This window comes from Canis lupus, chromosome 5, assembly GCF_011100685.1.
Source record: "Canis lupus familiaris isolate Mischka breed German Shepherd chromosome 5, alternate assembly UU_Cfam_GSD_1.0, whole genome shotgun sequence".
NCBI classification, from domain to species: Eukaryota; Metazoa; Chordata; class Mammalia; order Carnivora; family Canidae; genus Canis; species Canis lupus.
Window position 1 is genome coordinate 32332080 of NC_049226.1, and position 106576 is coordinate 32438655.

General features: G+C 55.4%; 9 protein-coding genes, 4 long non-coding RNA genes and 1 other non-coding gene across 36 annotated transcripts; 6 read left to right on the top strand and 8 right to left on the bottom strand.

The window, feature by feature from the left end:
- The first annotated feature begins 15459 nt into the window (after nt 1-15459).
- LOC119876271 lies at nt 15460-22067 on the top strand. Its single transcript, XR_005358865.1, has 4 exons — nt 15460-15825; nt 17845-17918; nt 18660-18773; nt 21575-22067. It is a non-coding gene; the product is annotated as an uncharacterized LOC119876271 (long non-coding RNA).
- Nucleotides 22068-31961: 9894 nt separating this feature from the next.
- On the bottom strand, nt 31962-35151 carry LOC489461 (asialoglycoprotein receptor 1). The gene is made up of 9 exons (XM_038536638.1): nt 34927-35151; nt 34631-34720; nt 33528-33644; nt 33328-33423; nt 33177-33248; nt 32987-33073; nt 32733-32884; nt 32525-32631; nt 31962-32381 (listed from the first exon to the last, which is right to left on the bottom strand). Exons 2-9 carry the CDS (start codon nt 34695-34697, stop codon nt 32225-32227), a joined length of 855 nt encoding a protein of 284 aa, XP_038392566.1. The 5' UTR covers nt 34698-34720; nt 34927-35151; the 3' UTR covers nt 31962-32224.
- Nucleotides 33722-40482, top strand: LOC119871842. The gene is made up of 3 exons (XR_005359456.1): nt 33722-37027; nt 37843-37992; nt 38322-40482. It is a non-coding gene; the product is annotated as an uncharacterized LOC119871842 (long non-coding RNA).
- Nucleotides 40483-40563: 81 nt separating this feature from the next.
- On the bottom strand, nt 40564-63785 carry DLG4 (discs large MAGUK scaffold protein 4). Of its 12 annotated transcripts, none has more exons than XM_038536621.1 (22): nt 63593-63785; nt 62621-62719; nt 62379-62419; nt 53594-53758; nt 50331-50384; nt 50148-50207; nt 49838-49962; nt 49571-49740; nt 49316-49452; nt 49024-49168; nt 46110-46405; nt 45890-45992; nt 45635-45749; nt 44168-44344; nt 43993-44029; nt 43878-43905; nt 43703-43750; nt 43505-43606; nt 43113-43285; nt 42107-42216; nt 41466-41557; nt 40565-41368 (listed from the first exon to the last, which is right to left on the bottom strand). In XM_038536621.1, the coding sequence occupies exons 1-22, from the start codon at nt 63657-63659 to the stop codon at nt 41262-41264; spliced, it is 2451 nt and encodes an 816-aa protein (XP_038392549.1). In that variant the 5' UTR covers nt 63660-63785; the 3' UTR covers nt 40565-41261. The 12 variants fall into 12 exon arrangements, 11 of the variants coding, with proteins under 11 accessions (XP_038392550.1, XP_038392552.1, XP_038392551.1 ...); XM_038536617.1 differs by having other exon boundaries at nt 63491-63785; XM_038536619.1 differs by lacking the exon at nt 63593-63785 and having other exon boundaries at nt 50148-50198; nt 53693-53758; nt 62621-62815.
- Nucleotides 51010-55826, top strand: LOC119871843. Its single transcript, XR_005359457.1, has 4 exons — nt 51010-51165; nt 52595-52754; nt 54306-54366; nt 54744-55826. It is a non-coding gene; the product is annotated as an uncharacterized LOC119871843 (long non-coding RNA).
- Nucleotides 63786-63896: 111 nt separating the features above from the next.
- ACADVL (acyl-CoA dehydrogenase very long chain) lies at nt 63897-69066 on the top strand. The gene is made up of 20 exons (XM_038536637.1): nt 63897-64062; nt 64139-64214; nt 64487-64552; nt 64641-64713; nt 64795-64859; nt 64970-65104; nt 65511-65655; nt 65863-65992; nt 66105-66230; nt 66602-66800; nt 66921-67025; nt 67436-67522; nt 67605-67667; nt 67763-67864; nt 67934-68031; nt 68114-68186; nt 68281-68353; nt 68449-68521; nt 68617-68692; nt 68775-69066. The coding sequence occupies exons 1-20, from the start codon at nt 64001-64003 to the stop codon at nt 68913-68915; spliced, it is 1968 nt and encodes a 655-aa protein (XP_038392565.1). The 5' UTR covers nt 63897-64000; the 3' UTR covers nt 68916-69066.
- On the bottom strand, nt 67082-67149 carry MIR324 (microRNA mir-324). The gene has a single exon (NR_049485.1). It is a non-coding gene; the product is annotated as a microRNA mir-324 (primary transcript).
- Nucleotides 69067-69134: 68 nt separating the features above from the next.
- Nucleotides 69135-76712, bottom strand: DVL2 (dishevelled segment polarity protein 2). 8 transcript variants are annotated; one of them, XM_038536636.1, is made up of 16 exons: nt 75451-76387; nt 74174-74245; nt 73920-73989; nt 73533-73678; nt 73293-73402; nt 73052-73187; nt 72828-72918; nt 72628-72697; nt 72402-72541; nt 72248-72324; nt 71639-71706; nt 71380-71508; nt 71157-71288; nt 70858-71037; nt 70269-70487; nt 69135-70153 (listed from the first exon to the last, which is right to left on the bottom strand). In XM_038536636.1, the coding sequence occupies exons 4-16, from the start codon at nt 73646-73648 to the stop codon at nt 69705-69707; spliced, it is 1917 nt and encodes a 638-aa protein (XP_038392564.1). In that variant the 5' UTR covers nt 73649-73678; nt 73920-73989; nt 74174-74245; nt 75451-76387; the 3' UTR covers nt 69135-69704. The 8 variants fall into 8 exon arrangements, with proteins under 8 accessions (XP_038392564.1, XP_038392562.1, XP_038392560.1 ...); XM_038536634.1 differs by lacking the exons at nt 74174-74245; nt 75451-76387 and adding an exon at nt 76476-76712 and having other exon boundaries at nt 73052-73184; nt 73305-73402; XM_038536632.1 differs by lacking the exons at nt 74174-74245; nt 75451-76387 and adding an exon at nt 76476-76712 and having other exon boundaries at nt 73052-73184; nt 73296-73402.
- Nucleotides 76713-77447: 735 nt separating this feature from the next.
- Nucleotides 77448-82564, bottom strand: PHF23 (PHD finger protein 23). Of its 2 annotated transcripts, none has more exons than XM_038536639.1 (5): nt 81609-81853; nt 79981-80012; nt 79721-79813; nt 78342-79179; nt 77448-78251 (listed from the first exon to the last, which is right to left on the bottom strand). In XM_038536639.1, exons 1-5 carry the CDS (start codon nt 81640-81642, stop codon nt 78037-78039), a joined length of 1212 nt encoding a protein of 403 aa, XP_038392567.1. In that variant the 5' UTR covers nt 81643-81853; the 3' UTR covers nt 77448-78036. The 2 variants fall into 2 exon arrangements, with proteins under 2 accessions (XP_038392567.1, XP_038392568.1); XM_038536640.1 differs by lacking the exon at nt 81609-81853 and adding an exon at nt 81935-82564 and having other exon boundaries at nt 77450-78251.
- A 147-nt stretch (nt 82565-82711) lies between these two features.
- GABARAP (GABA type A receptor-associated protein) lies at nt 82712-84809 on the bottom strand. The gene is made up of 4 exons (XM_038536647.1): nt 84601-84809; nt 83963-84041; nt 83700-83818; nt 82712-83201 (listed from the first exon to the last, which is right to left on the bottom strand). The coding sequence occupies exons 1-4, from the start codon at nt 84688-84690 to the stop codon at nt 83136-83138; spliced, it is 354 nt and encodes a 117-aa protein (XP_038392575.1). The 5' UTR covers nt 84691-84809; the 3' UTR covers nt 82712-83135.
- A 62-nt stretch (nt 84810-84871) lies between these two features.
- Nucleotides 84872-86885, top strand: LOC111095875. Its single transcript, XR_005359458.1, has 2 exons — nt 84872-85363; nt 85591-86885. It is a non-coding gene; the product is annotated as an uncharacterized LOC111095875 (long non-coding RNA).
- Nucleotides 85821-91742, bottom strand: CTDNEP1 (CTD nuclear envelope phosphatase 1). Of its 3 annotated transcripts, XM_038536644.1 has the most exons (9): nt 91315-91742; nt 88672-88738; nt 88454-88572; nt 88163-88234; nt 87614-87730; nt 87284-87395; nt 86755-86839; nt 86412-86468; nt 85821-86176 (listed from the first exon to the last, which is right to left on the bottom strand). In XM_038536644.1, coding segments are annotated over exons 1-9 (732 nt in total). In that variant the 5' UTR covers nt 91417-91742; the 3' UTR covers nt 85821-86175. The 3 variants fall into 3 exon arrangements, with proteins under 3 accessions (XP_038392572.1, XP_038392571.1, XP_038392573.1); XM_038536643.1 differs by having other exon boundaries at nt 85821-86468; nt 91315-91740; XM_038536645.1 differs by lacking the exons at nt 85821-86176; nt 86412-86468 and adding an exon at nt 86482-86650.
- Nucleotides 91743-92488: 746 nt separating this feature from the next.
- ELP5 (elongator acetyltransferase complex subunit 5) lies at nt 92489-98487 on the top strand. 2 transcript variants are annotated; one of them, XM_038536642.1, is made up of 8 exons: nt 92489-92680; nt 92833-92893; nt 92986-93066; nt 95139-95359; nt 96511-96656; nt 97165-97260; nt 97383-97483; nt 98117-98487. In XM_038536642.1, the coding sequence occupies exons 1-8, from the start codon at nt 92638-92640 to the stop codon at nt 98229-98231; spliced, it is 864 nt and encodes a 287-aa protein (XP_038392570.1). In that variant the 5' UTR covers nt 92489-92637; the 3' UTR covers nt 98232-98487. The 2 variants fall into 2 exon arrangements, with proteins under 2 accessions (XP_038392570.1, XP_038392569.1); XM_038536641.1 differs by having other exon boundaries at nt 92491-92680; nt 96475-96656.
- A 255-nt stretch (nt 98488-98742) lies between these two features.
- Nucleotides 98743-100554, bottom strand: CLDN7 (claudin 7). The gene is made up of 4 exons (XM_038536646.1): nt 100332-100554; nt 99433-99597; nt 99227-99311; nt 98743-99130 (listed from the first exon to the last, which is right to left on the bottom strand). The coding sequence occupies exons 1-4, from the start codon at nt 100552-100554 to the stop codon at nt 98968-98970; spliced, it is 636 nt and encodes a 211-aa protein (XP_038392574.1). The 3' UTR covers nt 98743-98967.
- Between the last annotated feature and the right edge of the window lie 6022 nt (nt 100555-106576).

Below are 106576 nucleotides of genomic sequence, written 5' to 3' on the forward strand. Positions count from 1 at the left end.
CTCCAAAGACGGTGGCAGTCAGCTTCTTCCCTTGCCATGCATGCAAGTCACACCGGCCACCACCTGAAGAGCCAGAGTCTGTTTCCCTTCCCCTTGAATCTGAGCTACCTGCATTGCTTGCTGTGGCCAGTAGAAAGTGCTAGAAGTGAGCCCAGTTTTGGGCTCAGCCTTCAGAGACCTGGAAGGTTCAGTTTTCAGCCTTGGACGCCAGCCTCCATGCTTTAGGGAAGTCCAGCTCTCCTGCTAGAGAGAGAGGCCTGGGCTGGAGGTGGGGAAGTAAGACATGATTTGGATATTGAGACAGAGAGATAGAGAGACAGAGAGAGAATGACCACACAGAGGAGCACGGAGGCCCGAGGACGTGTCAACAAAGCCTTCCAGGAGCTTCCAGCCCAGCACAGCCAACAGCTGAATGCCCCCACGTGTGTAACCCTGGCCAATACGACGTGGACCACCTGGCCTCACCCTACCCAAATTTCCAGCCCCATTGAACCTTAAGACATAACAAGTAGTCCTTTGTTTCAAGCCACAGAAGTTGAGGTTGGTGTGTTTTGCATCCATAGGTGACCCAAAGAGTATGCCTCAATGGGAACCTTTGTAAAATACGTGCTGGAGTCTATGTGTCTCTCTGCTATATACATAAATGGAACTTTTATGAATCTTTTTGTTCCTGACCTTCTTCATCCAACAATACGTGTTTAAGATCTGTCGGTGTTGCTATTTGTACAATCTGGCTTGTTGCTATGAACCCCAGGGTGGCATGGATTGGAGTTGATTATGCTTTATTTACCCAGTTCCCTAGTAATGAACCCTAAGAGGTTGCCAACTGCCAATAACCAAAATTAACACCACACTCATGGTTCCCATCATGATCCCATGAAGACCCACATAAGAAGTTCTCTTGGAGCCCTACCCAACAATGAAAGCACTGGGTCATCACAGAAAACTCTCACACTTGGGATCCCTGGGTGGCACAGCGGTTTAGAGCCTGCCTTTGGCCCAGGGTGCGATCCTGGAGACCCGGGATCAAATCCCATGTCGGGCTCCCGGTGCATGGAGCCTGCTTCTCCCTCTGCCTATGTCTCTGCCTCTCTCTCTCTCTCTCTCTGTGTGACTATCATAAATAAATAAAAACTAAAAAAAAAAACAAAACTTTCGCACTTAATTCCAAGCACATGGACATTTTTGCACAGATGAGATCATATCCACAATATTTTTTTAGTCACCTTCTTTCCCTTTCTTTCTTTGCTTGCCAGGTCTTCCGCCTCCCCTACACACTCCCTCACGGCATCTTCCGTCCCTGCTCCTTCTAGGAGAGTATTAATAACCCAGAAATTACCTTTCTGTCTTATCTCTGCTATTAAAGGCAGAGATCTAGAGGTGGGGATCAAGAGGAGACCTCCCTTGTGAAGTACACCTGGGGTCAAATTGCAAGATTGCAAAGCATTCTCAAGCTCTATTTCACTGAGACCCACCAGGGCGCAATTTTCCGGAATGGCTGTGCTGGGTGATATCCCCACCACCAGCCCAGTTAGGGCCCCCACCTTCTGCTCCATCCTTCCCAACTCTTGATATTATTCAACTTCCCAATTGCTACCAATCTACTTCCCTCTTCCAACTCCCAAATTCCACATTTCTAGTTAAGAGTGGGCTTGGACACTTCTCCAACTAGGTACTAGTCATCTGGGTTTCCCCTTGTGTGAGCTGCTTTCTCATATCCTTCATCTATTTTCCTATTGGGTTTCCTGAATTCACATTGTGAATCAATCAGAATTCCCAGTGCATTTCTGTTCTAGTTACTTGTTCAGAAAACAAGAAAGAGCTTTTGAAAATTTTTTAAAAATGATAATAATACTGCTGAAGTCAAAAAATCAGCAGGAGCTTTGGAAAATAAATTTTAGGAAAGCTTCCAGGAAAAAGAGAGAAGGGATTAGGGGCGGTGCGAAGAAAGAGAGAGAGGAAGAGAGAGTGATCAGAAGGACAGAAACAAAAAGAAAAGTTTTGTTAATGAGAAAACAGCTGAGTTAGAGGACTTTTTTCCCTGGCCTCATATTTCTATGTATATTTTTCATCAGGGAAATTCTCTGGGCCTCCTCTCAGTCCCCTAGCCCTGCACTCCCACCTAGGGAGGGAAGCATGCCTTGTGGAGCTGCCTCCCACCCAGCTTGTAATCTGCTCTGCCACAGGGCAGATAGGTCTGCCTAATTCTTGGATGAAATCTTAACAAGTTCTTTTGATTTAAGAATTGCTTTGTTTTGTTTCATTGTTTGTCGGGGTTTTTTAAAGATTTGTTTATTTATTCATGAGAGACACAGAGAGAGAGAGAGAGGCAGAGACACAGGCAGAGGGAGAAGCAGGCTACCTGTGGGGAGCCCGATGCGGGACTTGATCCCAGGACCTAGGGATCATGCACTGAGCTGAAGGCAGACACTCAGCCACTGAGCCGCTCAAGTGTCCCTATTTTGTCAGTTTTGATTTAAGATTTTAAGCCAAATCCACCTTTCCCTGCTTATCAGCAATACTGCCAACATCTCAATATCCACATAACTGTCTACTGTGTCCTAGTTCTCAAGTGGTTTCAAACGTCAGAGAACAGTCTCTTCTATTCGCCCTGTAGAACCTCCACAGGTAACGTAAAAGATCAACGTGGAGAACCAACATCCTCCTCGTAGGAGTTCTGGAAGGAAAAGCAGAAAGTCAAAGGGAGAAAGTCATCAAAGAAATAATGCAAGAAAGTCCATTGGAATGAAAACGTTGAGGCTCCAAATTCAGATACCCTACAAATTAATTGCTCAACTTTTCACTGAAGAATGACCCAGAATGCACCGTGGTGAAATTTCAGAATACCACGGAGGAAGAGAAGGTTCTGGAAGCTACTGGAGAGGGAGAGAAATCAGCTACAAAGAAACAGGAGAATGGATCCCACTCATCAGCTGTTACATCCAACACTGGGAAATGCCAGGGAGATGCACAAGCCCCAGCTTCCAGGGGAAATTTCCTTCATCCAAATATGGTAAAGCCAAATGATGGGGGGGGGGCTAGGTGATGGGGGGCTCAGTGGTTGAGTGTCTGCCTTTGGCTCAGGGCGTGATCCCAGGGTCCTGGGATCAAGTCCTACATGGGGCTCCCTGCAGGGAGCCTGCTTCTCCTTCTGCCTGTGTCTCTGCCTCTCTCTGTGTGTCTCTCATGAATAAATCAATAAAATCTTTTTTTTAAAGTGCAATCGGTGGTTCTCACTTTGCTCAGCTTATGAGAACAATAACCACACTTATAAACCAAACATATAAGGAGTTCAAAAATGAATTTTAAACTATATTTTACTATATTTTACAAAGAGACTACTGATTTTTTTTTAAGCCAGGTAACAGTAAATTGTCTTTTCTACAAATATGCAGCAAATATCAAAAATTCACCTTGAGGTGTACCTGTGTGGCTCAGTTGGTTAAGCATCCAACTCTTGACTTCAGCTCAGGTCATGATCTCAGGTTGTGGGATTGAGCCCTATGTTGGACTCCATGCTGAGTGCAGAGTCTCCTTGAGAGTCTCTCCCTACCCTTACTCTCTCTCTCTCTCTCTCTCTCTCTTTCTCTCATAAATAAATAAATAGTAAATAAAATCTGTAAAAGAAAAATAGACCTTGACATTTGGGTGCACATGCTAAGGGACCGGGGTCAGGGCAAGCCGTCAGCAGAATGCACCAGTCATGCCAACAGCACCCACAGTAGACCCCACCCTGACTCCAGTCTCGCTGAGCACAGAGACCAGACACAAGCACCAGGCTCAGAGGCCATGAAGGGGATACCCCGCACCCTGGCTGCCCTATTCCCACATCAGGAGGGTCTGTCACCACTACCACCAGCCCTCCTCCCTCCTCCCCTCTCCCCGTCTCTGTCTTCCATAGCACTGGTCTCCCTGTAATATATCATGCATTTGGGGGTACTTAGCTTACTACTTTCTGTACATCCCAGAGGCAGGCACCCTAGTCCCCTGGCCTGGAGCGGCCCCTGCATGTGGTCGGCCCCCAGTGAGCCCGTGCCACAGGAGTGCGCTAAGGGTCTTGGTTTCCCGCGGTGTCCCACATTCTCTCTCCCTGCCTGGACTCCAGCTTTTTGGTCTCAGGGACCTCCTTCCCTACACACCACGTAACCTCCTGGCTGGCTGACCTCGCAGCGAGTCCCTGCCCCAAGGCAGCACTGGGAAGACCCGGAGGTCAACCACACACAAGTCAGAACTATGGTTCTGCCGCTTACCAGCCCCGAGCGCACTGGCCAAGCCACCCAAGATCTCTACGCCTCATTTTCTTTGGCCTGAAATGGATACCATCCTACTACCTGCCTCGGTGATGTGCGCATGGAAATGAGCAGGGTTAGGGGGAGGGAAACTGTCTGACCCTGAGCCTTTACATGCCCAGCTCCTCGCAAGGGCTTCCCAGGGATCTACCCCGTGCTTGTTCTCCTTTCACCTCCTCCTATTGCTGCGGAGACCCCTCTCCCCTGCCCTCCCCCCCCCATCTTCAGGTGCTCAACTTTCACTTTCATTGACTCCCTGGGGGCCCAGCTTCCTGCTGCTCAGGAGGGAGGCTGGGAGCAGAGGAATGAGGGCCTTCAGTGACCATTTGGAGACATCAATAATTTGGAGAACTCAAGGGTGGGAAGTGGAAGGAGGCGTGCCCCTTCTGGACAGCCCCCCACACACACACTTTTAAGTCACTTTTTGAGGAATCCAGCGGAGCCTGCAGGGGTAGTGGTGGTGGAAGTCCAGATGGCCCCCCATGCCCACCCCCAGCCCAGGCCCCACCTCTGGCCTTACCCAAACCTCAGTCTAATCTGATCCCAAGACCAGCTCCAAGCCCGAGGTCTCTGCCCCACCCGCCCCAGCCCCACTGGAAACATCGTCCCAGCCCCAGTTCCAACAACATGAAATGCTGTGGGACATGGAGGAACCAGAAGCCACATGCTAGAGCTTCCCTGGCCCCCGTGCCTGCTGGGTCTCCGTCATCCTCTGCGTCCGCTTCACTCTGTGCCTTTGTCTCTTCCCCTTCCTTGCCCCCCTCCAGCCTCTTGAGCTCCCTTTCTGCCTCTCTTCTTATCTGCTCATGCATCTCACAGCAGACCCTTGTGAAGGTCGATTTGGAGGGAGGTCCTGAGCCTCCTGGTAGAGTCCTCTGTGGGGGCAGCATAGGACCGTCCAGCATCCCAGCATCCAGCAGGGACCCCAGGCCGCCCATCTCCATCCACAGCAAGCAAACTGAAGTCCAAGGAGGAGAGGGGAGGGTCCCTCAGCCCACCCTGGATTCTGGATCTGGACCAGACACAGAGGAGGAGCATGTGCACCAGCTCCCTAGCTCACTGTAACAGTAGCACACACCACACAGTTTTGTTTTCCCACGGTCTAGGGGCCAGGAGTCCAAGATCAGGGTGCGGGCAGGGCTGGATCCCTCTCCCAGGCCTCTCTCTGTGGCTTGCAGCAGCTGCCTTCTCACTGTGCCTTCAAGTCTGAATCCCTCCTCTTATAAGGACACCAGTCATGCTGAATCAGGGACCTCATTTTGATGTAGGAAAGACGGCAGGGTTCGAAGCCAGCAGCCAAGAAAGATTTCTTGAGACATCTTTGGTGCAAAAAGGTGGTTTTATGAAAACCTGGGGACAGGGCCCGTGGGCAGGAAGGGCTGCACGGGGTCACAAAGAGGGCCCGTTATAGACTTTCAAGTCGGGAGGGGGTCAGGGAGAGCCCGAGTCTCTGAGGAATTTGGAAGCAAGCTTCCCGGGACCCTGAGGGGACCAGCTATTGTCGGGAAAGGTCATTTATTACCGTCTAATAAAACCTGAGGCATGAGACCCTTCAGATGTACATCCGTGGGTCAGATGCCTGGGGCATGATCTTGGGGGTTTGAGAGGAAAGAAGGTTCTAAAGGAATTGTTCTGTGTTAAAGCAGACTCACAAAAAATAAAAATAAAAAAGTAAAGCAGACTCACAGGGTCCTGGGGGTGGGGCTAAGGTTGCCTTTTGCCCTGAGTGACGGGTGAGCATGGAGGCCGCTGAGTCCCTGGAGGAAGGCCCCCTGCCTGATTCAAGGACTGGTCAGTGGGCTGTAGGGAGCATGGAAATTTAATCACTTCTCTTCTGCCTTTGTTTCCCACATCAATTTCTTTTTTTTTTTTTTAAAGATTTTATTTATTTATTCATGAGAGATACAGAGAGAGAAAGAGGCAGAGACACAGGCAGAGGGAGAAGCAGGCTCCACACAGGGAGCCCGATGTGGGACTCGATCCTGGGTCTCCCGGATCAGGCCCTGGGCTGAAGGCGGCGCTAAACCGCTGAGCCACCCGGGCTGCCCCTTCCCACATCAATTTCATCTTAATTACCTCTTTACAGACCCAGTCCCCATGCAGCTGGGCGGCTCAGTAGCTCAAATCTAGCAGGCTGGTGTATCCACAAGGAGGTTAGAGAGCAAGGAAGGGGCTAGATCCTGTGGGGCTGCAGGGCCATGGTAGGGGTTTCCGACTGCTGCTCCTCTGTGAAACGGGATGAGGTTCAGCAAGGAAAGGACGTGGTCTGCTTTTCAATTTGAGGAGCACCCTGAGGATGGAGCTTTTAGGGGCAAGCATGCAGGCTATGGGGTGGGTGGCAGATGGCAGGTGCACACATCCTGGGACAGATGTGATGGGGTAAGGCCAGGAGGTAGCAGTGACCATGGGGAGGAATCAGAGGAAGGAAGACCATGACCACGGGCAGGGACGGTGAGGCTTCGAGTGTAGCCCAAAAAGTGGGTAGATTGAGTGAGTCAGGAAGACAGAGGGGGCGTGGATTCCTAAGCAGAGTGGAAACAGGAAGAGGAGAAAGCCCGCTCATGGGACACAGAGCGAGGTGCCCATTGGACCCTGAGGTGTAGATGTCAGGCAGGTTCACTCATGCTCATCCGGGTCCCGGGGAGCCTTGTGACCCCGGAGCCCAGCCTCTGCTCCTGCGGGCCAGCCCCTCCCAGGCCACGGGCTCTGCTGCCCAAGGCTGTGTCTCTTTCCCAGGCCCTGACCTGGGGTGGGTGGCTGTGCAGGAAGCTGGGCCCCTGCGTTTCTGGGGGTGGGGGCATTGGAGAAGGGGGGCAGTAATCCCCTCCTCAACCTCCAAAACAGCCCCTCCCATGGCAGAAAGCCCCCAGAAGTGCAGTCTGTTCTGCAGACTCACCACCTCCGCCTGAGGACCTGGGATGTGGGGGATGGAGATGGGGGGCAGAAGGGAGGCTGGCAGGTTCTTAAACCCTCGATCCATCCCCCTCCGCTGCTCTGCAGCTCTGCTTCTGTGGCCTGCCCACGGAGGCTCCTTCTCCCCACCTGGCTCACCAAACACACCCAGAACTCTGCAGGGTGAGGACAAGCGATGCTAAGAGGACACAGATGCTCTCAGATGCTCACAGGGACACCAGGAGCTAGAATGGTTGGAAGTGCTCACCTGCTTAGGGTACTCAAGATGTCAAATGTCGGGCACTTGGGGGGCTCCAGGGTTGAGTGTCTGCCTTCAGCTCAGGGCGTGATCCAGGGGTCCTGGGGTCGAGTCCCACATTGGGCTCCCCATGGGGAGCCTGCTTCTCCCTTCCCCTGCTCCGCCTGCTTGTGCTCTTGCATGCACACTCTCTCTGTCAAATAGATAAAATATTTTTTAAATCTTTTTTTTAAGATTTATTTATTTATTTATGATAGAGAGAGAGAGAGAGGCAGAGACACAGGAGGAGGGAGAAGCAGGCTCCACGCCTGGAGCCCGACGCGGGACTCCATCCCGGGACTCCAGGATCACGCCCTGGGCCAAAGGCAGGCGCCAAACCACCGAGCCACCCAGGGATCCCAAATATTTTTTAAAAATAAAATAAAATACTGTGGTAGGAAGAACACTGGTGGGGACATGGAGTCCCTGGTGGGACAAGGGAAGGTGCTGGGCCATGAAACAACCACTTTGGCAATCTTTTTTGGCGATGTCTACTCAGTCTGGACACATGAGTCAGGAATTCCAGCGCAAGGGGTAAGCCCGATAGAAAGGGGTCCCCCATTATCACCAAAATGCACGTACAACATCACAGCAGCGCTCTTCCTAACAGGCAAAGGCAAGAGACACCCCCCTCTGACAAATGCCCTTGGGCAGCGCAGCCAGAGTATGTTCCCGCAGCGGGACACTGTGTGCAGCAAATCAAGGCGGGGGGACCCCCACTCTGGGCAAGGACGAGAAGCCAGCCTCCAACGAGCACATACAGGGGGGTCCATTTCCTTGAGGACAAAACCGGGGAGCACTCTCCTATTCTGCTAGGGGCTAGTTGATTGAAAAGGGGACACTGCGGGGCACTGGGGGGCTGGTAGTGACCTTTCCAGATCGGGCTTCTGGTCGCATACGTGTTCAATTTGTACAATCAGACCTAAGCACGTGTGCAATCATAGAAAAAAGATTTTTTCTTTCCTCTGCCCCCAGCTCCTGACACAGAGCTCCTGAAACCCTTGTAAACTCCTGGGAGCCTCCTCCATCCCCTCAAAGTGACTCTGGGGGGTGACTCCGGGTGGGCTCCTGGCCTGGCTCCTGGCTGGGGTCCGAGCAGCAGAAAGACAGAGCCAGGACTGGAGGCTTAGAGTTTCCAGCCCTGAACACCCGTCCCCAAGAAAGGGGAGGGGGCTGGGGACAGTTAATAAACCATCATTTCCATGTGGGATCGCCTCCGTGAAACTACAATAGTCAGGATTCTGTGAGCTGCTGTCACAAACCAGTCAAACCCACACAGGGGGTGGTGGGCACCACCGATCTCCAGCCCCCGGGAGTCAGGGGCACAGGTGCTACTGGGCTTGGGACTGGCATCTGGAAGAAGGAAGGGGTGGTCTTGTGGGACTGAGCCCCTAACCTGTGGGGTCTGACACCACCTCCAGGCAGACCCCCAGCTGATGGGGGGGAATTGCTTGCTGTGGGGAAAACCCTCCACACATTTGGTGACCAGAAGTGTCAGGAAAACTGGGGTGTTCCCTACACAGAAAGGGGAAAAAAACTGAGTTTTTCCATTTTAGTGCATTTCTGTAAAACGTCTTTCAATCACTGATAGGCGTTACAGGTCACTTCGTGTTTGGGGGCGTGACTCTCACCTGCCAAGTCTTGGAGAAGCTGGGTTTGTCTTTCCTGGGTCTCTCAGCTCTGAAGACTCGGACGCCAGTGCCACCATGTGGCCACAGCCGCGGGATGCTCCAGTCTCCGGGGACCCAGACTCCCACGCTTCCCACCTGTTTTCTTTAATACCACGCCTCACTCCAAACGTCCAGAGGCAAAACTTTAAACAGTCAGGAGGTCATTCTTAGTGGTAAAAGTTTTCGAACTTTAGAAACTTTTTCCTCTGACCGTTTTTTGTTCGTTTGTTTCCTAACTTGGATGTCCTGACTCTAGCTGGAATCCCAGACACCTTCAAAACTCCGACACAGGTGGCTCATCCACCGGAAAAGCCTGCGAAGACCCTGGAGGTGTCGGGCCAGCAGGGCAGCAGAGGGCAGAAGTTTCTCTCCGCTTCAATCCCCAGATCTCTGGGGAACTCAAGGCCGGAAACCAGTTCGGAGTTTATAAAACCTTGATAGAAGGAGGCCCCGTGAGAAAGGACTTTGCACTCTCTCCAGCTTCTAGCAGACCTTTGCTTCCCTTCTCTGTTTTAGTAAAATTAGGAATGGGGGGGGGGGGCCCACAGACCGAGCATCCCAGCTGCCACCCCACGGGGCCCTCCCAGCACAGGACAGTCCCCCCGGCCCCCAGTCTGGGGAGACAGCCCCTCTCACCAGGAAAGCCCACCTGTCCCACCTGCTGCCGTACAGGCACTCCCCCCAGCACCTCCCTGGGGTGTCTTGGCAGCTGCCTTCTTGACAAACTGCCTCAAGAAAACCTCAGGAATGGTTTGCTTGAAGATCAGATGCAAGTGCAAACCGATCTTCACCCATCAGGGTTTTAGAGCCTCACTCACTCGGCAGGTTTTTGAGACAAGCTCAAACTGGTTTCTTGGTTTGCAGACTGGCCTGAGCAAGAAGCCCAGAAGACCCTGATCTGGAAGGGAAGTGAGGACCTTCATGGGGCTGGTGCTCGCAGGCAGGCTGAGGAGAGGGGTACCCCTGTCGCCCCCACCCCCAACCCCTGCCCAGAAGCTGAGCTGAAGGACCTGGCTGCAGAGCCTGCTGCCCCGTCCCTGGCCCACAGCCCTCGCCCAGCCTTGGGAGCTTCTGACCCTGCGCAAGCCCTGCCCTCTCCCACCTGGGGCTCAGCCCTGTGACCTGGGAACCCCATCTCGGCCCTGGGCAGGGGCCAATAGCTTTGCACCTAATAAACCTTCTTCTTTTTTTTAAGATTATATTTATTTATTTGAGAGAGAGAGAGAGCAAGTGCACAAGCCCAATGCAGAGTTCGATCCAGAGACTCTGGGATCACGACCAGAGCCGAAGGCAGACGCTTCACAGACGGAGCCCCCCAGGCGCCCCAGCTTCTAATTAACTTTTAATAATGAAACATGGCTCCTGATTAGAGGAACATGAACTTTCGTTGTTTACCCAAGCTGACATGGCTCATAAATTCCTTGTACAGGTGAGCTCGCAGAAAACCTCTGGCTCTGCCAGAAGCCCTGCCTTCCTGCCCTCAGCTGCAACGCCAGGAGCCAGCAGCCGCCTGCCGGGCGGGGCAGGATGGGCCCAGCGGTGCCCCTCCACCAACACAGTCCCCTCCCGGGGCCTCCCTCCCACAGAGCCGGGGACTGGGGACCATGGGCACTTTCCACAGGGGCCACCGCACTTTTTGTCGACTAAAGAGATGATTTGTCGACCATCCCTCAATGAAGCCGAAGACATTAAAGCTAAAATAGGCTTAAATGAACAAGAGAGACCCCAGTCACTTTCCTTTAGAGGTTTAACATCTTCAGAAGAACCTCCTTAACCGACAGAGGTAGAGCAGAGAAGGTCTGCTCTCAGGGCAGGTGCCATGGGGCCCATGGGGACCCCACTACAAGCAAAGAAAGACTCACCCCTAGTGACCCTGGGTCTCGGTCAGCTGGGTCTGCTATAGCAAAATCCCACAGAGTGGGCGGCATTTGTCCCCCCCAGTTCTGGGGCCAGGTGTCCACAGGTTCAGGGTCTGGTGAGGGCCCACGAACTGGTTTGCAGACACCCACCTTCTTGCCACATCCTCACATGGCAGAGGTTGGGCAGGCACTAGTCTCTTCCTCTTCTTAAAAAGGTCTCTACCTGCGTGACCAAATCACCCCCCAAAGGCCCTGCCTCCAAACACCATTCCACTGGAGGTTAGAGTCTTAGTGCCCGGACTCGGAGCAGGAAGATTTAGTCCACGGTGCCCCATATCCATGCAAAGACCTGGAATGGTTCGTGGGGGAGGCTGGGTGTGGCAGAGTTTGAAGGTGATTTGGGAAACACAGCAGACGAAGAAATAGGCACTTAAGTGTGGTGCCTTCGGGCCCGAGGCCATGGCGCTCTTGGTCAATCCCACTCCTGAGGGAGTGGGGCCACCCCCATGGAGCCAGAAGTGAGCTATGCATTGACAGTTGAGAAGCTGACATTCCCACTACCCAGGCATCTGGTGGCTTTTTTTTTAAGGTTTTTTTTTTTTTAATTATATTTTATTGTGGTAAGAATACCTAACATGAGATTTATACTTTTAACAATTTTTTTAGTTACAATCATTATTTTTATTCTTTCAGCAAACAAGGTTTTTTAAGATTTTATTTATTCAAGAGAGACACAGAGAGAGAGGCAGAGACACAGACAGAGGGAGACGCAGGCTCCCCACAGGGAGCCTGATGCAGGACTTGATTCCAGGACCCCAGGATCATGCCCTGATCCAAAGGCAGATGCTCAACCGCTGAGCCACTCAGGCACCCCTATCTTGTGGCCCTCCACCCATGGAGCCAGCCGGGTCTGGCCCTTTTAAGCTGCATAAATCTCCTTGGCCAGGGGACTTGGTCTTGAGCAATAACTTTGAATATGAAAAAGACAGGGCAGCCCAGGTGGCTCAGTGGTTGAGCGTCTGCCTTTGGCTCAGGTTGTGTTCTTGGGGTCCTGGGATCAAGTTCCACCTCAGGCTCCCCACAGGGAGCCTGCTTTTCCCTCTGTCTGTCTGTCTGTCTGTCTCTCTCTCTCTCTGTGTGTGTGTGTGTCTCATGAATAAATAAATAAAATATTTTAAAAAAGAAAAAGACAGGTCACCTTAGTTGTCCTCCAAGCTGGTGAAGCCAGTCATGTGGACAGCAGTACAGGTGCTTTGTCTCCCCTCCTCAATAGCATGATGCAGAAAAGCACTAAAAGTATCGAGAGGGAGAGAAGAGCCAGGCTTCCAATTTGGTTTCCAACAGGCTAGAGCCGAATCGTCTTGGTCAAGTCATTTAACCTCTGAGACTCAGTGTCTATGTCTGTAAAATCACAATCATCTCACCTACCCTGTAGGGCCACTGTGAGGATTGTGAGAGTGTGTATATAAAATACCAAGCACCTAATAGACCCTTCCATCAAGACAGGCACTGGGGCGCCCGGATGGCTCAGTTGGTTACGCGTCCGACTCTTGATTTTGGCTCAGGTCATGATCTCAGGGTCCCGGAAGTGAGCCCGATATCAGGCTCCATGATCAGCACGGAGTCTGCTTGTCCCTCTCCTGCTCTCTCTTTCTCTTTCAAGTAGATGAATAAAATTAAAAAAAAAAAGACAGGCACCATATTGTGTTGTAGAATCTCAATGGGACCACATATAATTCAACAGACAGTAAGGCCCCAGCAAAGGCTCATTGGTTTGATACTTAGATTCCCCCATAGTAACACACCCTCAGAATGGAAGCACACATCCCACAGACTTGGGGCCTACAGGTTGTTGAGCACTGACAGAATGAGAGGCGTATTCTCTCGGCCTTGCCCTTGCCCTCATCTTGGCCTAGAGGCCACATCTGCATACTCACTATCCCAGATGACACATCTTCTCACACCTCCTGCCCAGTTGTGGCTGTGTGGTTGCTCCATCCTTGCTCTTTCTCATTCACACTAAGGCCATGAGGGGAATCCATGCCCCTATGGCGTCCTGCAGCTTCCTTGGGTCCTCCCTGGGGACCCCCCAGTCGGCTTGCCAAAACTCACCACTTTGGCCCTGTCCCCTTCACCACTGGTTGATGTGTCCAGAGTCTTTCAAAAATGTTTTCTTTAAAGCTTCAAAATAAGTTGTATAGACTGCATTTGAATTTCTTCTACAAACCCCCATCATATTTTGTACCTACTCTTTAAAGTCTGTCACATTCTGCCTTGGATTAGCTTTTTTGTGTATTTGTCTTCCAATTTGGTTTCCAAATTCTTTCTCTTTCTTTCTTTCTTTCTTTCTTTCTTTCTTTCTTTCTTTCTTTCTTTCTTTCTCTTTCTTTTTCCTTTCTTTCCTTTCTTTCCTTCCTTTAATTTAAATTCAATTTGCCAGCATACAGTATAACACCCAGTGCTCATCTCATCACATGCCCTCCTTAATGCCCATCTTAAATACCTAAAATGAACTATTTTTTAAAATTACCACTCACATCAAGATACTGAACAGTCTGCATATGAACGCATTATTTACCAAAGATTCTTAAATGCTACATCCTACACTGTGTTGTATACTTTGTTATAGCTTAAATTCTGATAAAAATGTTGCTTCCTACTTCAATTTCTATGACTTAAAGGTTTTAATTATCTTTAAACTCCTTTAATCCTTTGTTTTATACAAATGTGAAGATCACATTTCAAGTTCAGAGAGTCATTTTTGACCCAACTGGAATGACCCGTCCCCCCACTCTCCTCCCATTAACGTGTATTTCTGTCCAGGTGTAATTGACTTATGACATATTAGTCAGGTGTGCAATGTCAGGGATCAATATTTGTAGGCCTTGCAAAGTGATCACTACAATAAATCTAGCTAACATCTGTCACCATCCCTAGCACCAAAAATGTCTTTCTTGCGATGAGACCTTATAAGATCTGATCCATTCACCATTTTCAAATACTCCACACAGAATTATTAACTACCGTCATCATGCTGTGCATCTCATCTCCTCGACTTACTTATTTTGTAACTGGAAGTCTGTATCTTTTGACCCCTTTTACACATTTCACCAACTACCTGCCCCACCTCTGGCGACCACCCATCTGTCCTCCATATCCACGAGCTCATGAGCTCCTTTTTGTTTGTTTTTTAGATCTTACAAATAAGGGACGTTATACTGTGTCTTTTTTTTCTTTTTCCTTTTTTTTTTTTTTTGTATTTGTCTTTTCCCTGTCTGACTTTCTCCCCTTGGCGTAATGCCTTCAAGTTCCAGCCATGTTTTCACAAATGACAAGATCAAAAGTCTTCATTGATTTGAGGACATAACTTTTGTTTCTTAAACACAGAGCTGAATGATTTACGAAAAATACAAACTTGCACAGTGGAAATGGTGATGGGCTGGTTTTTAATGTCTGTGCGGTTGTACTTTTGATGTGGAATTTCTGTTCTAAGTATTCATAACAGGTTATAACAGGTTAATTTGGTGTTAAATGTGTTCCCCACAGTCCCCAAACCCAGAAAGTGCTGATAAAGGAAGAGTTCATTTGTTCTTAAAACAAACCTAAGTTTGTATTGTACCAGTGGGAACATGACCCTTTGGGTTTTTTTGAGGTCCTTCAATGTTTGCAGTAAAAATACAATTAATCAGTGCTCCAAAATGGCCTGTTTGTTTAAGGATTTAGCACCTCCCTTGAACAACAAACCTTATTGTTTAATTGAGAACCGTCCTCTTGATAAAGGACATTAGAATATCTTGATTTCATTCCTGAACGGTATCCAAGACAAAGAACACCAGTTGTAAAATTAAAAAAAGAAAATGTTACTGTCCAACTGGATTGAATTTTAAAGAACTAATTTAGTGTGTTCTGTTTGTGAATGATTCTCTTTTTCTGCACAAAAGCCGAAATCGCGGCCCTGCTGTGGCAGCTGGTGGGAGCACCTGGTGGTCACGGCTGCCAGGGAAGCCTTTGGCCCCAGCGGGGACAAAAAAGCCTGGAAAAGAAGAAAGAGCGTGACACAATCCGAACCAAAGTTAAAAGCTGCCCAGTGAACTTTTGCTCCTTTCACCCAGGCATGTCGGTACAGAAAAACAAACCACTAAAAATACAACAAAAGCTCGTTTGATGGTGAGGACTGTCCTCCACCTTCTGGTTGAGGCAGCGTGGTTTTCCACCAGAGGAAGGAATCACCAGGGGTGGCCCCGAGGGGTCCTAAGAGGGCAGGGACAAGCTTCATGGGCAACACTCTGAATGGGTGTCACTGTTCAAAGCACAGATACCATCGCTTGCCACCCTTCTCTGCCAAAGCTGACCCACGAGAAATTTAATCAATTGAGATTCCAAAACCAGAATTCCTTAGTTCCACTCTTGCCGGATGTGATCCTTGCTTATGGGGTCTGATGACTTCATCCTAATTCGTACGCCCAGGAATTTTATTGGCAGATTTGGATATTCTTGTGGCGTGGCAGATCTTCCCAGGCGACCGTGTATTTTATGGGCATCCACACCGAGGAGAAGCAATCCTCATTTCAAGGGCTGCCGTAAGCACGTACCACCACAGAGGGCCAGACAAGCAGAGATGTAACTCCTCCTGGTCCTGGAGGCTGGAAGTCCAGGATCACGGTGTCCTCGGCAGGGCTGGCTCCCTCTGAGAGCTGTGAGGAAGGCTGGCTTCCAGACCTCTCTCCCCAGCTCCAGGGCAGTGGTCTCTCCCCGTGCCTCCACATCATCTTCACTCTTGTGTATCTACATCCAGATTTCTACCACAGTTTAGCCAGGTGGGTGACTGGCATGGACTATTTATATAATTTTTTTATCAACCTTTGCAATTGTACTGCCTTAATTAAATTTTTTTTTTTTAATTTATTTATGATAGTCAGAGAGAGAGAGAGAGAGAGAGAGGCAGATACATAGGCAGAGGGAGAAGCAGGCTCCATGCACCGGGAGCCCGACGTGGGATTCGATCCTGGGTCTCCAGGATCGCGCCCTGGGCCAAAGGCAGGCGCCAAACCGCTGCGCCACCCAGGGATCCCCTGTACTGCCTTAATTAAAATAATGTGGAGATTTTTCCTCTTTTTCCATGCCCCAAACAGTATCCAAAAATCTCGTCTGTTAGAATTTTTTGTGACATCGACAAAGTCTGAACCTTTGGGGGAAGCTAGCGACTCTTTGAAAACTTTTTTGTATTTCTTTTCTAAAAACCTCTACTTATATCTTCTCTCTTCTGGGATCTTTCTTTTTTAAAAGATTTTATTTATTTATTCATGAGACACACACAGAGAGAGAGGCAGAGACACAGGCAGAGGGAGAAGCAGGCTCCCTGCGGGGAGCCTGAGGAGGAACTCGATCCCAGGACCCCAAGAACACAACCTGAGCCAAAGGCAGACGCTCAACCACTGAGCCACCAAGGTACCCCTCTTCTGGGATCTTTCTGATAAATAATATCCTCTTAGAAAATGATCCAGCTTTTCAAATTCAGTGTTTTATTTTTTTAATGAATGATGAATGAATTAGCTTATATCCTCAACTTTATTCCTTCCATCTCCCAATCCTACCACCAAACTTTTGTGTTAGTTCTGTGATAAATATAGTCTATATGTACGACCCTCCTTTTACCAAAATGTATCCAGTTATTCCTTAGTTGATCCAAATTCATCCTCTAGTAATCTCTTCAAGAATTGCTCATGAGGGACGCCTGGATGGCTCATCGGTGTCTCTGCCTCTCTCTGTGTGTCTCTCATAAATAAATAAATAAAATCTTTTTAAAAAGAGCTCATGAAACCATTCTCAAATCATGCATGTCCAAAATTGCCTAAGGTTTTGAGAATTAGAAGATAAGCCACAGATTGGGGGTGGGGAATTTGCAAAACATATATATGATAAATGACTTCTATTCAAAATTTACAGAGCGTTAGGGCGCCTGGCTGGCTCAGTCAGTGGAGCATACGACTCTTGATCTCAGGGGTTGTAAGTTCGAGCCCCACATTGGGTGTAGAGATTACTTAAAAATAAAATCTTTAAAAAAAATTTACAAAGAGCTCCTAAAATTCAACAATAAGAAAATAAACAACCCAATTGGAAAATGGGCAAAACATCTGAACAGTCACCTCACCAAAGACATGTGGACAGCAGGCAAGCATATGAAAAGATGCTCAACATCCTATATCAGAAGGGCACTTAAAACACCAGTGGGACACTACCGCATGCCTATCAGAATGGCTAAAATCCACAACCAACAACAGAGGCTGGCAAGGGTGGGAAGTAATAGAAGCTCTGGTTCACCGCCACTGGGAATGAAGTGTCCCACCATTATGGAAGACAATTTGGCCATTTCTTACAAAGCTAAACGTAGACTTACCATACAATCCAGCAATCACACTCCTAGGTATTTGTCCAAATGAGTTGAAAATGTATGTCCACACAACAACCTGTACATGAATATCTGTAGCAGCTTTACTCATAATTTCCCCAAATTGGAAGCAACCAAGATGTCCCTTAAGAGGTGAAAGGATAAGCAAACTGAGGTGCTTCCACACAATGGAATTTTTTTTTAATGAGCTATTAAGCTACCTAAGAACATGGAAGAAATTTAAATGCATATTGCTAAGTGAAAGAAGCCACACTGGAAAAGCTACACACCATAGGGTTCCAACTATATGATATTTTGGAAAAAAAAAAAAAAAAGCAAAACTATTTTGAGGCGGCAAAAAGATCGGTGGTTGCCAGGAGGAGGAGGGGGAAGGAGGATGGAAAACTGGCCTTCTCATAAAATCCTGACTTCACCTTCTTTCCTTGAGAATCGTGGGCCACCTCTCCTGGAGTTTGCTGTGGATCTGTGGACATGCAAGGCTGGCCCGATCTTTATCCCCTTGTAAGTGGCTTGACCCTTTATTTTTTTTCCTGGCTGCTCAAAAAATTCTTTATTTTTAAAATTCAATAGGCTTGATCCATTTTCCTTGGCATAGAGTTTTCTCTTTCAATATATGGATTCATCTAAGGAAAATTTCTTGAATTATTTATTGAAATTTATGTATGTTCTATCAATTCTTTGGGATTTCTTCTTCAGAGATTCCAACTATGTGTGTATTAGACTTCTTTGCATGTCATACATAAAATATATGACATGTCTGTGTATAGTATAGAGATGCATTACATATTTTATATATATAAAACTTTCCTCATTCTTTTTAGTTCTACATTTATTCCCACTTCATTTGCTCACTTTCATCCCCTCTATTTGTCATGTCCTGTATAGTGTATTCCACAATGTCTGTCCCCTTCATATTCCTTTCACTGCATTTTTATTTCTCTGTGATGTTCATCTCTCATTTCTATTTTTTTTAAGATTTTATTTACTTATTTGAGAGAGAGGGAGAGCAAAAGCAGGGGGAGCCGGGGGGGGGGGGGCAGAAGGAGAAGCAGGCTCCCTGCTGAGCCAAGAGCCCTATGTGGGACTGGATCCCAGGACCCTGAGGTCACGACCTGAACCCAAGGCAGACACTCAATTGACGGAGCCCCCCAGGTGCTCCTCACCCCTCATTTCTTTGTGCAATTCAACCAGTTCTCATGTCATGTCTCCTGTAGTCCCATAATCTCTTGTCTTGCATTTCAGCCTTATGACCTCCTCTCATCAGGCTGCTCGCTTAACTAATGTGCCTAGTGTCTGGTCACCGTCTTCACCTGTTCCATGGCAACATTTTTTCTGGTGGCTGTTTTTCATCTAACTGTGAGTTTAATGGCTATTCTCCACACCCGTCTCTCTGGGCATCTCTCAGCAAGGCTGCGCCATTGACCCTTAGACTATCACGGAATGGGTTGGATTGTCCTGAGCCAACTAATGGCACAGCAGCCTCCCCAGTATCTCAGCCCAGACTCTCCATGGGATTATTTTTTTAACATTTTATTTATTTATATTTAAAGAGACAGTGTGTGTGTGCTTGTGGTGGAAGGGGGGTGGGGGCATCAGGCAGAGAGAAAAGAAGAGAAACAGACTCATTGCTGAGCACAGAGCCCCACGCGGAGCTCGATCTCACGACCCTGAGATCACGACCTGAGCCTAAATCAAGACCTGGACGCTTAACCCACTGGGCCACCCAGTCACCCCTCAAGTGTAGGGTTTCTTGTAGGATCCTAAGCCCACCGCTTCGCTGCACAGGCAATGAGCAGAGTGATGCCGCCAGCCTTGCTCCCTGCAGGCCTTGCTCATGGTTTACCCCAGGGAAACACAGAATGACCCTGGGTCATTTCAGGGTTTCAGGCACCCTGAAAGCTGCAGCCCCTACCCCCACTTGCCATGTCCCCATTTCCCTTTCTCCTAATCCCAGGTTCCACCTTGTCCAATTGTGGAGTTTATACATATCTCTGAAAATGGAATTTCTTCTCCTCCTCCTCCTCCTCCTCCTCCTCCTCCTCCTCCTCCTCCTCCTTCTTCTTCTTCTTCTTCTTCTTCTTCTTCTTCTCCTTCTTCTTCCTCTTCTCCTTCTCCTTCTCCTCCTTCTCCTTCTTCTTCTTCTTCTTCTTTTAATTTCCATTCTCTTCACTCCTTTTATATACTTTTCCCAGCTCCATCCCTGCCCTGCCAGGCTTGGGTCTTACCAAGTCTGTAAATTCTTGTTGCTCCCGTCACTGTCACACGTGGAGTTCTGACACATGTGGGAAGTCGCTGCACTCTCTGCTAACCCTGTCCTCTTGCACCTGGTTTCTCCAGGTCCCGCTGCCCCAGCCTGGCACCTTGTCCCACAAAAGGAGCACAAAATAGGCATAAAGAGCCAGGCCACCTCCCCGCCCTGAGGCTCTTATTTTATAGATCTTGGTTGATTTCCATAACTGACCATTTGGGCCACTTTGCCTTTTGTCTTGCCTGGGCTCTAAATTCTCTTTAATGTTTTAAATTCACCAACAGAATGAGCCTGCAAAGCCCCAGGCCTCCACCCTCGACCCCAATAAAAGCCACTGGCTGCACATGCTCTCACTGCACCTGCCACCTCACTGTGGGGCTCCAAGTGCCCTGTAGAGTTTCCAGGTCTTTTTTTTTTTTTAAGATTTTTTTTTTTTTTTTTTTGACAGAGAGGTACAGACAGAGCATGCACAAGCAGTGGGAGCCACAGGCAGAGAGATAAGCAGGCTCCCCATAGAGCAGGGAGCCCTCCGCGGGGCTCGATCCCAGGATCCCAGGATCACAACCCGAGCTGCAGGCAGAGGCCCACCAACTGAGTCACCCAGGTGCCCCGTTCCCAGGTCTTTGGTAAGCGATAAATCTTTTTTTTTTTTTTTCAAAGATTCCCAATGGTCATTCCCAAAGGGTGTCTTGTAATCATACCACGAGGGCCAGGCCAGTCATAACATTGGTTTGAAAAGGGCACCCATCAATAATTGCAAGTGGCATGTGGTCAGCAGAGCGGGTGTCTAATATGGGAATGTGGGTGTGACTCGGGACGGAGAGGACGTGCGTAGGTGCAGAGAGCCTGGCCCCCGGAGCAGGCAGATGGGTGACAAGGGAACGAAAGTGCAACCAAGCCATGTGAGATGAGCCCCTACGATGTCCTCGAGGGACAAGCTCCCCCCAGGTCCCCCACCCCGTGGCCATGACCAGTCAGGGAGACTCTGGGGGGAATCTGGAACCGCTGGGCCTTGCAGATTTGCTAAGAAGCAGCGGTGCCCAGGCAGGAATCCAGGCCCTCTGCAGAGGTATGACCACCCCACTCTGCTTTAGGCACATCCCTGGATGGCACACAGGTTTCATTCCCCAGGGGGGTAGACAGTTGGCCACGAGAGCCATGGGAGGCAGATATTTTTCCCCTTCAGTTTGCAATTCATACTGGAAACGTCCACGTCCACTGTCAGTGAGGAGAGAAGGACGCGCTGAAAATCCCCCAAAGCAACCGGCTACTTAATGAAAACAGGAAAACAGGGGTGCCTGGGTGGCTCAGTGGTTGAGCGTCTACCATCAGCTCAGGTCGTGATCCCAAGGTCCCCGCATCCGGCTCCCTGCAGGGAGCCTGCTTCTCCCTCTGCCTGTGTCTCTGCCTCTCTCTCTGTGTCTCTCATTAAAATAAAATAAAATAAATAAAATAAAATAAAATAAAATAAAATAAAATAAAATAAAATAAAATAAAATAAAATAAAGTAAAATAAAATAAAATAAAATAAAATAAAATAAATAATAAAATAAAATGGATGACAATGACATATTCCAGTGTCTTGGTGTCTACTTTCCTTCTCCACTGGTTTGAGATTGTGGGAGGGGTTCATGTTTACCTGTTAATTATTATCATCCTTCTGAAAATGGCAACATAAGCACCAGAATTGAAAAATCTGAACATAGGGATCCCTGGGTGGCGCAGCAGTTTAGCGCCTGCCTTTGGCCCAGGGCGCGATCCTGGAGACCGGGGATCGAGTCCCACATCAGGCTCCCGGTGCGTGGAGCCTGCTTCTCCCTCTGCCTGTGTCTCTGCCTCTCTCTCTCTCTGTGACTATCATAAATAAATTTAAAAAAAAATCTGAACATAGAATAAATTTATGCTACAGGGATGCGCTGTGCTGAAGTCACTGGTTTCGTGGAAGGTCATGAGGGAAAACCAACCGGCAGGAATACTTTATGGAGCAGTCAGACTTCCCGAATCCTGCAGAGGCATCGAGATATAATCCGCGGGCTATTTTCCGTCATACAGGTGGAGCGCATTCCATGCTATTTCAAAAGAGTTTATTTATGGTAAAACATGTGACTTTGGGGGGAGGGGCTGAAGCTCTCTGGTTCTTATTTCATAGAAAAGGTTTTCAGCTTTGAAATTTGAAGTGTTCTTCACCTCCTGTTAAAACATCAGGGGTAGCAGGGCGCCTCTGTACCGACGCTACCACAGCTTATCCCGTTGATACGAAATGCCTCATTCAACCAGATTTTTTGAGAACTATTGTTCCAGCCACGCAGAATCAAGAAAGATACCACATAAGAAATAAATGATTTCCATCATCAAATTTCTTTTTAAATCTGACAAGGTCGGGATCCCTGGGTGGCGCAGCGGTTTAGCGCCTGCCTTTGGCCCAGGGCGCGATCCTGGAGACCTGGGATCGAATCCCACATCGGGCTTCCGGTGCATGGAGCCTGCTTCTCCCTCTGCCTATGTCTCTGCCTCTCTCTCTTTCTCTCTCTGTGACTATCATAAATAAATAAAAATTTAAAAATAAATAAATAAATCTGACAAGGTCAGTGAATGGGAGAGACACCGTCCCCCCCAGCCATTCACCACATCTTTTCTTCTCCAATTTGAAACTCCCCCTTCATGATTAAAGGAAAACTCTTGTTTCCTCTACTCATAGCACTTTGGACACCAAATTTAGGGGATGGGGAGAGGTTCCCACACCAACCAATTTTCCAACTTTACAGACACCAACTGAGTATCCGGCAGTTTGGTTATGACCCCAACTACCCAGAGTTAGCTCAGACCCCACAGGTAAGTGCTCGGTCCCACAGGACTGCCTTCCCTCCAGTTCAGATGCCATCTGCACCCCCAGATGGTCACCTGCATGTCTGACCAACCAGCTCTAAGTCAGGTGTGCCCATGAGCCCCCTCCTCAGACTTGTGATCATTTGCTCTAAGGGCTCACAAAGAAAACACTCATGTGTTACCGGTTTGTTATAAAGGATATGATTAAGGACACAGATGAACAGCCAAATGAAGAGGAATCTAAGGAGGCGTCCAGAGAGGTCGCAAGCGCAGGGGTTTGGAGTGCTACCACTCTCCTCGCACATGAAGGTATTCTCTGACCCAAAAGCTCTCTGAACCCCCTAATGGAGAGATTTTTTTTATATTTTATTTCTTTATTTATTTGAAAGAGAGAGAGAGAGAGCAGGGGAGAAGGGCAGAGGGAGAGGGAGTAGCAGATCCCTGCAGAGCAGGGAGCCCAATGCGGGACTCGATCCCAGGACACTGAGATCATGACCTAAGCCGAAGGCAGACACTTCACCAACTGAGCCCCCTAGGCATCCTTGTAGAGACTTTTACGGAAGCTTCATGACATAGGCATGACCAATTTTTAACTCAATCTCCATGGAGGACGAGGGGGGCTGACAATCCCAAGTTTCTAATCATGGCTTGATCTTTGGGGTGACCAGCTCCCAACCTGAAGCTCTGCAGGAAACCACCAGGGTCACCTCATTAGAACGAAAGATGCTCCTATTGCCCAAGAGGTGCCAAAGGATTCAGGGTGTCAAGAACTGGGGACAGAGACCAAATACATATTTCTGATTGTGTCCCAACTAGCTACTAAATTCTTATGTATATATTTTGATGCAATGGACATCTGACGTTTGGTTGGTCCACCCCCCTCCAACCCCGTGCCCCAGTCACCGTATTCCTGTGATCTCTCCCCTCCTTCCCATGGGGGGTCATCGAAGCAGCCAGGTCATGACATGCCCTTGCCCTGGCTCCAGTTTATTAGCACGGTGTTAGCGGACCCAGCGAGAGCCAGTCCATGTCTTCCATCCACGGGAGTTTGGACAAGGGGAGAGAGGGAGACAGAGAGGGAAAGAGGGTGCTATAAGGATGTGGACTGAAACACAGAGAAGCAGGTCTGTGGTAGGAGAAACAACGAGGCTGGAGTTCTGGAAGGAGCAGGGTGCCGGCCCCCGACTGGACTGCCAGAGGCCCCATGAGCTGCTACTCCACCCACCGAGACCCTCCTCGCTGTGCCTGAGCTTGTGCCCTCTGGGTTCCTGCCACAGACAAAACAGCCCCAGTTAATTCTCTGGATCCAGGTCTGGGATCTGTTCCTCGTCACTGATCCATCTCCTCGTTCCTGGGCCAGGGCCAGGTATGCTTTCACCACTTACTTTACAATTTAATATATGGTAGGACAAGCCCCGTGATTATTGTTCTTACAATTTTCTGCTGGCTATTCTCACATATTTTATGCTTCCTGATAAATTTAGAATCTTGGTGTCCAATTGCAAAAAAAAAATTGCATAAGAATTTGGATTCATATAACCTTGAATCTCTTAGATTCATCTAGAGAAAATGGACATCCCTGGAACACTGGGACTCGGTCACCAGGAATAAGTTGGCTACATTCCAGGCTCTTCATGGCCTTTATGAGTTTCACAGCTGTTTTCACTCACACCTTGCACCTCTCCTAAGTTCATTTCTAGGCGTTTTGTGTATCAGCTGCTTCTGCGTGTCCTCGACCTGCTTTCTGGAGTTTGGGCACCAGGTCTCCTGGTAGACGTCCCTGGTGCCCCACATCCCATCCCCTTTGGGCCACCACGGGTGGGCCACCTCCTCCTGTGGGCAGCCAGCGGCCACCACCATGCCCTCAGCGCCTTCTCTTCCCAGGTCTCCTCCAGCCGCGCCCCCCCCAACCCCCCCTCACCCCACCGCTCCCCATCCCCACCTAGGGGCCGGGAAAGAGCTGGCCCAGGGCAGCTGCAGAGTCCCCACCCAGGGGGAAGGGGCTGGGGGAGAACTGCTCCCCTGCTTTTGCATCCACTGCTCTGTGCCAGTGCAGAGGCCAGGGAGCCCTCTCCTCCCCCCCACCCCTGCCTCACTTCCCTTGCTCCCCCACTGCTTTCTGGCACCCTCCGCCAGGAAAACCCCGGCCTGGCCCTCGAGCCTGTCTCCCACAATCTGCTTTGGGGACCTGCAAGCCAAGATAGGCCCCCATGGGGTCCTGACTCATCGTGACACAGTTGACTTTAGGGGAGAATCGCTGGAGTCAGTAGGTTGGTTTGCGGCTGCCAGGAGCCCCGGCTAGATCCACCTCCCACCCCCACCTCCCACCTCCACGTCCCATGTCCACAAGTCCACCTTCCTCCTCCCACTACTCTCCCCCCACCTCCACTTCCCACCACCCTCTCCCACCTCCTACCTCCCTCCTCCCACCTCCCACCTCCCTCCTCCCACCTCCCACCACCCTCCTCCCACCTCCCACCTCCACTTCCACACAGCTGGGACCCCGCAGCGTGTGTAGTCCACAGCCCATGGGGGTCCCCCACGTTGTCCCTGCAGGGGGTGGGAGTGAGCACCCTGGGAGAGCCCTCTTGGCCGCAGGGGGCAGGGGCAAGGATGGCTAACCCAGTTGAGAGCCTCGCTGGGGGAGCTAGAACTCCAGGTGACAGCGGAGCACGCGTGTGTGCCTGTGCTGGAGCAGGTGCGTGCGGTGTGCACGCGCCTGTGCCGGGCTCCCGAGTTCTCCAGCCTCTGGCGCCTTGCCCCTCCCCGAGATGCTCTAACAAGCATGTAACCCCCCCACACACAAAACCGCATTCCTCCCCCCCACCCCCCCACCCCCACCCCCCCCCACCCCCCGCCTGCTTCCGGGCGGGATCCAACCCCAGCTCCTCCCTTTATTCCCTAACACAGTTAGCTTGAGGCAGTGGAGAAGCAAGAAACAGTGCTGGAGAGGGGCCAGGGGATCCAGCGGGGATTTTTTTTTTTTGACGGGAAAGTCTTTGAACATGGAAAAGATCCATGAAGGGGGAGAGGAGAGGTTGAACACACCAGAGAAAAGCAACAATCACTGCTGTGTTGTTGTGATTGCGCTGGCAGAGGACTGGGATGCACTATTTGCAACACACGTGGGCTTTTTTGTTGTTGTTTTTGGGGGGTTTGGGGGGGTTGGGGTTTTTTTTGAGGGGGGGAGCTACATAGATGGGATTATATCGTATATATTGTGTCTGTGTTGCAGACTGAAATTTTAAAAAGATTTTATTTATTTATTCATGAGAGACACAGGGAGAGAGGCAGAGACACAGGCAGAGGGAGAAGCAGGCTCCATGCTGGGAGCCTGATGCGGACTCAGTCCCAGGTCCAGCTCATTTCCTTTAAGACCTTAAAAGCATGATCCTCTCCTCTCCACTCCAACTATTATTACCCATTCGCACCATCCACTCAAGACCCCACACGAGAGGAGAGTGAAACCTGTGGGCCTGGGTAGGGCTGACGTCATGCCCACCCCCAGCTACACAGAGCAGGGCGGGCAGGGAGGGTGTGACCCCTTTGGCTACTTGTGCCCCAAGTTTGCACATAATGAAGGATTCCCTAAAACACAGATGACAAATATTTACTACAATATCATTTCTCTGTTGGATTGGGGGTTTTTTTGTTGTTGTTATTTTGTGGGAGTTCTTTATATTCTGGACATTAATCACTTGTTATAAATGTTGCAAATAGTGCATCTCAGTCCTCTGCTTGTTTCTAACTTTAGTGAGGTCAGCCTCTTTTTTCTTTTTCTTTTTTTTAAGATTTATTTGCTTATTAGTGGCTGAGCGTCTGCCCTGTGCTCAGGGCGTGATCCCAAGGTCCTGGAATCAAGTTCCACATCGGGCTCCCCGCAGAGAGCCTGCTTCTCCCTCTGCCTGTGTCTCTGCCACTGTGTGTGTGTGTGTCTCTCATGAATAAATAGATAAAATCTTTTAAAAAATAAAAAATAAACATTTTTGCACCTCTCTTTAAAAAAAGATTTATTTACTTATTAGAGAGACAGAGAGAGAGCAGGAGTGGAGGGCAAGGGCAGAGGGAGAGAATCTTAAGGAGACTCCTCGCTGAGCTCAGCGGCCAAAGGGGGCTGGATCTCACCACCTTGAGATCATGACCTGAGCGGAAACCAAGAGTTCGTGGCTCAACTGACTGAGCCACTCAAGCACCCCGTCCCTCTTTTTTTTTTTTTTTTTTAGATTTTATTTATTTTTAAGATATCTCTACATCCAATGTGAGGCTCGAACTCCCAACCCCGAGATCAAGAGTCCCATGTTCCACCCACTGAGCCAGCCAGGCACCCCCAAATTGGTCCCTCTCCTATGTAGAAGCAAAATCTGATTTCCCCAGACTGCACTTGTAACAAATCTATTATGTCCTATTTTTCAGTTGAGCCCTATCTTTAGGCCCTGCTGTTTTTGATTCCGCTCTAGTGAACAAAGTATGTCCAAAAGTTGAGAGACTCATATGATGAACACCCACGAACCTCTCTCAGTCAGATTGGGTTCAAGGTCCTCTGAGAAGAACACTTCACAGGTGACTCTGCGTGGCCCCCACTGCATCACAATGGGAGATGCCTAATGTCTGCAAATCAAATATATATATGTTCCACATTTTCCAATATTGGAAATTTTTCCAATATTTTTTATTCTCATTACTCACTCTGGATCCACCACCAGACGTAGCCCAGAAGGTCAGGGTCCTGGCCCTCGTGGGCTGCATCTCATCTCTCCCCATGAAGGATCCTAGCCACACGGAGCCTGTGGGGCACCTGTACACTTCTCCTTCTGGACCAGATGTGAGGCTGGAGTGTCCCATCCTCTGCTGAGCCAGGCTCTCAGCTCTTGCCGCCTCGTGTAGATGTTTCCCTTCACCCTGGTGGCACCTGCTCTTCTCCAACCAGCGAACACTGGAATGGGTTTTGACCTGCGCTGGAAAATGCACAGATCCTTGAAAATCATCTAGTACTGTGGCAGGTGTAGGCTGTTGCTTTTGATCTATGTGATTGTGTTCTAGAATATATCCTTTTTGCTTTTTCTCCTTCAGGGACTATTTCAGGGCTCCCCGCATTGCTGTGTGTACACGTAGTTGCTGTTGGTTTGCTTTTTCCGTGAAATATGCTTCCATTATGTTTTTCCAGCTTTATTGAGGTATGATCAACAGATAAAAATTATCTATATTTCAGGGGTACAGTGTGTTTTTGGTGTGCGGTGTGATGATTTTATCACATATGCATCGGGAAATGATTCCCACCAGCGAGCTAAGTAACATATTCATCACCTCACATAGTTACCATTTGTGTGGTAAGAACACTTGAGATCTCTACTGTCTTAGCAAATTTCGAGCACTGCAGCACAGCATTATTAAGTACAATCACCATGCTGTACAGTAGAGACTCAGACCCCATCTTATAGTAAAACTTTGTATCCTTTGGGTGAGCCTGGGCGGCTCAGCGGGTTAAGCATCTGCTCACGCCCTGATCACAGGGTCTAGGGATCCATTCCCTGCACCACAGGGAGGCTGCTTCTCCCTCTCCCTCTGCCCTTCCTCCTGGTTGCACTCTCTCTCTCTCTCTCTCTCTCTCTCTCTCAAATAATTACAATCTTTAAAAATAAATAAATAAACCTTTGTGCCCTTTGCCTGGCATCTCCCCATTCCCCACCCCACCCCCAGCCCCTGGTAACCACCCTTCCACTCTCTGGTTCTCTTAGTTTGACTTTTTTTTTCAAAACACAACAGTATTGGGATGCTGGGAGGCTCAGGGGTTGAGTGGCTGCCTTTGGCTCAGGGTGTGACCCCCAGGTCCTGGGATCAAGTCCCCCATTGGGCTCCCCGCGGGGAGCCTGCTTTCCCTCTGCCTGTGTCTCTGCCTCTCTCTGTGTGTCTCTCATGAATAAATAAACAAAATCTTTAAACACACACAACAGTATTTGTCCTTCTGTCTGGCTGATTCCACGGAACATAATGCCCTCCCGGCGCATCACGCTCTCGCAAATGGCAGGAGCGCCTTCTTTTTTGCGGCTCAATCCTATTCCGCGGGATTGTGTCCTCCGCATTCTCTTTCCCGGCTCCTTGGCCTACAGACCCTTCCGTTGTTTGCTGAGAACGCTGTTGCGGTGAACGTGGGGGGTGATTACTTCCTTCAGATACATACCTAGAAGCGGATTGGTAGGTCTGGGGTGCGTGTTGAGGACCCCCACACCTCCGCGCTGTGTGCCCACTGGCTGCCCCGCAGTCACTGTTTCCAAGTCCGGGGTGGGGTGGGGGCAATATCGCCGCAGGCGCACATCCCACATCGCGCTTTGGGCGAGCACCGAGGTCGTTTCCAGCTTCTGTTACCCATTGGCCCCGCCGTGCACGTCTTCACCGGGTCCAGCGGACCAGCCGACCAGCAAGAGGACCTTTGGGATGTTTACCCAGAAGCAGACTTGCAGGGATTGGGCCAGATACGCATTCCTAATTCCACTAAATACCTTGGAGAAGGGCTCTGGCGATGGGTGCTCCCGGGAGAAGGGAGGAGTGTGTGACCTCCTCTCCCCACACCCACACCTTGCCAGCCCTTGACTTCATCTCTGATTCTTGTCAACCAGATGGCTGCTTGACGGTTTTCGTCACATTACATCAGACTCTCTGCAGACTACCTCTCTCTACCCTTTGCTACTGCTAATGTAGGTTTCCTCCCCCCGCCCCCACTCCAGCCTCAGACTCCTGTGTCTTCTGTTTGTCCCTCCACCTATACCATATGCCCTGTTCCTCGTCGTTGTTCTTTGGCCTCCCTCACCGAGCTGTATGGCTGCATCATCCCTTTCCATTCCAATGGCAGCAGATGATCAGAGGAAGGAAGAGGAGGGAAGTGAGGATGTTAGCTCCTCCAGCTTCTCCCCCACCAACCAGCAGTGAGCTAGCTGCCTCCAGCCACCCGGAGTTATAACAGATGGACAGACACAGGTCCTGTTGGGGAGGGGGGCTCTTCTCTCTTCTCAGGTTCCTGGAGGTGCCAACAACTCCTCACTTCTGGGATCCCTGGGGCCCTGCCCTCTTTCTTGTGGCTTCCCTAACGCTGCTCATCCCTTCCTAAAATCATTCCTGTATTAAAATATCCTCTGGGGGCCCCTGGCTGGCCCAGTGGTGGAGCGTGCAACTATTGATCTTAGAGTTCTGGGTTCAAACCCCACATTGGGTGTAGAGATTAGCGATCACTTAAAAATAAAATCTTTTGGGGCACCTGGGTGGCTTAGTGGCTGAGCGACTGCTTTCAGCTCAGGGTGTGACCCCCCCCTCCCCCCACTCCGCCGGGTCCTGGGATCAAGTCCCACATCCGGCTCTGCTCAGGGAGCCTGCTTCTCCCTCTGCCTGTGTCTCTGCCTCTCTCTGTCTCTCAGGAATAAATAAATAAAATATTTTAATAATAAAAATAAAATATTTTACAAAAAAATCCTCCAATTACCCATTTCACATATGCCGTCTGTTTCTTGCTGGGTACCTGATACATGGTCACTGAGCTGAAATGTTTCATTTTCATGCAATCAATTTCACCAAAATTGTTTTGGCTTTTTGGTATTTGCTTTAGAGGTCTTATGGATGAAGTCCTTCTGTACCCCTCTATAACGAGATTATCCTTCCTTCTTTTTTTTTTTTCCTATTACTTCTGTACTGTACTTTTACATTTTCTATTTAGATCTTGAATCTATCCAGTGTCCAATTTTGTATGTGATGTTAGGTATGATGCAGGAAACAAAGGTAGAAGAGAAGTGATTAAATTTCCATGCTCCCTACAGCCCACTGACCAGTCCTTGAATCAGGCAGGGGCCTTCCTCCAGGGACTCAGCGGCCTCCATGCTCACCCGTCACTCAGGGCAAAAGGCAAACTTACCCCCACCCCCAGGACCCTGTGAGTCTGCTTTATTTTTTTATTTTTATTTTTTGTGAGTCTGCTTTAACACAGAACAATTCCTTTAGAACCTTCTTTCCTCTCAAACCCCCAAGATCATGCCCCAGGCATCTGACCCACGGATGTAAATCTGAAGGGTCTCATGCCTCAGGTTTTATTAGACGGTAATAAATGACCTTTCCGGACAATAGCTGGTCCCCTCAGGGTCCCGGGAAGCTTGCTTCCAAATTCCTCAGAGACTCAGGCTCTCCCTGACCCCCTCCCGACTTGAAAGTCTATAACGGGCCCTCTTTGTGACCTTGTGCAGCCCTTCCTGCCCACGGGTCCTGTCCCCAGTCTTTCATCAAACCATCTTTTTGGAGGCACCTGGGTGGCTCAGTGGTTGACCATCTGCCTTTGGCTCAGGGCATGATCCCAGGGTCCCAGGATCAAGTCCCACATCGGGCTCCCCACAGGGAGCCTGCTTCTCCCTCTGCCTGTGTCTCTGCCTCTCTCTGTGCCTCTCAGGAACAAATAAAATTTCTAAAAATTAAAATTAAAATGTCCCATTGTACTCAAATAAAATACATACCCTGTGGTTGATGATTATTTTAATAAACCCCTGCCTTCTCTTCTGAAGGATTTTATTATTTTTCCAGTTCTTTGAGCCAAAACTTAGCTCATTTCAATTTAGCCGTGTTTTTTTAGCAAACGGGATTAAGTCCATGTACTTTTCCTCCTGAGAACTGCTTTAGACAGTCCCACAACCTCAGTATGGAGTGCTCTCCTAGCTCATTTCTGAATTACCTGTCTCATTTTTATTTTCTGTTGTACCCAAAGTAATCCAGAAATATGGTGAGATGTTTATATGCTGATGGATCTTTTTGTCTCTACTTTTGTGTTCATTCAGTATTTGTTGATGCTCCCATAACTGCCTGCAAAGTCTTAATCTGTTTGTTCCTGTGTTCCTCCTGGGTTGTGGATTCTATTCATTTGGGGACTTCTTTTCCACCTTCTGGTTTTCTGGCTTTCTTCTCAGGTTTGGTGGTTCTCGGTGATGGGCTCATCCTCACATTCATTGTATTTGTTGCCTGCCTGTGAACACTGCCTCTGTCCACTGTAATGCATGTGACAGGCATCAATGAGTTTCATGCAAAGTTTTCTTTTTTAAAGATTTTATCTTTTTATTCACGAGAAACACAGAGACAGAGACACAGGGAGAGGGACAAGCAGGCTCCTTGCAGGGAGCCCCATGCAGGACTTGATCCCAGGACCCCAGGGTCACGCCCTGAGCAGAAGGCAGATGCTCAACTGCTGAGCCCCCCAGGTGCCCCCATGCTAAGCTTTAGAAGTCCTGGACACCTGGGGTGATTCTGGTCCTAGGGGGATTGCACAGGTGCACTGGTCCTCAGTCCCAGGACACCTTTACAGGGGAGACCCAGAACAGAAGCCCTAACTCCCACACCTGTAAGTACCAAAGCCCCCTCATTCCTCTCCAGGCCACACTGCCTGCCCCAGGCTTCCTTCCCACCCGCCCACTCCCGATTCCTAACGCCCAATAACCAGACAACAGTGGCACGTTCGAATATTTCTGGGTTTTTTACTCTAAAAAAACGTGGACCATCACCTGCAAACCGCGGCAAGTGATATTGGATTCCATCTCCCCACCCTTCCAAACGTGAGTCTGCGAATCACAGACGTCGTCCTGTCCCCTTCCCTTAAAATCCTGGATCAGCCATCCCAGAGGAGGTGGAGGAGGCCCCCCTCCCCGGGACAGGGGCGAGGGGATCACGGGGCAGGGGGAGGCACTGTGGAAATAAATTAGGGGAGAGGAGGCCCCTAGGTGGCGGGATCGCGCGCCGCCTCGCACACCCAGCGGTAGGGCCTCTGGCACACGTCGTCGTTCCAGCGGCCGTCGTCCGTGAAGTGCGCGCAGTCCTCGCCGCCCCCGAGCCCGTGCCCGTACCAGTCGTCTGGCTGCTCCGGCCTCCAGTTCCTGCGGATACCAGTGGATGTGCGCCTCCACCCCGGCCAAGCCTCCCCCGCCCCCTGGCGCCCCGGGTGGGGATGGGGTGGGGTGGGAGTGGGGACCCGCGGGGCTGGGACTTGCACCGCGGGGGGGGGGGGGCGCACACTCACTTGAAGCCGGTCTCGTAGTCCGTCCCGTCCACCCACTTCCAGGGCCCACTCTGGTCCGTGAGGCCCATCCAGGTGTTCACAGGCCCCATGTGGTGCTGGATGAACTTCTGGGGAGAGGGGATGGGGTGGTGGGCACCCCCCGGAGCAGCCAGCACCCCAGCACCGCCAGTCCCCTCTTACCTGCCCCCACGAGCCCTGGGGCGCTCACCTGCTCCTCCCTGGAGTTGACGACCACCAGGTGCGCGCTCTCCAGCTGGCAGTACTTGTCCGCCTCGGGCCAGGACTTCCCGGAGCGGGAGAACCAGTAGCAGCTGCCCTCGTACTCCAGCCAGTTGACGGGGCAGCAGGTCAGTGTGGAGCCTGGGGGGTGGGGGGGGGAGCGGGGAGGCTGAGGCGCCGCCCGTGGGCAGGTGGGAGCCAGGGTGGGCGCCAGGGTGGGCGCCCGGGGCCTCGCCTCCTCACCATTGCCATGGAGCGCTGCGATCTGACAGCTCAGGCTTCGCAGGTCCGACACGAACTGCTTCACGTGCAGCAGCAGGTCCGAGTGATCTGGGGGCACCCAAGGCAGGGGATAGGGGACCAGCCACAGGCACAGCCAGGCCCTCGCTTTGGCCTGAGGGACCCCACCGCCCCTGCACACACGCCCACTGACCTTCACTCAGATCCTTCTGCTGCTTCTCCAGCTGAGACTCCAGGGATTTCATCTTTCTGCCCACATTTCCTCCTGGGGAGACACTTGCTCAGTGCCCCCACATCCCTAGCGCCCCACGCACCCCTCAGCCCCAGCCCCAAGCCCCCCTCACCCTGGCTACTCAGAGCCTTGACTTCGACCTCGGTGCTTGCCGTGAAGTTGCTGAAAGTCTCCCTCAGAGCCTGCAGCTCCCCCCGCAGTTTGGAGTCTGGACGGGAAAGAGTTGCAGAGAGCAAAACGAGGGGGCTGCAGGCGCCATCGCAGCAGCCAGCCCTCCCACCTTGCCACCCCAGGCCCCCCCAGGGCACTCACTCTGGGATCCGATGACGCAGACGACCACCAGCAGCAGGACACTGAGGCCCAGGGACAGCAGGAGGAGGCAGGGTCCCGAGCAGAGCCTCCGCAGGAGTGGCTGGGGGGCGGGTGGCACTGCAAGAAGCCCGGGTATGAGGATCCCTGGGACACACGGGCGGCTCTGGGGCCCCGGGGCGGGAGGGGGGGGAGTGGCGAGGGTGGGGGGGGAGCGGGCTAAGGCTCCCCCTCCTGGCCCAGGAGGAACCACAGGGATGAGGAAGGTTGGGGTGGGAGACCCTGAGGGGCAGGGCAGCTGGCGGTGGGCGCCCAGCGGGACCCGCCCCGGCCCACCCAGGCCCTGGGCCGTTGCTGACACCTAGCGGCCACGCTGTTCACCGGAGCTGCTGGACCTCCCCGGAGCTGAGGGCCGAGCCTGGGCGGGAGTCGGGGTGGCTGGGGTCACTCCCCCCACCAAAAGGCGGGAAAGAGGAAGAGGTTCCTTTCTCCCCCGCCCCACGAATTCCCCTCCTCTGGCTGGGTGCTGGGAGAGAAGACGGAGTAGCTGGAGACCGTCAAGGTGCTCCCACCTGGGGAGGCCTCCCCTGCAGCCCTTCCCCCCCCCACCAGCCCATCCCTCAGGACCCTCCTGCTCAGCCCCAACAGCACCCCCGCAGGTGGGAGAGAGAAGGGGGGCTTGTTTCTGTTGGATGAAGGCCTCCTCCTTCCTGGATACTTGGTGCCTCGGCCTCCTCACGGAAGTCTGACTCCTTGACCCCCTGCACTAACGCTCACACACACTCACATCAGGTGTTAGAGGAAAGGAGGGGGACCTCACCTCTCTGAGTCACTCCTGGGCCCCTGGACCCTCACCCTCCCCAAGCTCTGAGCAGTGGGTGACACGGCAGGGTCAGGAGGCACGTAGTGTCCCAGGACGCCTGCCCCAGAGAAAGGGACTCAGGCCCACAACCCACGTAGGGCACCTCCCCCAAGAGGGGCGGCTCAGACCATCCTCTTGTGCGCAGGGCAGACCCAGGGACCTGGTGGTCACAGAAGGAAGCAGGGGCTGAGGCAAGGGGGCAGTCCCATCACGCTCACCTTTCAGAAATGGAAGGAACCCTTACCTTGTCTGAGGTGATGGTCATTGTCCTCATTGTCCAGATGCTGAAGATCCTGATAGTCATTTGTCATGGTAGGGCTGGCTGGACCCGGGCCTAGGTCAAGGTTGGGGTTAGGGCTGGGGCTGAACAGAGCCAGGGTGGGAGGTCCAGTCGGTCTCTAAGTGACCACTGGCTACAGGAAGACTTCCTTTCTCCTGTTCCCTGTTCGCTCCCAGGCTTGACATCCAAACTTTGTCCTCTGAAGTACTCCTGCCTGGCCCCCAGCCCACCCCATCCCCTGCCTCTGCTTCCCCTTTTACTTGCTGATGGTCTTGAGGTCAGTTCCTGGATGCCTCAGTGCTGTGCAGATCGTAGCCTAAAAAGGAGGCTGAAGCCTGGAGACTTGGGGTGCTCCGATAGCCCTGGAGGATGGGAGGGGAGGGTGTAGGGCCCATATGAGGGCCCTGAGCGCTGCGCAGCTGCGTGTCTGTGTGTCCGTGTGTCTCAACACTCAGAACCTGGCATCCCCAGGGCCTGGGACTTTGGACAGTAAATAGAGGTGAAAAGGGATTTGGGACTCAGGGGATGTGTGTGGGGTGGGAGTGGGGGATGGGTCACCACTGCTTCCCCCCCACCAGGGGGACTCTCCAGGTTTGGCCCCTCCCCCTCGCCCCCCTGCTGGTCACCTCACTCATCACTGGTATGGGGAGCCAGGCCAGGACGGGCCTGGGGTGCACCCTGCTGTTTCCTCCTGCCCCTCCCTCCTTTCACTTCCTGCCATCAAATTTCCCAGAATTGTTGGTGTTTCCAAATATCCCTGCCCAGGATCAGGGGGCCCTGTGCTCTGCTCTTGCCCAACCCCGGCTCTGACCCTGGCATCTGAGCCTGGGCCCCTTCCTGTGGAGGCTCTGCAGCCAGGCTCTCCAGCTTGGGGCTCGCTGGCTTCACTCCCCCAGGGGGCAAAGTCCTCCAAGCAGCCTGGGGTGGTGGGGGGAGAGACAGGAAAGCAAGTCTTTCCCACCCAAGCCGGGACTGGTGCCAGCAGGCTCCCATCGGCTCCCGCTGTGTGTCTGGACTTGTCATCCATGAACTCCAGAGGCCGATGAGGAAACCGGCCCCCCAGGCAAGTCGTTCCCCAGGGTTATAACAGGCAAGGAAGCAGCAGAGAGAGGACTGGACTGTAATCCTCCTGGCCCCAGGACCAGAACGAAGAACCACACCCAGAACCAGGGATCCCATACCACCACCATGGCGGGGCCCTGGGGTCCCCAAGATGCTGACGCACAGACCCTCACAGTCCCACGGGGGATTCTGGCAGGAGTGTATGCATTCAAATCCTGCCAAGTTAGAAATCGGGCAATCCTAAAGATGTTCACTCGTCCCAAATGCCAAGTCATGCAAACCCTACGTTACAGTAATTTATTTCAATGACAGAACGAGACTTTATCATGAGAGTTCTATATGTCATGAGACCTTCTGGAACACAGTCCTTGCACGACACGTGAAAGGCCCGGGCGCACCCCCATCGTCTGTGTCCTGAAAAGCCCCCTGTTTTGTGTACGCACTGGGACTGTGGCCAGTCCTTTTGGGGACTTTTGGACTGTTGGTTTAGCATTCCCTTATATCATCACTCACAATCTGGTTTATTCGGGCAAATAAACCTGTGCTGCTTTGGGCCCAATAGTGGTTTACTCTTGCAGACACAGTGACTTGGGAGGCAGCACAAGAAGGCTTCTGGGGAACAGAAATGTGCACATCTTGATCCGGATGCCAGTTGCATGGACATGCTCCAAACTGCAGAAAACCACACGCTCAGGATTTCTGCATTCCTCCGTTTGCATGTTATATACTGAAATATGATGTTTCTGAAATCTGTTTTCTTATCCATAACTGCGTTCCCCAAACCCACTGATTAGGGAACAGGAAGTGGAGCTGTGCTGAAAAATGCTCTCCAAAGCCAGTAGCTTTAGAGTGAGAGCCCTCGGTGATAAAACAATGTGAAGAAAGCCAGACGAACCACATGATACACTGACCAATCGGGGCACTAACTTATAAGCAAGCCTCTTGCAAAATACCAAAGACAGTCCTAAGAAATGAAAAAGTAGCCAAAAAGGAAACTATGCCCCAATGATGGTGTGTTTATGCTGAGAACTCACCCACCTCTTACACTTATTCCTTTGATAATATGTATCTTAGGGCGCCTGGCCGGTAGAGTGTAAGACTTGATCTCAGCATCGTGGGTTCAAGCCCCTGTTGGGCATGGAGCCTACTTTCATATAGGTGCTGAGCTGGGTGCTGAGCTCCCTTGGGTTTGCCCACTCCCTCTCAGAGGGCTTTCAAACTCAAGCTTGGGATTGACCTCGCCTGGCCCTTCGTCAGAGGGGGCACTGCATGCCAGCCCGGAGTCACCGCCAAGGTCAGGTGAGAGAGTGAGGGAAAAGCGCTTAGCGCTGGGCCTGGGACACACTAGGTTCTCAACACCTGCTGGCTCTTCGGGTACTGTTCTCATCACCAGCAGCACAGCTGAGAGTGCAGTAAGCCTCCCCACCCTGGAGCCTGCGAATGTGGGGAAGGGGGAAGGCTGGGGTCAGGACAGCAGAGCACCTGTCTCCCCATCTCCCAGAGGGGGGTTAGGAACTCCCCTGGGGCAGAACTGGGGACCTGGTGTGTTGGCTAAGACAGCCCCTCCCTTCCCATGCAGAAGACCTGGGTGCTGAGCCCCCTCGGGTTCGCCCACCCCCTCTCAGAGGGCTTTCAAGCTTGAGCTTGGGACGGGCCTGCCTGGCTTGCGCCCTTGCCACCACCCCAGGGTCCAGACAGCCCATTGCACCCTCAGGCTGCAAAGTCAGACACCCAAGAAGACTCTCCAAGAAATGACGGGACAACAGGCAGAGGGGGGAACAGAAGGCTCAGTGCTGACTTTCCAGACAGGGTGACCTACAGCTCCTCAAATCCAGGAGAGGCTGAGCAGGGCCTGGGTGGAGATGAAGCAGGAGGGGTTAAGGGAGGGGTGCACGGGCTGGAGGCTCAGTGCTGGGAGCCCCCTGCAAAGGAAGAGGGTCTCCAGGGGCGGCAAGGAGGAGGTTTCCAGCAAGAACCCACAGAGCCCACTCAAGGGTGTCCAGACCCGAGGCTGCTCGGCAAGAACTTCCTCGTCCTGGCTCCTCGCTGCTGGCACAGCCAGGATTCTGGGACCCAGGACCCAGCCCACTCCTCTTTCCCACTTTTATTTACAGGTGTACGTTTAGAAAAAAAAATTCAAACGCCACGTTTCCAGGTTTTATTTAACTAAAGAACAGACCGGGCGGCAATGGCACTGGTGGTGACCACCTGCTGGCGGGCGCAGGGCTGTGCGCAGCGGCCTTGCGTGCGCCACGACCAGCGAGGTGAGCAGTTACTGTTCGCAGCCCCGACCTAGAGATGCGGTTGGCCCAATTTGCGCTCTGAGCCCCAGCCCAGCGCCCGGCCACCCCTCCCCTCTCCTCCCCGCCCGGCCTCACCTCCCTGCGCCGTCCGCCTGGCTCTCGAGCGCCCCCTGCCGCGCCTCCGCCCCCTGCGCAGGGCAGCCCCGCGGCGCCCACCTGCGGCGCCCACCTGCCAGCTGTGTCGGGCGCTCTCCCTCAAACCCACAAGTCTCTCGCTTCTCTGACCCTCTCCCGTCTCCGTCTCCGCCGCCCGCTCCACCCCAGTGACCTCCTTCCCTTCTGTCCTCCAGCATCACCGGCTTCTTCCCACGTTGCCCTTCCTCTGTCCATCTGCCCTTCCTCTGTCCATCCGGCACGCCGGACGCCCCAGGCTTTGGCGCCCTGCAGGCCTCAAGCCCAGCGCTGCTCCGAGAAGACGCCTCCCTAGCGACCCGTCTGACCCAGCTAAGGCGCTTTCCCTTTCCCTGCGCTGCGCTGCCATCATCCTTTCCCTGACCCGACCCGCGTCCCTTCACTTCCTGGGCTCTGCACTCCCCACTGCAAGGACCCCAGGGCCCCCTGGGGGGCCGGGATGTTGCACTCCCAGCATTTCAAACACTGCTTGGCACCAAGGAAGAGCCAAATGAGTATTTGTTGAAAGAAATGGCCGGGAGTGAAGAGGAGGCAGGGTTTGAACCCCAGTCGGCCTGGGAATCCAGTGCGCCTAACCACTCAAACATTCAGTCTCCGAACCCGGCCAGGGAAGAGCTCTTTATAGATTTGGAAGAACATACCACAAACTGCCAAAGCGCTTCCCTCTGAGGAGTGTGTGGAATGAGATGGGGAGGGAATTTTTTTTAAACCATATGTATTTCTATATTTATTTGAATTTTTATAAGGTACATCTATTACTTTCATAATCTAAAAAGTGATGCATGCAGAATGAGGTGACTCTGCCCCTTCTCAGTGAACTCTCCTTAACCCCTTCGATCCAGGCACGTTACCTGCACACACCTTCCTCAGCTCACAGATTCCTCCCTCTGGCCGATGGCAGAAAACACCAGCATAGCCTCAAACCATCTGCTCCTACGCAGAACCAAGCTAAAAGAAGGATTATGTGGGGGGGGGAAAAAGCCATCCTTGGAAGCAGTGCTTCTGCACCCAGCAAGACATCAGAGTCACCTTGGAGGTTTCCCGAAATGTAGACCCCCCAGGATTCAGTTGGCTGGGTTCTTTTGTCTAGAGCCTGCACAGAAGTTTGTAGGGACAATCCAAAGAGGACCGCTGGTTTAAGTGACACGCGGCTAGAGATCTGTACCCGCTTAGGTTGGGCCAATCCCACCCTCCCCAGAACTGCTGCTCCGTGGGGGCAGTGGAGGGAATCTTTTGCATTCAACTCTCTGTTAACCTGGGGCAACAGAAACTGCCCTTCTGCACTGTTTGGGGCTTAACCATCTCAAGTCTGTACCCTCCACCTCAGCCTCCCCCCCCCACACACCTTGGGGCCCCTAAATCAGAGGAAGAATGGGGTAGTGCCAGCAATGGCTCATTGATTGCTGCAGCTGAGGCCTTTCTGGCGGAAGGGAGCCTGTCAAGTGCACGAACAGTGGCAGAAGAAAAGCCAAGAACCAATATTCTACATAACAGCATCTGAGAAGCATCAGCAAGGCTTGGGGTCAGGAAAATCTGACTCCCTGAAAGAACCAGAGTTTTTTGATCTCCTTTCTAACAATGAACTACATGATGGGCTGCTTCCCTTTTTGCCCTGTCTACCAGGAGGCTCAGAGATCCTATTTCCCCTTCTAGCTACTGCAGATGTTTTTGCCTTTTTTTTTTTTTTAATATATCGAGGTTCCATTTTCCTACCCTGGTTAGTGGCAAAGCTGCTTTGAATCTCTCTATAGAGATGGGGTATAAAGGAATCCCACAAAAAAATATTTCCACAGCATTTCTTTTTTTTTTTTTTTTTTTTTTTTTTTTCCACAGCATTTCTTACCAGCAAATCTCTGTAAACATCACTGCCAGAGCCCAGCTCTGTCCGCAAGTCTATGAACCTGAACCGAGAGTTTCCTCTCTATTTTCCCTTAGGGAGTGTCATGCTGCCCAACAGGACCCAGGCGGCCCAGAGGAGTGATCAGGGCTGGGCTAAGTTTGTAGGGACATATGCCAGTCCAGCCTCTTTCCAGGTCTGTCAGTGACTTTGGACGACGGCGTGTCCAGCTCATCCCAGGCCCACACTTCACTACCAACTTGGAGTCCCTGGTTTCAGGGTCCTTCCAAGACCCCCTGTAAGCCATCCTCCCCTCTCTGGGCTGGTGTGAAGAAGGATCTGACTACAAGAGTCATCCCTACACTCCCACCCTGTCTCCCTCTATACCCAGGTCCCAAATAACCAGGCCACACACCAGGTTTCAAGTATCTGTCTCTTCCTTTCACTCTCTCAAAAGAAAAAAATAAATAAATTGCAGAAGGCGGCAGCATTTCCAGTCTTCCCCTGGCTCCCAGACGCACAACCCCCGACCCCTGCCCCCCACCCTCCCTCCCACGCTCCCACTCCCTAGACCCAACCCTCCCCTTTCCCCAAAAAGAAAAAAAAAAAAAAAAAAAAAAGGAAAAAAAGAAAAAAGAAAAGAAAAGAATCCCAGGAAAAAAAAGCCACAATTAGACCTTCCATTCATGCAAACCGGCAAAGAAAAAAGGTGGGGGGCACGTGGAAGGCAGGGGGCCCACAGCGGGGTCCCCCACTTATCCCCCCAAAAAAACCACCTTTGAGAAGAAAAAAAATGGGAAAAAAATAAATGCTAAACCAAGGGACCTGGGGAGTTATGACAAGGGCAGGGGGGACCCAGGCCTGGCCTCAGGAGACAGAGGAGGCCTGTGCCCTGCGTCCCTGCAGCGGGGTGCTCCTTGAGGGGGCCCTGACTTCTGGAATGTGTGTGGGAGGAGGTGGGGGAGGGCAGGTGGCCCCCGATGGGCTCATGTGTGCATTGGGGGCGGGCAAGGGCTAGGGTCCTCAGGAGCACGGGCTTGGGACCAGGAGCCCGGCTCCCCCCCAGACCCCAGGTTCCTGGGGTGCGGGGATACATGCAGGGGAGTGTCCCCCCTCCAGGGCTGGATCCAGTGAGAAAGGAAATAAATAAGAAGGGACGGGAGGGAGGCTAGGGGGCGCGGAGGGCTTGGGCAATTCAGTCCAGACCAAGGGGGCCCGCGGGACGGAGGCGGGGCGAGTCCAGGCCACGGCAGGGGAGGAGTCAGAGTCTCTCTCGGGCCGGGACCCAGATGTAGGGGCCTGAGAGGTCCTCGATGACACGCTTCACCTTGTGATAGATCTCTTCAAAGCTGTCGCCCTCCACGATGGCTGGGGGTGGAGCAGGGAGTGAGGCCAGACCCCAGCCAACAGTGGGGCACCCACCCAGGGAAGCCTTCTTCCAATCTGTCCACCCCACGGGCCTCACCTGAGAAGCACTCTGTGAATTCCTGCTCCAGCTTGGTGGCTCTGTCGAAGGCTTTGCGAGCTTGCTCCTCTGTGATCCGCTTGTTAATCTCTCTGTGGACAGCGAGACAGATGCAGCCCTGAGCACAGGTCCCACCTGCCTTTTACCTCCTTCATCCAGGGATGTCAAGTGGCCACCAGCAGGTTCTTGTTTGGAGCACAGAGCAAAATACACGATTCCCAGGATCCTCTTGGGCCGCACTGACTCCTCCACACACACCCACTCCAGGACCCACCCCAGCCAGGTGTGGCCACTCTGGACCTCTCCAGAGCCTCATCCTTCTGGCCTTCAGCCCCAGTGATGGCACTGGGACTCTAACCCCTGACAGCCTAGCCTGGAAGGCCCTGGCTCACCCTGGCAGGTGTAGGCCCTGGCAGGTGTACCCCCTGGGGGCTGCTGGGATAGGCAGTCCTGCCCAGTCTCTCCCTGAGGCTGAAGAGCAAGGGAAAGGCCTGGCGGGCCTTGCACCCTCTGGGTTCCAGCTCTCGTGCAGATCCCCATCCAGGGCCAGGGGAGAAGTCACCAGAGGCCCTCTGAGGCCCGGGGCCACAGATGCAGGGGGTGGGGGCAGAGGGGAGGCCTCCCCCAGGGACCATACTCACAGCACATTCTCCAGGGAGCGGGGGCGGATGAAGATGGCGATAGGGTGCAGGTGGGCCGCCTGCAGCCGCCGCACGGCATTGGCCGAGACATCGAGGATGCAGTGCTTCCCCTGGGGATGGGCGGGGTGGGCGGAGGGGACCGGCAGGGGGGGGGCGGGCAGGACAGATAGAGGTGCCAGGCAGGACACGGGACATGGGACATGGGACGTGGAAAGGTGGGGGATGGGAGGTTGGCCAAAAGGGAGGTGACACGGATGTCAACAGACACGGGGGCAGAGAGTTAAGGTGGGAGGGGTTGTGGACAGAGGGAGTGAAAGACAGAGAGATAAAGGAAGGGATGGACAGAGCAGAGGAAGAACCCAGCACAGGAGGAGGGGTGAGGGGCAGGTAGGAAGGGGACCCAAAAGGTGGGGCAGCATGCAGGGTGGGGGTGTGGAGGGCAGCAGAAGAAAGGAAGTAGGATGGGGGGACAGACAGAGGACAGACAGATGGAAGAAACAAGGAGAGACAGGTGGGAGGGAGGAGAGGCAGATGGAGAAGGGAGCCACAGGGGGTGAGAAGGCAGGAGTTGGGGGCAGCGGGGGGGAAAGGAGGAGCAGGACGGGGGGCAGAGACCCCGGGAGAGGCAAGGGCCAGGGGCCACAAGGGAGCAGGGCAGAGGGAGGGTCCACATCGGAGAGGCCAAGGCCCCACGGGCAAGACCACAGGAAGAGATGAGAAGTGGGGCAAAGCACAGGGAAGGGGAGGAGAGGGCACAGATGGTGGCGTGAGTTTGGGGTCAGGAAACAAGCGAGGGAGAGAGGGAGGCAGGGGAGCAGGTCGGGGAGCAGCCAGGGAAGCAGGTGGGGGGAGCAGGCAGCCAGAGTTGCCCCAGAGGAGGAGGAAAAGGCGGAGGGAGTGGAGACCCAGTGGGGAGAGAGACAGAGAAAGAGAGTTAGAGAGAGCTGGGGAAGGCCATGGGGTGGGGAGAGGGAGGGGAAGGGGCCAGCTGCCCACAGGGCCTTACCTGCTCGGCCACCTCCCGCACGGACTGGACGCTCGTCCCATACAGGTGGCTATTGTACTGGCCCGCCTCGATGAACTTGTGCGCCTGGATGTCCTTCTCCATCTTCTCCCGGGAGGACACGAAGTGGTAGTCCCGGCCGTCTATCTCGTACTCCCGCTTGGGTCGAGTTGTATCTGCCAGGAAGTCCCCCACCCCCCCAAGATCTAACCACCAACCCTCATCTAGGGAGACCAGTACTGCAAGGGCTGGCGGTGCCCGTCAGGGCCCCCCTCCTCTGAAGACCCTTGTGTCCTCCTACACCCCAACGCCTGCGGGCCCACTGCCTGAGACCCCCCCCCATGGGCCCCACTGCCACCTCCCTGCCTCCCCCCAGGGGCCCCACCCACACTCACGGGGAACACAGGATCCGAACTTGTCGGGGAACTCGGAGAGAAGGTCATCGTTGGCTCGGTCCTTGGTGGGCCCAAGGATGATGATGGGGCGAGCATAGTGAACTGGGGACAGAAAGCCAGCTCAGGTGGACGGCTGGGCAGAGTGCGGCAGGGGTGCAGCAGGGACAGGGCCGGGGCGCAGCAGGGGCCAGGACTCACCTTCCATCTGAGTCACTGTCTCATAGCTCAGAACGGAGTCTTCTCGACCTAGTGGGAGGCAGGGCGTCTGCGAGGGGCTCGGAGATGGGACTCAGGACCCCCTGCCGCCTTCCTGACGCTATCAAGAGAGACTCAGGGCTCCCTCACCCCGGGGTACCGAGTGGACCCTACCTACCCTGTGATCCAGAGCTGGAGCCCCAATCCTACGGAGAAAGAGCAGACCACGTGGTTGGTGGAGTCCCACCCGCCCCGCCCCTCCCCTCCCCACCAAGCTCACTCCCGGCACCTACCTTGGCCTTTAACCTTGACCACTCCCGTCGTTCAACCCTGTGGGGAACATGGAGGGATAGGCGGGTAGGGAGATGCCGGGCACCCTCCCTCCCAGGAGGTCCTGGGGCTGCCCACCCGGGGACCTCTGGGCCTTGAGTGCCTGTGGCAGGAAGGCTGTGGGCCTGGGAGCCTCACCGCCGTTTGCTGGGGATGAAGCCGATGTCATCCGTCTCACTGTCAGAGTGGACCCGCCGCGCCTGCCACCACTCTTCATCGCTGGCATCGATGACGTGCAGCACGTCCCCAAAGCGGAAGCTCAGGGCCTGGCTCAGGAAGCCGCAGTCCTTGGTCTTGTCGTAATCAAACAGGGCCCTGGGGGGCAGGCAGCCATCCATCAGAGGTGGGTCGAGGCCACCCCTGCGCCCCGCACCCCTAGACCCGCCTGGGGTTCCAGACCAGGGGGCTACAGCCAAGCACAGCGGCTGACAGCCTGCCCACAGGGGCCGCGGACTCCAAGGAACTCAAAACCTGGGAGGACCGAAAGCTCTACTATTGAGGCACACTCAATACAATCTGCCACTCAGTCCACACTGTGTCAGGGACCAGAGCCACTACGGACTCAGTGCAATTCCTAGAGAACAATCTGGAACACCACCCTCCCATGGAAGCAGTGTGCAGCACGCATGCACAGGACAACCAGAGGTAACCCGGAATCGGCACAAGGTCCTAAGAAAGAAAAGGACCACTGTGCTATCCCTGATCAGCCCCACCAGTATCGAATTCCTATCAGCCTACCACGACCCCTGGGGTCAGGCCAGGGGAAGGAAGGACCACTGAGGCAGCCAAGACGCGGAGCACAGCAACAAGGTGAAAGGGGAGGCGCTCTGGGACGGCCTGGAGACACCCGGAAGCCAGAACAGACCAACCGAGGACAGGGCGGCGGCGTGGGGGGGGGGGGGTGGGGGGGCGCACCGGAGCTCAGCAGGCAGGGCAGGGCCAAGCCAGGCCCCCTGGAGGCAGGAGTCTGGGCGGATGGGCGCCAGTTAACGGCACCAGTTAGTGAGGGAGAAAGCTGGAGCAGCAAGACAGAGCTCCAGAACATGGGAGAAAGCAGTGAGCCCCCACTCAGGACACATAGAGCTAAGATGCCTGTGGGACATCCCGGGGGAACGTGCCCAGAAAGCAGATGGCCAGCAGTGCGGGTCTGGGCCTTGGGGAAGAGGTGAGGCGACAGTTCTGAGGACAGCAGCAGAGCCCCGGCAGGGGAGGCTGGGGAGGCAGAAGCCATGGCGCCCACGACACCAGGCACCCCGCTCCCCTGGGCCACCCCCAGGGAGGTGCTCACGCAGGCCACAGTCCACCCAGCCTAGAGGCCCTTGCCCTGCCGGCCAGTGACCTGCATGTCACCAGATTGTGGAGGTCTCAGGGGGAAACGTAGGGGTGACCAAGGGCCAGACGGCAGCAGGGGAACTCAGCCCAGAGGCCCCCTTCCGGCTGATACAGAGTATCTAAGGTCCCTAACCTATGCGGCCGAGCCCATGGCCAGCAGCAGAGCATCAGGCCCAGCTGGTAGTGGGAGGTAGGCAGGGGTGAGGAGAAGATCTGGGGGGCAGCGGCAGGGGGCAGAGAACAAAGTCAAGCCTGGCCCGGAAGCACCCCAACCTGATGTAGAAACCCCTTTTGGGATTGCTCCGCAGGGAGGCGGTTCCTGAGCCGAGGCTACTGTTCATGAGCTGCTCCCGGAGGTCATGGATCTTGGCCTCGAATCGGCTGTACTCTAGAAGGGACCAGAAGGTTCCTGAGCTGCGGCCCTGGCCTTCCTGCCACCCTTACTGGGCCTGGCAGAAGCCACAAGCCAAGGGGCTGGCACCCCGAAGACCAGCTTAGCCGCAGGCTGGGGCGCTTCAGGCCTGGTACCTTCTGGTTTATACTGGGCAATGATGGTGACTGTCTGACCCGCGTTCTTCAAGGCGATGGCAGCCTGCTCGTGGCTGGCACTGCGGAGGTCCACGCCATTCACCTAGAGACAAGGGAGAGGCCAGGTTGTCAGAGCTGGGCCCCAGAGCTCTGCGCTCTGCCCCAGGGGGCGGGGGGGGGGTGCCCAGTGGTGAGGGGGCAGGGGCAGGCCTTCCCTCACCGAGAGGATCTGGTCGCCCTTCCGCAGCTCCCCGCTGAGGTCTGCAGGGCCACCGGCCAGGATAAAGGAGATGAAGATGCCCTCACCGTCCTCGCCACCCACAATGTTGAAACCCAGGCCCGTAGAGCCCCGGTGGATCACGATCCGCCTCGGTTCCCGGGGAATGTCTTCCTCCCCCAGCAGGTCCTTGGCCACCGGGGAGTAACGCCGAGGGGAAGTGGGGGTCATGGCTGTGGGGTAGTCAGTCCCCAGGTAACTGCTGTGACTGATCTCGTTGTCCAGGTGCTGGGAATAAGCTGGAGAGAGGAAGACGTGGGAGAAGGGGTAAGATCGAACTTCGAGAAGGAAAGCACCCACCACCCCACCTTCTCCCTAGGGAACCAGGAGGGAATCAGGAGAGTGGGCTCAGACAGGAGAGTGGGGTGGGTGAAGGGGGCATCACATCCCAGCAATGGTGGGGGGCAGGATTCACAGGCCATATCAGGGGCTGGTTCTCCCAGGGGGTCACCGATTTGAAGGTCACATATCCTCGGTGTGCCTGGGGTGCTCAAGTCAAGGGGAATATGAATATCAGGCTTCAGGACTTTGGGAGTTTTCTTTTGGGTGCTGTTTCTCAAATCTCTTAATCTATAAAATTCCTCCCTCCCTCTTTCTCTCTGTCTCTCTCTCTCTCTTCCTTCTGTTGGCCATCCGTTGGTTGGGAAAACTAGGTCATCTGTCTAACAGAATTTCCCATTTTCTATTAGGCTGATTCTAATGGGGAAATGACTGCTTGCATCTTCGATGGTGTTAACATGTGCCTCTGCTCTGTTTTTCCAGTAAACTGGTAATTCGTTCTGGAGACTTTGTCAGACTCAAGCTCAATTTTTCAGAGGCACAAATACTTCATCGACAACCCAGTAGAAATGGACAGCTGTGCAACAGGAGACAAGACTATCTGGTGATCTTAGGTGAAACTACCTGGCAGGTTCAGAGGTGGCCAGCCGATCCCCCCACCCCAGCCTTTCACCCAAGAGCTTTAGCGGCCACTGAGGACCACTACCTGGTTCAGATAGTTCATTGGGGATTGCAAAATAGGGTATTCTACTTTTGTTTTGGAGGTAGAAGCACTTATCGGTAGGAATTATTCTATAAAAAAAGAACCTTCCCTTGGGGCAATTGGCTGGCTCAATTGGTAGAGCATACAACTCTTGATCTAGGGGTTGAGTACAAGCCTCATGTTGGGTGTAGAGTCTACAATAAATAAATAAATAAATAAATAAATAAATAAATAAATAAATAAATAAAAGTGTTTTTAGGGACTCCTGGATGGCTCGGTGGTTGAACGTCTGCCTTCGGTTCAGGTCATGATCCCAGGGTCCTGGGATAGAGTCCCACATCAGGTTCCCCTCAAGGAGCCTGCTTCTCCTTCTGCCTGTGACTCTGCCTCTCTCTGTGGGTCTCTCATGAATAAATAAGTAAAATCTTCTTTAAAAAAAATTTTTTTTTTTAAAGAACTTTGCAGGATGCCTGGGTGGCTCAGTGGTTAAGCGTCTGCCTTCAGCTCAGGGCATGATCCCGGAGTCCCAAGATCGAGTCCCGTATCGGGCTCCTTGCATGGAGCCTGCTTCTCCTGTCTCTGCCTCTCTCTGTGTCTCTCCTGAATAAGTAAATAAGATCTTAAAAAAAAAAAAAAAAAAAAACTTCGCTACATCAATAATTTGGTAATTCTGAGGTGTCATTTGTATAGGAAAGGGAACATAAATACCTCACTCTTTCTCTGTGTTTGCCAGGTATCAGAATGAATGGGTCTCCTAGCATCCTCCAAGCACACCCAATTATTCTTACACATCATTATGATCTCACAGACTTTCACATATTGAATGTTTTGATGGAAGAGCCAGTAGGAGCCCATCCTGTGTTATTAACACAACCTAGCAATCTTGAGTATCTCCATCACTTTCTGACATAAAAAAAAAAGTTACAAGCTCATCTCATACATTTCTGGCCCAAGATTGAGAATTGGCCCCTTCTCCAAGGAGCCAAGGATCCTCTTGGTAGGACAACTACTTTTCATGTATGGAAAATGTCTGCATTCCTCGTTTACTAAGTTTTCACGTGAAAACAGATGTTGCATTTCCTCAATGTCTCTTCCCACGTCTAGTTGAAGGAGCTTACAATTTTAGTCTCTCAAACAAATCATATTAAAAAGTTTCCCAATACACGGGCACCTGGGTGGCTCAGTGCATCTGCCTTTGACTCAAGTCATGACCCCAGGGTCCCAGGATCAAGTCCCACATCGGGCTCCCCAAAGGGAGCCTGCTTCTCCCTCTGCCTCTATCTCTGCCTCTCTCTGTGTGTCTCTCATGAATAAATAAAATCTTAAAAAAAAAATAAAGTTTCCCCAAACAGAACCATCTTTAGTTTTCTGAAAACAAATGATATTTTGTAACGTTATCCCCTTAAACCGCTGCTATGTTTATCAGTACGTCACTATAAACTTTCACGTCTCTATTCAGAAGCAAAATGAGGCCTATACTCTCCTTCTTTTACATCAGCTTTGCGACCATTTGAAGTGCCCTCATAAAATAAAACGTGAATTTTTTTTAATCTTTTGCTCAGAAGGAGCGTAAGAATAATCTCTTCCCCCCCCCAAAAAAAATTTAAAAATTAAAAAAGAATAATCTCTTCCCTAAAGATTTGAAAAAATGAGCCACAAAACCATCTGGGCCTTGCGCCTTCTGGGGAAGAGACTATTGACAATCTTTTCTGGGTTTTCTGTGGTGACTGATTTTTCCATCGAGTCTCCAACCACAGAACATGAGAAGTGGTTTCTATTTCGTGGGAAGTATCCGAAGAGGAACAGGGCCCTGGGATGTCACAGGAGTAACTGGGACGGGGTGATGGGGAGCTTTGAGGTTTGGAGGGCTCTCACAGGTTGTGATGTCTGGGGGAGCATAGCTGTCACTCAGGTAGGCATTGCTGGGCTTGGCCACCTTTAGGTAGACAACGTCATATGTGTTTTTCAGGGCTGCCACGGCATCCTCATGCATGACGTCCTCCAGCCCCACACTGTTGACCTAGGGCCAAGGAAGGAGAGCTCAGATGGGGCTGGAAACAGCCCCATGACAGACATGCTGTGGGGACGGTGATGAGGAAGGCTGGGCCTGCCGGGGGCCAGGAGGCGAGACTCAAGCATGAGCTGGGGGAATGATGGAAGTCCTCACCGCTAGGATCTTGTCCCCAATCTGCAGCCTCCCGTCCTTGTGGGCGGCACCCCCTTCGATGATCTTCGTCACATAGATGCTGTTATCTCCAGGGATGTGCTGGTTCCCTACACCCCCCGCGATGCTGAAGCCAAGACCTGGACAGAGGCAGGACAGAGGTGGGCGCCCGGGTGCCAGGGGAGCAGGCCTTGGGGCGGGGCAGGGGGGAGGGGACCGGTTGGGCTGGGGGAGTTGGGAGATGTGACAGATTACTACCTTTAGGGCCCTTGATAAGCTTAATTTCCATGAGCTTCTCAGCTGGGGGCTTCCGGCGCATGACATAGAGGCGGACAATGGAGCCCGCCTCCTTGAGGGCCTCCACTGCAGCGGAGTGGGTCACCTCCCGCACGTCCACTTCATTCACGAACAAGATGCTATCGTTAACCCTGGGGGCAGCAAGGTGGGCCTGAGCCAGGAGCTTCTGCCACCAGGGCCCTCCCTTCAGAGGGGACCAGCATTCTGACCCCCATCCCCTCTCCCCACCTGAGGCGGCCATCCTGGGCCGCAGCCCCTCCAGGAATGATCTTGGTGATGAAGATGGATGGGTCGTCGCCAATGTGTGGGTTGTCGGTGCCACCTGCGATGCTGAAGCCCAGCCCGGAGTTGCCCTGGGCAGAAGGAGGGGAGGAGAGTCAGGCCTCCCCCCAGCTGCCCGCTGCCTGCCTGCTCCGGGCAAGGTGACTGGGGGGGAAGGGGGGAGCAGGGAGCCATGAGCAGGGACAAAGCTGAGAGATTGGCCCTGACAACAGCCCCCAGAGGGAGGCAGGGGGCTTGGCATGGGGAGCCTGCTCACCCTTTCCAATGTGATCTCTTCGTATTCCATTTCCCCCTCCGTCCCGTTCACCTGCAACTCCAACATGGATCAGAAACACAAAACCAGTGAGATGGGCACCCCTACCGCAGAACCAAGGACCAGCCCCCACCCCACCCCCTCCCTCCGTCCTCGTGCAAGGGCCCTAAAATCTAAACAACTCACATAGCCTGGGGCTTCTAGAGTGTCTGTGTTGACAATCACAGGAGGAGAATTGGCCTGTGAGGGGAAAGGAGATGCAGGGCTGCCTGAGTCTTGGCTCAAAAGGAAGCCTGTCATCGGGGGTCCCCACAGTCCGGCTACCCTTTCAGCCTCCTAACCAAGCCTCCTCGTGAACCACTCAAGGAGCCAGCTCAACCCCTATCACAAACACACACGCACATGTGCCAGGCCCTAACTCTGCCCGGCCCAGGCCCCCTGAATGTGGAAGGAGGTGTCTGAGAAAGCAGTAATGGAGGGAGTGACAACCAGATGGGGGAGCAGCAGATGGTAAAGGGGGGGGGCAGGCGAAGGGGGTAGTTCTCACCGGATGTAACACCACAGGGTGCTGCTGTCTTATGTGCTACACACTTACACCCCTGGGCTTCTATGTCCACCGGGTCCTGCCCCCCCATCCTGCCCCTATCCCTCCCCCTGTCCGCCTATATACACCCAGAAACCTTGAGAAGCCACCCTCAGATGTGCCCCTCACCATCACACACATTTGCCCTAACCCGTAGGTCCCAGGAATCCGGGGTTCCCCCAGCTGCAGGCCCCTCCCTCCCCCCCAATCCACCCCTTCCTCTAACGACTCTGTTGCCTAGCAACGGTATCTAAGCCCAGCCACGGCCTGGGGAGACCCATCTCCAGAAGGCCCTGTCGCCAGGACAACGGGAGGGGGGGAGATGGGCGTGGCCTAGGGGCGACCAGATTCCCGAAGGCAGAGGGATCCACTAGCCCCGCCTCCTGGGCCCTGGCCCCGCCCCCCGAGAGCCCGGCGAGAGCGGTCCAAGCCCAAGAGGTTGGTGCGCGCAGCACATCCTCAAGAGCCCCTGGCGCCCGCCCGGCGCCCCTCACCCTACGCAGTGAACAGGACGTCAGGAAGGAGTGGTGAAAGACATCCGGTTCCTATCTCCTCATCTACTCCCCCCCACCCCGCGACACCCGGGAGAGGGTTAAAGCCGGGCGTGCCCAGGTCCTGACGTCAGTCGCCCCGACGCAGCAGGGTCTCTAGACTCTGGGGCGGGGCCAGCTTCAGGCCAGTCCTAGGGGCTTCCCCAATTGCCAGGGCAACCGAAGGCCCGTCGCCATGGCAATGGGAGAGGCGGGCACGAGCTTCCTTCCGGGGACCCCAACTTATCTCCTCCTTAAATATTTATTTGGAGCCTACCAAGCGCGAGGCACTCATCCCGGATTCCCCAGACTCTTCGATCTCCCCCTCCAAAGGGGCCCCTCCTCTCTCCTACTGCTATTTCTTGACACCACACGTTACCTCTCCAGCTCTGTCATAGATTTCATCTCATACCCATAAATCTATTAAAACCACCAACCTCTGACCCTTCAAATCTCAGCAAATGCTGCTATCCAACCAATGGCCCCCGAGTGCTAAAATCTCATCCACATGTCGGTTCCCCATCCCACAGCCCATCCCCCATCCCCACCCCATCCTTATCCTAGAGCCTCCTTCCCCAAAAGCCTTCTTCTCAACTACCTTCACCTGCTTCCCATCCCTTTCTACAGCATCCCACACCCTCCACGGTATCTCTGTCCCACCCTACAGTTTCCACCTGCCAACCCAGCCTGTGTCCTTCCTTGTCTTGGGCCCCTATGGCCCCTCCAGCCCCACTCCTCCTCTCTGTGGGGCCCTCATCCTCCATTCTGATTCCCCAGAGAGATCAATCACCACCAGTCTCCCTTATCCCAGCTTCAAACCCTAGGGATTCTGTCCCCAAATCAGTCCTTCATTCTCACCCCACTCCCCATCTCCTTTACCAATCGAGGCTTCTCCTGTCCCCCAGATGCTGCCTCACGGGATCAGGGCCTCCAGCACTCTCTTTTCCACTTCCCTTGCTTCCAGAGCCCCCACTCCCGATCCCAGTGCTCACTAGCCTCAGCCCACTACCCTCTTGCACACCTTCCTCTCCCACATCTCCTCCCGCAGGGACCTAATGGCCCGATCCCGCAAAGAGCATGTCCAGTCTCCCACAGATACCCCGTGCTGTTTCCTCACCTCCAGATGGGCCTTTTTTCCATTCCCCTCCATCAGCTCACCGGGGCCCTAACTTCACAGGCTTGCCCAGCCCATCCTCGCACCAGGGGCCTCTGACCCTTCTGTGGTCTCTCCATTTGACCGCGGGCCACAGAATAGTCTTCCCTTCCCTGCGGACTCCTCGTCCTCACGCCTGCACCTACTGCCGCCCCCTCCCTTCCTCCTCATCTCCCTCTTCTAGGTGCAGTGTCAGCAGCCTTGCCCTTCCCAGGATATCCCACAAGATTCTGGAATCCCACCCCTGCTCCTCCCGGATCGCCTGGTGTCTCCCCCATCTCGGTGTGGCCCTGAGAAGGGAAAACATAGTGCGAGCACGTTGGAGGAGAAGGGGCAGGGAACAGGTGAGGGGACAGGAAGGACCCGAAGAAAAGAAGCACAGTGGCAGTGAGGGCAGTGGCGGTGGCAGTGGGATGAGAGAGAGGTGCGGCAGGAAGAGGAAAGGGGACCACGAGGGAAGGGTAACCACGGGAGGGAGAGCTGGCTGCCCCACGAGGAGGGCCTGAGCTGGGGCTTGGGGAGGCAGCAGGAGAGTGCGTGGGAGGAAGAGAGAGACAGCATCCAGAAGCAGCAGCCAGCCAGCCAGCGGGAGGCAAAGGCGGGGAGGAGGGGACCTGAGGTTGGGGCAGCCAGGGGCCGGGGGCCAAGGCAGAAAGGCCCCGTGGCTGCCCTGCCGGGAGGCTGCCGGGAATCTCCGGCCAGACAGATAGAAAGGGCTGGAGATGCGGGAACAGCGGAGAGCCAGGCTCAGAGGCCGGAAGTGGGGGGAGGAGGCCGAGAAGGGACTGGAGCAAATGAGGGCAGCAGGCGCTCTGAACAGAGCTCAGGACACAAGGAACGGAAACGGAGGTGGGGGGTGTGAAGGAATGGAGAGGACCTGGGGCGGGAGCATCCTGGAGGTGCACGCATCTCTGCCCCGGGCTGGCTGTGAGCACGCACATACACCCTGGCTTTGGGCTGGCCCCCTCCCACTCGTCGGGCCTCTGTTTCTCCTCTGGGGCATCAGGTGTCTCTGCTCCCCCCCCCCCACTCCGTGCTCCCCCTCCAGGCCCCAGCAGCCCCAGCCCCGGCCGGGCGGCCGCCCCATCCCACCTACGGCTGTGGCCCTACCAGCCCTTGGCGGTGGCCGCCGCTCCGAGGTTCCAAGGGCCGCACTGGGGAGGGGGTCGCCCGAGTCTCCTACCTTGAGGGGGGAGAGGTGGGCGTGGCCCACGACCCCGTGGACAGCCTCGAGGTGGGACAAGTTCCTCTCCGCCACGTGCACCAGCTCGGGGGCGTTTACCTGGTTGGGGAGGTGGGCCGGGCTGTGCTCCAGAGGGGGCGTGTCTTCATCTTGGTAGCGGTATTTCTGGGGATGGGGACCAAGGCGTCACTGGGGCCGGCCCAGGGCCTCGGGCTCCAGGCTGCCCGCCTGGCCACCTCCTCTCCCCCCTCCCATCCCTACCCCCCCTCCAGTGCTGTGCGGAAGGCCTCGGGGCCAGACCAGTTCCTCCCCCCTCCCTCCAGCGCCATTGGTTCTGCACTCTCCACCCTCCCCCAGCCCCTGTGCCGTCTAGGCCGCCAGCTCCCAGCCGAAATCCCAGCCCCCATCCCCACGTCCCAGCCCCCAGCTGCCCCCCCACCCTCCCCACTCCCTTCCACACCGCACACCCCCTTCTCCAGCCTCCATCTCTACCCCCCTTGCCTGGGCCTTAGGCATCAGGTCCCTGTCACACATCCTGTCCCATCACCAGCCCTCTGACACTTGTACCCCCATCCTTCTCCTCATCTTCACCCCACTCCCCCCATGTCTGTAAGCTTCCCCCCTCCATACTCTACTTGCAGCGCGCGCGCTCACACACACACACACACACACACCCCACATCCCATCTCATTCCTGCCCCACCCTCCTCCAGGCCTCAGTCTTCCCACTGCAGCCTCTACCCCAAGAGCGACTGGCTGTTCCAGCACTGGCAGGTACTTCGCATCAGCCCCCCAGGCAGGACAACGCTAAACTAGTCCAGCTCCTCTTCCACTGGCCCAGCTGGTTCCCAAGTAGTCTGCAAAGGGGCCCCCAGATGCCTGGCCCCATCCCTACCAATGCCCACAGCCCAGCCAGTTAATCGGATATACTAGAAGGGGATGGGGGAGGAAGTGAGGCAGTAGGGCTCGGAGGGCGGGCAGGAATGGGTGTCAGTTCCAGGCTGGCTGATGCCGAAGGGGGTAGAGCGCTGAGTCTCAGAGTCCATTGCTGGTCCCCCTCTGGCCTTCAGGGGGCAAGACCCAACACAACACCTGACTCCCTTCCCAACCAACCACAGCCATCTCACAGACCTCCCATGCTCCCATGCTAGCTTAACAAGGACACCAGGAAAGGAGATTAACTGGGGGCCAGAGAGAGAGGAACAGCGCAGCTGGAGACCGCAGTGAAGGTGGCAACCCTGCCAGGGCCCTCCCACATCGGCCTCTGCCCTCACACTACTCCCTCCCCAAGCAGACCCTCCCAAACTCCAAGCTCAGGGGAGGAGGAGGAGGGTACCACAGGCAGGGCTCCCTCGGGGACTGGAGAAGACAGAAGCCACCCCACCCACACCCACCACCGGACACACAGAAGACAGACTTCCTCTCAAAAAAGCATCTGAGAAGCTGTGTACCCCAACATGTGGAGGGCACCAGTTGCGAGATCGAAGGTCAATGCTTGATGCTAGAGTGGGATTCTGTAAGTTCCCAGTATGTGACCCACGTTTGGCTGTAGCTAAGTGGGCAGCAAGAGAACTGGAGGGACGTGGGGCCGCCGACACAAAGCCTGTCCCACCCATGACAGAGATGAGGGGCAAGGAGTGCCTCTCGGAAGGAAAACAGGGGTTCATCAAGATACACTCCGTCTTCTAAGCCACAGACTCGTAAAGAAAATCCTGAGCTCTGGGTTTCAAGCCCATGGGCACAACAAGCAGAGAAGAAGGAAAAGTTGGAGGTGGGGGGTGGGGCTAAGTTAAATACACCCAAGGCTGGGCCATCTTGGTAACAGAATAACGAGAACTGAAAGAGGATGTTCACTCCACATCCTGAAAAGGTGGTCTGCAGCCTGGACTGGGGGTCCAGGAGGGCAGGGAAGAAGCAGCTCTCCTGGCTGTGTCGGGTGTCCCCATACCCTGCGGGGTGTGGGGCAAGGCCCCAGGGTGGAAGCTTCTAGCCTCTCCCGGTCTGGGGGAGGGTGGGAGCCCATGACCCCTCCAACTTCAGCCCACCTCACAAAGAAAGATCCCCGAATGTGATGCAGACACATCGGGGTGCACATAAAGAAAATGGAATCGCAGAAATTCATCATTTATTCTAGAGAGGGGATGAAGGCAAATTTTTGTCACCCTGCCTTAGAAGCCAGCGTGAGGGAAATGGGGCACAAGGGGAAGGTACCAAAGTTCCCAGAATGTGGCTGATGGAGGTTAGGCCCTATGTCCATTCCTGGGAAATTCTCAGAGTATTGGACATGTAGTAAGGGGGAGGAGGGGAACCGTCTGAAGCGATGGGGGATACTGCTCATACCTGCTAACTGAGAGGTGGGGGTGGGGTCAGCACCTCTTTGGCCCAGATTACCGGTCAAGTAGAGCAGGGCAGGCAGGAAAGGAGCATCCCCTCTTTTACCCTACTGGGACTCTGGGCTGGAGCGGCAACAGCTCCGATGCCACGTTGGGACCAAGTCTGAACCCCCAGTGCGTTAGGGCAGGTAAAAGGCCTGGGGATCGCTGTTGCTCCTTCCCCCCTTGGCCCTCTCATCACTGGAGCCGCAGCTGCACAGAATGACCTGGAACCGAGGCTTGCACCCCCGAAACAGAGGGGTGTGAGTGGAAGTGGAGATGTTGATAAGAGGGGCGACCCACTGCGCCTGTCCGCTAGACACTGCAACCCAGAGACCCCGCGCCAAGCAGAAGGAAGAGCGACAGCACTTGAAGCTTGCACCCTGAGATTTGGGGGGTCCGGGAAGAGGGAAGCGGGGTCGGAGCCCGTACCGCGGCACGTACCACGCAGAGACACATGGAGGCGAATCTGTTCCGAGCCGACATGGAGAAGGGGAGGGGGACTGAGGGGATGGGGGCGGGTGGGAGAGAGCGAGGGTCCCAGGGTTGGGGGAGGGGGAGGGGCAGAGGGGCGGGGGCTGCGGCGGACGCGGCGACTGGAGGCTGCGGCCGGAGGGGGGGGGGAGGCGCCTGCGCAGTGCGGGAGAGCGTCACGATGGGAGAGAGGGGGTGAGGGGAGACCCTCTTAGCTATCAACTTCCAGGGTTCCAGCGGTTTCTCTGTGGACTTCACCTTGCACAGGACACTCCCATTCCGACCCCTCTGCACAGGCACTCCTGAGATTTACCAATTTATATCTGCAGTTCTCACGGAATCATCTGCCCCTAAAATCACCAGACCCCTAACTACTCCCACACTTCACTGGACCACTCCTCTCTTCTGGACGCCCGAGGCGCCAGAAGGAAGAAGTACTTCCCTCTCACGGCAGAGGGACCCCCAAACTATCTAAAATGCCTCCCGCAAGCCCCCCCTCCACAATCCCCTCCACAAAGACGGTTGATGGGATCCCTTTGGATGCCAGGACAGCCACTATCCTAACCAGCAGTCCAGCCAGCCCCACCTGAGAGAACACGATGCTTTCCAAGAGTTTGAGGACCACAGGTACTGGCTGTCCCTTCAAAGTAAACTACCCTTTAAGTCATCCCTTTCAAAATCATATCCCCTCATCCATTCACAGAGACCTTGAAATTAGTGCAAATATCACCCTTGCTCTAGTGCAAACAACCAAATAAGCATTCTTCAAATCCGTTTGGGGTCCCCTGGCCACATCTCTGCATCTAATGAGACACTCATGATTTTCCAGGATGCAGGTCCAGGGACCACCAGTGGGGTCTCTGGCTGGCTCAGTGGGAAGAGCATGCAACTCTTGATCTCTGAGCCATGAGTTTGAGCTCCACATTGGGCGTAGAGATTACTTAAATAAGTAACTTTTTTAAAAAAAGGAAAAACTTAAAATATATATATCACCAGACCCCGATTTCTGGGAGTCCTTAATGTGTCTTAAAGCTGACCCTCCAAATTCAATGGCAATGTCTTCAACTTATTCCTAAACCTTTAAGTTGCAAGATACTTCCCTATCTCCTTTCTTCACTCAAGTTCATACATTACTCCTTTTTCTGGCTGCCCTTCCTACATCTCAACATCATCTTCATGATTCCGAATTCCAACTTTGTTAGAAGAGTGCTCCCAAAAATATCTATCTCCCCCACATCCAAGCCTCAAAAAAAAATTCATCTAAAGTAAGATCTGGCCTGCAATTTGCAGTGACCCACAAATCCTCCAGAACACCCCCAAAACGACTGCCTCTCAGGTTTCCATCTTCCCCCCAAACAGCTGACCCTGAAAGCAACTCTTCCAAATATTCTATTAAACGCCCACCTTCCCAACTCTTAAAGCCCAGTGATCAGTCTTCTCAAATCTGCTTCTCCTTGGGCCTCTCTATCTTTAATGCCCACACAGGGCAGAGAGGACGGACTGCCCTAGAACCTCGCCTATGTCACTCCCGTCCCGTTGGTCGGAATCTGCGGGATACGCCCCCAAGATGACCCCCAATGCCCTAGTTTCATATCTGTATAGGATGCTCGGTTCCTCAGGGGGAGCCCGAGCTCAAGGAGCTGGACTCGAAATTCCTTCTAGAATAGAGAGTGCACACTCCCTCGTTCTCCACCAGTGGGCGCTGTGGCCCCTTAAGACCCCCCCCTCCCATCCCCCATTTCCTTTTTCCCTCCATTTTCCGTTTCCCTGTTGCCTGGCAACGCAGCAATCATGGACTTTGCCGTCGCCTAGCAACCGTCTCTCTGGAACAGAGAACTGAGGTAGGAGGTTGTGCTCTGATGAAATCCGAACAGGCCTCCATCTTAGGAAAAGTGAGACGTCAGATCGCCCAGCCCTTGGATTCTCCTTCCCAAAAACCCCCGCACCCCGCAGCCCCTTAGACTGCAGGCCCTCAGACCCCGCGACTCCTCTCGCCACGGGGGACCACGCCACGCCCCTGCGGGGTCAGCCCGGCCCTCATCCTGGTCGGGGTAGCCGGCCTCAGGCCCCGCCCCTTCCCGAGGGGTGCCACCGCCTCCCTCCACGGAGTAAGCCAGACCCCACCCACCTGCCTCCGGGAGGCCACGCCTCCGTCCACTTCCCGCCCATTCGCTCCCCCGGCCTCGCCTACACTGGCCCTCCGCCACGCCCCTGGCCGCCAATGAATGAGGCCTCTGGCCACACCGCCCCGCCCCCGGCACCTCCGCAGGGCCCAATGAGGACCACCCGGAGGGTTTAACCGCTTCGCCTCCGGGGCTCCGGCCAAAGCCACCCCCCCGCCGGCCTAGTCTTTCCCCACTCCCCCCTCCCCCACCCGTTCCGCTCCGCCCTCCGACACCCTCGCCCGGCCCCTCCAGTCCGCCACGCAACCTCAGTCGTCGCCGGTTGCCATGGCAACGGCGGCAGCAGCGCGGGGAGCACGGGGAGGGACGGGGGCGGAGTGGGAGAGATTCTCAGAGACCGACGCCGGCAGAGACCCCGGCGCAGAGTAAGACCCAGGGATCGCTCTGAAGGCAGGAGTTAGCACAAAGCACAGGGCCTGGCGCATGGTAGGCATTCCATACATGTTCCCCAAATTACTGCGGCACGAATCTAAATATAGGCAACGGAAGATGGACGACTCCCAAACGGGGCTGGGAAGCGCACCGACCGCAGAGCCTGAGCATCCCCTACCCCACCCAGAGTCTTGGGGGCGGGGGAGGGCGCTGGTGGGAGAGGCGGGGGGTTGGCGGGAGACCGGTGCCTCGTGCCCCCTGCCGGCTCCTCCCGGGGCCACCCTCCGCTGCCCTGGATAGAGAGGAACCACAACTCCCAACAGCCCCGCGGACAGCAACCCTCTACCACTGAGGGCTCTGGTGCCTCAAGGCCTTATGGGAGTTGGAGTCTCCGTCATCCCGAGACTGACAAGTTTTCTGGCCAAGGAATGTGGCAAGCCTGGGTCTCCTCCGCGCCTCTGTAAAAGCCCCCAAATGCATGATTGAGCCTCTCTGAGCAAGGCTCCTTCCTTCGGGGACGCTCACCCTGGGCTCCGTCGAAGAAGTAGGAGTCTGGAAGGGAGATGAAGAGCTCCCCCTCCCAGAATAGCTGCCAGTACAGGCAAGCCCCTCACCCTCGCTCGCATATGTGTGTTCCCATGTTGGAAGCAGAGCCCACACATTCCACATTCCAACTGGCTTTCTGGGTACACCTGTACGCAGGGGACCACAGCCAGCAAAGCTGAGGCCGCCAGGGGCACGCTAAGGGCAGGAGACAGGAGAAGCAAAGGATCAGACAGACATTAGAGGAGACCAGGCCAGAGTAAGCGAGAGGCAAAAAATCCACTGCAACTCCAGGGCATGGGGGAAGTGGCAGCATAGGAGAAAGTCTGGAGCCCACAGAACTGGGGGGGAGGAGGGGGGGCAAGCAAATAGCTCTGCAGAGGGTGTGGGGACTCCAGACCCTGAGGTCCCCAGCCTCCAGTCTCTTCCATCCATGCTCACACGTGCACGATGCATGTGTACACACATGTGTGAGTTTGTGGCAGGGAACATGTGTGTCCTCAGCTCCCTCCCCTGAGAAGCTGCAGTTCCCACTAAATATAACCCCCTCCCCAGCCTGTGACTCACCCGGACCCCGCCTCCCCGGCCCCCACTTCCTGTCCCACCCCCCAACCCCCAGCTGCCTGCCACCCGCCCAAGCTCCCTCCACACACCAGGCATCCAGCTTGCCAGTCCCAGAGCCTCACAGCCAAGACCTAGGTATTCTGCATCCCACCAGGAGCTGGCCTGTGCTCCCCATCCAAGCGCTGCCCTTTCCGGCTCCAACCACGGGGTCCCCCTCCGCCGGTCCTCACTGCTGCCAACCCTGCCCTCCTCCTCCAGCTCCTTTGCACCCTGGGAACCTGAAATCCAGGTGTCCTCCCCCACCTTGATGCCAAGTGACAGGGGTAAGGGGAACATGCCCCTCCATCTGCTCTTCTCCTTTCTCAACAAGGGGTGGATACAGTGTGGGAAGAGACAGGGATATTGAGCACCTGCCTGGGCCACCCCCAAATTCTGCACCACCCACCTGGTCCCCTCCTCAAATCCCCTCTCTCCCCAAAGCTCTCCTCCTCCTCCTCCTCAGGGTCTGGCATCCTCCACTGCTGCAAGCCTCTCCCTCCCAAGGGAGCACCCCAAATCCTCACCTCACCTGGTCCATTCCCTCAGGTGATCCTGTGTCAGGCGCTAGCCCTCTGACAACTCCCAACTATCCCGCTCTATAGGACCAAACCCTGAATTCCCAGTTCCCCGTAATTGAGCGTACCCCCAAATGTATCCACCACAAGACGCTTGCTCTATAGGTTGAAGGCCCACCCCTCCTCTGCCAGCTGACACCCCCAGACCAGTCAGGCACTCACAGCCAATAACCGTCTACCCCCATGCCAAGAGCCCCCTGAAATTGGACGAGACACCCAGAAGCCAGTTTGTCCCTCAGGAGGGAAGAGAACCCCCCCTCACACAGTCCACCTTCTAATGCACAAGAGCAGGACTCCCATGTGAGCCAGGCTTCTCCTTAAATAAGTCTCCCTCAAACATCATTGGTGAACCCCAAAACCCATCAGCCCCCCCAAACCACAAAACAGCCCAAATTTTCCATTTCTCTACAGGTACAAAGAGATCACTCCAGGGGGCACCTGTGGCCAAACCTAGCATGATCTCAAATGTGAACCCCCAAAGTAAATCATGACCCCCCAGTACACTCCCAGCCCCCAGCCCCAGATCAGGCCTGCCTAACCCCTCCCCACAAACTCATACCCTCCCCCCAGTTGAGAGCCCCCCTATCGTGCTTACCTTGGTTGTCACTATACAGAGACAGTCCATGTTGGGGGGGCTGGCCGCGGCGGCGGGTAAGGGGCTCTGACTTCATCGGAGTTTCGTTCCTCCCCTCTGTGGGTTCTCACCCCTCCCCCCTCCGCACCCCACTTTTGCAGGGGGGGCCAGGATGGGGGGAGGGGTGAGAGGGGAAAGAGGGGGTTGGAGAAGGGAAGGGGAGGGGTGCGTGGGAGGGAGGGGAAGGGGGCCCTAGAAGGGAGTCCCCAGTGGAGGGGAGGGGGCCTGGGGAGCACACCCCGATTCTCAGGAGGGGCGGGGGCACCGGGGGCTGGCAGCCCCGGAGTTCGGGGGCTGGGGCATGAGCTGGGTGGGGGAGGGGAACTGGATTTCAGGGAGCCCCGGGGTAGGGGGGGGGTCTTGCCTGCCGGCCAGGGGCTAGGGCCGCGGCGGGGGAGTGGGGTGGGGGGGTTGGAGGCGGCAGCGGCCGAGGGAGCCGTGGAGCCGAGGAGGGAAGGGGAGAGAGGAGGAGAGAGGAAGCAGGGGGAGGGAGGGAGGGAGCGAGGAGCGAGGATGGGGGGGTGCCTTGGCAGAGTTAACTGCTTCAGTGCTGGCAGGAACCCGGATAATGGGAGAGGAGAGCAGAGCGGAGGCAGACAGGCCCCAAGGCAAAGATGGAGGCCTGGCCAGGCACCAGCGCCAGAGATCAGGAGGCCTCCTGGGTCTCAGGAGAGGAAGCACCCGCTGTGGGGCTGGCAGCACCCATGCTAGTTGCAGTGCTGGCTGGCGGGAGGGGGGGTCTGGGGGGGCAGGCAGGGGGGAGTCCGGTGGGGGGGCAGCTCTCCCTCAGGCTGCACAGGAGGAAGGATGAGAAGTAATTCTGTGCTGGACTCCTTATGCCCGAAATTGGGGCCAAGGGAGGAGGGGGGCGGGGAAGCAGAAGGGGAAAGGGACCAACAGGACCGTGGAGTCTGGGATTCTCTGCACCCCGGGCTCAGAAGTCTGTCTTCAAGGCCCCCAAGGGTGGGGCGGCAGCTCGGCCCCTGCCCTGTCTGCCCCTCTGGGGAGGCGCCCCACCTCACCCCCTTACCTGGCTCTCTGAGATGGAAGCCTCATAATAGTCCAGGATGTCTGTCACCAGAATACAGCTGAGTTACCCTCCCCCACCCCACCTGGGGGGGCTCCCCTGCCCCCACCCCTGCCCTGACTGCTGCTGGCACCTTAGGGCCTCCTGGCTGCCAACCGGACAGTCCCCCAAGTGTGTTCACTGCCCTGGCAGGCCCAGGCCAGCCCTTCGCACCCCAGCGTCCCCAGAGAATCAGGGCTACTCACCCAGCAGGGCCTGGAAGAGGTCACTGTGCAGGACAGCCAAGAGAGGGGGCGCCCATCGCAACAGTGGGGGGGCCAGGAGCCAGAGGGCTGACCGGGGAGCTGGTGAAATGCAAGCGAGGGAGGAATGGGATGGGGAAGAGACCCATGGACCAAGGCGCGGCTCACTCACCTCCCCTAGCCTGTCCCCTCTCCCTGGGCTTAAGTGGGGTGGGGAAGGATCAGCAGGAGGGTCCTCAAGTCCCAGCCCCACTCGGCTCCGCCCCCAGGCCTTTCCTCCATGGGACTCTCCAGTTTCACCTCTGGGTCTCTCGGACATCTCTCTTCTCTGATTTTAATCTCCCTAATCCCCAGGGTTGGAGCTGAGCTGCCTCCCCACCAGGTTCCAGCCTTTAGCCTTTAGCCACCGAAGTGGGCAGTCCTGTCCTAACCCCCTGGGTCGCCTGGCACAATGGTCTCTCTTCCCAAAGCCAGGGGTGAGTTTGCTGCACTTTCCAGAGGGACTGGGCACTGGGGACGGGGGTGGGGGTGGAGGGGTGTCCCCAAGGAGGCTCCTGCAGCCCCAGCCCAGGCCTCTCCCCACTGGGTGTGTCAGCAGGGCAGGGGTATACATGACCTATACATGACCTGGGACTCCTTGACCCAGAGCTAGGTGTGTGTGGTGAGAGTGGGCGACAGAAGAATCCCTACAGTTCCACTCCCCCTGGGAAGAGTCCAGGATGTCACACAGTCTCAGGAGGAAACAAGGGCAGAGACTCCAGCGCCCCAATGGGGAGGCGGTGAATTTGCAGAGGGGAAGGGAGGGGAGGGCCCTACGGTGAGAATTCAGGTGTTTCTAAAGTTAGTGACACCTCAGGTCTCAGGAGAATATACCTGGGCCGCCCCACGCCACCATGTCCCTCCCTCTCGTGTTGATGGAGATGGGTTTCACAAGGGACTCCATAGAGTCATCTGCCCCTGCTTCCGCCGTCTTACATTTTTTTTCTCCCACCTCTCCCTTCCAACTCCACCGGGGAAGTCCTCCTGTTGGCCCACCCTCCATCCCTCCGGCTGCAAAAGCCTGAGCTGCTCCTCCTTCCACCCCAGCCTATCCCATCGCCCCTTCCGAGGGCTACACTCGAGCTGGGCCGGGTGGGACGAAGGCGTTTGGGAGAGACGGAAACGTCTGGAGATAGCCCTACGTTAACCAGAATGCAGGGGCGGGGTGGGGGAGGCCCCGCCCCGGAACTACATCTCCCAGCATGCGCTGGCGGCCGGAAGCCCAGCCCCCCCGGTGCATTGTGGACGATGAGTCAAGACCGGACCAGGGCAGCCAGTCTTTGGCAGACGGGTGGACGGCGCTAGATCTGCGCTCAGGACCGCGGCGACCGGAGTGGTTGGGAGATGCAGGCGGCACGGATGGCCCCGAGCGTGGGGCGGCAGCTGCGGAGGCTGGGGGTCGGAAGGTGCGAGTCGGACAGGAGGGCAGGGCCGGGGTGGCAGCGGGACCGGGGACCCGGACTGAGCCCCCGCTCCCCACAGCTCGCGGCCCAGCGCGCTCCTGGGGCAGCCCCTGCCCGGTCCGGCCTGCCGACCCTATGCCAGTGGGGCCGCTCAGGTGAGTGACGGCGGCCTGGGGCGCGCAGAGCGGGAGGCGGAGTCCGCCTCGGCTCCCCCTTCCCCGCCGCCGGCAGGGGTCTCCCTCTCCGTCCCGGACACCTGGCGCCCGCGGTAGCGCCGAAAGTAGGGGAAAGGGCAGGCCAGGGTGCCCTGACGATGGAAGTAGGGGAAAGGTCGCTGCGTCCGCCTCCGCCCGCACCCAGCGCTTCCCGTGGTCTCCAGCTCCTCGGGAGTCCCTTACCGGGCCTCGCTAACTGTCCCTTTCCCCAGGCGGTTCTGGAGAAGTCAGATTCCCACTCCTCTGAGGCTCCGACCAGAGAGAAGCAGGCCAAGGCGGTACGTGGCCTCCATACCGGGAGGACCTAGGCCAGGGGCTCACCCACTGCAGCAGACAGCTCGCTGAAACCCCCTTCTCCCTGAGCAGGAATCCAAGTCCTTTGCTGCGGGGATGTTCAAGGGTCAGCTCACCACCGATCAGGTGTTCCCTTACCCATCTGGTAAGTAGTCGTCGGGGCGGGGCAGGGCAGGGCCTCTCCACTTCCCCGGTGACCTGACCAGCCTGTCCTTCTCCCCCACAGTACTCAGTGAGGAGCAGACCCAGTTTCTCAAAGAACTGGTGGGGCCTGTGTCCCGTTTCTTTGAGGTGAGGAAGGACTGGGGTGGGGGAACAGAGGGCTTTGGTCCCTGATGGGATGGCAGAGGTGTTCAGCAGCCAGAAAGGAACCTGGATGCGACATCCTGTGCCTTCTCCAGGAAGTGAACGATCCTGCCAAGAATGACACGTTGGAGAAGGTGGAGGAGACCACACTGCAAGGCCTCAAGGAGCTGGGGGCCTTTGGTCTGCAAGTACCCAGCGAGCTGGGTGGTGTGGGCCTCTGTAACACCCAGGTGAGGGAGCCCTGGTCACTGCCAGCATCGCAGGCTATTCCAACATTGCTGATTAAGCGCCTTCCTCATGTGACCTAGGGTTTAGGTTTGTCAGTTAAGGGGGGGCCTGTGTGATGTTGACTGTGCCAATATTTGCATCTTTCAAAACAAAAAACATGGCTCTGTTCCCAGTACATAACACCTTTCCCAACAAAATACCAAACTATATGATATCCCTCCGGGCCACAGAATTCACCCAGTCTCACATGCCCTAATGGTAGGTGGGAAGCCTCCAGACCAGGGTCCCATTCTACCATGGGAACATTCTTTCCAGTCACTATGTAGGGATGCCCCTATTTGGCCCTGCCAAGACACCCCCCCCCCCCCGATGCAGTCAGTTAATCCCTGACACTGCTTTTCCCCCCAGTACGCCCGCTTGGTGGAGATTGTGGGCACGCATGACCTTGGTGTGGGCATCACCCTGGGAGCCCATCAGAGCATCGGCTTCAAAGGCATCCTGCTCTTTGGAACAAAGGCCCAGAAAGAAAAATACCTCCCCAAACTGGCATCTGGTGAGGCGGCTCTAGGAGCCCCAGCAACTGGGGGTGTCCCGGGCTGGGTACAGATGCCACCACACAGCTGGGTGGCTCAGTACATGGGGGTTCTGGGAAGGATTGAAGCTGAGCATTTCCAGGAGCACTGAGGGAACGGCTGCAGGCAGGGTGCAGACAGCGAGGGGCCTCTGCCTGTCAGCAGTTTAAAGGTGCTCTCACCCACAGGGGAGAGCATAGCTGCTTTCTGTCTAACGGAGCCCTCCAGTGGGTCAGATGCAGCCTCCATCCGATCATCAGCTGTGCCCAGCCCCTGTGGAAAATACTATACCCTCAATGGAAGCAAGATCTGGATCAGGCAATCCCTCTACCCTCCCATACCATCCTGTCCTCCCCCCTCCACCTCTTCCTAACTTCAGGCCCCCCCTGCTCTGTCTCCCGCACCCTGATAGCCCCTCGTTTTTCCATAGTAATGGGGGCCTGGCAGATGTCTTCACGGTCTTTGCCAAGACACCAGTTACAGATGCAGCCACAGGGGCTGTGAAAGAGAAGATCACAGCTTTTGTGGTGGAGAGGAGCTTTGGAGGTGTTACCCAGTGAGTGGGTTTGGGGAGGAAGCAAGCAGTGGAGCCAGGTGGGGGCAGCACTGAAGTCCAGGGCAGATGGTGTTACAGGTCACCCTGGGGATGTGTGCAAAACCCCAAGCAGCTGGATGGCTTGTTCGCTTTGGGATTAAACTGCATGGAACTAATATAAAGCTTTAGCTCCCAGAAGCAGTGACCCCAACATACAGTAGGACAGAAAACCAGGCATCTACCCTGTGAGCATGGAAGCCTGTTGCCTGCACCCTCTCCTATGCTGGCAGCTGCGATTCCTCCCTGGCTCCTAAGAAAGGAAACCCCTCCCCCGCCCCACCCATGGCTACCTGTTGAGCACACCTCTGCTTCCCTGTCCTGCCCTGTCACAGCGGGCCCCCTGAAAAGAAGATGGGCATCAAAGCCTCCAACACGGCAGAGGTGTACTTTGACAGTGTGCGGGTGCCAGCAGAGAACGTGCTTGGGGAGGTGGGGAGTGGCTTCAAGGTCGCCATGCACATCCTCAACAACGGAAGGTTCGGTATGGCCGCAGCCCTTGCGGGCACCATGAGGGGCATCATTGCAAAGGCGGTAAGCATCTTCCCTTCCCCTGGCACCCAGGTCTCTGTGGGCCCGTCCCTCTCAGCCCTGCCCCTTGTGTGTGTGGGGGGGGCTACAGAACCACAACGCAACACATGTGCCCTCTTCCAGGTGGATCATGCTGCTAATCGTACCCAGTTTGGGGAGAAAATTCACAACTTTGGGCTGATTCAAGAGAAGCTGGCCCGGATGGCGATGCTGCAGTATGTGACTGAGGTAAGGCTCTCCTTCTCCCCTGCCCACCCCCTCCCTGCCCTCTCCCCCGGCGGTTGGACTACAACCCCCAGCAGCACCTGGGGCAGTGGGTCTCCAGCTCCACACCAATGCCCTAGGGGATGCGGGGGGGCGCAGTCGGCTCGGGAAGCTGTGCCGATCTCCCAGACCCACTCAAACTTTATTCCACTTGCCCCCCACCCTTACTTCTTCACCCCTTTCAAACAAGTCACATGGCTACAAGCCCCCGCTGAACCATCTCCGGGGACCAGATATTTCACCAAGCCCAACAGGTGGAGCTAGAAGGTGAAGGCGAGGGGAGCTACGGCAGACTTGGTCCTGGGGGCTCTGGGCCATCAGGGCCAGTCTGACGCCGTCCTTTTCCTTCCTGTGTCCCCACCATGCGATCTCAGTCCATGGCTTACATGGTGAGCGCCAACATGGACCAGGGATCCACAGACTTCCAGATTGAGGCCGCCATCAGTAAAATCTTTGGCTCGGTGAGTTCTGGGCCTACAGGGCGGGAGAGCCCAGTGTGGAGCCTGGTTCCAGGACCCATCTCACATGGTTCTCCGTCCCCAGGAGGCGGCCTGGAAGGTGACCGATGAGTGCATCCAGATATTGGGCGGCATGGGCTTCATGAAGGTACCAGGTGGCTCTCTGCCTGGGGTGGCCACGGTGGGGATGGCAGGGGCGAGCGGGCTTTTAGGGGTGTGTGCTCTGGCTTCCCCCCACGGCAGGAGCCTGGAGTGGAGCGTGTTCTCCGAGATCTTCGCATTTTCCGGATCTTTGAGGGGACAAACGACATCCTCCGGCTGTTTGTGGCTCTGCAGGGCTGTATGGTAAGAGGAAACTGGGGCCCGGGTGGGGACAAGAGTGTGCCCTGACGGTTGGGCCCTCTTCCCACACAGGACAAAGGAAAGGAACTTTCTGGACTGGGCAATGCCCTCAAGAATCCCTTCGGGAATGCCGGTCTCCTGCTAGGAGAGGCAGGCAAACAGCTGAGGAGGTAAGCTCTGAGCCCAGGGCGGGGCAGGGTGGGCTGGGGCAGGGTGCAGCCACTAACCAGTCACTCTCCCCCTTCTGTGAAGGCGGGCAGGGTTGGGCAGCGGCCTGAGTCTCAGCGGCATCATCCACCAGGAGCTGAACCGGAGCGGCGAGCTGGTAAGCCAGCAGGTGGGCGGTCAGCAGCCTGCATCGGGCAGGGGCTGGTGCGGCTGGGCCACCTGAGCCCTGGGCGCCTGCCCTCTTTATGCAGACCGTGCAGGCTCTGGAGCAGTTTGCCACTGTGGTGGAGGCCAAGCTGATAAAACACAAGAAGGGGATTGTCAGTGAGTGAGCCCTACCCCATCCCCACCCGCTTCCATTCCTTCCCTCCTTCCCTTCCCGGCTGTCACCATCCCAACCCATCCCATCTACCTGACAGATGAACAGTTCGTGCTGCAGCGCCTGGCAGACAGTGCCATTGACCTCTACGCCATGGTGGTAGTTCTGTCCAGGTGAGGCAGCAGCGTGGAAGGTGGGGGTGGGGTGGGGGGTGGAGTTCCCAGGCCAGGCTCAGGGAGGTTCATGTTCCCTTCCTGCCTTGCACCAGGGCCTCCAGATCCCTGAGCGAGGGCCACCCTACAGCCCAGCATGAGAAGATGCTCTGTGACAGCTGGTGTATTGAGGTGAGGTTTGGGGTTACCCAGGGCAGGTGTGCGGCTAAGGGCAGGCGTGCGCCAGCCTGAACACCACCTTCCCTGTCCCCAGGCCGCAGCCCGGGTCCGGGAGACCATGGCCGCTCTGCAGTCTGACCCGCAGCAACAGGAGCTCTTCCGGAACTTCAAAAGCATCTCTAAGGCCTTGGTAGAGCGAGGTGGCATGGTCACCAGCAACCCCCTCGGCTTCTGAGTGCTCCCCGCTGGGGCCTGGCCAGGCCTGTGCCTTCTCTCTCCAGCCCAGCCTGGCCCCGATTCTGCCTTAAAGAGGCCCTGGCCCCGGGGCGCTGCTGCTCTCGGAGGCCCACTTACAGCCTCTTAAGTAAAGGTTCTCACAAGCCACACTCTGCTCTCCTCTCGTCTTTCCCTTGCTGCCTGCCTCCCTCCCAAAGAAAGGAGCCAGAGGCGGGGGGAGTTTGCCCCTATTGCTTTATTTGGTTTTATACAAGTGACTAAATAAATAGAGTAACAAAAGCAGCTACGTGGGCCCCCAAGACCAAACACCCCAGCTTCCTCTGACTGCCGGCTAGGGTGCCCACCCCCTTCCTCCTCCCAAGGTACCACTGACCCCCCCCACCCCGCGCAGGGCACAACTGACAGGGCAGACAGAGTGGGAGATCACATTCTGGGGCTAGAAGAAAGGGCCCAGGAGACAAGGATTCTTCATATAAAAGTGGAAATATCTACTAAAAAAATAGTCCAAAAAATGTATGAAAGTCTATTTCAAACCCCCCAGAAGTCTTACAAAAACGGTAAAGCTAAAAATAACCAAAGGTCCCTTGTACACCCCCGAGGAAAAGGGGAGGAACCAGGCACTGCTGGTGAGAGTCACAGTGGCAAAGACCCCAGCGGGTGGCTAAGCCCAGGCCCTAGAGGCGTGATGGGCAGGTGACCGATGAGACACCCAGTCACAGGACAGAAGCACCAAGGGCGGACTGGATGGGCCGAGGGAGGAAACTCAACGCGGCCCCCGCTGCGCGCCCTACATAACATCCACAAAGAACTCACTGGGGTTACCCATGGCCATGTGGAAGCTTTGGCGGCTAGCTGTCAGTTCTGGGGGCACAGAGCCCAGGTCTCTGACAGGAGGGGCCCCTGGGGGCTGCACTGCTGGTGGGACAGGGGGTGGAGGGGGGGGCATCATGACCACCATCATGGGATTATAGGGGAGGGCCATCCCCGGGGGTGGCCCATAGGGATGGAGCCCAGGGTGGGCTCGGAGATTGGGGACACCCCCTGACGAGCCTCTGGAAGGGGGAGGGCCCCCATCACCAGCCCCACCCGGCTCCCCGCCCCGCCGGAGGCTGCCCCCACGGCTGGAGGGCTCAGACTCACTGCCGCTGCCGGACTTGGACTCAGGGGCCCGTTCCTCGGGCCTCCCTGTACGGCCTGCCCCCCCATCGCTTCGTGTTGACCCACTGCTCCGGCTCCCTGTGGAGGTGGAGGGGATGAAGCCGCCTGAGCCCTGGCCCAGTGTCCCTTGGCCTTCCTAGTTCTCTGGGCCATGCCCACCACCAGCGCTACCCGCTGTCAGACCATGACTTACCCTCGCTGTGCTGGCTGCTGGCACTGCCGCCACCATAGGTGTAGGATGACAGCTCGTGGTAGGGGGGCGGCTGCGGGCTGTATGGGTGTGGAGTTGGGTACTGGTAGGAGAAGGTGGGCAGCAGAGGCCAGGGGGTCGCCCCAGGCAGAGGAGCCAAGGTGTCCTGGTCTGAAGCCCCACTGGAGCCATCGTTGTCATTCAGAGACAGGTTGACCAGGTCTGGAAAGCAAAAAAGGAGATGGAGAGTCACTGCTTCAAGAGGCTGGGATGTCAGGCATCGCAGAGGAGCTGATTCCCTGAATCATGCATGATGGAGGTGAAGACAAGGGCCTCCGACAGGACACTCCTCGTGTACCACGGCCATTGCTCCCAGGGCCACAAGTACCACATGCTCTCGTGAGACTCCAGAGGAGATAGCACCCCCTCTCTGCCCGGGTACCCCAGCCCTGCACCCAGGGCCAGCCTGGCCACAAAACACAGGGGGATATTGTTGGCCAGGGCAGGTCCCAACGCAGGACACACACTGCTTAACAGTGGCCCTGGCTGGCTACTGGAGGTGGAACGAGGCAGTGGGGACACGCAGACTTACAGCTCTCACAGCCGCCACTGAGGTCTCCGAAGACGTAATAGCACTGCTCAGAAAACGTGATCTTGTTCACAGTGTGGCGGATGAGGCCCGCCTTGAGCAGCCCGCTGGCATACTTGCGGGCCTCCCGCCGCTCGGGAAAGCCCTCCACGTGATGGTAGAGCCAGTCGACCACGTCCGAGCCTGAGATCAGAGAGCACTCAGGTTCTCCTCTCCAGCTCCTGCCTCACCCCTGCCTCACCCCTGCCTGGGCCACCACTGCCACCTTATCTTCATGCCACCTGCCTGGGGCCCAACCATACCCAGAAAGGCGTTAGGGATGGTGATCTTGAGCCACATGCGGTCTCGAACTTCCAGTCCAGACTCCGGAGCTGCCATGGCCTTGGTGACAGATGCCATGTCCGTATGAATGGACAGACCCCGGCCCTCACAGCCTATCGGAGAAGAAATGAGGAGTAGAGACCGGGCCACACACTGCTGAAAGGCCTCCCAGGGAGGGGAGGGTGAGGTGGGCTGGGGGCTCACCCTCGGGCAGAGAAGACCCGGATGTCATGGTGCTCATGGACGAGGAGCCCGGGTAGGTGGGGAAGGTGCCAGTCAGTGCAGCCGAGTGAGACACCCAGGCAGCTGGGTCGATCGGCTGGATGGGCTCATCTGGGACAGAGAAGGTCCCCACAATGATCGTTTCCCTGCCACTCCCCAACTGAGACCCCGACCCCCATCCCACCTCTGCCCTGACCCTCCTCCACCCCTTCCTGTCATCCTCCTCCCCTGTAGCACTCACTTCGAGGAAGAGTGAAATAGGCCTGGGGAGACGGATCCCAGCACTTGGCCACAGTCAGCACAATGGGGCTGTGGGGAAGGGGAGACGCAGTCAGGCAGGGGCGGGGGGGATGGGGCGAGGCTTTGCGAGGGTGAAGGATGGACAGAGACACAGACAGACCAGGCTGGAGAGCTGAGCCTGGAGGCATCAGTGAGGGTGACCCACCAACACAGACAACACTAGAAATGAGGCTGAAACACAGAACCACACACACTCTATGTATGGGTCCATGCAGAGCCAGTCCAGGTCACAGAAGCTGAGCCCGCTGATCGAGGATGGGGACGGACACATGCACATGGACACACACACAAGGGGAGGGGAGGCAAAGCAGTGCAGTGATGACAGATGACAAAGGACACCAGGGCAGCGCTCCCTGCCAGGGAGACTGGTGAGGGGACTGCAGACTCTGGAGCACAACCCCCCAGCTCACGATCAGGTGGGGGTCATGCGGGCCATCCTCTGCCCCACGGTGATGTCACGTTATGGCTCAGCCCCTCTGGACACGCACCACCACGCCCATGCTAAGGGTGAAGCCACGGGCACCAGGAGAGCAGATGAGAGGTGGCTCACCCCGGCTTGTGCACGATGTCCCGCAGCACCCGCACTGCATCATCGTTGCTCATGTTCTCGAAATTCATGTCGTTGACCTGGAAGCCAGGTTGGCGAGTGAGTGTGGGTGAGAGCTTGTGAGACGTACCTGCCCCCCAGATCCCCCACAGGGCACCTGCAGCAGCATGTCACCCGGCTCGATGCGCCCATCGGCTGCCACCGCACCGCCCTTCATGATGGAGCCAATGTAGATGCCGCCGTCGCCCCGCTCGTTGCTCTGGCCCACGATGGAGATGCCCAGAAAGTTGTACTTCTCTGCAGAGCAGGCGCCCATGACAAGGAAGCCAGCCAGCGTTCCCCGGGGCCCCCGCCCTGGACCCCCAACCGGGGCCCCCTCGTACCCATGTTGAGTGTGACTGTGATGATGTTGAGAGACATGGTGGAGTCAGTGACGCTACTGAAGGACGAAGCCTAGCGGGGAGACAGGGAAGGCTTGGGTTGCCTCCAAGGACCCCAGATTCTCACTTTCTGGGCCCACATACCCCTGAGACCAAGGCTCCCTACGCCTGTAAGACGCAGCCATCCCGTGAGCTCCCCTCACCCTCTCCAGGCGGGGTGGCCGCTGTTTCCTCCGCCGCCGGTGGCGCTTGAGGAGGCGAGAGGCGCTGCTCTGCTCCGTGGAGCTGCTGAATCTGTCCGGAGGAGAGGAAGGGGAGTGCTGGCTGGCAGAGCAGGTGGGGGGGGGGGGGGAGGGAGGCAGAGACCAGCTTGGGCCTGGAGGACATCACCCGGTGGCGCTGGGAAGTGCAGGGCTGGGTGCCACACCTGCTCATGGTGTCATCCTCATCGGAGTCCCCCAGGCTAGTGCTCTCCAGCTCGCTGGTCATAAGGGTTGAGGAGCTCTCATACCCGGCCAGGTGGCGCTCCAGCCTCGAGGGTCCACCAGGCCTGTGGCCCCCTGCTGTGGAAGAATAGAACCTTCAGGGACCTGGCCTCAAGCTGCCTCCCCCATCACAGGGGGGCCTGAGCCCAGCCCCCAGCTCCTGGGCTCCTGGGCCCCCCTCACCACCGTGCTCACTGCTGTCTCTCCTACGAGGCCGTTCCCGCCGCAGGGACACCACTGACTCGGTTTCCGTCTCAGGCTCCAGGTTCTCCCGGCTGCTGGACACGTTAGGGCTAGGTGGACAGAGATGGCATGCGACCGCGTCAGGGGGACGGGGCTCCGTGTCCTCAACCTCCCCCTGCCCAGGGTCTGGGGTCTCCTCCTTGCCTCCCTCCCCCGGACTAAAGAATCCCAGAGACTCACTGGAAGGACGGAGGCCTAGAGTCCCCGATGCCGCTGGTCCTCTCCGGTGGCAGGGGGGGTAGCGGTGGGGGGGGCGGTGCCAGCTCTGCCCGGGGCTCGTGGGCTGGGGGAGCCATCTCGGGTTGGGGGTTCTCTGACGACACCAGCTGGAAAGATGCAATGACAAAAACTGACTCAAGCAAGGAGGGAGGCAACCGAGGTGGGAAGACAGGAAGAACACAGGGTCTGAGCAAGCACGTGGCCTGCGAAAAGCACAGGGAAAGCAGGAGGGAGCGGTAGATGCTCCAGAAGAAGGCTGAGGAGCTACAGCTGGCTCCCAAGCAGGTGGAGTGGTGAGGACCCAGACTGACAGGACCCTGGCAATGCGGGATGGACAGGGCTGCTTACCCAGGACACCACCCTCCCGTTGAAGCAGGGAAGGCGGGCGTTGTCATCTGAAATCTCCTCCTTCACCACCCTGCCAGGAGGGACAACACAAGAACCAGTGAGATCGCCCTAGCGCCCCCCACACGCACCCCGACTCGAGGCTTCTCATCTTCGTCCAGCTCAAGGACGATGACTTTCATGCAGCCGGCCAGGCCCTCTTCCCCAACACCGAGACACTTCACTCTCATGCCCCGGGAGTCTCCAAATTCACTCACCCCCTTTCCTTCCTCCTCCTCCTCTCCCCAGCTCATCCTCGGCTTTCAATGCTGGTCCAAAGATTTCCTATGCTGGTCCAAAGATTTCCTAGAGTCTGAGTCAAACCTCATTCTCCAATCTCAACGACCGTCCCACTCCCTCAGGTGACCCCAACTGCCCCAAAGATCTCTAACCTTTGGTGTCTCTAACAGCCCAGAATGACCCCAAACCTCCCTGAGCCCTACCCCGCTCCTCAAGGCACCGTCCCCAAACCCTCCAAAGTCTCTATTCTCATGCTTTCTTGGTTTTCTCTGAGTCATGTCCAAAGCCCTAGCCCAACATGCTACCTTTCCCCCACGAAAATATACCCATGAGACCCAAGGATGACACCTACTGGCTAGGCTGAGCACTCCCAAGGAGAGGTGAAGCCCACCTTCCCCTTCCCCCGGGGCTCATCTGGCACAAAATTCTACACTGAGCAACCTGTTCTGCCTGACGGACCTCAAAGCCCAGCCTTGGGGTCATTCCTCCCCTGGGTTCCTTGGGATGGACAGGACTTTGCCCCTTCTTCTCAACCACCACGTGGGATCACCACAGCCTATTCTTTTTTTTTCTTTTTTCTTTTTTTTTTTTTTTAATTTTTATTTATTTATGATAGTCACAGAGAGAGAGAGAGAGAGAGGCAGAGACATAGGCAGAGGGAGAAGCAGGCTCCATGCACCGGGAGCCTGATGTGGGATTCGATCCCGGGTCTCCAGGATCGCGCCCTGGGCCAAAGGCAGGCGCCAAACCGCTGCGCCACCCAGGGATCCCACCACAGCCTATTCTGTTCAACACTGCATCCTGGCCACACAGCAAAGACCCTGATGGTGGTAAAGTGAATGTTAATAAATATCTGTTCAATACTGTTAACGAGTATACTTGTTGAACAAGTATCTCATGAACAAACACGAGCTCTGAGAGACTGAGTATTGAACAGAAGGTCTCTCTCATACTCACATCCTCACCTCCAAATTAGGACAGCCTGTCTGATTAACCCTTTACCCTAATATGGTTCTAGGAGCCTGGATGCGTGACAACTTAATCCCACTTGTTATCGATAGGGCCACTCAGCCCAATCCCTACCACTGCTCTGTCTCGATATAATGCTGGATTCTTAGAGATGTAACCCAGTCCCGGCGGAGCCCAGCCCGGCAAATGATTCCACTCTCTATCACCATAACCCCGTTTACAGATTAGCTGAGCTCGACGCTAGCGATCATCACAACTCGCTAAAAAATTACTGTGCATCGCTTACCTATACGAAGTTTCTTGTGCCAACTGTGTCTATCTCCTGGGTCATATCATTGCTAACAAACAGGAATTTCGATCTAAATCAAAGGTAACTCCCAACACAGTCCCACCTTCCTCACGGCCAACGGTCTTTCTCAGTAGAAGCCAGTCCATTCAGCTATCCCAGAACATGGGCTGTCTCAGGCCAATCCAGCCTGCCTTCAAGAGCTGAGGCTGGCTACCTGGAGAACTCAGCCTCAAAAACCATAAGCAAATTTATTATTAAGAATCCAAGTCTGGCCCAGAATGACTCCAAACACTCCAGAATAGCCATATTGGGCTATTTTAGCAATGACCTACAACGTCTCCACACGCAGCCGTCCATACCAATATAGACCAGATTATCCCAATACAGCTGTCTGCACTGGCATAGCCTCAAAAACCTTGTCTGCCTCTCTACAGAGCGTCCCCATGAAACACTTGACCCCAACAGAAACTTAAGATCAACCAACACAACCCAGAAGAGACAGAAGAGCAGGAAATTCTTCCGAGAGAGCCTGGTAATCTGCTCCAAAGCAGCCTAGAACATCCCAACACACCCTTTTCTGCACCAGAACAGGCCAGATGTCCCCAAACAATCTTATCTGCTCTAGGATGGTCTAGAATGCCCTAAAGCACCCCAACACGGCCCAATCATCGGGAGATTCCACAATACTGCCCGTGGGCCGCAGGACTGCTCGAAAGGCATCGGATTACCCAGAATAACTCCCAAATAAACCAGTGTGCCCCATTCTATTCCAGGACAGCCTAATCTTTCCTGATCTGGTTCGGCACGGCCCGGTGTGTCGTCCTGGAGCTCCGTGCGTCTCGATTTGTCCAAGCGTAACCTTACCCAACCTGGGATGCCCAATCTAACCCCCGCATAATGCCCTGTCCAGCACTCCAGCCCAGAAAAACCCAGCGTGGCCTAGGGCCGACCTGTGCCCCTCAGCAGTGGCCGATCCACCGCCGCGCAGCCCCCACCGGTTCCAGCCTAGGCCTCGCGCTCACCCGAAATCCTGATCCATAGACTTGAAAAAGTACTTAGCGCCCGCGGGCCGCTGCAGGACGCTCTTGAAATCACCGAGGGTGATGCGCTCCGCCGGAACCGGGATCTTCACCAGGTAGGGAGTCTCCTCCTCATCCAGGTGGTAAATCACCTTCGTCTCCCCGACGCCGCCGCCCCCCGCGCCGCTGCCCGCCATGGTCTCGCCCGCGCGCTCCCAGGTCCCGCCGCCCACCCAACCGGGCGAAGCGCCCCCACCGCGCCTGCGCACACCCGCACCCCGCCGCGCGAGCGCGGACACGATCAGCCGGGCGCCGGAAAGGCGCGGCGGGAAGGCGGCGGGGATCAGCGGGGTGGCGGCCGACGGAAGGGAAGGGGGCGGGCCGGAGGGCTCGACCCGATGCCGCAGACTCGGCCGCCGTCGCCGCCGCCACCGCGCGCCACCGCCGCCGACGTCGCGGGCGCCCTGCAGCACCCCGCCCACCTCTCCCCATGTCACGTGGTCCGCGGCGGCCCGCCCTCCGTCACGTGACTCCACCGACCACGTGACCTACAGGCTCCGCCCAGTGCCAGCGCCACGTGATCATTGCTTTCAGCAACGGTCTCCTAGCCCTCGACGGCCCCGCCCCCAAATGTGTCCCCACCCGCGTCCTCCGAGCACCCCGGCGGAGGCCGGCACTGGCCTTCGGGGGGCCTGGCCACCGGTACCCATCCCGTTTGGCCCCACTCGGGCGGAGAGCTCCAAACAACGCTGATTCCCTGGAGCGTGCGTGTTGGGAGATAGGATGGGGGTCCTGGGCTGGGGTGCCCGGTGGAAGCAAGCCGACTGAGGGCCAGGCTGGGGGCGGGGGTCTGGGGAGCTGGGGGGTGGGGGCGCGCAGAGCCGGGTGGTTTTCTGCTCTGGAGGTGGGCTTCAGCCCCCCGCGCCTTCTGCTTTTCCACCGCGCCCCCACCCAAGCAGGACAGTCAGGGAGGGCTATAAACACAAAAGAGCCCACTCTGCTTTATTTACAACACGCAGGCTGTCTGTACAAACAGCTGGCCAATATTATTAAAAACAAAAGAGGTGAGCGAACATATCGTCACCTGTTTTCCTTCCTCCCTTGGCCAGACCCTGGTTGGTACTCCACCTCCGAGCTGCCCTGCCCAAAAGGGGAAGTCCAAAATTAAAAATACAACCGGTGTAGAATAAATGGGGAGATAAAAGAAAAGATGAAGAAGGGGAGTGCTCTATTTACACTAGAGTTTTATAGCCAGCTGTCCCATTCCACCCCAATTCCAACCCTGGCCCAGAAAGCGAAGGGTGGCAGGTCTAAGGAACAGAAATTATGTGTCTAGGGACCAGCCTCTCACCCCCAACTGCAGCAGGTCCATATTCAAGTCCACAAGGCGGGAAGGAAAGATAAGGTTGGAACGTGAGACACTCCTTTCCAAACCAGCCTCCAGTGGGAATTCCTGCCTCCCAGTGGGACAATACCCAAGCTCCAGGGGGACGGGCCGAAGACCCGGAGGCTCAGCTCCCAAGTCATGCTGTCACATGGAAGTCCCAGCCTAGGCACGGCGATGTCAGGGCTCTCCAGACTTGGGAGTACCCCCTAACCGCCGGGCCTCTGGCCGCAGTTCCTTGCATTTCTGGCAGTAAAAGAAGTCAGGGACGTTGGTCTTCTTGATCTTAGCACAGGAGAGGTGGATCCACGTCCCACACAGGCTGCACTCAATCATGGGCCGCCCTGCAAAGGGCTTTCGGCAGTAGCATGTGATCAGGTCCCATGAGTCATCACCTGGGGAGAGAAGGTTTGCTTGGTGTTGAGTTGTCTGCAACAGCCCCAGGCCCACCCTCCAAGCCAAGCCTGGGTGGCCCCAAACCTCACCTGATTCTACCATGATGTCCTCATCCATGACCCGCATCTCGCCTTCACTGGAGCTGGCATCACCATCCTGGCTCGTTTCAGTGCTGCCCACTTCCTTGCTTTCACCGTCGGTGGGAGGGGCTCCTTCGGGGTGCACTGTGGCTGGAGGCCTAGAAGCCTCAGGGGGTGTTGGCAGCACGGGGGCTGGGGCTTCCCCCCCTACCATGGCTACCATGTCTTCCTCTTCTTCCTCTTCCTCTTCTTCCTCCTCCTCTTCAGAGTCTGTGTCACTGGGGGGTGCCCGGGGAGGCCCAGGAGGTGGGAGTCTATCTCCTCGGTCTGCCTTTTTCAACTTCCGTTTCTTGCTCTTCTTAATTCGAGACCTCTTTTCCCCGTCCCCAGGAGCTGGCCGAGGCCTCCTAAGCACCCCAAAGCCAGCCCCCCCTCCTGGCCCCAACTTTCGGTTCTTCCGGTCCTTCTTTCGAGGGGGCTGGGAGAGGTCTCCCTGGGCAAGGGGTACTGGGGTAAGAGCAGCAGGGGGCCGGGAGGCGTGTGTCAGGGAGGTGGGGGACAGTGGGGACGCCACTTTGGGACCATCTAGATCAAAGAGAGAGTCCTTGAGCTTCATCTTCTCGAGCAGAGTTGCACTGTCAGGGGCCTGCAGACGAGAGAAAGTGGACCTTGGGGGTCCTGGCTGAGTGGGACCCCCCTGAGCTGCCCTCCTCTTGGATGACTTTGCTTTCTTCACAAACGTCTGGATGGTTCGGAGATCTGAGGGGGCTGAGTCCCAGCCATCACTGTCTGCCGCACTCTCACCGCGCAACGGAGAGCTGGAGCCAGAGGCTGGCCAGTCACTTTCCTTGAAGGGTGGCAGGGAGATCAGCATCAGCAAGCTGCCCAGTGGCATCTCAACCCCTCTGCAAACCCAGCTTAAAAACCAGGGTCAAGATTGACCCCAAAATATCCTGCCCAAGCCACCCAAGATCACTATACTCATAATTGTCCCCCCCTCAATTCACCTTAGCATCTCCTCTTGGCAACGTCTACGTTAACTCTGCCCTCACATCCTGGCTGTCTCCCCAGTACCCCCTGCCTGACAGCACTGTCTCCCTAGACCAGAGAGCCCTCTTTACCGGTTTTCCTAAAGCCCCATTTGTGAACCACTTTCAGCTTCCTTAAAGGCATGAGAAGGCTCTTCATGAACACCCCCCATCCCTAGGCCATTCACTGCTACTCAACCCACCTATCTCATTAAAACCACCCCCTAGGGCATTTTTCCCACCAGTTACCCATTTCACATGTGGTAGATTTCTCCTATCAAGGAAAGCAGTCCCGGTTGCTTCGCACCCTTCCAAGGTCCTAGCCCACCACCCCTCAGCTTGTTGTCCCCCAGTCCCTACCTCTTTACTAGGGGGGATGTAACCGGCATAAGCCAAGACAAAACTGCAGAATTTGTTGAAATCTTCAATTGTTCTCCGACGTTTCTCTGGAGGCTGAAAGGAAGGAAACCTGTATCACAAGGAATTTAAGAGGGACCTTCCCGAAGAAGGCACAATCCCTGTGGTAGGCGATCTAGAACCAGCAGGAGGAGGAGGAGGAGGAAGAGGGAGGGAGGGCCACCGACAGTAATACCGGCCTGCAAAGGTAAAGGAAAGCTCACCTGAGTTTCTGGCTTCAGGGTCGGAGGTGGATCTGGGAAAGCAATAAAAGCTGAGTCAAGGCACCAGCAGAGTCCGTGCGAAGCCCCAGCTCTAAATCTTGAAAGTCCCAAGCGAACCGAACCCCCTCTCGCCTCCGGTACCCCCCGCCAGGCCGGCAGGTCCCCAGCTGTGCTGGACCCGCCCCTGCTCCCCCTTCCGCCCTGCGAGGGGCGGAGTCAGGGCGCGGCGCCCTCCCCGGCCTCGCTATAGCGCTCCCCTTCCCCCCACCGGAGGCCTGGCGCCCCGCCCCCCCAACTCACGGTTTCTCTCGACTCCACAGTCTACTCGATCTCTTGGCGCCCCACCCCGCCATACCGCTCCCCGGACCGAGCCCCGGCCGCCGCCTGCCCTGCCCTTCCCACGCGCCCAGCGCCTCGCGCTCCCGCCCGGCTGCGATCCGCCGCCCGGGGCCCTCGGAGCCCGCACACGCAGCCCGCCGGCCCCCAGGGTCCAGGATGACCACGCCGAACCGCTCCCCGCCCTCCGGCCCCTTCTGCCCGAGCACGAGGCCCGGCGCGCCCCTCACCCCCACCCCCCTCCCAACACACACAGGCACACACATCCAACGCCACTCTGCGGCCGGGACGGACCGGAGAGCTCTGGCTCGGACGGCCCCACCTGCCCCCTCCGACCGCGCTCCCCACAATTTCGCCGTCCCTCCGCCCCCATCCGGGGCTTTGGCCCCTCCCCGTCTCGAGCTCCTCGGGCTCCCCGCCGGGCCCCCGGGCCCAGTTCCTAGCCCTCCGGCCGCCGCCCCCCCTCCGCCCCCGTACTCACCACCAAATGACTAGGCTGCGGACCCCTAAACTCTGGCCGCCCACTCCCCCCCCCCGCTACTCTCTCCCTCCACGGCAACCCCCGCCGCTGCCGCCGCCGCTGCCCCCCTCACCCTCCGCAACTCTCAGGCTCCAGCCCTCGCCGACCAACACCCCCCCCCAACTCGCCGGTCTGAACACCCCCCCCCGCACCCCGCCCCACCGCCCCACCGCCCCTACAACTACCCGGCTCTCCTCGCTCCCCGGCGTTCTGTCCCCACAACTACCCGCCCTGTCCAGGTCTCCCTAGCGCAGACAATACCCAGACCCCCTCTTCTCCCCACAACTCTCTGCCCGGCCCTCCAACAATCACCCGGCCACCTCCAGCGGCAACTACCCGGAGCTCCGGCACCGCCGCCACAAACTCCCCCACCTCGGCCAACTACCGGGCTCCTCACTCAGTCCTCCTCTACATCCTCCCTCCTCAACAACTCTCGGGCTCCCGATCCCCCCCAACCTCCCGGCCTCAAGGCCCCAACGTGCTGGAGGCCCTCTCGGCCCCTAACCCCCGGAGCTCCGGCTCCCACTCCCCACCCCCCCAACACACACATTCTCGGTGTCTCATCTCCAACTACCCCCAGCCCGGTCTCCCACTCCTCTTTCACCAAGGTCTCTCAACTCGTCGCTCTCCCAGCTCCAGGGGCAGGCCCTCGACCCCCTCCCCGCGCTCCCCCGCCGGGCTTCGGGGCTCGACCTCCAAGTTTGCCAATTGATTCCTCGCCCGCCCCCCCCCCCCCCACCGGCTCAGCGCTCCGTGCCGGTCGAGAGCTCACCTTCGGGACTGGGCTCCGCCATGGCTTCCAGCATCGCCCCCTCCCCTCCTCCCGGTCCGGCGCCCCCCTCCCCTTAAGCCGGGGATCCCGGTGCCGCCTCCGGTGCTCGGTGCTCCTACTGCCTCTCTCCACAGAGGTGTCTGCCTCGGCCCGGTTATGACTCGAGTCCGCTAGCCGCTGCCGCCACCTCCCTCTACCCCTGCCTCCCGCACTCCCGGACCGGGCCCCCTCCCCCCGCGCCGCCGGCCGCCTGCTCCCTCCTCCTCCTCCTCTCTCCTCCCTCCTCCCTCCTCTCTACCCCCTCCCTTCGGCGGGCGCCGACGCACAATGCATCATGGGGCTTGTAGTCCGTCCGGGGCCAGCGGAAAAGGGATCGCATAGGCCTCTGGAACTTCACTTCCCAGCAAGCCAAGGAACAGCGCAGGCGCACTAAACCGCTCCCCTCCCCCGGGGAGTGGCGGGGAGATTGGGAGCAGAGGGCAGAGCGGAAGAGCGCGCGCAGGCTCCTGGGAAATGTAGGCTGGGCGGGACTAAGAAAGAAGGAAAAGAAGGGATTAGAACTCTCGGCCACCATACTGCCTCATTCTGCGGCTGCTTTCTCCCCCGGGGGACCGCCCCACTTCCGGCCAGGCGGAGAAATGCTTGCTGGGGGATGAAGTTCTCCTGATGATAATGGCTCCCTTCTCGCTCCCTTGAATTCCACCCACTGGCACCAAGTCTGGTCAAGTGAGATGCAACCCAGGACAGAGTCCTCTGACTGGCTCCCACGCACGAAAATCTCTTCTTTCATCCAAAAGCTGTAACAAACTTGGGTGCATTTATCTAAAGTGGATACTTACTTTCTCCCCAGGAACCCAAAGTAAAAAAACAAAAGCCACTGTATTTTTTACATTGGGACCCAATACACAAGTATATAAAAGTATAGTTTCATGACCTGATACTTGGGAGTATTCGATCACAACAAAAATACTTTTGCGCAAGCAGTAACCCAATATCAACAGAATAAACCAGAATGTAGGATTACTGCCCCTCCAACCTCCACTCTCCCCACCAGAGGACAACTAGGAAAAAAGGGGCGGGAAGCAACACAAAGTAAAATCCAGTTCAGCTTGGTGGTTTCCTCTTTATTGATGTGCCTCCTGCCTTCCCCCCAACAATTTCAGTCCCTTCCCTCTACCCCCAAAAATGAAGGTAATGAGAGGAAGGGAATGTTGGGGTTCTGAGCCCCTTGGGCAGTTAGGGAACAGAAACCAAAACAATCACCGGATGTGACAGAGACGGACAATCAAGAAGTCTAGAGCAGAGTGGGAAAGGTCGAAGAGGAAGGGGAGAAAGGAGAGGTCCAAGAAGCCACCTCCCCCATGAGCCCTCCTGCTGAGAAGGGCTGGAGGAGAGCCTCAAACATTAGGAAGTGCAGGTCCCAACAAAGGGAGGTGAGGGATGAGCCCAAAGAAGGAGTAGGTCGAGGATGGGGGCCACCTCTGTCTTTGTAGAACCGGACCCCCCCCCACGTCAGGGGCAGCAGCTTCACAGACCGTAGACGCTTTCATCACTGTAGGCGATGTATAGAAAGAAGTCTTCTTCGTGGTGTTCCTGGATGGAGGCAGAAAACTATGGCACTCAGACGTCGGGGCTGTGGGCACGTGAACCACCCACTGCCCAGACACGTTTTTTGGAAAGCCCGTTCTTTCTGAAGACCCCCAAACGCTAGTGCCCTGACTCATACTCACTCATTTGCTCCAGGCCTTAGCAGCCAACAAGATTACCGCTGGCAGCAGTCCTGGGCAAAAAGATCTCAAACTGTTCCAAAATCTGCTGCCTTATACTTACCTGGCAGGGGAGATACCATGATCACAAAATCTGCTGCCTTGGGATGGTGGGGAAAGTGGACAAGAGGGTGGATCCAAAGCACTGCTGTAGTTCTCACCTCTATTCCCAATACCTTTATCCAAGCCCTCAACCTGGGACTACCCTCAAAATTTTGAGGTCACACGTAAAACTGAGAGCCAGCCAGCTAGTCCAAGAACTGCTGACCTGAAAATCTCTTCCAACACCTCTGCGGAGCCCCTGACTCCTTCCCAGTCACCATACCTGGTATAGCTGACCCATTGTGGCACTGGTGGGTGGAATGACGTTGTTGACAAAGAAAAACAAGGCATCCTCAGCTCGGAGATGAATTCGCTTCCGGATCAAGAAGTAGAACTGACCAACTGCCAAAGAGACAAGATACGATAAAGTCACAGGGATCAAAAAAGGCCTCAGAAGAGCAGTCACTACGGGGAGGCAGCATTTTCCCACCGACACTGCACCCCCACGCACAGGCAGCAAACCTGGGTCCTGGGTCAGGTTCCCACCTGTGAGATCAGAAGGCACCAGATACTTTTTTTTGTCCAGGTCTCCTATCCGAGCTTTGGGAGCCTTTTCTACTATCACCTATAAAAAGAAAGACGGAAATTAGGAAGCATCGAGGGGGGACAGCCCCACAGTCACCCCGTCGAGAACTCCAGAAACAAAACTGCTAGCACCCCAAGCCATCCAACTCGTTTTTCTTTGTCTGGGAACACGCGGTGCAGCCTCAAGCAGAGGCATCCTGACCCCGCAGCGTCAGGCTCACCTCGATATCCTGAATCCCCCGGCTGGGCGTCATAATAAACGAGGATCTTAGGCAGGCATGGCTCGTGCGAGCCGACGACAGCGTCGGCCTCGACGAGCCGGCCAGCTGGGAGGTGGCCATGGGAAGCCCCGACTGTCAAACTCCCTGCAGCCTCCCCAGCACTCCACACGTCTCCCTCGGCCAGCCGCGGCCCCCCACCCCCAGCTCCCTCGCCGCCCCGCTCCTTCCAACCTCCGCTCCCGGACACGATAGCCCCTGGCCCGGTCCCCGGCCACCCCCGCCAGCAGCCCGATGCCCTCGCTGCCTCGCCGGACCCCAAGCCGGGCTGTGGCGTCAGAGCCAGCGCCCCGCGTCCGCGGCCCCGGCTATGGTTCTCACCGGAACCCGGTCCGGGTATTTCTTTCTGATCTTCTCGCCCTCAGAGCGGCGTTTCTCGAACGGATGCTCTTCTTTATACACGAACTTCATCCTCCCGGGAACCGGGCTGGACCGGGCTGGGCTGAGGGAACCCGGGGGGGGGCCGGGACGGGGGGCGGCGGCGACGGCGGCGACGCGCGGGCGGACTCAGCGGAGCGATCCCGGGACTTGCGCCACTTCCCTATTCACCAACCCCGCCCCCGGCCGTCGGGGCCGCCCCGCCCGCTGGGTTACGCTACTAGCGTAACGGCCCTCACGCCGCCGGCGTAGCACCACCTACTGACCGCCCCCCTCACGCTGCCTGCGTAATCGCTTTGGAATCAGCTTGAGGGCTACGCAGCCGACGTAGCCAAGGTGGTTGGTCTGGGCTATGGTCGAAAATAACCGAAAACCCACATTCCGCCGTGCCCCACCGAGCTGGGCACCACAAGGGCTAGGAACTGCCGATTGTATTCTGAGGCTTGGTGCTCCGAAAAGTCTTTTCGGATACAAGGTGAAAAGGGGGAGGGGGGGAAGCAGAGAATTTTAAGGACAGCTATTCACGAAACGCGTCGGTACGCCGAAGGCGGCTGCTGACTCCAAAACAAAGTAGTACCCAAACGGAGAAGCTGGATCTCCGGGAAGAAAGGAGGGCAGACACGAAACAGGTATTCGCAGAAACGCACAGAACGCCTAGGTTCCCAGGAGGAGTGGACCAATGGGGACCGGAGAGGAGGTCCGAAAGGTAGGGACTACGTCAGCGCGGAGGAACACCTTCGGCACTGGCAGCAACGAAAAGTCATGTGATCTCAGAGAAGGGCGGAGCGTCACGTGGCGGCCGCGGGAAGTAGAGCCGGCCGCGGGGGGAGGGGCGCCGGCGGGAGGGGAGGGGGCGGGGCCGAGGGCCGGGGCACTCTCTGCGTCCACGTCGGTGCGCCTGCTCACGGACCGCGGCTTCCTCCTGCCCTGCAGCTCTGGTTCGCCGGGACCCACGGCTGTCCCTCCGACCCCACCCAGGGCACTCATCCTGCGGCCGAGACCCTTCCCACCAAAGGTCGACTCGTTCCCTGCTCCTTCCTCCGGAGCCAGCACCGCTGCTCCCTGACCCTCGGGCCTCGGCCTCCGCTTTGGGGAGCCAGGGTGGATGTGAACAAAGACTCCTCCCCTCATTTCCCAACCCTGAGAGAAGGACCTAGGGCAGCTTTGGTTTCAAAGTTATAATGCATGGTTTAAAAGAGAGGAAAGAAAAAGAGAGCGCGCCGGTTACAGGTCTGAGAGTATAGGAAGAAGGGAATGTAGAGGGAAAGGTTGGGGGCAGGGGGACAAGTTTGGGGAAAATCCAGTGGCCCAAAATCCCAGTTCCCCACCCACAGCCCAGCCCTTGGAGTGAAGAATTAGATCAGTTTTGTACAAGAGTTTTTAAAAAATCAAATCACAACAAAGCTGGCTTGGCTTTTCTTTGAGCCTCCCGGATTACCGAATGTCTGTGTGTCATTCTGGCCAGTCCTGTCTCCACCAGACAGTTTGGACTCTCCTGGGCCTCCGCTTATGTCCCAGTCTGGGGTTTCCAGAGAGTGCGAACACGAAGTTAGAGTGAGGCTGCTGCAGAGTCTGACCCATGTGTCCATCCAGACTCCGTGTGGAGTGCAGGGCTCCCAGGGCAGAGAGGGGCGGGAGGGGCAGACCCTGCCCAGACAGTCCTCACCATGGGACAGGGCATCAGACGGCATCCCGAGTGCTCACCCTCCCTTTCCCCCCCACCCCAACTCAGGTGGAGGGGGAGCAGCTGTCACCAGAGCCGATGTTGGTGAAGGTTTCGGCTCAGCACAGAACGAACATCAGCGGTGAACCTGGGACGACAATAACTTGCATTGGTAGAGTCCTCAAAACACTAGCGTTAGGCAGCCTCATTGGAGATGTGGGGCAAAATGATCACCTTTCTCACATGAAACTGAGGTCCAGTTTGCCCAAAACCCACTGGCTAAAAGTGATGAGCTTTACTGTAAGAAGGCCTGGGTTCAAATGCTAAGTTCTTAAGGGAAAAGAGATAAATAAGTCAAACAGGACATATATTTATTCCCTCTTGGGATCCCCCACCTCCTTTCCTCAGAAACCTAAGTGTCTAGCTTCCCTTACCTGAGGGCATCCAGCATTGGAAGCAGATTGAGAAGGGCGGTGTCGCTGGGGTCACTGAACCAGGATTTGATGGGGATGGCATTGTCTAGGACACATGAAAATAAATGCACGTGAGAAAAAACAGTTCGAGACAAGCTGATTTTTCTTTTTTTTTTTTTTTCTTTTTATTTGGGAATGGGGATCATTGCTTTCAAATAGGTTCCTCCCCCGCCCCCCCAAACTCAGCAGCCTAAATGAAACCTTCCTAATTCATCCTCCAAAATAAAACTAATTTTAAATCACCATATCTCACATTAGCATGAGGCTGGCTTCTAGGCAAACTCATTGCCCCTGTGTCTCACCTGAAGCAAATTTGGTCTGAGCAACATGACCTATGAAAGGTGTATATCAGGGAAGAGGGACATCTCATGTAAAAGAAACCTCTTGCATCCTGACCTACAGTAAACCAGGAATCCCAGGCTCCTGGCTTTCAGAATGCTGCCTCAGAACCACTTGCCGGTCCTGCCAGACTGGCCGCCTTCTTGCATACCTGGGTGGCTCCTATAGGCCCCTGGGGAGTTATCCAGGATGACGATGCTGGAGAGGTCACTGTGGACCACAGAGAGGTCTTTGATGTAGCTGCCCAGTTCCAAAGTGCAGTGCTGGAGGGAAGGGCGAGCTGGGCATCAGGAGGAGACTCGGTCCTGTGACTGCTGTCCAGTCCCAACCTCGCCCTCGGCCAGCCCACTCCCTCAAGGGGGTTAGGTGGTATATGCCTCCCCCTGCCACCCTCCCTCCAGGATCCCATTCCAGGGCAGCTGCCTCAAACTCAGATCCTTCCCTGGTGGACTCCCTGCCAAGCTTCCTCTCAGCCCCTCACCTGTCTGTAGTATCTCCTCTTGAGAATACTCCTGCTGTTGTCCAGTTTATCTGCCACAGCAGAGCCATAAATCTCCATGCTTGCTGTGAACACCACCAGCTCATACCACTGACTCACCTGAGATTGAGCGGGAAGAGGGAGGCGTCAGGAGAGGGGACCGTTCCTCTAGACATACAGTTCTGCACTAGGATTCCAGCCTGGTTCTTGGGGCCTCTCAACAACATCAAACATCTCTGAGAACACAAAACTCTGAAAACCCCCAAACTCAAGAGTCCTAGGCACTGTGCACCCTTAAGATTCAGGGATGCCACAACTAAAGAGCAGGCAGGCCAAGGAAGAACAGAATTACATAAGCACAACAAATGAACCCAAACTGCTGAAAGCCAGCCAACCGTCTTCTAACCTCCTCTGACTGTCCCACAACCTCTCCTCTCTAAAACTGTCGTACCCATTTCTCCTTAGCCCGTGCTTCCTCCGAATCAGCTAAATTCACAGAGCCCTAAAACCATTCTTTCGTCACAGAGCTCCCTGTATTTTCTACAAACTCACCACTTCCAAGAAGAAATCCACATGGGGCCTCTTATGTACAAAAAACCGGACGGGATGTTTGTCTATTACCACCTGCAGAGAAACAGGGAAGGGCTTGGGGGATGGTCCTGAGCACCAGAACACAGGCCCAAAAGACACACCCACCACCCCATTGCCTGCTTCCCTTGTTGAGGCTGCCACTGCTGCCAGGGGACAGGGACAGGGACAAGACACTCTGGGATTGGCAAAGGAAGCCCAGGTCTGAACGGAGTAACAGACACAACCATCGCATCACTTCCCATCCCCATATACCTTGAGGATGAAGTCAGGGGGCGTTCCGGGCCGGACTGTGGGCCTTAGGACCCCATCATGATGGGAGTGAATAAGTGTCTCATCCAGATCCAGCACCAGGATCTTCCTCTTCACCTGACCTGAGCCACAATGCCAAGGATGATGATAGCAACTAACCTCCAGCCCGCATCTTGAACCCTACCTCACCCTAGAGGAGTCTTCCCAGCCAGCACACTCACCTAGCCGATTCCGGGACACGGGAGATAAGGGAAGGATGTCATATCGAACAGTCTGGTACTGAATTACCTAAAAATATCAAGAGAGGAAATTAGAACCCTTGACAAGGAACCTTTACCATATGCTGGGCATCCTGAAAGTGAGGATTATTTCATTCAATCCTCAAAACCGTAGTAATAATAATATGATAATACTGACAAGAGCAGCATCTCATCTCCGAGGCTTAGCCAGGTTAAATAGCTTGTGTGAGACTGCAAGCTAAGAATGATCTTATCTGGTTACCTGTCCCCCCATTTAGAATGAAAGTTCCACAACATGCATGTTGTCTCCATCACTGTTGTATCCACGAGAGCACACATGGTGTGAGGACATATGCACAGATGCTCAGTTAATACCAGGGTCCTTGCAGGGGTGGAGGCGGGATGACCCCAGTGCCATTCGACCCAGGCACCTGCCCTCTTGACCACAATACTAGTGTGCTGTGCCAGAACAAAGAAACGCATGGCCCTCCGCACTTCTAGCCCAAGCATTCTTTGTGACAGCTCCCATTACCTCCCCTTGGGAACCTTAGTGGCCTGAGAGGAAGTCTTTGGGTACCTAAGGGGAAGGGAGGATGAGGGAATCCAGGGGTTGTCAGGTCAGCTAAGTTCCTCTGGCTGGGGGCCACCAGGCTTATTTTAACCAGCCACCTGTCCACTTCTGTGTCTCCCAGCCAAGTCACAAGTGGCAGAGAACCTCAGGCCTCTGACCTGCCTCCTTATTCCGGTACCCAGGGTAAGGCACAGAGCACTGGAAAGTCCCACCCGCCAGGATGACCGACAGGGTATCAGGAAGGCTAGGGTGAAGGAAGGGCCATGACAGAGGTGAGGAAGGGACAAGGACGTCACCACCTCAACCTTCCAGCTTCTCCAGGTTTTCTCTAGAGGCTCCTGTTTCTAGCCCTGCGATCTCTCCCACGCAAACCTAGGAGATCCCTTCCTCTACAAATCCTCTTTGGTCCATCCTTAGGCCTGAGCCTCACCAGAACCAGGCGCTCCCCCCTTGCAAACCACAGGGCCCTCTCCCCTTAATGCCAAGGCATCTGCCCTTCTTTTCTCCCCGGGCCTGGGATGAGGGCCGCAACAGCTCGGGTGTCCTGCCCTGCTATCTCGGGTTGCACATGCTGGGCATGTAGGGAATGCTCCAAACATCTGCCAGGAAGGGGGTGGGGGCCGAAAGCAGACTGGGAGGGAAGGAAAGGAAGACAAAAGGCTGTGGGGTCACTGCTGCCCCAGCAGAGAGTAATTTTGCTCATAACTAGCATCTGGATGGGCTGCAGTGCTACTCCCTGCATCCAGGGAGTGGAGGAGAGAAGGGGGTGTGCTCCAAGCAAGGCCAGGCAGAGAGAACAGTAGTTTACGTGTAAAGAGAACCCCAGGAGCTCACATCTCACACACATCTCAGTATCTCTGACCCCAAATTCTTGGCTGCTAAGGTGTCTCAGGGAAACAGCCCTGCCTGAGTATGACCACCTAGAAACAATCTTCACCCTAAATCAGGAAATAGACTAGAATGGAAGGGAGACACAGAATCCCAGACCAGACCCCCTTCCCCAGGTCAGTAAGTCCTCCACTTCCACCTCCACCTCCACCACCACCACCACCACCAAGGGCTCTCTGGAAATCCTCTGGCCAAGGCAGGCCCTCGCTGCTTTTATTCTTCTAAGTTTTACTGAGGTCTGCCAAAGAGGACAGACCAGAGAACTTCTGCACCTCGGCTTACTGAATTCTCCCCACTCTCAGATGAAAACACAAGAGTACGTTCATTTGATTATGTTAGCTTGCGGAGCTTTGACCTCCACAAAAAGCTTTGACCTCCGAGAAAAGCTCCAGGGAAGGCAACCCAGAGATCCAGAGATACTGGGGCATAGGCATCCTCTTTACTGCCCGCAGCGTCCCTCACAATGATGGGGTCCCCTGGAGAGGCAAGTGTGGCCACAGCTTCCAGTCTACAACTGACAAGCGCCATCTGCCCACAAAGACACCCAAACGTGAATGTGCTCCCTTCCCTGAACCCTAACATAAAAGCATCTTTCTCCGTCCTAGGGTGTCAATAAATCCAGATCCCCACGCTCTGAAATAAGTTTCCAGGCCCTTTTTGGAGGAGTCCCTGTGAAGCGACCCGCAGGGGTCTCTCCTTCACAGTCGAGGCCTGTCACAGAGGCTCTCCCACCCATCCCTACCCTTGACACAGAAGCCTGGCTTTTCCTTGTTACAAGACCTAACATCCACGGAGGTTCCCGGTAGCAGGAGGGTCTTCCGCAAGCCCACGTCGACACAGCCGGTGCCAGCAAACAGGTGTTCCCCTCCTCTTGGTTTCTTGAACAACAACTCCGGCTTCCTTAAAGGGCGCCCCACCAGCCCCCGAGAGTTGCCAAATCCTGTCCCCGACAGCACCCCCCATCTCGGTTCCCCTACTGGGGGGCGCCCCTTCCCCACGGCACCCCACGCCCGGCTGAGGGTGCCCCCATCCTCTAACGGGAAAAGCCGCCGCCAGGACTCCGTTCCGAAGCTCCAACAGAGGCCCGACACTTTGCGAAACCCCGTGAGCAGGTCTGACATGGGTCCCCCCCCCCCCGCCCGCCACCAGCGCCCACCCAGGCTCACCGTGCGGATCTGCCTCCGCAAAAGGTAAATGAAGAAGCTCCAGAGCTTGGCGGCGAAGGCCACGAACGTGCGCAGCCCCAGCAGACACTGCGTCCGCATCATCCCGATGACCCCGGCACCGCCGGCCCCGGGGCCCCCGCGGCCCAGCTCCGCCAGCCCCCCGGGGGCAGCCCCCCGCCGCCGGGAGGGGGAACGGGGGCCCCGAGTGGCAGGAAAGGCTGCAGAGAGGGGCGCGGAGCGGGCGGCTTAGAAAGCCACCCCCGGCGAGGGGAAAGCCCAGCGGAACCGGGAGCTGGGGGACAGGCGTGGGCAGCCCGCGGGGGCCCACATGGGCGGGGAGTGGCACCGTCGGCTTCGCGGGGGTTGCGGGCCGAGACGGGTCGGGCTAGGACGGGGTCCTCCGAGACCGGGAGGGAAGGGGATGGAGAATTGGGGGAGGGGGCAGTGGGGGAGGGGGCCGGGGAGAAGGGAGGGAGGGAGGAGGGGGGGGAAGGGGGGAAGCGGAGGGTGGCCCGCTGCGCAGGCGCGCTAGGGGGCTGCCCGCGGAAAAGGGCGGGCGGGGGCCGCGGCGCGAGCAGAGCCGCGGCGGCGGGGAACGGGCGGGCTAAGCGGAGGAGCAGAAGGAGGGGGAGGGGGAGCCGAGGGGTGCGGACCGCTGGGCCGAGGCGGCCTCCCCCTCCCCGAGGCCGGGGGTGCCTTAGCCGCTGGGGATCGGGGCTGCAGTCTCTGCAGCTCGATTTCCCACTCTGACAGGCGCCATTTTACTGCCCTGAGGGCTCCCTCCTCCCTTCGTCCCCCCCTTCCCCTCTGACACTGCTTCCGGTGATGACGTGTAGTCGCTTCACCAGGATTAAAGTTCCCCTCCTCGGCCTGTGAGGGCGGGTCTGGCGAGCGGAACGGGCTCCAGCGAGGCCGCAGAATCGCGCAAGCGCGGAAGGGGGCGGCGGGGCGGGGCCTGGGGCGCAGCGGGACCGCCGGGAGCGGCGGGGGCGGGGCGGGGTGACATCACTGGCCACCGAGGGGCAGGCGGGCTGACGGGCGCGTGCGGCGTCCTCCCCCTCCCACCGACAACTGCCCCAACGGCTCTTCGGGCCCTAATCGTGGAAAAAATGTCCGGCGTCTGTGCTCCGGCGCTCGGGAGAGGCCCCTCCGCGTGAGCCCCCCCTGGGATATTGCACATAATCACCTTTCATTCCAGACTAGGCTGTGTCTCAGTGGAGGGAGGATTCATGGGGGCCCCGCCCCTTTCTCCTGGAGGGGGCGGGGCTGTGGGCCGTGACAGCATCAAAGGGCGCCGGACAAGGGTCCCGACGCACCTTGGAGATGGAGTCTGTGTGGGGTCTGGGCGGCCTGGTGCTGCTGCGGGGTGAGGGCCTGCGGTACAGGGGGTTCCGAGCCGGGCTCCCGGGGCGGAAGCGGAAAGGAGGCGCCATGCGTCCTAGACCAGGGGTGGTCTCCAGGGACGGAAACGTCCGCGTTCTCATGCTCTCATGTTTCTCCTTCCCCTGCTGTCCCCAGACTCCGTGGAGTGGGAGGGGCGCAGTCTCTTGAAGGCGCTTGTCAAGAAATCGGCGCTGTGGTGAGTATCCCGCAGCTTCTCCCCCGAAGTCCCTGACGGAGGAGGGCGAGGGAAGGCCGGCCCCACTCCGTGACAATCCATCTCTGCCGTAGTGGGGAGCAAGTCCACATCCTGGGCTGTGAAGTGAGCGAGGACGAGTTTCGTGAAGGTTTCGACTCCAGTATCAACAGCCGGTACGTTGGGAGAGAGTGCCTTGGGTGTGGGGTCTCTTCAGGACATCCGTCTACAGCAGCAAGCGCAGGACCTGGTGTGCAGATAGGCATCGGAGGTGTGGGTAAGGGGCTTTCAGGAGGCGGAGATTCCTGAGAGGTGAGGAGTGGTGAGTATCTGGAGAATCCAGAGAATAGACCGTAGAAGCTGAGAGAGAAATAGAGCGTGATAAAAGGCTGTGAGTTTAGTGTCCTGGAAGATGAGAATGAATATGTTCCGGGGGCCTGGCTGGCTCAGTGGGCAGTGCCTGTGACTCTCAGTCCCAGAGTTGTGAGTTCCAGCACCACCTTGGGTGTAGATATTACTTAAAGATAAAATTTTGGGGCGTCTGGGTGACTCAGTGGTTGAGTATCTGCCTTTCGCTCAGGTTGTGATCCAGGTCCTGGGACCCAGTCCCTCATCAGGTTCCCTGCAGGGAGCCTGCTTCTCCTGCTTATGCCTCTGCCTGTCTCTTTTTTTAAGATTTTATTTATTTGAGAATGAGAGATCATGAGCAAGGGGAAAAGGCAAAGGAGAAGCAGACTCCCTGCTGAGCAGAGATTTGGACATGGGGCTCCATCCCAGGACCTATGACTATGACTGGAGCCGAAGGCAGGTGCTTAACCGACTAAGCTTACCCAGGCACCCAAAAATAAAATCTTTTTAAGTAAAATGAATATACTCTACCTTTTTTGGGTTATTCAGAATATCATGATGATCAATCCGGACATAGATTCCAAACTTGCATCAACTCTACCTAGCTGCAAGCTTCTGAGCAGTTTGTTCTAGAGGCAGAGGAAACAGCCTGTGCAAAATTAGGGATGTATGTGAAAGCATGCTGTTTGTGGGAGGTGGAAGAGCTTCCTGAGTCCATACAGATAAAAAGGTACCTTGTAGTAAAGGTTGTTAGCATGGAGAGGAGTTCAGATGTTATCCTAAAGGCAGTGAGAGTCCTTTTGAAATTTGGGAGGAGACTGATAACATCATACCTGTTAGACTACTCCAGTGGCTGATATGGAGACAGAAGGGGACAGCCTGGAGATCAACCAGGAGGATAACCCCTGCAGTTTTCAGGGTGTGCTCAAAGGACAAGTGTAAAAGGACCCCAGCAGGTGGAATTTCCAGGAGTTACAGACTGATGTAGTGAGGAGGTCAGGAGGCTCCTGAACCCACCCATGTGCCTGCTTGCAAAGACTACTATTCGGTCTGGAGAGCTCATTAGATTACATCTGTCTGTTCAACCCTAATTTTGAATCAGATCTTGGGATAAATTATGTTAAAATGGCATAAGAGAAGCAAAAGATAGGAGGTGTCTGGGAAGGAGTTCGACCACCATGAATCCTTAAAAATCCCAGGATTTTTTTTTTTATTTAAGATTTCATTTATTCATGAGAGAGAGAGGCAGAGACACAGGCAGAAGGAGAAGCAGGCTCCATGCAGGGAGCCTGATGTGGGACTTGATCCCGGGTCTCCAGGATCATGCCCTGGGCCAAAGGCAGGCGCTAAACCGCTGAGCCACCAGGGATCCCCGAAATCCCGGGATTTCTAACCCATGCCAGACTCCTTTATCTGCACTGCTATTGTATTAGTACGTAGTTCCGAGTGACTTAATTCTTATGTTCTCTAAGCTGTTTTATCAGCAGGAACCACGTGTCGTGTTGCCTTCTCTTTCTCTTTCCAAGGAATGATACGTTTTAAGCACTACTCAGGAAATAGTTGATTTTGATGATGATAGCAAATATTTATGAAGCATTTACTATGTGTCAGGCATTGTTGTAAAGATCAAGTGGTGCGGTATCTCTATTCTACAAACAGAACCCAATCTCACATTAATTTATCAGGTGACTTTGGGTACATAGTAAAGCCAACCTTGGAGCTCAAGGCTTTGTGACGCCAAAGTCTATGCTATCAATCACGACGTTCTATCTTTCAGTGTTACCTTCCACTGATATTTAGGATATTAAGTCAGAAGACTAGAGCCCTGAAGATCACAGGGTGAAGTCAGGACTGAGGGAAGGAGGGCAGTATTAAGTTATTTCCTGTTTTCCCTCTGCAGGCTGGTTTACCATGATCTCTTCAGAGACCCCTTCAACTGGTCACAGGCTGGAGAAGCCCTTCCAGGGGGACCCCTGGGAGCCTTGCGAGCCCTGTGCAGAAGGACAGAGCCTGGTCCTGTCACCATTGCTCTCGATTCACTGAGCTGGCTGCTGCTGCACCTCCCCTGTACCACCCTCTGCCAAGCCCTGTGTGCCTTGAGCCAGCAGCATTCCCCCCTTGGTGAGACTCCCCTTCGTTCTTCTTATATGCCTTCCCCTGCCAAGGAACAAGCCCTTTTCCATCCTAAGAAAAACCATATTAGAAATTTCCAGTTGGGCCTTATTCTATCTCTAATAATTGTTTTCATTCTAGACTGCCACGATTGCCATCTACTGATGACTTTATTTTTTCGCGAAGTTCTTTCTTACTCATTGGTTTCGTTCATTGAACAGATACGATATCATGTAATATGTCAGGTACAATAGTAGATGATAGGAAGATAAAGGCTGAGTGTAGTCAGATTCCCACTCAAAGTTCCATAAAGGATATAGACAGGTAAATAAGCAATTACTAGATAGTCTGATAACAGCCATGACGATAGAGGAACAGGCAGTATGTTTTGAGGAAAGACGTGTCCTAAAGAGCAAGCAGTTGGCTAGGCAAATTTGGCCAGGCCAGGGGCCCTGGCACTAGCCTGAAGTATCCTGTGGGTTCTGCAGTGGACTTTGGAGCCGGACACCCAGTTTGGTGTTAAGGTGTTTGATATCTCAGTGTTTGAGTTTGCTCTATAAAAGGATGGGGGGGGGGGTGAATTGATAGCAATTCTAGATGGTTCATCCTAATACTGTTTCTGCAGGTCAGATAGGGACAGACGTCAAGTGGTAGCAATTTCACGTGGTTCAACCTAAAAATGCTGGCCCTCATAAGGATTAAAACGTGAAAGTATCTGGTACAGTGTGTTGACACGTGGTAGATGCGCCCAGAAAGGGAGGGAGCCAAAGGATCCCCTGGGGAGTGGATCCAACTGGGATCCTAGTGTATAGTTCCAAAGCCTGCAAGTAGCTCTGTGCATCAGAGATGAGGCAGAGATCAGAGGGGGAAGGTGTTAACCGCATCCTGAAGGCCGTGAGGAAGAGGCTGCTAGGACTGAGGTCAGCGTGGGCCGTGATCAGATTGGCCCTGGTGAGGTGAGGGCTGAAGGAGTGAGGTGAGACGAGCCCGGGGGAGGCAGGACTGGCAGAGGCGCCATGGAAGGTGGGCCTCACCTCGTGTGCTCCTGCCTTACTGTGGGATTCCAGGCCGCTGTCCTGCAGGTTCCCCACTGCCCTTCGCGCCCTACCCTTCTGCCCCTCCAGGTGGCAGCCCCCCCGTGGAGCCTGTCCGTGTTCTAGGCCTGCTACACATGGAGCTTCATGGCCCAGGCCCCATGGGAGCATTGAGCAGCCTGGCCCAGACTGAAGTGACCCTGAGTGGGACAGCAGGCCAGGCCTTGGCCCACATCCTCTGTCAGAGGCCCCGCCAGCACCCAACCCACCAGGTCAGGAGAACCCCAGGCGAGCACTGGAGGTTGGGGTCACCCACAAGGGGCGTTCGGATGGGAAAAGCAGTAAGAGCTGACATGATGAAGTACTTCCTGCATTCATCGTTTTGTCATTTTCCTCAATCTTCACAGCTACCCCGTCAGGTCGATTGTTTTATTATACCCATTTAGCAGCTTGGGGAAGGTTACCCAGAGCTCCAAAGAGTAACTGGTAGAGCCGGGATTTGAAGTCAAGGTTTCCTGACTCGGATTCCGTGAGCTTAACCAAGAAGAGGTGTCAGCTTCCAAGAAACGGCAAAGGAGGAAAGACTGGAAACAGTTCCTGGGGGAGGAGGAATGAGTCCCGATGGAGTGGTTGGAAGGAGGGCTGAGGAGGGAAGAGCAGGTGCCGTAAGCAGCCCATTACATAGAAGATCGGGGCCTGGGGCCATTAGATCCAAGTTCTCCCTTGTTTGGTTCATAGGGTGGAAAACACCTTTCTGTTAATACTCTTTTTTCTCCCCAGACTCAATGTTTCTCCATCCTGCCTGACTTCAGCCTAGATCTCCAAGAGGGACCCCTGCTAGAATCCCAGCCCCACCCAGATCCTCACATACCCCCGGTATCTAGGGGTGCCAGGGCCAGAATAAGGGAATGGAGATGGAAGAATAAAACCTGCAGAGGTTGGGGGTGGTCAGGGATTCCAGCATTGAGGCAGAGTGGCAGCATCCTTTGTACCTACAGGTGGAGCCCACAACTCATTTGACCTTTAACCTTAACCTGTCCAAGAAAGAGAGAGAAGCCAAAGACAGCCTGACACTGCCCTTCCAGTTCAGCTCTGAAAAGTAAGGTTGGGGGCGCTAGGCACCTGGGTTCTTGAGTAGAGCCCCACATGTGGGCTTGGGATGGGAGTGATAGCTAGTTATTGATTAACCTCCCAGACTTCATAGGGGCTGAAGTCCACCTCCAGAGACAAGTCTGGGGAGTGGTTCGCTATCCACTCATACTCCCAACAAGGCAAAGGGGCCTTTATGTCTTTTTTCTGTGCATTGGAGCCTAGGGTCACAGAGCAATCTGAGGCTGGCCAGCCCAGACTCCGGGGAAGTGGCCCTACAGATCTCTAGACAAGAGTGCTGGGAGGACAGGAAGCTAGATGGGTGTGGCAAAGACAGGTTAATAATGACTTCAGTATATGCCTGCTGTTCTCTGCCCAGTGTGTGGGTGGGTGAAGCAAGAGTGGCAGGATCCCTGCCCTCAAGCTGCTAAGAACGTGAGTGTCATTAGGAGAGCGGTATGAGAGTCTCTATCCCGTACCAAATGGTGCTTTGGTACTAACTAAACGGGGAGGTTGGGGAAAGGGACTCAGAGCAAGAAAACCTGGAGGGCAAAGAGGAGGGAGTCAGTCACCTGGAAGAGTACACAGATGTGACCCATCACCCACCCTCACCAACACCAATTCTCCCCTTCTCTGTCCTCAGGCAGCAGGCTCTCCTGCGTCCTGGGCCAAGTCAGGCTACCAGCAACATCTTCTATGAGCCGGATGTGTATGATGACTTGGACCAAGAGGACCCAGATGATGACCTGGATGTTTGACTGGCGGGTTGGACTGGCCTAGAATTGGAGGGGAAAGACCTTGGACCCATAACCATCCTTTGGCTGTTTGCTTTGGCCTTGCCCTGTCCCTGCCCCCACCTTGTTCCCTGGTGTGGGGGCCCTGCCCCGTGACCCGTAAGTCAGAGTAGCTTCCCATCAGGACAAAAGGTGGGGAGGGGGGTGTTAGGGGAAGGTGAAGAAAATGGGAACCCCTCCCCTCCCCACGTAATAAAATTTTTATTTTTCTACTGAAAAAGCAGCTTTGGTAGCTGTTCAAACAAGAATTGGGAGTGGAAGGGACTGAAGAATGGGAAGAGGTGAGGGAAGCCAAGCACCTCAGTCTTCTAGAGTCAGTGGGCAGTGTTGGGGCCTGAGTGACAAGGAACAGTGGCGCAGAGAGAACAGTACATGTTTTAAGCGGAAGCCGGCACATTTAAAGGTTCCAGGTTCCCCGCAAAGATTTGGGGTGGAAGAAAGTAAAGGCCCTGACGGGGAAAAAAAAGAAACGTACTTTCCAAAACATACTTTTTTTATTACTGTACAAAAAGCACATCCTCCCTTTTTGTCTCCCCCACCCCACCCCACCCCCACCCTGGGAACTGTACATGGTGTGCGGGGTGATGAGGCGAGGCTCCAGTTCCACACCCCACCCATGGGCTGAGCTCTGCCCCCCAGGTCATTTCAGCACCTGGGCACACCAGAGGCTGCCAGGCTGGGGCTGGGGGGGGGTCCCAGCTCACACGTACTCCTTGGCAGAGTTGGGCTTAGGGTAGGAGCGGGGTGCACGGTACCCAGCTTTGCTCTCGCTCCCAGGACAGGAGCAAGAGAGCAGGGCACCTCCCAGAATGACCAGAGCAGACCCTGCCCAGCCAATGAAGATGGCAGGACCAAACTCGTACCTACGGAGAGAGGGGGTTGGGGTCAGAAATCCTGCCTTTCCAGACACCAGGAACGTAGACCTATGTCCCCTCAAGAGGCAAGGCTCTCATACTTACTTAATATTCATGGGGACCAGGGGGTTGTAGAAGTCCGTGACAATCTGGTGGCCGTACCAGGAGCAGGCTACCAAGGCAGCAAGACCTGGAGATAGAGTGGTTCAGTGGTTCGGGTGTATTAGGTGACCCCAAACCAGCACCTGGTGCACCCTCACTCCAGGACACAAGGGGAAGGCCCTTGAGCCCACCTGGGGCCTGTTGCTCACCTCCCACAATGAAAATGATGCCTCCGGTCATAGCTATTCGGGCCTTCTTCACTTTGTCGTCTCCCCCACAGTTGGTACACTTCATGCCCATCGTGGCCACAAACATGGCCAGGAATCCCAGCACCAGGGACACCACCATCAGGGCACGGGTGGCCTGCAAGGCCGCTGCGGAGCAGGGGTTAGGACGCCCTCACTGCGGGAAGTGTGCGCGGCTCCCGCCTTCGGGCCGCCAGCCGGGGGCCCCTCCAGCCTGGGGCCCCTCCGGCGGCGGCCTCGGACCGAGCCGGTGGATCCTGCCCCTCCCGGCTCCGCGGCCTTCCCGCCCCGCCCCGCCCTCTCCCGGCCATGGGACCCGCCCGGGGCGCAAGGGTTTCGATGAAACTGCCCGGGGTTTGGGGGGAAGGGGAGGACGGGCCCAGCGGAGGGAGCGGAGGCGGTGGCCGGAGACCCCCGCGGGCCACACGGTCTGGCCCGCGGCCCAGCGCTGACCCCGCTATCGTGGCCACCGGGTTTGTGGCTTCAGCTAATCGGCCGATAAGATTACAGGCCGCCGCCGGCGGCCCGTCTGACGGAGCGCACGGCCCCTCGCCGACCCTGCGGCCTCCGCCGCGCGCCACCTTTTGTCCGGGAGAAAAGGGCGGGAGGCGGAGGCCGCCACCTGCGCGGGGCGGCGGGGGAGGGTCCAAGGGGCGCGCAGGCCGACGAGCAGCCGCTGGAACCCGGGCCCGCGGCCCTCCCGCGCCCCTGCCCGCCGCGGCCGCTTCCGCTTCCTCCTCCCCACCCGCTCCCCAGCAACCCCGGGCGTCGGGCCGCGGCAGCCCGCACCCCACACCCCGCCCGGCTCGGCCGCCCCGTCGGCCCCGTCGGCCCCGTCGGCCCCGTCGGCCCCGCGGCCTTACCCGACAGGGCCAGCACCGAGTCGTACATTTTGCAGCTCATCATGCCGGTGCTCTGCGTCACGCACTCCATCCACAGCCCCTTGTACATGGCCTGGGCCGTGATGATGTTGTCGCCCGCGTACGAGCTCATCTGCCACTGCGGGATGGCGGTGCTCGCCACCAGGCCCGCCCAGCCCACCAGGGCCAGGGCGAAGCCCAGCAGCTGCAGGCCCGAGTTGGCCATGTTCGCCCTCGGATGAGGTTGGGGACGCCGGGTGGGCGACCCTGCGGTGAAACAAAGCAAATTTGGGGGGCGGCCCCACGGAAAGACAACTTGCGGCGGAGTCTTAAGTCACCCAAAGAGAAGGTTTGGGTCGGTGGTCCCAAATCTTTTTGTCACCCGGAGAAAATAAATCGATCCTTCCGGCGGGGCGAGGGTCTCAGCTGGAGGAAGAGGCTCCGCTCGAGGACCGGCGGTCCAAAGAGCGATCCGCGAAGGCCGGGCGGTCCCCTCCGGCGCTCTGGGCGACCCTACTCACACAAAAGGCAGTCGGGCAGTGTCCGCGCCGTCCTGGAGGCTGGAGGTCCCCAAAGTGCCCTGGGCGGGAGACCTGGGGCTGCAGGGAGAGGGCGAGGCTGCTCAGCCGCGAGCAGCCAGGTGCGGGCGGACAGGTGCGGCGCACCTGAGTATATGTAGGGCGTCAGGGGCGCGCCCCCGCGGGCACCGGGAGCGCGGGGCAGGCGGGACCGGAGGGGCGGCCGAGGGTGACCTGACGTCACCAAAGGGACACTCACCTGAGCCGGAAGTCCTGGCCCCCACCCCTCCGGGCCCAGGTGAAGAGGAAGAAACATGAGCGCCAGGGTCACGCCCCTTCTCTGGCCCGGCTCGGGCCGCTGGTGGGGAGGAGGTGGAGGCTTCTTGGGAGTTCCACGCTCGAAGTCAGCCCCTCGAGACAGGACTTCCCTCGGGAGCCAGGGTGCCCCCTCCCCTCTCCCCAGCAGGTGAGCCTGGGTACTATGGAACCAGAGCTGTGGAGGGACGCTCTGGGCTCCTTCTCTCCTCCTACCCTCCCCCCTCCCGCAGGGACTCTTGGTTTCTACTCGAGGTGTATACCTGGCCCTGCCCTACTTTCACCCCCACCCTCTGCTCTTTTTTTTTCAGTTGGCTATCCCAACCGTCCCCAGCTTCAGGAGCCCCAGCTCCAATCCTCAGAACCCTGCTGCCTTCGGCACCCTCCTGGGAGTCTCCATACCCAGAGCCACCGCCCTGCGCCCGCTGCCCACCTCCTTCTGTGCTGCCCCACTGCTGACATCCTGCTCCCAGGCAGGGCGCCCCGATACCCCCATCTTCATGGCTCTCCGAACCAATCTCTATCCCTGACACAACTCTTGCCTGGGCCCTTTGCGCCCCACCCCCACCGGCGATCACCGTCCCCCCTGCCTCGAGGCTCCTTCCTAGCAAAAGGACAAAAACTCGGAGGCCAGAAGTTCAGCAGAGGGTGGGGAGCAGGGTAAGGCCTGGGTCAGATTCTTGGCCACACCTGTCATTCCCCTCCCTTGGAATCTTTCCAGAACCCATCCACTTTCTGGCTTCCCCCTCCCTCCAGCCCTACTACACGTTTCCTTTTCCTTCGAGCCCAGACCTGACTGCGCTCTTCCCATCCTCTGGCGGCACTGTCTCCCCAACACCCAGCTCCCCGGTGGCCTTGGATGCGGCCCTCAGAACCCCAGGTGGCCCTTGGGCTTCTGTTCCCACGCTTCCCAGACTGTTGCCCCCACCGCCCTGTGGACATCTCTACTGAGTGTCTCCAATAGCTCATCCCGCCCTCGCCTCGTGTCATCTCCCCTGCCTGCCTTTCCTCCGTCCCATTCCGCACCCCTTCTGAGTCGCCCTTGGAGCCCCTTCTCGGGAGCCCAGCCGCACCACACCCCTGCCCCCTCGCCCAGAGCCCTCTGCACCCTCCTCTCCTCTGCTCCCACTCCTGGACTCACACCTTCCCATCTTCTTCTCCATTTCTCTTTCTCTTTACCTCCACTCTCTCCCATTTTCCGTTTGTCTTCCCCCTTTGAAACATTTCTCCGTAAGGCTCTCCTTTTATGCAGTAAAAATATTAAAGGGCCCCGGGACTGAGCTCATCTCCCTGCACTTCTACAAAATGCAGACTTCGATGAGTTCTTTGTTGTTCGTTTTTATTTTTCTACTTTTTTGATTAATGGTGAGTTGGGTTTTGTTAAGGTGCTTTCCGGCTCCAAAATGATATGTTTCTTGTTACCATCCTATATCCAGTTTGTCTCCAAGCTCACTGCCACTACCTCAGGCCCACCCACTGTCACCCCCTGCCTGCGTACCACCAGTGCCTCCAAACCAGCATCCCTGCTTCCCTGCTTTTCCTTCCAAAATCCATTATCCAGAAGGAAACTTGTGTGTGTGTGTTTCAAACTTAGGTCTTGCTACTTTCAGTTTAAAATCCTTAAAATCGGGGCACTCAGGTGGCTTGGTGAGTGAGTGTCTGCCTCCGACTCAGGGCATGATCCCAGGGTCCTGGGATCAAGTCCCTCATCAGGCTCTCCGCAGGGAGCCTGCTTCTCCCACTGCCTGTGTCTCTGCCTTTCTCTGTGTGTCTCTCATGAATAAATGAATCAAATCTTTAAAAAAATAAATTTAAAATCCTTGAAATTGAAGTGGCCAGGTGGTTCAGTCGGTGGAGCATCTGCCTTCAGCTCAGGTCATGATCCCCGGGTCTTGGGATCGAGTTCCACGTGGGGCTCCCTGCTCAGCTGGTACTGCTCTTCCTACTTGTGCTTGCTTGCTCTCTCTCTCTCTCTCTCAAATAAATAAAAATCTTTTTTTTTAAATCAGTAAAATCTTCCAATGTCATGCCTCTGCTCCTCTTGCTCCATGGATTTGGCAAATAAAGGCCATATTGTGGCTTATCAGACCGGGCCTCAGCCCCACTGGCCTTCTCTCCACCTCTGACATCTATTACTTTCCCGCCCACCAAAGTACCCTTCACACACTCTGTTCCCTATGCCTAGATGCTTTTCTCTGTGCTCCTGACCTGCCTTCCTCTACCCGACTCATCCCTGAGGGATCAGCTTATATATCACTTCTCCTGGAAAGCCTGGCCTGACCACCCCGCCCCAGACTGAGTCATATCACCACTACTCCAGCTTTAACTTTCAAAATTCTTATCATATCATGGTTTCAGACTATTTACTCTGCGTGATTATTTATTCAATGTCAGTCTCCCACTGTCGATGTGTCTGGGTTTATCGCCAATAAATATTTGATGAACGAATGAAGAAACAAAAAGTGAACAATATCTTCATTTACTTGCTCAGCAGATATTTTCCGTGTTCCTGGATAACGTACCAGACACCATGCTTGACGCCGAAACAGGAGAGATGAGGACACTGCACTCATGTCACTTAGATTCTAGAGGGAGGAAACAGACCACAGGGACAAAAAGAACATGGTGCATGTTTTAAAGGCAATAAGACGGGCAGTGTGATGAGGTTGGGTCCACTCTAGACATCAGGGAGAACTTCCCAGGAAGTCACCATAAAATAAGGAGCCAGCTGAGAGAAAAGACCATGTTGTAGGTAAAGGGAATGTCCAAGTGCTGGAATCCCATGTCGATTTAGCCTTTGCAACTTTGTAGTATTAATTTAAAGCAGGATCTCTCAACCCCAGTACCTTTGACATTTGGAGCCAGATAATTTTTTTTGAATTTTTAAAAAAGATTTTATTTATTTATTTATTTATTTATTTATTTATTTATTTATTTGAGAAAGAGAGAGAGAGAGAGCACGCACAAGCATGAGGTGGGGTGGAGCAGAGGGAAAAGCAGACACCCCCCTGACCAGGGAGCCCAATGTGGGGCTCAATCCCAGGACTCCAGGATCATGAGCTGAGGCATGAAGGCAGATGCTTAGCCAACTGAGCCACCCAGGCGCCCCAGGAGCAGATAATTCTTTGTTGTAGGTGACTGTCCTGTACATTATAGGACATTTAGCAGCATTGTTGACTTGCACTGATGAGATGCTGTAGAACCCTCCTCTGTGCCCCAGTGTGACAATCTAAAATGGCTCCAGACACATTGCCAAATGTCCAAATGAAGGGACAGGCAAAATGGGTCCCAGTTAAGAGCCACTGAGTTAAAGTGTGACCAGTCAACATCACTGTGGTTATTTTGCTCTAGTAGCTTCAGGTGAATGGTTGGGTTCAAGGAGCAAATAGATGGATGGGCGAACTTAACCAGGATTGGGATTTTGCTAAGAACAGAGAGAAATGATTTAATATATTTGCATGAGAATGTTTTATGTAGGGATCCCTGGGTGGCGCAGCGGTTTGGTGCCTGCCTTTGGCCCAGGGCGCGATCCTGGAGACCCGGGATCGAATCCCACATCGGGCTCCCGGTGCATGGAGCCTGCTTCTCCCTCTGCCTGTGTCTCTGCGCCTCTCTCTCTCTCTCTGTGACTATCATAAATAAATAAAAATTAAAAAAAAAGAGAGAATGTTTTATGTGTTATATTGTGGATATAAATTGGGAAAGAAGGAAAGTAAGCCTAAAAAAATAAAATTAGCAATTGAGATAACCATATAATTTTCTTTTTTTTAATTAAAGATTTTATTTATTTATTCATGAGAGACAGAGAGAGAGAGAGAGAGAGGCAGAGACATAGGAAGAGGGAGAAGCAGGCTCCATGCAGGGAGCCTGATGTGGGGCTCGATCCTGGGACTCCAGGATCACACCGTGGGCCAAACGCAGGCGCTAAATCGCTGAGCCACCCAGGGATCCCCTCAATTGGTAATTTTAAAAAGCATTTGATAAGGTCCAACACCTACTGATGATAAGAACTTTTAGCAAACAAAGATTAGAAAGGAAATTTGTATACCTGATAAAGAAGTATACTCATCTCTTTTATTTTTGGTAAAAAGACAAAGAAGGTCACTGTTATCCCTTTTGTTTGGACAAAGTCCCAGAGGTCTTGACCAATACTACAGGGAAATAGGGACGCCTCGTGGGGCTCAGGGCGTGATCCCGGGGTCCTGGGATCAAGTCCGGCATCTGGCTCCCTGTGAGGAGCCCAGTTCTCCCTCTGCCTGTGTCTCTGTGTCTCTCATGGCTAAATAAATAAGTTCTTTTCAAAAAAAAAATTTTTTTTTGAAAAGTTAAAAAAAAAAATTAAAAATATCTCAATAGGGGATACCTGGGTGTCTCAGCAGCTTGGCGCCTGCCTTTGGCCCAGGGCGCAATCCTGGAATCCCGGGATAGAGTCCCAGATCGGGCTCCCTGCATGGAGCCTGCTTCTCCCTCCGCCTGTGTCTCTTCCTCTCTCTCTCTCATAAATAAATAAATAAATAAATAAATAAATAAATAAATAAATAAATCTTTTAAAATATATATATATATATCTCAATAACTTTACCCTCAAATTTGTATGGAGCAGTAAAAGACCACAAATGGTAAATAACCATTGAAAAGAAAGAGTAACAAGAAAGGTCTTGGGCTTCCAGAAATTTAAACTTGCTACAAAGCATCATGAAAAATGACAACAATAACAGTGTGTAGTATTCATGCAAGAAAGGAAGGATACACCAGTGGAACACAGTAGGAGTTCAGAGGTAGACACTTTATCAGAATTTGTGGTAAATGTGGCTCAATAAGAGAAAAATAAATTGGATCCCTAGCACACAAAACAAGGAAGCACTCTAGATGGATTTAAAAGACCCAAATACAGGCATGCCCAGCTGGCTCTGTTGGCAGAGTATGCATCTCTTCTTCTTTTTTTTTTTTTTTCTTTTTTTTTTTTAGAGATTTTATTTATTTATTCATGAGACACATAGAGAGAGGCAGAGAAACAGGCAGAGGGAGAAGCAGGCTCCCTGCGGGGAGCCCGATGCAGGACTCAAACCCTGGACCCCGGGGTCACTACCTGAGCTGAAGGCAGACGTTCAACCACTGAGCCACCCAGGCATCCAAGAATATGGAACTCTTGATCTTGATCTTGGGGTGGTGAGTTCGAGCCCCACATGTAGCCTAATGGTTACTTAAAAATAAGTAAGTAAGTAAATAAATAAATAAATAAATATCACCTGAATATGAAGACTAAAACTGCAGAGTTGTTGAAATAAAATGCAAAAGAATAGAACAGTTTTGTGGTACAGAGATGGAACAAAACATTTGCAAATTTTCCAAATCACAAACCATAAGGGGAAAATCTATTATTTAAGGATTTATATTGAAGTTCACCAAAGAATA

What these genes read in the sequence shown, in the direction of transcription:
- CTDNEP1 (XM_038536643.1), bottom strand. Translation starts at nt 91,416, where the DNA reads ATGATGCGGACGCAGTGTCTGCTGGGGCTGCGCACGTTCGTGGCCTTC. An exon ending in TGCGGAGGCAGATCCGCACG is followed by an intron (nt 88,739 to 91,314) that starts GTGAGCCTGGGT and finishes TGATATTTTTAG; the next exon opens with GTAATTCAGTACCAGACTGT. An exon ending in GGCCTATAGGAGCCACCCAG is followed by an intron (nt 86,840 to 87,283) that starts GTATGCAAGAAG and finishes CATGTGTCCTAG; the next exon opens with ACAATGCCATCCCCATCAAA.
- LOC489461 (XM_038536638.1), bottom strand. Translation starts at nt 34,697, where the DNA reads ATGACAAATGACTATCAGGATCTTCAGCATCTGGACAATGAGGACAAT. An exon ending in TGACCATCACCTCAGACAAG is followed by an intron (nt 33,645 to 34,630) that starts GTAAGGGTTCCT and finishes GGCTTCTTGCAG; the next exon opens with TGCCACCCGCCCCCCAGCCA. An exon ending in GCAGAAGGATCTGAGTGAAG is followed by an intron (nt 33,074 to 33,176) that starts GTCAGTGGGCGT and finishes GGGTGCCCCCAG; the next exon opens with ATCACTCGGACCTGCTGCTG.
- GABARAP (XM_038536647.1), bottom strand. Translation starts at nt 84,690, where the DNA reads ATGAAGTTCGTGTATAAAGAAGAGCATCCGTTCGAGAAACGCCGCTCT. An exon ending in AATACCCGGACCGGGTTCCG is followed by an intron (nt 84,042 to 84,600) that starts GTGAGAACCATA and finishes TTCTTTTTATAG; the next exon opens with GTGATAGTAGAAAAGGCTCC. An exon ending in GGTGCCTTCTGATCTCACAG is followed by an intron (nt 83,819 to 83,962) that starts GTGGGAACCTGA and finishes TCTCTTTGGCAG; the next exon opens with TTGGTCAGTTCTACTTCTTG.
- ELP5 (XM_038536641.1), top strand. Translation starts at nt 92,638, where the DNA reads ATGGAGTCTGTGTGGGGTCTGGGCGGCCTGGTGCTGCTGCGGG. An exon ending in CGGCCTGGTGCTGCTGCGGG is followed by an intron (nt 92,681 to 92,832) that starts GTGAGGGCCTGC and finishes TGCTGTCCCCAG; the next exon opens with ACTCCGTGGAGTGGGAGGGG. An exon ending in TTCCAGTTCAGCTCTGAAAA is followed by an intron (nt 97,484 to 98,116) that starts GTAAGGTTGGGG and finishes CTCTGTCCTCAG; the next exon opens with GCAGCAGGCTCTCCTGCGTC.
- PHF23 (XM_038536639.1), bottom strand. Translation starts at nt 81,642, where the DNA reads ATGCTGGAAGCCATGGCGGAGCCCAGTCCCGAAG. An exon ending in ACATCCCCCCTAGTAAAGAG is followed by an intron (nt 79,180 to 79,720) that starts GTAGGGACTGGG and finishes CCACCCTTCAAG; the next exon opens with GAAAGTGACTGGCCAGCCTC. An exon ending in GGACATCATGGTAGAATCAG is followed by an intron (nt 78,252 to 78,341) that starts GTGAGGTTTGGG and finishes TTCTCTCCCCAG; the next exon opens with GTGATGACTCATGGGACCTG.
- ACADVL (XM_038536637.1), top strand. Translation starts at nt 64,001, where the DNA reads ATGCAGGCGGCACGGATGGCCCCGAGCGTGGGGCGGCAGCTGCGGAGG. An exon ending in GCGGCATGGGCTTCATGAAG is followed by an intron (nt 67,668 to 67,762) that starts GTACCAGGTGGC and finishes CCCCCACGGCAG; the next exon opens with GAGCCTGGAGTGGAGCGTGT. An exon ending in GTGACAGCTGGTGTATTGAG is followed by an intron (nt 68,693 to 68,774) that starts GTGAGGTTTGGG and finishes CCCTGTCCCCAG; the next exon opens with GCCGCAGCCCGGGTCCGGGA.
- DVL2 (XM_038536628.1), bottom strand. Translation starts at nt 76,669, where the DNA reads ATGGCGGGCAGCGGCGCGGGGGGCGGCGGCGTCGGGGAGACGAAGGTG. An exon ending in GACATCGTGCACAAGCCGGG is followed by an intron (nt 71,707 to 72,247) that starts GTGAGCCACCTC and finishes CCTTCCCCACAG; the next exon opens with CCCCATTGTGCTGACTGTGG. An exon ending in CATCCCTAACGCCTTTCTGG is followed by an intron (nt 71,038 to 71,156) that starts GTATGGTTGGGC and finishes CTCTGATCTCAG; the next exon opens with GCTCGGACGTGGTCGACTGG.
- DLG4 (XM_038536617.1), bottom strand. Translation starts at nt 63,659, where the DNA reads ATGGAGGGTGGGCCAACAGGAGGACTTCCCCGGTGGAGTTGGAAGGGA. An exon ending in CCTCTTCCAGGCCCTGCTGG is followed by an intron (nt 62,420 to 62,620) that starts GTGAGTAGCCCT and finishes TTCTGGTGACAG; the next exon opens with ACATCCTGGACTATTATGAG. An exon ending in GTTCGGATCCTGTGTTCCCC is followed by an intron (nt 43,286 to 43,504) that starts GTGAGTGTGGGT and finishes ACTTCCTGGCAG; the next exon opens with ATACAACTCGACCCAAGCGG.
- CLDN7 (XM_038536646.1), bottom strand. Translation starts at nt 100,554, where the DNA reads ATGGCCAACTCGGGCCTGCAGCTGCTGGGCTTCGCCCTGGCCCTGGTG. An exon ending in CTCGGTGCTGGCCCTGTCGG is followed by an intron (nt 99,598 to 100,331) that starts GTAAGGCCGCGG and finishes CCTGCTCCGCAG; the next exon opens with CGGCCTTGCAGGCCACCCGT. An exon ending in CATCATTTTCATTGTGGGAG is followed by an intron (nt 99,312 to 99,432) that starts GTGAGCAACAGG and finishes CTCTATCTCCAG; the next exon opens with GTCTTGCTGCCTTGGTAGCC.